The 144,179-nt window shown below is 37.9% G+C and overlaps 3 protein-coding genes across 5 annotated transcripts; 1 reads left to right on the top strand and 2 right to left on the bottom strand.

The window, feature by feature from the left end:
- Positions 1-4,423: 4,423 nt before the first annotated feature.
- On the bottom strand, positions 4,424-28,941 carry LOC113985986. The gene is made up of 4 exons (XM_027717280.2): positions 28,372-28,941; positions 13,406-13,479; positions 5,274-5,326; positions 4,424-4,472 (listed from the first exon to the last, which is right to left on the bottom strand). The coding sequence occupies exons 1-4, from the start codon at positions 28,898-28,900 to the stop codon at positions 4,424-4,426; spliced, it is 705 nt and encodes a 234-aa protein (XP_027573081.2). The 5' UTR covers positions 28,901-28,941.
- A 356-nt stretch (positions 28,942-29,297) lies between these two features.
- Positions 29,298-74,087, top strand: LOC113985975 (phosphofructokinase, platelet). Of its 3 annotated transcripts, XM_039384597.1 has the most exons (24): positions 29,298-29,577; positions 37,573-37,646; positions 44,717-44,794; positions 47,055-47,244; positions 49,735-49,900; positions 50,568-50,612; positions 50,713-50,821; positions 51,262-51,357; positions 52,699-52,791; positions 53,161-53,286; positions 53,855-53,919; positions 54,599-54,668; positions 57,614-57,760; positions 58,607-58,677; positions 59,048-59,135; positions 60,093-60,245; positions 65,293-65,445; positions 69,036-69,200; positions 70,267-70,328; positions 71,326-71,437; positions 72,208-72,307; positions 72,637-72,642; positions 72,942-73,047; positions 73,551-74,087. In XM_039384597.1, the coding sequence occupies exons 1-24, from the start codon at positions 29,493-29,495 to the stop codon at positions 73,699-73,701; spliced, it is 2,511 nt and encodes an 836-aa protein (XP_039240531.1). In that variant the 5' UTR covers positions 29,298-29,492; the 3' UTR covers positions 73,702-74,087. The 3 variants fall into 3 exon arrangements, with proteins under 3 accessions (XP_039240531.1, XP_027573056.1, XP_027573055.1); XM_027717255.2 differs by lacking the exon at positions 60,093-60,245; XM_027717254.2 differs by lacking the exon at positions 65,293-65,445 and having other exon boundaries at positions 29,300-29,577.
- A 563-nt stretch (positions 74,088-74,650) lies between these two features.
- PITRM1 (pitrilysin metallopeptidase 1) lies at positions 74,651-101,662 on the bottom strand. The gene is made up of 27 exons (XM_027717253.2): positions 101,542-101,662; positions 101,233-101,335; positions 100,200-100,306; positions 99,466-99,617; positions 98,918-99,032; positions 98,710-98,806; positions 98,171-98,331; positions 96,783-96,909; positions 95,971-96,059; positions 95,286-95,414; positions 93,539-93,652; positions 93,015-93,111; positions 89,855-89,989; positions 87,753-87,891; positions 86,220-86,336; positions 84,971-85,103; positions 84,165-84,285; positions 83,287-83,363; positions 82,841-83,006; positions 82,616-82,716; positions 81,553-81,673; positions 80,690-80,761; positions 79,421-79,533; positions 78,757-78,882; positions 77,380-77,525; positions 75,642-75,744; positions 74,651-75,133 (listed from the first exon to the last, which is right to left on the bottom strand). The coding sequence occupies exons 1-27, from the start codon at positions 101,577-101,579 to the stop codon at positions 75,040-75,042; spliced, it is 3,093 nt and encodes a 1,030-aa protein (XP_027573054.2). The 5' UTR covers positions 101,580-101,662; the 3' UTR covers positions 74,651-75,039.
- Positions 101,663-144,179: the final 42,517 nt, after the last annotated feature.

Below are 144,179 nucleotides of genomic sequence, written 5' to 3' on the forward strand. Positions count from 1 at the left end.
TCTAAAAAACATGAACTCCTTTGTGTTCAAAAATTTAAATTAATTGAAAGCATGTTTCTTATACATTTCTATTTAGAAATAAAAGTTTCATACTTTCATGTTTCTAGGTTGTGTGAAAAGTTAGATATAGCTTTCTAAAACCAGACCTTATAAAATGCCTTTGCAATGATGATGTGTTTTCCTATAAGTACCCTGTTTAAAAAAAAAAGAAATGAAGATTCAAACTTGTGTTTGTTACTGCGAGTCAGGACAGAGTTCCTTATTACTGAAAATCTAAATAATTGAGTGACTTATAAATATCTTCTAAATGTCCATTTCTGGGAACTGAAAAGAAAATGGCTTCATTCTCTTCACATGTTTTCTCCTCTTGCCACTCATTTTGCACTGAAGTTAAGCTTTACTAAAGTAACTGCAAAGTGCGCAATATATGTAGCAATTTAAAAATTATCTTCTACAGTTTGGCCATCTGAAAATAATTAAAAACATTAATGTTTATGAAATTTCTCATTAATTTAATTCAGGCCTTTTACAAAATCAATGGATTGAGGTAGTCCAGAACTCTGCATTAACAATTCCAAAACTACCTTTGTCCACTTATTACAGTGTGAAAAAGTTGGTTTATTATACTAATGTACCTACCTTGTGTGCATCACTCCTTCATTTCAGCATACCTGCACAAGTGCTATAAGCCTAAAATATTTTTTTACAAATGAGGTTTGCACCCCCTGGATTATGAGGTTGCATTATATTAAGCGGATGAGAGTTCTGGTCTTAGGTCTCTTACAACAGATTGCAGGTTTATTTGCTGGACTTTACCTAAATATAGGTGACTTGCTATGAATTTTTAAAGAAATGAGTAGCCTTATGTTTTCCCAAAAAACAAAATGAAGGCGCTTAGTCTCTGGAGACTTCCAATTACACTGTAGAGCAGCAAAAATGAGGCATTTGTTTTTTTACCACACACTCAGTTACTTTGTCAAATTTACAGATAAGAATGGAAAAACAAAGCAAAAGTCATTGAGAAACCATCTCAGATGTGTCCATACTCATCTGTTTTATTTTTACAGACTTAAAAATCCTCATTTCTGGATATGTACTTGAGAACCAAGGACATTAAATTTTCACTGAAAAAAAAACCTTCTCATTTTAGATTGTATTATTCATTCTTCCTGGTTGTCCCCCTCTCTTTTTAAATCCTAAAGCTTTTACATGCAATAATTAGTAAGAAACTACCAGCTGTAAGTCCTCCGGTCATTTCTAATTTCATTCAGAAGTCATGTAATGAAATTTTCTTGCAGGTAGTTGGTGGAATCTTGTGAATAATGGAGTTTTTCCAAGTTATAGGCTTATGCATATTGACCATCTATTACAGTGCACATTACATATATATTTGGAAGGGGAAAAAAAGTAGCTATAACAGTAGGCAGTAATGGCTGCTCTATAGAAAGGATTATTTTGGAACAATTCCAAAAATAATTGAATTCATATTAGATTCCTGAGTTATACACTTATGTTCAAAATTTCAGTTCTGAAAGCCTTAGAGATGCCTGAATTTAATAGAACTTCAGCTTTTTTAAGTCATTTATTCCATCCATGGAATGTTTTTCCCCTGTGCACTACTGAGCCCAACCAGCACCTGTCTCATGTTTAAGCATGGAGTGGATCCAGTGTCTGACAGTCTGAAAGGAGCCATTCTGGTACTTCGTGAAGACAAAATGAATCAGCTCTCTAGAGAGAAGTCGATGAAGTTTGCTTTTAAAGCATATCTGAGGAAGAACAGTAGTGCCTATTGCCCACTGTGTAATAAATGAAACTTATTCTTGGACTGGAAGGCTGTGGCAGCTCTCACATAGCCTGTATTGCCTTAGTAAGCAGTTGAGGAAGGCACAAGACTTAACCAAACATAGCAGATAACACAAGCTGGATGGCTATTATGTTCATCCCTGGTTGGTACAGGGTACCCTAATCTTCAGGTTATACTTTATTCTAAACTGAGGGACATCACCCACATTTCTGGCTGTTCCTCTGTAAAGATACATTTTTTTTTTGGAATAGAGATATCAAGTTAACACAATGGTCAGCAGTTCTACTTGGATGAGGGTGAGGTTCTGTTATAGCCTCTCCAACAGTTTATTCTAGGTTAAGTTCTCTGAGCATCTCTACTGTCTAACCAACACAGGTCCTGGGTTGATGTACTATGGGGTAATGTTTAGGAACACCAAGCCCTTCTAGCATTAGGAAAGGGAGCCCATAAGCAATGCTGACAGCCTTTGATGGAGGACACTGCCTTAGGTCTTCTAATCCATCAACTAACTCACATCCCACAGGGATATGTGATGACCTAGCACACGATAACCCAGCACACCACCTGCCAACCCCATTGTCCTGTGCCCTACATACAATATGCCTCTGAAGGGCCTGTACTGCATGGGCACAGAGCATCTCATTTATAATAAAACTACAATGAATGAGATGTCAATTAACATGAACATGTCAGCCAGCACCCAAAACAAACAATTAATAAATCTTCACTCTCCTCTCCATGTGGACGTGGTAGTCTCAGAAGATGTCCGTGACCAGCACCAGGAAGCACCAACACAATACCAGGGTACTGATGATGAGCGAGAGAAGACAAAAAAGACAAACAATGCCTGCCTGTGTAGGCCCTTTATGTTTTTATCCTACACTGTAAAGCAAAATAATTGCTCTTTCCCAAAACATTTGCCCCTGTATTCAATCACTCAATCATAGAGCAGTTGAGATTGGAAGGGAATCCCAGGCAGTCACCTGGTCAGTAAGCAGCAGACACTACCCATCTCAAAGAAGAACCAAAAAATTTCCTTTTCAGCTCAGTTTCTCAGTGGACTTATGTTTCAGATCTGTTTTATGGCATCTGACTTTTCCAGGTACCCTTTCTGGAACCTTTGTGCCCAGCTCAGGAGCCTAGACACCACATTAGGAAATATGTAAAGATAATGAATATTATGAGGCTTAAGAAGTTTGCAGAGATTTGAAAATTGGTAGAGTTTTGCTATAATTACATTTCCTTCTTATTTTACTTCTGTTTCTATTATTTTATTGGCCTTTCTACTCTTTCATTAATACTTTCCCAAAGTAGGAATTTCATCTGCCAATCACAAAACACAAGGTTTTCTGATGAGAATTTTTATACTCCTGTATGTCAGTAAAGGCTTTTTGTGCATCTTATCATAACTGTCAGTCATTTATGCTTTCAGCATAGAAATACTTTAGTTTTAATTGCATTTACATTTAATAAGTGAGAAATCTTATGCAACTGGATGGGAATTAAACAGTTAATTGATCAGGATCTTAATTTTAAATTTTGAATGATGAACCATCACAATTTACCTAATAGCTGAACTGTATAGCTAATTAACAGATTTTCCAGAAACATTTTTGTATTATTTTCTGACAGAATTAATTAATAAAAATTAAATGCTAGGAAGACTTACATTCATGTACATAGAAACAGTGTAAGTTTAAAGTAAGTTTTAACAAAAGATGCGAGGTTAATGCAAAGTATAAGATGCATTGATTTTTAAAATAATTGATTTTTTTTTTTTATATTTTGAATATTAATATCATGATTTTCAGAGACTGAGTGATCAGCACTTCCAGGAAGCCAGGCCTTTTGCTAGTGCCTTGGTCTGGATGCCAAAATAATGACAACTATAATGCTTCATATTACAATACTGGTAAAAGAGATTATGTAAACCACAAAGTTCTTCCAAACACGAACTCCGGAATATTCAGCACATAGAGACTGGTCATTGTATTGCACATTGAAAACTATACACTGAAAGAAATTAATGAGAATTCCAAAACAGATGTATAAACTTCAGGAATGGAAAGCAGTGATTATTAAATGCTATGGAAGGAAATGATACCAAAAGTGGCAAGGATTAACCATTCTCAAATGACGTTCAGGCCCCATCAGAATGTTTAACCAGAATGTTTGTACAAGTGTAATTATTTTAATTAGTGATGTGGTTGTGAGAACATCTGAAAAAGAGGTAGCTTTGTTTTACTGTCGTTTTCTGGCTTTTGGATCACAATTCAATCTAGCTGAGTTAATACTTTCTGAAGAATGTTTACTCTGGCTCACATCTTATGAAAAAAAATATGCAGAAACTTCTAAAATCATCACGCCCACCTTCCAGCACTGGCACACATTGGATTGCATTATACTTCTCATCAAGTTATAAAGGTTGTGTGTTAATACAAAAGATAATTTAGCACTACTCCAATTAAAAAATTGTATCAGAATCTAAGAGGTTGGGAACTTTCTGAATGACAATTAAATACTGGTATGTTTAAAATGGTCCCTCTATAGTGGAGTATCTCTCAAAACAGCTGTGCTAAGTATCCTGCAAGGCCTGGCCCTGGTGAAATCAGGAAGCCATCAATCCTCTGCACTACTTCTTGAAATGCAGGGAGGTTCCTTCAGCTTCCTACAAATATGAAAGCACAAGATCTTCGGAGTGATGTCTTCAGGCCATGTTGTCCATAATTGTCACTCTCCAAAACCTACCCCTACCACCTCGTGATGCTACATACTCAGAGGTTCAGAACTCAAACAATACCTTTCAAAATAAAAAAAACCACATTGGTATGCAATCCAAATTTAATCACGTTTTCTTTTCTTCTAAAATGTAGCATGCTAAAATGAGAGAATACTGACAGTCAAATAAAAAGGAACTAAGACCCCATAATCATAATTTGATATTAAGTCACCATTGGTATTCTACATTCAACCTCTGTACTCTCCCATGTCTAATGTCCTAACAGTCACAAACACTACAGCCTATTACAAAACTTCATTTAAATTAAGAAGTGAGACAATTAAATAGTGAAGGGTTTTTTAAGCAACCCGAATTTCTTACCCATGAAGCATCAAGTACCTACACCAGTCACAAAATACTAGTATTCTCTCCCCTTTCTGGTAAATATTTTAGTTTCAGGGTTTTTCATTCTAAGCTATGATGAATTTGCAGGACAACTGCCTTGTGGAAACCAAAAAGAAAAATGTATATTGTGTAAACATGGTTTACATCATGCTGCAGCCTTCTCGACTAAGAATGGTGTGAATGGTTAAATTATGACAGGAAAGAGTGAAAGCAATTTTTTTTTTTTTGAGAGCTATGATGCAATCGTTTCATTTACAGGACTTTACCTTGAAATTCCAAGTGGTGAGGTTAGATGTTTGATTTCCAAGATTTTTGGATTCCTTTTCCTGAAGAGCAGGAAATTACCTTCTCTGAGACGTCACTTTCACTTTCTGCAGGTTTCTCACAGCCAGGTGTGCCTTCGCAAACAAAGCCAAAAAAAAAGGGTGGGGTGGAGCAGAAACACCTCTCCCACACACAGACACAAACAGAATGGGATCTTCTAGCACAAGGAATTTTTATAGTTCCATAGAAATACTGACAGTATTCAATTACCTCATTTTGAGAAAATGGGCTGCTGTTCCTCAGTCAAACCAGAAGAGGCCAAAACACAATAAAGACTATGGTTCTTATGATCAATAAATATTCCGTGAAATAATTTGCATTACTTAATTCTTTTACAAGTCTTTTTTGTTTGATTGCAAATACTTTAATTAGAAACATGGCAGAACAAAAGTTTTACCACATTACTATTGAGATTCTTATAAAAGGAAAAATGCAATGGAGGAAGAAAACATTAAAGCAAAAAAGCTAAAGCATTTCAGATGCCAGTCCCAGTCAGCCATGGAGTTCCAGTGCACCAAAGAAAATTATATTATCCTGAAATGTGAAACCTAATGTTTGAAAGCTAAGTAGGGTGGGAAAAATGAAGTGGCAAATTTTCAAACTGACAAATATCAGTCATCTTTCAGACCAAGCAAAGTTAAACAACACACAGGTAGTATTTATGCTGTTAAGATAGTCTAAATTTAAAGAGATACATTTTTTTAAAAATCTGATATTGAAAGATTTGTAGATTCAAGTAAGATTATTTATACAGCTAGAAAAAATGTAATGTTTCCTCTTCATTTTTTGTGTTTTTCTTCAAGAGAACATATTTGAATTCCTAACTCACACAAATTATTACAAAGACTAACAGAAGTGAACTGGAGGCTCTCAATATGGTTATTTGATCAGTCTTCTGAGAAAGAACCTCCACCAGCAAACATAAAATAAAGAAATCTTCTGAAAGCTGATGTGTTTTAGCTGCAGCCACACCGCACTCCTTCCCTGAATACACTCTCCGAAGTGGTCCAACAAAATTTTATCATAGATACAATAAAATTATTGAAAGAATACTTACGATTTAGTTACAAGACACTACCCAGCAATCATCGTACATCATCTATCCTGTACTCTTGATCTCTCAAGAAGCCACAGTGAGGAGAGGAAGAAATGAGAAGGTAAAGATAAGGAAGGTAGGCAACATTCATGCAACTCTTCTCCTCCCCCAAAATGCTTCTCTGAATTTTTCCTATTGAAAGTCCATTGATGATGTAGTATATAACACATATTTTATAATTTCGATGTCGAATCACGTAAATTTTCACTCAACACATCTGAATATATATAAATCCCTGAGATGTAGATCCACATCTGTAGCATCAAGTTAGGTAGTCAGGTGGCTCACACTGAAAGGTGTGATCACAGTGAAATAGGCAATGAAGCCTGAAAATGTTCCAACTTCCAGCAAGGATGTCCACTTCGTCCTATTACCAGTGCCCTCTATTCAGTCCTGACACAGCATTATCCTAAGACAGCAGTACCTTCAATTTTACCCTGCCCTACTGTTGCATGTATTTTACAGTAAATATTCAAGTCCTGTATAAAGAATCTACTTCTGAAAAGATGTTCATGAGACATCTCCAATAAGGCCTGTTTAACCACACACACGTAACTACTTATTCGCAGACAAGTAGCAAAAATTGCCCTTAATTCCAGATGTTAAGTTTCTTATTACAATTCCTGAAGATTTAATAATGGCACATAGAGAATTATCATCCACTAGCATTAGTAAAGTAAATTTATTCAGGATGGGCAGGTGTTCTTTAAAGGGGTAAACTGACAAAACATTACAAATGAAAGATGCAAATATGATTTTAATGAGCTTTCCAAAAGCTGGATGTTGGGTATCTAAGGACTTTTAAAATTACAAGCCAATCCATACAAAAAGAGCTTTAAAAACATGGTGCAAAACCCCTTCTGTCTGCAATGCAGTGCTTAACATTTGGCCAAACTATCACAGAGAAACTTTAGACAGTAAGATGAAGGAGCTCTGACAGGTATGAGATAACAAGAACAATACAGTTGGATAGTAGACCTACTTTGAGTGGTTTAAAATCCCCAGGGAGAAAACTTAATGAAAAGTTTTGATATTACCTGTGGAATTAAAATATGTGTCTATATACATGTGTGACGTACATATATGTGTGTTCATATGAGCTTGTGCTTTTACAATTGAAAGTTAATATAATAATTATAGAACTATAAAGTTAGAAGTTCACATAGAATGAGTACCATTAAACCTTACTGTTCAATATTACTTACACAAGTATAAATCACGTGAAGTTAAATGAAATTCTACATTCATATTTTAAATACAGAAGACAATGTTGTTCATATTTAAAAACTGTGCTTTGTATTTTATCACCTGCACGTGAATAGTTACAAAATGTTAACAATAAAGTTACACTAAAATCGAGTAAAATTAAAAAATAACATTTTGTTCTACAGACTTCAGCCATCTAGTTTTTATCTGTTTAAATAAAAACTTCAAAACATGAATATGACACCTACATCTAGCCTCTCTATTGCCTGGAAATCAACACACCTGAAAGGATGGAATACTGAAAGAAGTTAGTTTCATTCTGCATCATCTACTGAGAGGAGGTGGTCAAAGATTTTTATAAGTGGGAGAAGAGTATTTAAAAGGGACTCAGCAGACAGAATGGTACCCCAGGAGTCCTACAGAAGTGCACAACCAGGAGCTGAGTACTATCCACAAGGTAGGCTTTTTTGGTTTTCATTACTGATTTTTCTAGATGAAATTAATTTACTCATTTCATTTTTTCCTTTCTGCTTTACTACTGTAACACAAAATGAGAAAACAAAATCTGACTAAAATACAACCTTACATTTAGGAGCAACTGCTTTAAATCATGTTACGAGTTATAGGTAACAAGGTTACAGGTTACTACACAGCAAACTACTGGGGGAAAAAAATCTAACTTTAATTCATTATTAGTAGGCAATAGTTTACATTTAGTCAAATTTCCTACAGCAAATAATGTCAGTTTTCTGGACACTGTATATGTTTATCCATATAGAAACGTAAGAGAAAGTATTTCAGAAAAACAGAATAGGATTTTAAAAAAGAAAAACATACATGCAACCCTTTACATATTATATGAATAATACAAAAAAGGTTTTCTTATACAATTTTTTTCTCTTTATACATTGGATAAATGTATTCAATTTTTAAATGTCCCACCATAAAATCAGAACTCTTAGGCCTATCACAGTACATTAGTAAATACAGAGCGTAAGTTAACAAGCAGAAGCAAATGATTGGGTACCCTTGTGTGACTTAACAAAACTGTAAAACCATCCTGATTCTATTAAGCCTTCTGTCTTCTTCTAGTTCCAGAACTAGAAAATGTATTGCCCCAGGAGCTGTTTCTTCCTCTTAACTGCCTGCCTTATTGCTGCATCCCTTGGTAACCACCAACGCAACAGCCACCAACGGTGCTTCGAAAGTGTGCAGTGGAGTGAGCTTTTACAGGAGATTGAGGAGCTGGTAAGTCCAAGTGTAAAACACTGTCACAATCTATAGACGTCGTTTTCCACCTTTCTTCAGTTTAGGTGTAAGGAATTCTCAAATGTGTAGTAACTGCCTGTGTACAGGGGTTTTTTACATAATTAAAAAGTTATGAGTCAGATGCCCCCTCTCTACAAAGCCCAAAATCTTAAATTTAGGCTTTTTAATTCACACTCATCCCATTGAATATATGACATTTGTGTGTCTTGCCAAGAAGAGCTCCACATCCTCCCCAGAGCACTCATATATTTTAGAGGACAGTCATCCGGGATTCCCACTAATTGGCACCATCTGAAACTATAACACTGTAGTTTCCTTTACCATAACATAATCCCATTGAAAGGAAAGGACATCCACAGTTTGGTACAAATACTCTCTGAAGGTGTTTTTGAAATCTGCTATGTGGAAAGCATGTTTCCTTTCCCAATTTGGCTTCTTTTGGGGCCTGCCCTTTCCTCAGCACAGTACATATAGAGATCCCTGGAAAATTTGAGGAAAGGTGAAACAGGTAACAAGGAGCTATTTTTTTCCATTTTAGATAGACTTGGGAACATACAAGCAAATGAATCCTCTACACACAAACTCATGAGATACAATGTCCTCTGTCGATGTAGTCACTTGAACATTGTTTGTTAAGAAGCCAATCGAAAAGTGACTCTAGTATGAATTGTTTCCATAGTAAACTTCATTTTGCACATGCTTAAAGTTTCTACATTGATGTTTTCTTTAAGAACAAGAGAGGTTTTTCTTTGGAGTGTGAGGAAGTGAGCAACGAGGATTTGTGTTTCCCCGAGCAGATGCTGAAAACAGTAAGTAGAAAAATATATGAAATTGGTAATATCTCATTGTAGCAGCTCTACCTCACACAGCCCATGCACCTTGTCATGAGATTTCTACACTAGAATTATGCCATACTATAGTACAGGTTTAAATGATAAATCTGACTGTCGACTTTTCCGTATAAGTTCTTTTCCCTGACAGGCTATTTATTGAAATCACAGTTTTTTATCTTTTCCTATTATTTAAGTCAGGATGCCACTTTTACAAGAATAAAGGCTATATGTTTTCTTGTTAGTCCTGCTGTTCAAAGGGGGAAATTAGTTGGAATCAATCTGGTAGCCCGGAAACTACAAGAACAGCATGACAATCTCAGTTTCAGTCAGAAGCAGATGCCATAAAGGCAGGGCAGGGGTAATTTTATGTACTGCTCAGCACATACATGCACTTCGTGTGCACAGTTCACTTTCAGTCCAGGTCTGCAATGCCACAAAATAAGAAGGTACTCGTTGAGAGTGTGATACTGCACCCCAGCAACTCATTTAGCTCGATTCCAGCTCATCTCTTCAAGGGAGGTTCTAAAACGCACCCAGGGAACAGAAGGGACAGACAATATCGGCCTCTCTTGTACTTCCTCTTCTCTGAGGTAGAGGGAGCTCCCCTTCATCAGATATGGAGTGTGCTGGGAGGAAAGACTTGCACAGTCTCTTGTCCTGGCTCTGAATTCAAAAGATCTGCATTTGACTCTTGGCTTTTTATTGACTATTAGTTACACACTGCACATATCTAAGCATATAAATGCAGCCCAAAAATGAAAGATACATTTACATTACAAAATAAGGGTCCACCTTATGAAAGCAACTTGAAAAGTCTGGAATTGAAGCAATTTATGAGTTGCAACTGGAAATCGAACATACAATTCCCGATTTTCAAAGAAATACTGTCTTTGCAACGCATATTACTAGCTATAATGTTTTCTACTAAAAGAATTAGAAAAGCACAAAACCGTGGTGAAAATTGTTTAAGAACTTATGATAACCAGACTCAGGTAGTTGAAAAATTAACTGACATTTAAGCACAAACTTCAGAAACCAAATTTCTCTATACTTATTTTTGGTCATCACAGGTTAAATATGATACTGCAGCCATTGTTCATATAGTGCATGAAATTGCTGAGTTTTTCAAGAGAGCAGACACTCCTTTTCAAGATAAGAACACTTTTCTAAGAGGAATGTATGAGGCTTACGCTCAGCTCAAGACTTGTGTAAGTATAATTTTTTTTATTTACACTGTATGATATTCAAGTCAGATAGTCATGGTGAATAAAACTGATAATATGTATGCTGAAAATGCAGTAGAAAACCTGAAAGACTACATTTTCAAATAGTGATACCTAAACATCTTTCTGCAAGTAATTACAGGTATCTTTCAGGACTTTTACTGACCTCTATGATACAGGCAATTTTAAATTCCCTCATTTTATTTATGAGTTTATTTTGAGAAGCGATGCCTAAAAAGCCAGTACTGAACTTGCTTCTTCCTAAAGATTGCACTAGTTCTACACAGAAATACTTATTCTCACTCAATATGAATTTCATGTGCTTTTCTTTAAGTACTTATGACTCCTGTCAAGACAAGTTAACATAAAGAATTACATGCAAACTGTAGGCAAAACACTTCAGGAAAATATTAGATTTGCATTCAGCCTATTTCAGCTGAGTAAACTACTTAAACATATGCACAAATAGTTAATTCAGTTGGGGTCAGCTTAAGAACTACTTACAGAGGACAAAGCCTCAGATTTACTGTAGCTTCCCTAATGCCTGTGCCAGGCACCAGATTTGCTAAGAAACCTGCAGGAGAACAAACTTGGATATATAAATGTAGAGTCTACTGTACCCTTCTGTGTTGCTGTGGAGGGAACCTGCTGCACTGTTCTATAGGGGAGGGAGGTTTCCATGACTGGACATTTGCCTGAGCAGGAGCATCATATAAGCACTGAACTAAAAAACCCACGCTGCTGCTTCTGACTAGGCCAGGCCCCAGGACTAGATGTGTACAAGAGTGGGCAATAACTAGTTCTTAATATTTAAAAATATATATATATATATACACATGACAGGCATATGCACATCAATAATTCTTTTTTTTTAACTGATTGAACATAATCCCATTGGTACATCCATAACATCTCATGTCAATGACCACCAGGTATTCTGAAATCCATTTCCTTCAAAGACAGCATACATAAACAAGACCAGTATTTGTCACAAAACAAAAAAATCCATAAACCCTTACCTTGCTTTGAACATTGATATATTCATTTCCTGATCTCTCTGTAAACACAGCAAGTGTGTGCTACACTACCTTTAGCATTAACACATTCAGCAGGATTGCATATGGCAGCAGAATTACAATGCTCTCAGTCAAGGATTGTATCTATCACAGAGCAGTGTTTGAACTTCTATTTACTGTTCAAACTAACAGTTTCTCTTCCATTAAAATAACAGCTGAAGCCCAGACTTAACATTATCCATGAATCTATAGTGAAAGAGTGCTTCGAAAAAATGGATAAATTTGTGGCCAAGGTAAGTAGGCTGTTTCTTTACTTTCAGTTCAGTTTTAGGAATTTTAAAGATAAAGAGCAGCTTCTTATAGAAGCAGCAGTCCCACTGCTGATCAGAGCTGAATGAATCCGTGAGATTGTGCCAGATTACCTCACACTGTGGATTTTCACTCACACAAAATCTTTTGGTCCACATCCATTTCAGGGTCAATGTATCATTTAAAAAAAAAAAATATATAATTCAGCACCATAACCCTTTGGCACATAAAGTCTGTGCCTTTTTAGAAAAACTTAACCTCACATGGTTCAGGACTAGCCATGCATGTGATGATGGAAAAGCAATGATCATCGCATATACCAAAGAATATTTGTATTTTAGCTAGACTTCCTAAAATTAATCTTTTTTCTTAAATTTAAATAAATTATTACATACTTGTTCTCAATTCACATTTTGCTTCCCATAATATTGGATGTTATTTTTTATGAAACAGTTAATAAACACCTCTTAATAACCTTTTCTTCAGTCAAATGACCACTGCGTTTGGCAAGAGATCCATGCACTGTCCAGAGAGATACTCCAAAGAATTGAAAACTACTCCTTCAAGAGAAGAGCAACACATTAGCAAAGTCAGTTTCCATCCCATACTTCGAGGATCTACTATCATGTCAAGATCTAAAAATTAAAGGAAGACGCAAACAGTTTGCATTTAGGACTATAAATAAGTTAATTTATTTTTGTCAAGATATTTTTCTAGACTACTATAAAAACTTAAGCCTTAATAAAAATGAAGCAAAAGAGTATGCCAATGTTTGTGTTTATTTGTTTTACAAAAAAAAAGGAAACATTTTTCATAAAATAGGTATCATAGATATGGCCCTCCAAATCTTGTTTTCAAGCTGAGTACATTCATCAAGTTATGGGAATACAAACCTCTGACAGTCTAATGCTTTTCCAATGTCCATCTCATACCACTCATTTGCACTCTTGCACTTTTACCACTGCAGCTACAAGGCTCCCTGGCCTTTCACGTGTGAAAAGTTATGCCTGTTTCCACAATGCCACACTGCCAGGCCTCCACAGCCATTCAGAAATTCCGAGTTTCAGTTTGGTCATCCAGATGTAAATATTACATATGTATATGTGTTTTTTTAAAAAAACAACAAAACAAACAAACAAAAATCTCTACATCCTATGGTACAGACAAGACTCCAAACAGCAAAACACCTTTAAATGCTTACATGGTATCTAATAGGCACTGGCAGCACTGCATACTGGCACATTTTTCCAAACAGCTCACTGATTATTTGAAAGCCTGTAAAAGAAGATAACATCTATGAAGCTGACAGTTTTGAAGGAGAGAAACGAGGGATACAGCAAATGAACAGTGTTTTATAACATCTTTTAGTGGTGAGATAAGCCTTACTCCCGCGGTTCTTGATTTCTAGGCACTGGTTTTCAACCTGTCTCTTCAGAGAAACAGAGATGTTATAACAAATCTTTTGAAAAAGATTCTAATATTCATACTTAATTTAGAGTGCTTAAGAATGAAAGAGTAAAAATATTCGTAATACCATTCGTGTGTCAATTTCTTACCATTCTTGAACATAGGACATCAGTTTTGTTTGGGTTTTTTTTTAAATCTGGTTTGAGTCTTTACAGCCAGCCTAGCACCTCACTGCAGTATGACATTCCCAAACCCAAATGATTCCCTTAGCTCTCCTTTCAAAAAATGGCTTTGGGAAAAAAAACCCAAACAAAACCTTTATGCTTTACAAAGAAAAATAAGAGTAACCACTTAACCAATATTAACCCTTTTAGTTCTATCCCTTTCTCACCACGTTTAACAACAAACACAGCTGTGTTGTTTCATGGCACATTCATTATACTGCCTCATTCATGCATCATCTGAATTGGAAACTGTTCACTCAGTTGAGACCTGATCAGTGTGCAGAGAGTGCAGACAGTCTTCCAGCTGTAAAAAATAATCCCTTGAAGTTGCACAGTAATCAGTACAAGAATCAAAGATCTTCCATGAATAAATTCAACTAAGGCAAATGATAAATTAAAATAATGAACAGAATTCCCATGTCTTTGAACCAAGGAAGTGCTTTTGCACCCACTGCACAGCACTCTAAGGCAGACATTGGTATATATTAGTGTGGTTTGGATATGGATCTGACCTTTCTATCATAACCAGTACAGTGCCAGTTTATCTATACTGATAGCATTAAATATCTAAAAAGAAAATAATAATTAAAAAGGTAATTACCGTTACCTTTCCAATGTGTTCCCTTGAATATAGTTCCATTTAAAATATATGCATATTTATTCCTTAACATGTAGACATCTGTAAACTGAGTTTTGGTAGGATCATTATGCTAATACATCTGTCTAAGTATTTATTTTAATAATAGTTGTAACCTATTTTAATCAGATTGGAAAGTACACCAATTATTTAAAGTATTCAATGCAGAAAATATAAGCAGACAAAAACAACTTTGCAAAAATAAAGGAGTGAAGAGATGCACTGGGCTTTCAAGTGACAGCTAGTGACTCATTTGATGAATGCATCATTTTTACAGTGTCTATCCCAACCTCTTGCCATAGAGGAAGACTGAATAGTATTAGGAAGTTTTTAGGTGTCTAGCAGTGATACTGTGCATTTCAAATAGAAGCCAAGGACAGAAATTTTAATTCCTGCTGGAAAAGTTGGCAACCTTCTTATATGTTCAATGAATAAAACAATCTGTGCTCTCTTCACAGGAATATATTTTTCTGTGTATTCACAGATATGTGGGAAAAGCATTATTAAAGAAAAATATATTACACTAAGACATCTCTTATCTTCTGTTGTTATCTTGGGGGATAACAATCACAAATCATGGCCACACTCCACTCTGTATGCCAGACAGCAACAAAAAATTTGGACTAGCAGGTATAAGGCCTCCATTAGGGACCATTCCAAGGACATCTCTCTCTAGTACAGGGTAGTACAAAAATACCTGAGCTAGGTTTAAAACACTTGGCTATAACATGATAAAAACTGAGGCCAGAGCTCATTGTATCAGTTCTTGACTTAGGATGTGAAGTAGCCTTGATTTTATACAAGAAAAATGCAACATGAGTCAAAAAATACCAGTGCATACATAGCTTGCTATAATGAGCAGTTTATTCAAATATTTTTTTCCTGAAAAACTGCATTAGAATTGCTAAAAGTCTCTATGCTTTGGGAAAAAAGGACAGAAGTTATTCAGCATCTTCTAAAACACTAGTTGTTTATTGAGAAAAAAAGAGGAAGGTTGGAAGAGAATTATTTTTAAAAGCAAGATAAATAAAAACATGAAAAAATGTTGATGTTAAACAGCCTACACTTTTTCTCAGAAAGTTGTAGATACATGATTAAATATACATTGTCTTATTTATCATATTTTTGGGAAGTATTTCAACATGAAAGTTGAAATACACTATGAAACAGAACCTTTTGGAATAGATTTATTTCTTTCCTCCATTTGAAGTCACTAGGATGCACAAGTTGAAAAATACAACTATTTTAGTCCAGCAAATATGACTTTATCTGCCAAGTGGAATTTGTAATAACAAAATTTAAGAATAGTTTCTTGTACCAGTTGAGTATTCGTACAGAAAATTTCACCTTAAAATTATCTGTGTAAAACCTCATTCCTGAGCAGTAGCCTTGATAATTACAAGATGTGTGTATATCCTCAGATGTAGCAAATACAATCTTTTAATTAAAGACCATTTTTCAAGGGACAATACTGTCAATACTACATTGTATTAAATACCATTTTTACTGAGACCAGATTTATTAATGAGTCTCTAATTCCAAGCTGTGGAAGAGACAAGAGAGTGGTCACTCTTTCCAACACACATGCAGATCCATGATGACTTTGGAGGTTTGCATGACTGCATTCTTATTTCCATAGGCTTTTCCCAACATTATACAATGTAATTTGATTTTAAAATCTTCCCCAGTCTGTATCAGATAACCAATACCACATTAAAAGTCTGGTGGTACCCTCCTTATAGCCTGAACTAATTAATTTAATGAAGCACATAACATAGCTTGGCTTGTGGCTCAGATTCAGTGCATATATTTTAGTGTATCCAATATGGTAAGCGCCTGTAGCTGTCCTTGACCCAGCTATTACTCAGGATAAAAGAACCTGGTGGCAAGCACATGTGAAAATGGAGATATTTATGTTATTAGCATATGACAAACCAAATATACACTGGTCATTTAAAGTCTGAAGTTTCAAAAGATTCCATTTGCACAGAGGTATCTCAACAGAGACACGGAAGAGCAGCATGAGACAAAGTCATGAATGGGAGAATTCTGCTTACTGGTGATTTTATCCAGCTATGGCAACTGAGCTGTTCAGGCAACACAGGAAAACAGTAGTGCATCAGCTTAACATGAACTCACAGCCGAAAACAAGAAGAAATGAGTGCCACAAATCAGCTTCTAGACTTTAATGAGAATACATGGCTTTCAGTTTAATCAGAGCTAACCACAACATAGGAAGAAAGCAGCCCCACATTGACATTTTATGTGATCTTCACTCTGAGACATAAGAGAAAAAACCTTGCTACAGCAAGGCCTGTTGCACGCCGGGGAAGCTATTTGTAGCTAATAAGAAAAAAATACCTGCCCTGAACTATACTCCAGAGAATTCTCCTTCTTCCCTGATCATAATAGAGAGCTTTCCATTTAGCTTAAGCTTGTATGAGTCAAGAGTCCACACTGAGTATAAAAACCCTAACACTTTATGGTGCTTTGATGAAGGGATAATTTTGTATTGTTTTATTGGACTTTGTCAACAACACAGTCTTCATGTGACAACCTTATTGCTGTAATCATCCTAAGCCTAGGTGTTTAGTTTGATTTAGACAATTCTAAAATATTTATAGAAAAAGATGTTAAGGATTTTATAACAACCATGTTTCTCCTTCCAATTTACTTTTACTACTTCATCCACTGTGATGATACAACATTACTAAATTTCCACTTCTTGAAAGTCCAGTATAAGTTAATAGCCCCATTGTCTGTAGTTCCTTTCGAATATCAAAATGTTTCTTTCTAATAGAAATTGTTCACAGACAACACTCTTTTTGACAAATGGAACAGCAGTTCTGCAATAAAGAGGTTGCACTTTATGATAAAAGCTCTTTTTCTTTCCTATTGCGTTTTTATATTGTTTTTATATCCTCTCCATCTTACTTCCTGCTTCACACACATTTTCCCTGCATGTGCTACAATTGAACATTAGAAAAACCCAGAAATGTCTTGCTGAGATACCAAATCCTTTCCGAAGTAAGGCTTTCCTTGCAGCATGAAGGCCTGAAAATATTTCTGTCATCAATGATCTGAGTTTATAAGACACTGACCAGTTTACCTGCAACCCCAGCTTTCTCCTCTAGAGAAAGGGCAGGTCTAACACAGAAGATCATGTTTGACCTTTGTGCAGCACAGCGGATTCACGACAGACTCAAACTTGAAACTGCCATGGACACTCAGCTCCCAGTGTCTCTACTGATAAAATTACACAGACAAGACTTCAAGAACTGTCTGGACACAAAATCCTGTGCTAAGTGCTCTAGGATGACCCTGCTTGAGCAGAGAGGCTGGACCAGATGACCCCACAGATGGTCCCTTCCAATGCTACCCATTCTGTGATTTTGTGACTTCCCTCTCTTGTCACGGAGCTCTTAATGTTGTTGGATAGAGCAAATTATTACCTCAGATACTGCTTTTGATATCTAAGCACAGTCCATCTTTTTGTTTTGTGGATCACTTCTGCCTCTTAAGAAACAATGTAGATAATCCAGGTAAAGCTGCCAGTGAATATTATACATTACAGATAAATAATGAAAATACTAATTATTTACATTTCTAATATAAGCAATAGACTGTTCTAAGTTTCTAGTAAGTTAAAATTCAAATATGGCCCTGTGAATGTGAAGAGAGGGAGAAGTTTAATTGTGTTCAATGTATTTATTTTTTAAATGGCTAGATCTAGCTCCAAAACATGAATTATTAATAAAACCAAAACACTATACCACTTCAACTAAACTGTCATATGGTACTTTCTTACAAGTGAATTCTTTATTTCTTGTCAAAGAAATTTTCTTATTAAACTCTCCTGTCCTGAAAGAGAAAACTAAATGAAACCTTTATTTTTAAGTACAATATCTATGTGGAAAAATTATTCGAAGTTATTTTGAAAACTACTTCAAGACTGCCTTACATCTGATATCTCATGCAAATGAAGTTTAACTTGAAGGCGTAACCCACAGCAGAGCGGAAACTGTGCTGCAAACATGACCATGTGAACTCATCACAAGGCTGGGAAGGTTGTAAAACTGAATTAGCTCCATGATAAAGGAACAGAACACAAATCTCCTCCCACACGCCCTTTTAATGGGATCCTTGTGCTGGACACGTGCTTGGCAGCCTCTCCCTCCAACGCCCATACTACACCTTTCCTGTTAAGTACAGTTATCGCTATTTGTCCACGTGTTTGCCAACTGACTGACAGCTGCTTGAGGGTGCCAAGGAAGGGACTGCTGCTCCAGACTTGGCTCCATAGCGCCAGACCTACTCTACAAGTTATATTCAGTTTCATTTTCAGTACTGCCCTAACTCCATAGCAAAATCCTACCCCTCGGTGACATCATCTACAGCAGCACGGACTGTGGCCTCCTGCACAGATTTTAGGAGCATTCTGGCCCTGAAAACTGCAAAGGAAATGCCTGCAATATGTTATTTTGGCCTCTTCATGTATCTAATAATTCTTCTATCTAAACAACTAGGTACCCCCTTGTGTTTGACTCTCTGTAAGCTATGAACTGTTTCCTGCCTGCTCATTAATCACAATCCTGCACTGACTCATGCTGCTCACCCTGACAGCCACACAGTGAAGATTTCCTCTCAGGATTCCAAGTTCCTAAAACTACACTGGTTCTTTCTTAAAACAAAATTATTTTCAGAGCAGCTGTAACCAGGTTGGTAGTGTAGCCATGACTGTAACCTCTGCCAGATGTTTTGAGCCTGTTACAGTGTTCCCTTCCATGGAAGATTCTATACCATACTCCAAAGAACAGTCACATCCTACACTGGGACACAGGGGAGGAGGTCAGTCACATGGATCTCCTGATTCCCTGAGGGAAAAAAGTTGAAGAGAACTTTACTGTAACACTTGTGAAAGCAATGTAAGATCTGTGCCAACCTTCCTTGGCACTTAGACACAAAAAATTTTGGAAACAAGAAGAAAACAATTGTTTACTGGCCCAAATAAAAGAAAAATTGTTCTGAAATGTATGCCTTCAATCATCTGCTTATTTGCAACTGCACTTAGAGATACATAAATACTTGCCTTCTAATCCATTCAGCTAAGAAGTTATTACACACATTCATCACCAGTAATTTACAAAATTGAGTAATAGTTACAAACTCATAGCATAATTTATGTTGAAAGGGACCTCACAAGATCTAAATTCAACCTCCTGCTCAAAGAAGGGTAAACACTGAATCCCAGGCTTTGTCCAGTCAGGTCTTGCAAACTGCCATGGTAGAAGTTGTAAGAAAAGCAAATATTCTTCATGTCAGTTCACATTCTTTTGTGATTCCTGATAAATTGCTTTTATTGGTGGCAATATGAAGGTTAAGAAGGCATTAAAATGTTCTTCCTAGCAGACATTTTCTCTGCTATATCTGTTCCTGTCTTACTTATCCTTATGTGATTGGTTTTATTCTGTGTTCTGCTTATTTAACTTTCAGTTATCCACCCTAGTCTGGCCCTACATACTGGAAGGGATCAGAGTTCCCCAAGGTAATAACTTGCTTGATTTATATGGTACACGTGTGACCCTCAAGGACTTGTGGATCCCAAGCTAAGGACAGTAACATTGCAGAATTCTTTCAGGAATGGGATGGGAATTCCTTTCCTGCTCAGCTACCTAGCAAAATGGAAGCACTTTGCCACAGGTGTTTGATTGGGTTTGGTGAACACAACCTTGTGCCACTAAAATAGAATGAAGCTTCACAGGAGCAGACCATCAACCTGGAATTCAGCTGATCCCTTTCTTGCCCAACAAAAATTATTTCCCAAACTCCCAATGACCCCTCCTATTCCTATCTACTCCTTTAGAATCCACTCCAGCATGTCACAAAATGAGCTGTTGCTGTAAGCTAACTTGTCCTTTTGGTTTGGAGACTAAAATTTAATTTGATTGAGTTCTGAACTCAAAAAAACAATAATGAATCGTAAATATCCTGACAGATAACCTCTTGTATCATGTTAATTAAGGAGTTAATTTTTCATCTATCTAGAATATTCATTTTCCTTTGCAGTAAGAAGGATTTTCTTTTTAATGACTCCACTGAGTTGCAGTTATTGTACCTGCTCTTTCAGCAGCTGTTTAGTTGTTTTTTTTTTAAAGTGCAACTATTTAATACACAATATTGCGATTCTACAGACAAGATACTGTGTGGGGCATTTGGTCTCAGCAGCAAATGGAAGCATTCAAGGTCAAGGAAACACTGCCTTTCTGGAAGGGAAATGATAAGCCTAAGATCATTGACTGTAAATATTAAACACTAAACATGCTCCAACTATGCTTGATCCCAACAATCACCTTTCAATTTACTCACAATATGCTGATTATTTTCACATAATGATCTTAATGACATTACTTAAAAAGGATTTTGGTCACTTGCAAAAACAATCAAAGAAATCAATTTTTCTTCATTAGAATTCTAAGAAGTTCCAAGGAATTATAATGCAAGTAAAGAAAAAAAAAATTACGAAGCCATATATTTAATATAGTCTTAGCACTAGCTCAAACTCTTAAATTTTATACTCCATAGAAGTTTATAACATCATTAATTTCATAAATAAAAACAAAACTGACCAGTTTGGGATTTTTTCCTCAGCTCTCATCCATAGTTCAAATATGTTTCTTAAATTCTCAGCTGTGCCTGTCAAAGTATCTCTAAACTGTAGGTTCTGGCATATGCAGTATGGGGTTTTTTGCTTGACTTTTTTTTGTTTTGTTTTGAGGGTTTTTTGTGCTACAGAATGTGAGATTAGACTTTTTCCGGTGTCACTCTGTGCATCGGATGCATACATATGCATTTTCCCCAGAAATCAATATTAAATACATCTTTGCTAACTAATTAAATTTCACAGACAAGGAGAAACAAGATATTAGTAATTCCCCTTCCAGAAAGGAGACCACATTGCATAAGGCATCCAGACTAGCTTCTTGCAAATTAAAATTACTCCGACAGTCATTAAACGTTATTTTTTTAATTCCATAAATAGAAACATTACATATTTTTCATCATCAGTTATGATACCAAATCAGTGTCATATAAATATTGAGAAGCAAGAATATGAAAATTGTACCAGTTAACTACTATACTAAAACTAACAAGAGTGAAAAAACTCCTGACACTTATCTTCAGTGTTAGGAAGAAAGAGGTGGGAAGGAAGTTGAAAGTAGTGAAAGCAAGGAGGAGAAAAGGAAAACAGATGATAGGGAAACACATGAAAGAAAGAAAAGTAAGGCTGGAGTGGGGAGAAGTAAGAGAGCAAGCAGATGCTAGGAAATGAGGTACTGACCTACCAGGGTGCAGTATAAGTAAAAACAAATACGTCCTCTTAAAGAAAAAAACTTTGCTCTTATACATTATTCATGACACTGCAATAGAATAAAACAACACACATATACACAAAAAAAAAGTAAAGACTGCTTCTTGAAGTGCAAATTATTTGGACCAAATACCCAACTTTATTGCTTTCTCTAAGTACTTGCAATCTCTCATAGCCTGATGGATGCTAACACAGAATTTTAACAATTACCCCACAACCTGCTCTATTACCAAAATGGCATATCTAGTCTCCTCAGTCCTTCAAAGAACTTTGTGGCACTGTACTCCCCAGACAGTTTGTGGAAGAGATGAAGATGTCCTGTATACATTCCATTTAGAGCAGTTATGTCTCCCTTCACCTCACAATCCCCCAAATCAATGTCTCCATTAGATTCAGGCAATTTTGAATCCTCTTTCAGCCAAAAGACACCACACTGAATAACAAGAGCCTCTGAAGGACTGGGGTCACAGTAGGCACAATAAAAAGTACAGTCATATATCACTCTGGCCATCTGAGCAGTCTATCACTAATGGCTGCCTGAGGTCTCCACGACCACGCAGGTTATTTTAAGAGCTGCTGGAGCTTCCATTTCCAGGCAAGCCACAAAACTGCCAAGAAACCATGCACAATCTCTATTGCCAAGAGTGAAATCTATCCTCAAAGGGAAAAGAATCCCAGGAGAAATATATATCAAATTCATTGCTTAGCAGTACAAATAAAAGCAACATAAATTCTATAACTTATGCAAAACCATTTGGTAAGTAGGAAGCTGAGTATTTACACTGCAATGGAGAGCAAGTCCATCTATTTAATTCATGTGTATTAAAAAACATATAAAGACTGCAAATCATAAACCACAGTTTCAATCAGTTTAATTTAAGAAAAACTAAAATTCTCCAGTATCACGAGAACTGTTGCATATCTAGGGGAATTCCTGCATATTTAGGGGAACTGCTGCACATATAAATATTTGGGAAACTGCATTTTTAATTCATCATATCAAAAATCATGTAACTACATTTATATTACCTTAACTATAATGCCATGTTAATTCTGGATTATAAAATTCTAGTCTTTGTGGAAGGGAATGACCATTGTGATGTTTGCAGAAAATCAGAGCTTACATTTAGAAATGAAGTTACACTTACCAAACCAATTGAATTAGATCAGATCATTACTAACGTTACCATTTTTTAAAATGTAGTTAAGAGTACATAAATATAAGTAGAAAAACATTTCTGTAATTTTCTGGTTGTTTTTCTTTTCCACATAAAAATTATTTCCAAAGTCATAAAACAGGGGAAGAGACTACTGGTTCCTTAAGGAGCCCCAAGTCACACAAATCATACACATTCTTTATCTCTCCTAATTCTTTCAGAATTTTCTCCCTTGCAGTTACCTCCATCAGTTCTGCTGAAGGAAGAAAATAGACAAAGCTTCAGGCCAAATTGTCCATTTGGCCCCAATCCACATAAGCACTTAGTTGATGTGTCCTGTATTCATGCCTTTTTGGAAACAAATGGCTAAACACTATTCCAGTCAAACTCAGCTGAGGAATATGATATCACAAATCTTCAGAGAACTTCTTAGTATCATCCACTCTTCAACAGAAGTGACCTCCATGTAAAATTCCACAGTGCATATCTTTTATATACATAGCCAAACAATGACAGCACATGACTAGAAAGACATGACACACGTGACACTATGAGGTAAGTTTTGCCCATGTGCAGTGAAACCTTCCTCCACAATGTGTCCCATCAGTCATGAGGACATTTTTCTGGACCAGGACACTCCAACACTCCTGCTGAAGCTATTGCAAGGATTCACTAAATCAGAAGTACTGTACAAAGGATAATACCATCTACAATCAATTAGGGCACTCATCTATAAGTTTTGCATTCTAGAAAATGTTCTAAGATTATTTTTCATATTTTTACACTAAGCACTAAACAAATATAATTCACATCCCATAAATAGTACTGATTCTCCTTGATATCCTAAAATCATTTACACTACTTAAGAGAAAGCTGCAGAAGTGCCACTTTCTGAGAATGCCATCAGTAGCCTATATCCTTTTAATACAGATTATGAACACCTATACATGGCCCTACCCATTTCCCAACGAGACATACACCTTTTGGTTCCCTAGTATGGTGCCCTGGTTTTGGCTGGGGTAGAACTAATTTTCTTCACAGTGCTGAGTATAGGGCTGTGTTTTGGACTTGAGCTGAACACAGGGTTGATAATACAGAGGTGTTTTTGTTATTGCTGAGCAGGGCTTATACAGAGCCAAGGCGTTTTCTGCTTTTCGTACAGTCACACCGGGGATGAAGTTGGGGGCACATGGGAGGTTGGGAGGAGACACAGCCAGGACCGGTGACCACAGCTGACCAAAGGGATATTCCAGACCATATGGTATCATGCTTCATATATAAAGCTGGGGGAAGGAGGAGGAAGGGAAGGTTTGGAGTGATGGTGTTTGTCTTTCCAAGTCACCGTTCCCTGCTCTTCTGGGGATGCCTGAACACCTGCCTGCCAGTGGGAAGCAGTGAATGAATTCCTTGTTTTGCTTTGCTTGTGTGTGCAGTTTTTGCTTTCCCTATTAAACTGCCTTTATCTCAACCCACGAGTTTCCCAGCTTTTATGCTTCCAGTTCTCTCTGATCGTACTGGTGGGGGAGTGAGTGAGAGGCTGTGTGGGCCTTGGTTCTGGCTGCCGACAGTCGCAAGCTCACGAATTATCCTGTGGTACCAAACAATGGTTCTCTGTGGAAGTTTTCTAGGTGAGAAAGGCTTATGTATTCTTCTCCCCCAAACCAGGAGAAGTAGCTTAGTCAACTGTATGACCCATTAATCATTTAATTAGCACGTTTCCTTTAATCGAATCATTAGTCAGGGTTTTTTCCTGTTTCTGAGGGATTTTTTTAAACCTCTGAGCAATTATGATGACATGTATGACTAGCATGGCTCAATTTTTCCAAAGAGAGTATATCTGACACGACATATCTTTTATAGTAACATACATCCTTTTTGATCTGCAATAATTTTGGGTGGTGTTTAGCTCAGTCATGAATTTTTCTACCCAATAAAACATGAAGAGCACACTTTTAAATTAAGAAGTGGATTCCATGTCACATCAAATAACAGTAAGATGCATATTAAGGAGTTTAGAACTTGTTTTGGTTTTTTTTCCCAAGAATAAAAGTTTGAAAGTTAGAGACCCTAGAAACACACAGCATGTTAGTAGTATTTGTTTGATGGTAGCACTGAGCAGTGAATTTAGCAGCTGGCAGCAGGAAGAAGAAAAAACAATGCCACATAATGACCCCGCTGAGCACAAATTTAAAATTTTAGTATGTGTCATTTAAGAAATCATACGTGAATTTACCAGAGAAGAAATAACTATCAAGCCTAAAGACCACATGACATATTTTCCATATAATTACTTATTGAACATTTTCCATAAAACCCTGGAGGCTTCAAAGCTACTGTGAGCTGAACAATAGCTTTTGGTTTTGAAGCTATGTTACAACATTCCCATTCAAAATGTTTTGGCTAGGAATTAATTTCCTACTGATTTATTATATTTTACATTTAGATTCTAAGATAAAAACACAATGGAGGAAATAACTTCTAGAAAAATACTGCTAAATCATTGCATTTTTAAATTTTAATTAGGAACAGTTATAGTTAAGTAAACATAGCAATTACATTTGTGCTTTTCAATTACAGAAGGCCATTCAAGTACCATTAAAAAATCTTGTAATTTTATTTCAGTGGGAATTTACTCGATGCCTTAGATTTGTACCTAAACTGTCAACTGCAGAGTCAGGTACAGCAAATTCAAAGCAACAGCCGTTTGACGTTCAAGAAAAGGTTGTACCTCATGTTCAATATATGATTTTCCTTCATGATGAATATAGTGATGTTTTATCAACCCTCACTGAAAAAAAGATAAAACATCCTCTCTAGATGACATGTACGGCCAGGGAATATTGTAGCACGAGGAGTATGGGAGCATTATGGAAGAAAGCAGTCAGCTCTCTTAAAGAAATCACTGTCACCATCTGCCCAGAAATGATAGCTCAATGACTTATTCGTTCCTTCTTTTCATGTTGATCTGTGCATTCTATAACTAACCAGTTAAATTTTAAAATGCCAGGATTTCTGTAAATCCTTCCATCTCATTTTTTGTTCTCTGCCTGGTTTTTAATAATATTAAAAAGTTGAATATACAGAAGTTATTTGTCATTATGATTCACAAGTGTCATGAAAAAAACAACAGCTGGGCAGAAGAGACAGTTCCTCTAAGTGCCTCAGACAAACCTGGAAGTGTGGGCTTATGTATCACCAGATGCCAGAGAATCCACACATGCAAGAAAGGTCTAGCTGTAGAAAATAGCTAGTTTCAGTTGGCTGGAAATTCATTCATTCAGCCCTATTATTCCTGCAATAATCTCATTTTCTTTGGGCATAAATTGTTCTTCCCAGTTTAACCTAATTTCAATGGAAAATGCTGTGCCAAATGTAGTAGTGGTATTACAGTTTCACAGTTCAAAGGCAGCACAGTGGCACAGTAAGTGGAGGTGGATAGCAATCCAAAGTATTTTAAAGGGTCAATCAGGATTTTTTAGTTAGTGATAAGATTCAAAGATAGGCAGATAGGTTTTATCTATATGGCACAGGGAACAAACAGGCAATGGGAAAAAGATACATCAGAGCACCTGCAATGGGCAGTATCAGAGAATAGTCAAAACGCACGGGTCCCCTCCCTACTCCATGTAAACCGATTCTATTCAGTGTTACAGTAATGGGACAATTATAGCACCTAATGTAGCATGCAAATTACCTGCTGAGGTTTTATTCAGATACACAGTTTCTTTTTATCAGTTTGCATATCTCGAAAGAGCCTATTCTCTTAGTGTCAGCATGATTTATACATGTGTACCTAGCTCCATTGCAAGGATAACCTACAAGGCAAAGTAAGACTGTTTTCCCCAACAATCTTCAACACTTAAGCCAGGCAGTCACTCCTTTTAAGATTATAGGCAATTGTATTGCTGCTACATATTTATGTATGTTAAGACAGCCTCAGGAACAAGCAGTTCCATATCCTTTCCTCTCCTCCCACCTCTTCTTTAATGACCTGACACAGCCAAAACACAATTATTCCCCAAGAGCTCTGCTGAAGAACAAGGAGCAGCTATAATAAATGATGAAGACAGTGAAATCAGAGGCAGATTCCTAGTTATACAACGGTGATAAAATACATCACTTTTAAGTTTATGATGTACCATTAAGCAATTGGAGAAAAAAAATACTTTTGGAAAATAAGCATGAAGGTTGTATTTGGAAGCAAGAGGGACAAGTCTACTTCCAGATAAAGTGTGAATGCTTTGGCTGATGCAAATAGCCAACTTTAAAAAATGGTGAAATATCTGCACCAAACCAAACAGAAGAAATAAAAATCTTCCTCCAAGTGCTGCTGAGATGACAATGGTCATTGGTCTACCTTACAGTAGTCATAATAGTTTCTATTAGCAAAAGACATTCCTATTGATTTCACAGGTTTGGATCAAGCCCCAGATCACCCAAAGGCCTTAATTTAGCTTTTGTAGACTTACTCTCCAAGAAACTAACATGACTCCAACTCAAACAAGAACCCTTTGAACACAGTGTGACTCCATGGATATTTACATACTTCTATAACAAAAGTTCACCTTCGTTATAATCTGTGACTCAGAGCTCTCTTCAGATTCAGGAAAGGTTACAGTAAATTCCCTGTAAAATCACTATTGTTCATGATATGCAAACGATTTGGCAATAGGTCTTTTCTGTTGTCAAATCACACTCATTTTAGCCTCCGTAGATTTGCAAACGTGAGCTGCCCACACTTTAGGTATAGACGTCAATTTGTAGATATGGCTTCTTCAAACATTTATTGAGTAATTTTGACTCAAAGTACTCAAATGACTGTATTGCCACGTTGGTCTGTGGGAAAGACGACAGGATGAGCACGTTTATTTTTACAATGTGAGTTGTCTATGATGTGATGAAGATGTTGAATAAAACCAATAATTATTACAGCAATTAAAATATAAAACTTGAGTCAGCATTTTGATGCAGTTCCAGACTCTCTCCCTAAACTGCTTTATAATTTTGGGCAAGTAACTTAGCCCGATTCTGCAAATACTTTTACTTACGCTAAGTGCCACAAAGAACTGTGTACAGGATAAGGTAGCTTTATTTGCTTAAATTACCAAAACTGGGGGCTTAAACTGTTTCCCTGACCGTACACACTGCTATGATCAACAGAATTATTCTGTTGTACCCTAGTGAGGTGTTGCAATACAGCGAGTTTAAGAGAGCACTGTTCTAGGAGTATTAAGCACTTCCCAAGAAATACAACCAGTGTCCAATGGGAGAACAAGAAAGGCAGAAAGACTGGGATTCCTACTTAGAGTAATTTCTCCCAAGTGCTTTGCCTGTTGATCTCTTAGCCTCAGTCTCTAAGCTGTAAATACTCACTGAAATAAATTCCTTTTCCTACTGGCTCCTGAACTTCTATTACGGCAGAAGTGAGATGCCTCAGCAGGGAGACACACCTGAGGAGGGATGAGAAATAAAAAGAGAATGAGCAGAGCTCCGGACCAGTGAGTTTCCCCGCCTGCCGAGGGCCGGGCCCTGTGATACGGCCCCTTGCCAGACGCCAGCAGGATCGACTCTGCCTATTGTGCATTCCCAGTGGGAGCCGCGCTCCGTGCTTCCCGCCGGAGGCTTCCGAGCAGGCGTGCGGAGGAGGCAGAGCCGCCTCAGAGGCTTCAGGCGTCGAGGAGCCGACACGCTGGAGGCGGATTTCCCCCTGGAAGCTGCGCTGACGGCAGCCCCAGCACGGCCGCGACCGCCGGGGCGCTCCCGCCGAAGGGGCTGCCCAGGGTTCCCGCGGGCGCGGCGGGGACACACGGCGCTCCTCAGCCGCTACTGCGGGCGGGATGAGCCAACTCCGGCCGAAACAGCCCCCTCCCCCGCGCTGCAGCCCTGCTGAGGCGCCAGCCATGTTCCCACATCGCCCCCACCTGAGGCGCCAGGGAGCAGGGAAGGGGGAGAGAAGGAGGGAGGGAAGGCGGCGCTGCCACCCCCGCCTCGCTGAGGCGCCGCCGCCGCCCCCTCCCACCTGCCCGCGCCCTCCGATCGCCACCGCCCCGCCCCGCCGCGCTCGAGGCCGCAGCTCGGTCGCTCATTGGCCGCCGGGCCCGTCAATCACCGCCGCTCGCGCAGGGCCGGCGGAGGGCGGGGCCGCGCGGCGCTGTCAGCGGCGCGCGGGGAGGGAGCGGCGCCGGGGCACAGGCGGGGGGTGGTGGCGGCGTGAGGAGCTGCCGGGCTGTTCCTCCGCTCCAAGCTCTGCTCGGCTTTTTCTTTTTTTTTTTTTTTTTTTTTTTTTTCCCCTCCCCGAGCATTTTTACACAGCCGCTCGCTCACCGCAGTTCTTCTGCGGAGGTACACTTATCGGTAGCTGCACACCTAGCACGGGCTGCTCGGTCTCTTTCCCCGCAGAGCCCGAGCGCCCGGTCCAGCGGAGCGCGGCCAGACCCCCGCGGCCAGGGGCTCCCTCAGCCACCGCGCTCTGCCTCGCCCGCCCCTGCAGCGCCATGGATCACCAGCCCAAGTTCTTCGAGAACCTCTCGGGCACCGGGAAGGCCATCGGGGTGCTGACCAGCGGCGGCGATGCCCAAGGTAGCGGCTCACACCGTTCGCTCCGGGAGCAGGGGGAGGATGAGGGGAAGGAGAACGCGGGGGAGCTGCGGGCATGGTGGGGAGTGGGGCAGTGGAAGGAGAGGATGAGGAGCCCCTCGGGGGCGGTGTGAGGGGGACAGGAAGGAAGGAAGGGCCTCCCCGGCTGGCAGGACGCCCATGCGGGAGGCCGGGGGTGCCGTCGCAGCGTGGGCTGCCCCGGGGCTGGCGGCGGGAACCCACAGTGCAGCACATGGAGTGGAGAGAGGGCTCCGGGAGTGCGCCACGCGGGATTGCCGTGCTTCTCGGCTTCCTCTTACCCTGCTGGCCTTCGAGCCGGCTCTCCTACTAAGAGCATTTAAAAGATAAATAATAATTCTGCGGCCTGGGTGCCTGAGCTGCAAACATCCCCTCAACCATTCCTCCTCCCTCGCTGTCTCGTCACGTTTCCCCTCAGCCAGCTTAGGCAGGGGAGAGGGTAGAAACACTGCAGTAACTTTTACCACCAAGATGTCTCGTCCCCTCGGGAGGTGGTGGGGAGAGGAGAGTGAGGAGGGATGGCTGATGCGAGCGGGGGAGGAGGAGGTCGTGCCGCTCTGCACGGCGGGTGGGAGGGAGGCTGCGCTGCTGGGGCTCTGCCAGCCCTCGCCTCATCTGCTTTTCGCTTCCTTCTGGCACCGGGAACACGTCTATGTGCCTACCCGTGGTTTAGAACGCTCAGATGGCAGTTTACTCTGCCTCTCTTAGGAGTATGTAAGGAGTCTCACCTCCTTAAATCTCTTCAGCGTAGTCGTAGCTACTACAGGACAGGGCGAACAAAAGACCTACAGACATTGAGAGGGAAGGGGACGAAAACAGGCTTCAAAATTTTAGGTTTTTCTACACTTTCGTTTCCCCTTTTCTACCAGAAAACCTCCTTAATAGTTCGAAGTTTCAGTTAATTAAAGTTTCAAACGGGAAATGCGCCGTGCGATTCCAGAGGACTCTTGCTCTGCGTGTGCCAGGAGAATTGTTCAGTGATGATTGTTTTTAGCTCCTTCCCTAAAATTATGGTTATTTTACTTTTTTTTTCCCCCGGGAGTATCTCGAAACTACTTTCTCTTAAGAGAAAAAGCGGCACTCATCCGCATTTGTGAAGAGAATGCTGGGTGGGGGTCTCCTTTCTGCTTGGGCTCGGTGGTTTAGTGACCAGTCTCTCGCCAGCTTTTACACGAGGTGTCGGGACCAGCCCGCAGCCCCGGCCAGGGAATCCTGCTCGGCTGCCCCGGCGGCAGCAGCAGCCTCTCCTCTCGTCTCCTCTCCTTTTCCCCTCGCTCCACGGTGCGTCCATGTGGCGGTAGCTCGCATGGACCAGTGTCTCCGCGCTCCCTCCCACCGCCGGTGTGTACGTGATCCGCTGCGAGTCGCTGCAGATTCCGCCTCTTTGCGTCATCTGGGTTGGGAGAAGCATCCTCCCTCCCCCTGCCCGCAGAATAACGGGGAGCCCCCGGGTTTACCTGGGATTATCCGAAACTCTAATCGGGATGAAAGGGATTTGGTGCCATCGGAGAGGAGAACGTTGCAGTTCTGGAGGAAAAGCAAATTGATGCGTTTAAAAGGCTTCTTTTTTGCCCCTGGGTGGGGTTACACTTGTTCAAGTTTTATGTACGGTCTGCTCTCAGTGACATCAATTCCGCTGCTAAATGGTTCTAGGAGGGACTGGGAATCGGGGCATCTCTGTCTTAATGATCTGGTCACCAAATCGCCATTTTAATTTAAAAGTGTGGCAGGGCACTGCCTCAAGCAGCAGTAGCATGTTCAGCAAGAGGCTGAGCCCTTCAACTTGCTTCCGCGTGGCTGGAGATTATATAATGCAGCAGCAGATGCATCTCCTTTTATAAAGTATTAATCTGCACTTGCCACTATGTGAATTAAGGCATTTAAAGGACTCGCACAATCCACATCTAGACTTTATTATCTGACAGATTGCCACTGAAGCATATTTACAGGGAGAGTTCCAAAGTAACAGGCTGGGAAAGTTGCTGTCTGAGGAGTGGGGTTGTCACAAAGACCAAACAAAGTACACTGGGTGCCTTCCAAGCTGGTTTGTCGGCAGCATTGTTGTCCTAACTTAGAAGAACAAGGAAATAAAAATCCTAACATTTTAGAACTTGATAATTTCTGCTGAATCACACAGCACAGTTGAGGTCCATAACCCTATGTAACCTACCTATCTTGGTAACAGCATAGATGTCTAAAATATGCAACCTCAAGTCAGTTTGCAGACTAGATTAGGAGTTAAACAAGGGACAGAATGAGTCATGCCCTGTCAAGGTCATTTGTCCTCTGTAGGACAGAGTGTAAACCTGTGAGAGAGGTGAAGTCCTGAAGTATAACACAGAAGGAAATATGCTGCTGTTACTGATGTTTGAAAATAGTATGTTCAAGCAAAATGTAGGTGAAGCAAAGCTACTAACTCTGAAGTAGGCAAAAAAGTTTTAATATTGAAAACAAGTTCCAGTCTCCTGTTTTGTTTTGGATTTGTTAGACACTAGAAATCAGAGTATCTATAATCCAAACTAAACTCACAAACGGTTGAGTGGAAAAAACACCCATTATTGTTGCAGTAAACACATAATCTTCATATCAATAGGTACCATGATTTAGATTGGGCTGTAAATCTTAGTGCAGATTAAAGTATACATGAAATTATTTTAAAATAGAAGTTACTGCCTTTGCTGTTATTGTACTTCTTAATAATTTAGAAGTAGCATTATGTAAATTACACAAGCCATTCTATTTGTAGGGCTTGTTAAGTTTTCAATTACTTCCCCCCATTTGTGCTATTTTCTTGAAAGTTTTTTTTTTTTCTTTTTCTACCTGTAGAATGTTAAAGACTATAGAATGTATATGTTTTATACCGGGACTCTTATGGTTTAGTCATTATTCTTTTGTTTGGTGGAGTTAATTTATCGGTGAAAAAAGATTGGTATTTTGTACACCTAATGTGTATAAGTAGTAAACTTGATAGTCCATCACTTTAGCTTGCCAGCTGTTAAATTGTGAACTAAAATACTTCCCACCATAATCATGAGTGCCTCGAGAGGCAAAAGAAGTTTTGACAATTGATTCTCTATAAATATTGGGTTGGTTTTCTGGACTATTTCTAAATTATAGTGGTTGCAGCTCAGAAAAGTGGTTTAGTAGATGGGTTTTAAGTCACGCTTTTGTTTTCCCTTTGTGGGATTTTCTGGCCATGGTCTGCTTCAGGTCATGAAGTACACTGCTTGTACTTCATGTGGGTTACCAGTGGCTGCCACAGACAATTTTGGCCACCGTAGGTCACTTATGTTCCACAACCTCCAAACAGGTGCTTGTTCTGGGACTGTGGTAGGTACGGCTTCACAACAGGAAGAGTCATCCGGGAGCTGCTGGATGAAGGTGATTGTGCACTGCTGGGGAAGGATGTGTGTGTGGCTGCTGAGCTGCTGCCCAGTTTACTGGCTCTGGATTATTGTCTTTGAATATGACCATGTTATTTTTGAGATAAGCTCAAAAGATTCAGTGTTGTGGAAGACAGCATAAGTGAGGGACATAATGGTCGGGAATATCATAGCCCATCCTGCTGAAGTAACGTTTGAGGCATTACAGGGTTCCCAACATTTCAAGGCATATTTAGTATAGTGGTGTAGGTGTATGGCTCTTGTCCTGGTAACTTAGATTGGAAGAAGAAATCTTGCCACTGAAAAAATAAAAAAGCTCAACTCACTCAGCAAATACTGGGTTTAGAAAAGCTTAAAAAGAACCCTATAGCCTCTTGGATTCTGGACTTTTTGAGTACCATAGACCATGACTGTGGAAGCAAAGACCTACATATTTCTGCTCTTGAAGCATTACAGGCTTCCGAGGAACATGATGAGACATATTTAACGTGGTAGCACAGATGTACTGATCTTATCCCGGTGGCAAAATGTCTTTTTTCATCATAGGCCACTGAACTAGTACAATAAAATAAATAAGTTTTGGGGTTTTTTTAAGGCAGAAACAAACAAACCCAAACAAACAACTCACACTCCGCTTATGTTGTCCAAATAACAGAGTTTTATTTATTAACACTTAGGTGATTTGAACATATTCACAAGGAATTTTTGAATTCTGGCCCCCCCAAAGGCACCCAGCTAAGAATAGTGAATACATATAGACATATATATGAAATCCATTTGTATGTGTCCATAGATACAATATTATAAATAGTATTTGGGTGTAAAATTAGAAATGTAGTTATTAATGAATGAGTGTAACTATTTCAATGTATTTTATATTTCTGAGGAACTGCTACTATAATTAGTGGATTCTGTGATTGAAACTGGTCTCTTAAGATTTTTATTTTAGTTTTTAAGAAGGAAATAAATATGTGTTGTCTAGATGTTTTGCTGTTTTATATGTTTGTGCAGTAGAATGTTCTGATCTAATACAGCACTACTGTTCAGAAAAATTGTATAGTATTTTCTTCAGGTATCTAGAATAATTACTGTTATTATATGCAATAAAATCTGTGATGTCATGTCATTATATGCAATAAAATCTGTGATGTAATTAAAAGTAAATAGAACAAACCCAAATTGTTTTCTTCAAGCTTTGTTCAGTTCTTGTACTTGACTGCTTTTCTTTTGATGATTGTAGGCTCTTACATGCTTACTGACATAGCCATTTACATATTTGAATAAAGCCTTTTTATAATTTTCCTTTTTTTTATAATTTTTTTTATAATTTTTTTATAATTTCCCTTGGTGTTTTTTGCTATATAGTCTTGTAAGTCTGAATCTTTATTCAGGGTGCTGAATAAACATATGTGCTAAGTCATTAAGCCTGTGTTAAAGCCAATGTTTATCTTTAAAATTGGTGGTACTTAAGTATTTCTTGATGCTTGTCCAAGATGCATAGTTTTGATTTTTCTTTTGTATGGTTTGTATTACAGTTATTTATTTAAAGGCATGTCTAGCTGACTAAAGTGGGGCAAGCTGGGCTTAAACACAAAACAGTGCAGAACCTCCTCTGTTGTAGTGGTGCATATGTACGTGGAGCAGGATGTAGGCACAGGAGAGGAATGCTCTTTTGGAGGCAGAGATAATTTAAGGACTTCTGCAGTACTGTTTGTAACCCTGCTATGAAAACTAACTCTTCTTTTTTTTTTAAAGACAATTGAATAGGCAATATCAAAGAAAGTAAATTATCAATTTTTAAGTTATTCAGATGTTATGTAAAGCCCTGTAAGTAGTTACAGTTTACTTAATCTTTGCTGAGTCCAAAAGAGCAAAATGAATCTTTTCCTCTTTCCAAGGCTTCAGTGCACAAACAAGTGGTAATTCAGAAAGATTTTAAATAATTCTTATGTTATAAAAAAACCATACTGGTTTTACTCGTGGCTTTCTTTTGAAGCTGCTATTCTAATCCTGTATGTTTATCAGGCTGCATTTATTATTCAGGACTAAATCCATGGTTAACTCAGTTAAATCTCTTTTTGAGAAATAAACATATAATTACATTTCATAGTTATTATGGTAATTCATAAATACTGTTGTAAGACTCCACAAATAATCAAATATGGCAACATTTTATTAGACAAGTTCTGCAGAGGCTTTATGAAATTTTGTGTATTTGCAGACTTGAATTACTGCAACCAGTGTATTTAGATTTAGGCAGCCAAACTGTAGCAAGCTAAAGCTTCAATGTGTTAACTGTATTTTGTAGGTATCAAATTATGACATGCTTTAGTCTTCAACCATTCTGAAATCTAAGCCACTTGCTTAGGAGCCTACCAGGAGACACCCGAGTCCTTTTTCTGTATAAGGAGATAAAATACACATCACCAAATAATAATAAAATGTATGTTGTATAAACTTAAAATGTTACAGTGGTGGTACTGGGAAGATGCTTTCTGTCAGTAATCTGTGGGGCTTTTTTTTCCTGGGCTTTTGCCCTTTCTTGCAGCAGGTAAATTGTGAATTTTACCCGTTTTTCATTCAAGAAACATGGAAACTGGAAGGTATTCACTAAGAAAGTATGTGGCTGTATTATGAATATATATGTAGCAAATACATATAGGTACATATATAAAAATATATAATATATATATATATATATATAAACCCTCCGTAAACAAACCAAACCAAACAACAGCAACCCTCCTCCAAAAAAAAACCCAAAAAGCCAAACTCCAAAAAAATTTCCCTGCCAAGCAATGACAACAAAAAAGCCTCCCACACAACATGTGCACTAATAGAAGCAAGCTGTGGCTTTGGTGAAAGGAGTACTTTGTGCTGATGTCTTCCCTGTTTGTGGAAAATGGCAGTGCTGTGGTGGACTGTCGGTTTGGTCAAGTTAAAGGTCTTTGTCTCCATTTTTCAGGGGACATGGTGTGTGAAGGGGGTGGGGGTATTAATTTTGTTATGAAAACTGTTTCCCTGAGGCGATAACTTTGCCCTGTGTAGTGATATGTTTCATCTGAGATTTAGCATGCTAACTTTCTTTTCAGTACAGGCTGTCAGATGAGATTCTCTGCTTTTCTTTGGCATCATCCAGTTCTTCGTCTAAAGTTGTGCTTTTAGCTGTCTTGGCATTTGAGAACTTTTTCCAGCTCTGCCGCAAGGCTGACTCTGGCTGAAAGAATTCTTGCTGCTATTTCCTAATACAGAATTGATTTAAAAACACTGTTACTTGTAGCTCTTATCTTACGTTGAAGTGACATTACAGAAACAGCAAGAGCAACTTTTTGATTTTGGCAAAGTTAATGTTTTTAGTTTCACATTGGTTACCTTCAGGGACTTCCCCGTGTGTTCTTAAGGAATTAATCTTAGAGAAAACCTCAGCCTCATTCTTTATTTAGACAGGCTGACTATTACAGCTCAGTATTTTTTTACTAATGGTAGATACTATAGGATACTTTGTGGCTTGCTGTGTTGTGGGTTTATATATTCTAGGTACCGGCTTTTTTATTTCCAGAGAAGTGAACACTTAAGGTCTATATGAAACATCAGAGCTGACCTGCTGCTTTGCTATTTTGTTATATTTAGTGCATCAGATTTGGAGAATTGGTGCCCAGTGCTTTGGATTGTCATGTGTCTTGAATCCCTTTTCAACTGATGTGCCAAGGCTGTTTCTTTCTGTCTTCATGCTTTGCATAATCTCTTCTGTCTGTTATAGTTGTATGGAAGCAATAAGTTTATTACTTTTCAAAAGTTCCTGAATAATGGGTAAGGTAATGCAGTATCTGAAGGGATGAGTTATAAAAGAAATTCATTTCACCCATGCAGGGACACCAGTGGAACTTCCAGTGTTGCTCGTGAGGTTAAGTGTTTGACCATGGGACTTTAATGGAAGGTTTACAGGAGTAGAATTGTCAGATGTCTGTGAGCAGGGAATTACAACTTCAGCTTGCAATTCTGGAAGCAAAGTAGCATTTAGACACTTTCTATCAAATGAGTCTATGTTGCATTTTTTATGTTAATTTACTGCTATTTCTGTCTTTTTAAATGAGCATCTGTCCAGGTCAACTTTGACTCCGTTCCCAGCAAAATATTGTATGTATATAACACCTGTGTTACTTTGGAAATCTCAGAAAAAAGAACTACTACAGTATAATTTCTCATTTCAAGAAGCTAAGTTTTAACTAGCTGAATGTTTTGCATTTCAGATAGAAAACTAATCATTATTGTGAAATTAATTTGCCTTCTTATTTAGTAGCTGTTACTTTTACAATGCTGTTTTACAGTCAGCAGCAATTTAATCTCTGATTAACACGCATACTGGCATCCACATAATTGTTGTAACAAAGAATAGGTCTGAACCCTTCGTTGCTCATGGGCTGATTGCACTGTCATTAGGCAAATTTCTGTTTTAATAGATGCTGGTCATTTTCTCTAGGAAAGAATTAATGTTGCCTTTATTTTTAAGACAATATTTGTAGCATACAGAAAATATTGGATGACCTATAACAATGTTTTTGCTTTTTCTTCCCAGGTATGAATGCTGCTGTGCGCGCAGTAGTACGCATGGGAATCTATGTAAAAGCCAAAGTCTATTTTGTTTATGAGGTTAGTTTTTGTTTTATTCATTCTGTTCTTTGTCCTCTGACTGCACTTGAGTTTTTGTGGAAACATCATGGAGATTAGTATAAATTAAAAAAATCTAGATGCCATTCCCTTTCATCATATGTTTTATTTAGTATTTTTTATTTTTGTGGAAATTTACTTTTCACAAGGTGTTCTGAAAATATGTAATTTAAAAGTAATTTTTTAAATGTATGGAATTCTTTATGTGCTACCAGAAGCTTGAAAATACTGAGAAAACCAGAGATGGTTGTCACCCAGCAGTGAGCTGTGTCTGTGCACTTGTTAGATGTTTGACCCCATTTATTGTACTTTATAAATACTTCCCTAAACCCGGTTGAACTACTGATTTTTAACCTTTGCCTTTCCCCAGTCTATTTTCCCAGTGTATGATAAGGATGTGTCATCACCCTCATTTCACAGACTGTACAACTTGGTTTTGATCATGAGTACTGTCAGGCTGATGCCATCTGTCCTGGCTAATAGGTGGAAAGTTGTTACTAAAAAAAGTCAACCAACAAAAAACCAACCAAATGAAAAAACCATCAAAAACCTGACCATTAGTGGTGTGTCCAGACATCAGAATTTTTTGGTTGAAGCTTGTGACTATGTGTGTGTAAAGATTGTTACTTCTGTAACAATTATGTGATACGAAAAAATCATGAGACAAGTTTAATGTAAATGTGTAGGTAATACTTATGTGTATGTTTTACTGAAAGACTATGTTAGAGTTCTGTATAAAGGATACTTTCAGTTTTTATATAATTTGCTGTAAATATATTTAGTAAGAAGTCATTCTGTTCCCACTGGAATTCCTGTACAAATCCTTAGTAGTTTGAGATTATTACAAATCATAATAAAAAGTTGATATGGGGGAAAACTTGATAGACAATATTCCCAGTAAACTGTAATTTTAATGTTTAATATAAAAATGAGTACTAGAATTCATAGAAGTGCTAGGAAAATACTTTGGGTTTAGTTTTGTGCGTGCCAGATATACAATTTATCTTTTAAAAGTAGCTACTTACCCATTTTTTTCCATGTCTGCTTATTCCTATGGCTCATTTACTAATGAGATGCAAAGTATATTGAAATGCAAATAAGCAGAGGACTGTGCTACAAAATTCTTTTGTACTACGGTGCTACACTGAGTTGCTCTGAACATTTAGTGTGTGCTAATTACATGGCCAATCTCTGGAATTCCCTCAGTGTTCAGCTGTTTTGCATCTGAAGTGGGTCAGATACTTGTCTGGAAGTAAGGAGGGGTTTTTGGCCATCTTTAGGCCAGAACTTAGATTTTAATTTATTTTAAATTAGGTTTGACTCAAGAATTACCACCTCTTTTCAACTTTTAAAAATTTTTTTGTATCACAGAGTGTATTCGATGATAAATTTCTAGAGAAATTTGAATATTTGTTTTTTCTGAACTTAGCAAAATAGCATTATTTAAGTTATCATGTTCCTCTCTGAAGTGTTAGAGCTTGCCAGAGTGAAGTCACAGATATTTCTGAATGAAAAGCAATTGTAAAAATCAAGTCAGTGTTGGGAGTTTTGAGTTACCATTATATATTGTCATTCCATCTTCAATGTAACAGTGTGGTCTGGGACAAAAATGCACATTTCACTGTAAGTATGGGCTCTGAAAAAGATCTTTGCTTCTAGATTAGTCCATTCAGTTCTACATTTTGGGAAGTACCCAATGCTAAGCTTTATTCTTCTGACTTTGTGGTAATTGAAATATGAAGTCAGTTTTCTTTCACAATACATCCAAGTACTTCAGAGAAACACAGCTACAAGCTTGGAAATGAAACAGCTATTTAATTTCACACCTTTGAAATAGGAAACAGATGAAGGTGACAAGTGTAGTAGAAGGTAAAAATCTTAGGGTGAGACTTGTCACTATTGTTCCCTGTTATAAGCCTTTGAATGATGTATACAGAGATGTATTTTTGTGTATACTTGAAGTTATGTAATACTTTCGTTAAGATATTTCTTCTAAATTACAGTTTATCAAATGCAGACGAGTGTGTTAAGCAAAGAGAATAGTATATTTTTGGCCTACATTTTGAGTACACATTTTAACTAAGCACACTTAGGTCAGGGGAAAGTGATAGTTGTATTGAAGTTGCTCTGAAAAAGTGAAGAGAAACCTGAAGTGACAATATCCAAAAGGAGAAAAAAGTTTTCTTATTTGGATCCAGAAATTCAGTTAAAGGTCTCAGACTTTTCAAACTTACTTTGCTGTAGTCATCATACACTCTTTTTCTCCTGTAGCTGTGTCTGTCATAAGACCTTTTATTGCACTGTAAAACCAACTGTCTTCTACAGGTGTGGCCAAAACTAGCTCCTTATTCTAAGGAAAACAGTAACTCTGTTTTCCTTCAGTTTCCTAATTCCGTTTTGCTTCATTTTGTGATGAGACAGTACCAAGATAAATAAATAAAAATTGATAATGATTTAGATATGTCATTTGGTAGCCTTTTTTAAGTTGGTTTTACTAAAGCCTAAAGAAAGAAACATTACGTATTGGAATTCATGGGCTATTTGGACATACTTCAATTCCCAAAAGGAAAAAAAAAAACCAAACCAACTTATGTGAAAATTAAGACTATAAAATAATTTATATAAAAATATAATTTGTTATATGCCATTTATATAATTAATATAAACCCCTGTAAATTTATAGCTATAAAATACAGTGAATTAAGGTGTTTTTTTAAAAATCTTAATTAATTAAAATTAACACATTTCAAAATTTTGCTGTTAATTTGTGGAAGAAATGCTTACTCTATCCAGTTGCCATACTTTCATGTGTTATACATATTATCATCTTAAAGTATTTAATTTTAGTATGTAAACAGTCTGTAGTCACCCTTCTTGAGTAACATCACATTGTTTCTAAAATCTGCCCCAGTCTGAAGTAAAATTTGAATACTCATGGTTTAATTTCACTCATGCTATGAAAATCTAGGAGATGGAAGTATGTGTAGAGTTCCAGGCTGCTCTAGGAGGCTAGTTGACTTTTTTTTTTCACTAATCAAAAACTATTAAAGTCAGTTTGGGGGATTTTTGTTGTTGTTGTTTTTAATTGAGAATGGGAAGAAAAAGCGATACCTCTCATTTCTGGCAACTCGTTTTAGAAACTGAGGTCTTAAATATTTTTACAAATAACCTGCCCTTTTTCCAGGGTTGAAGCACATAGTTCCCACTGGATGCGTGCTCTTACTACTAAGCTATGGAGCTTTTAGATTCTTCATCTTGATTAAGAGTCTTTTTCTCCAGAGGCCAGCATTGGAAATGCAATGGTACGGCAGTCACGGATTTCTGTGAGGAAAACTTCATGTCTTTTGTGTGGTGGTCTGTGCACTCAGTGACACTGGTATTTTACGTTGTCAAGCAGTAGCTTAAAAATCTCAGTAAGTAAACTCAAATAACTTAAAGCCCCAAATGTCTCACATGTAACATATCAGAAGGTGGCTTGTTGTTTTTCAAAAGCTTTTGTCTTGAGAGTGTAGACTGGAAGCAAGGTTTGCTGTCCCTGCTACTCTCTCCAGGAGTTGCAGCGTGTATGTATGTACCTGGTGAACATTTGACCCACAGAGATTTCCTCATGTTCATCTCTGAATGTTCAGATTTTGGGTAAAGGAAGGACAAAACACAAAATGGGGCACATCTTCAGATACTGCTTTCTGTACTTTTGACAATTTATTTTTTCCATTCTTGCCCCCTAGTTTAGTATCTTAGTACCCAAGCTGCTATTTTTAGCATCTAGGTAAGGATTTATTTATTTTTTTTTAGTGTAAATTGACAGATTCCCACCCTCTTTTGATTAAGGTCTGTATTCACATCTGCCAGTAATTTTCAGTAACCGTACAACTGTAACAGTGTTGAACTATTTCTTAACCTAATTCAAGTTAAATTCCACCTTTAAAATGGATTGTCCAGCCCCCCAGTGTTTAAATAACTAAAGTGATAAATGGAATCATGATCATTATTAATACTTTAATTATAATTAGCCATCTTTTTTTTTCTCTTTAGATTTTCTTGAAAGCTGTTTTAATTCTATAGGTTGTATCTGTTAATAGCATGGAAAACAACATGGAAATTCTAACTACATTGTTCAGAGGTAGCTTACAGATACTCCTCAGCAAACAACTGAATTAGGAAAAGCTAATATAACGGTTCAAATAGATCAGGATTCCAAAGGCTCTTCATCCTTACCTTGTAAGGGGAGGAATTTTTGATGCATCCCCAGTTCTCAGTTGTCTACACAGATATGGATTTCTGATCAAAATGCATGAATTCTTTCTACTTTAAAGATGCATGTTACAGGAATTGGTCATAGCTCCTCCTTAGCCTAGCTATAAGATGTTTCAAATCTTACAGGCAGTTTCCAATAGTAGTTCACCCATTGGCTTTTTTCTGTTTTAGATTCAGTAATATGTGAATTGAGGACTTTAATCCATGAGTCTCATGATATGCATTATATTGCAGTTTCTGGGGTGCATGTCTTTTGTTTTTCCTCTCAAGTTAGCTTGTTCAGCTTAGTTCAGCTTATTGTTGCTTATGGATCTTTGTGTTGTTGTAGTTGTCAATAGCAATAAAATTGGAAAAGCTTTCACTCTATTAATGAATGATATAAGGAATGTTGGATTCTTTGCTTTTAAAAAAGGGAAGCTAGCAAAGCTGTGATGAGTGAGCTCTAGGAATTTATGAACCTTCATCAAGCTCAGTGGGAGCCACTGTAATGTTTCTTCTCTGTGGTGACCAGTGACAGAACCCGAGGGAATGGCATGAAGTCGTGTCAGGGGAGGTTTAGGTTGGGTATTACAAAGAGCTTCTTCACCCAGAGGGTAGTTGGGTGCTGCAACAGGCTCCCCAGGGAAGCAGCCACAGCACTAAGCCTGGCAGGGTTCAAGAAGCGTTTTAGCAATACCCTCAGGGACACGGTGTGACTCTTGGTCCTGTGCAGGGCCAGGAATCAGACTCAATGATCCTAATGAGTCCCTTCCAACTCAGCATATTCTGTAATTCTTTCTGAAGATCTTTGCACTTGATCTGAGAAAGAATTTTTTTTTTTTAAGTTGATGTGTAAATTAAGCATTATTCCTTTTCCAACTTGCCCTAATTTTGAAGAAATTGTGTTGATAATGTCTTAGCCTCAAGTCACTATGTGTATACATGAGCATCCAGGACAGTATGTCCCATATGTAGGGGCCTACAAGGAAGCTGGAGAGAGATGCTTCATCAAGAGCCATAGTGATAGAAAAAGGAGTAATACGTTCAAACTGAAAGTGGGGAAATTTAGGTTAGGTATAGGAAAAAATTCTTTGCTGTGAGAGTGGTGAGTCACTGCCACAGGTTGCCCAGGGAAGCTGTGGATGCCTCATCCCTGAAAGTGTTCAAGGCCAGGTTGGATGGGCCCCTGAGCATTGTAACAAGATGATTTTTAAGGTCCCTTCCAACCCAAGCCATCCAATGTGTATGCATTAGATACATGTCAAAGTTAGCTGGAGAGAGTACATAATACTGAAAAGGTCTGTTGGATGATAGAAATTAGAGACAGGTAGTTTTCCATCTGGATGTTTCCTTGCTCTTACTTGATCATCTTATATGTATAAGTTAATCAGTCAAGTCTCACTGAGCAGTAACTTTTCTGCTTTCCGCTTGGAATCTGTACTAGAATCCTCGAAAGCTTAATTTGAGTAACTTGTACTTTTACTATGCCCAGGTTATCTTTATATTTTTATCCTCTCCTGATAGTAAGGACTCAAAGTTTGACATAGTATTCATATAACGTATATGGCTTTTTAAGCCTCTGTAGACTTAGTACATTTCACAGCTTACTGAATAAAATCTGCATATACTCTGAATCATGCCAAAGTAAATGTCTCTAATTTATAATGTCAGCTTTGCTGTCTTCTGAACTCCCTTCTTTTTCTAGTTCTACCTGATTTTTTTTTTTGAGAACCCTAAAGCTAAATATGTACAGTTTTGCAAAAACTGCATATTAAAAAAAATGGTAACTAGTTGTTCCTTGGCATGGGGACTATGTACGTGTAATCTAAAAGTGGAGACATAAACAGTGTCATGGTTATTTTTGTTTAGTGGTTTTTTGTTTCTTTCTTTAACCTAGAGTATTTTTCCCCTTGGATTTAAATAAATGTTAGAAGCTGAATGGTAATTTCAGTTTTATTCTGGTGTCTCTGTCAATTAGGATTTTCCAGGTTAGAACTTTGCTGTGTTTTCTTATTTTTTTTTTCTAAATCAGTGTTCACAATATCACCTAATGGAAAAGACTCTACAATTGTCATTCTGCTAGTATTTATGTAGACAGGTATGACAAAACCCTTCAGCTGCACGTTGGATAGGTTTCCTTCTTTCTAATAAGTGTAGTTCTTTCCATAGTACAGCATGCAGTGGTTTCTGAAGACCATTTAAGTTAAGACATTAAGAATTTCTTAAATGTGTCACTAAAAATTGTAATTTCTTCTATTAAATTTCTTTATTTATTATGGAACTGCCTCAAAAAAAAAAAGATTATGTGACTTGATTTCTTTTATGAAAAAATTTTGGTTATTACTCTTTATTTTGTTTTGCTTATACCAACTTGGGGGGAAAAATATACAATGTGTTACAAAGGTAGATTCCTAAGATCACAACCTCAGGCTGAGGTTCTGTTTTTAAGAAACGTATTTTATAATGTGTTTCAAAATTATTTTTTTTTATTTTTTTTTAAAGTTACTATTTATTCCTAAGAAAGGAGTAACACATTGACATTCTAGTTTAATAGCTGTTTAATCTGTGTAAAGTATTACCTTATCTTCAAGTTGTCTTTGGAACTGGTCTTTTAGGAAGGGGGTTTGCTTTGCCTTTTTCCCCCATTAAAAAAAGCGGTGATACCTGCTTGAATGTTGTTTCATTTAAATTGAGTATTTTTTTTATTCAGTGTTTTTAATTACTTAAAGTTGCATTGAAATTCACAAGGTGAGTATTACTGCAGTGGAAATTTTATGCCGTTTTTAAGTCAGATTTCTGAAATACTTCTCTTTCAGGGTTACCAGGGAATGGTTGATGGAGGTGATAATATTGTAGAAGTTTCATGGGAAAGCGTTTCAAGTATCCTGCAAGTGGTAAGTGTTAAGGGGTGGGAGTGGGACACAAACCCTCTTTATTTAAACAAAAGAATCAAAATTTTAGACCCAGCCAGCCACTGTAATTATGTATTTGAACTCTGATGACTGAGTGACCAGCACGTACCACTTTCAGTAGAGCCTGATTTCTACAGTATGGATGTCTGATACTCTAAAGATCTCGGTGTGGTCTTGTATTTGGTGCACAGAAATAATCTTGAAAACCTTTGTCCTAGATTTTCAACATCACATGTCATTAGCCTCCTAAAGCCATATTGAGAAGTCTATATTTAATAAAAAAGGCATTATAGGGCCAAAACATGAAACAACTGTGTTTTGTAAGGCAAATATTTTCTTACGAAACCCTGTTGGCTTTCTGTGTAAGTGGATTTGGAATTACAGTAATGGATGTAATTACAGTGCAGTTCTGCAGAGCTCAGGTAATACCAGTGACTTTGTACATTTTTATTACAACGTTTCTGCAGTGTGGCCTTTTGGATCTCCTCAGCTTTTGCTCAGCATGGTAATGTTGTTACCTCTTCCAGAGCAGGTGCTATGTTTGGCGAAGAGGCCTTACTGCTTGCCAGGCTTTCTGAAAACTACCTCCAGGTGAAGCGTGGGTTTCTTTGGAGCTTTCTGTAAAGCTAATAAACATAAAAGAGTTAGCAGAGACTTTTTTTTTTTTTTAAACCGGTGCCCTGGAATACTGTGAGATATTTTGTCCACTGTGTTGGGTTTTTTCCTTTTTTTTTTTTTTTTTTTTCCCATGTCTATCTTGCAGAATCTGCAAATATCAAGTTGAAAGGGACCCATAAGGGTCATTGAGTCCTAAATCTGAAAAATGTGACCAATAGCATCTTCCAGGTGCATCTTATGGTTAAGAGAAAATTGAGTTACCCTGGCTGAACCACACAGGAGTATAGGCAGGAGCAGGATTTAGGCATATCCTGTACATGTATATAGGATAGATAGTATTAAAAATACATCTGAGCTTGATGGCTAGTAATTCAACAGACCAGCAGTGAAGCTTAGGATGTACCTTACAGAATGTGTTTAGTTGTTTTGACTGGAAGGGTTTATCAGCCCAACATATATTTCTGTTTAATCAGAACAAGTAGTACATCGTTTCAAATATGTAATTTCTTTTCCACTTAGACCTATGTTTTTTCTAAGTTTGAAAATACCTAGTTTAGATGTGTTTTTTAGTCTTGATTTCTTTTTAAGAACATCTTCATTTTGTATACGTCTAATTTTTTGTCTGGAGAAAGCTGAACTGCTTCTGTTCCATTTTTTTTCTCCCACTGGCAGCTGTGCAACATAGATGGCAAATTAGTGCCTAAGACTGGCTTGAAAGCTGAATCATATATTGATAGGGCAGATCATATCAGTACAATGTCTGCAGATTTGAGGCTCAAATTTAGATTGGCATGACTGATGTTAAAGTGAAGGAAATGTTTATGCAAAAGTGAGCTAACCATCTCCAGATTTGTTTGCAGGAAAGAAAAAGTTTTTGCAGTCTTAATTGATATTACTTTTTAGTGTAACAATAAATAAGGCAAAAATTAAACTTCTTGAGTGACTGAACAACTTAAACACAGAAGATGTGTAAACAGTGTGTTTTCAGCAAGATGCCCAGGAATTTTGTGAAGTGACAGGGCACTTCAGTCATTTTTGAAAATAATAACTAGCATTTCTGAAGGAAGTTCTTTAAATCATATTAATAAACACAGTAGATAATTATAAATCAGAAAATTTAGCATTAGTCTGATCTATAAGGTATTAAAGGCACTTCTTTCTGTAATTCAGTGGAATGACGATAAATGCTAATTTTGAATTTTAGGAATGTATTTTTTCTCTTACTGTAATATATTTCATGATATTGGGGGGAAAATGTCACACTAAGGCAAATTCATCTAAATACTTAACTACTTAGTATATTATTCTCACTAATGTCATTACATATAAGTAACAATTAGCCTATTTATTGTAATGCTACTGAAATTAATCCCAAATCATTTAACATTTTCCTTCTAGAGTAGCTGTTTATCAGTAATTTTTTAGTGTTTTTTTCATTTTTCCCCTGTGTATCTGTTCTCGAGAACATAAATTCCCACAGGTTTGTTAATTCTTTGTTCATCATCACTTTTTACTCAGAATTAAAGATGGATGTTATGCCACAACATTCATCGTTAATCCATCTTAAAAATATACGGTAATATACTGGACTATAAACTAAAACTGCTGTACTTCCTTTTCCTAGGGAGGTACAGTTATTGGCAGTGCACGCTGCAAGTCCTTCCGTACCCATGAGGGCCGCCTGCAGGCAGCCTACAACCTGGTGCAGAGGGGGATCACTAATCTCTGTGTGATCGGTGGGGACGGCAGCTTAACCGGCGCCAATCTGTTCCGGGAGGAGTGGAGTGGACTTCTGGAAGAACTGGCACAGAACGGTAAGTTTGCCTTTAAGACCCTTTAGGCTTCCAGTCTGACCTGCAGGGAAGTTATGCACCCTAAACTATAAATCCAGAAACTATGTCCAGAGAGTACTTCTAAAGTTCAAAAGTCAAATACATTCATTCTAGGAAACTGTATGATTCTTCATAAAATAAGTTTTTGATTTCTGTACATCCTCTCATGTATATCATAAAGGTTCGAAAAGGACAAATAAGTTACTGGGCAAGAGTCTGTGTACCTTTTTTCCTCTATTATGAATCATTTTCAGGATCTGAGCTTTGAACCTTCTGCTTGAAAAGCCGTATGCCCTCATATCCAAACTGAGGTGGTAATTCCCTTCCTGCAACAAGCTACACGTTTGGCTGTTATAAAATTATAATGTCACTATTTTTTTAAGATCAGAACATTATGTGGCTGTTGATGAAAGTACAGCCAGCCCAGTAGTTGTCTTTGACAGCATCTAAGAGAATGCATAGGGAAGAGTAAAAGAGTAAAATAATGCTGTGTTGATATTACATGTTATTCATAATATGTAAATACTCTGATAGGTTCCATCCATTTCAGCCTTCAGGACTTCCTGAACCAGATGCTATTAGCAGTCCTTAATGAATTTCTCTTCCATAAATGTATACGGTCTACTTGAAAGCATACAGAGTTTTGGCAAAAGCATTGTGTAGCAAGGAGTTCTACAGCTTCACTGAATAACGAAGATTGGGAAGAATCTTCTTCTGTTTATTTTGATCCTGCTGGCTTCTAGTATTGTTTGATGTCCTGTAATTTTTGTATTAGAGCAAACAGTGAACGATCAATCCTCCTTCCTCTCTGCATGCCACTTGAGATTTTACAGCTGTCTTATTTTCCCTTCATCATCTCTTTTTCTAGATGGAAGAGTCCTAGTTTGCTTATTTGTTCCCTGTATGTAAGTTCTATACCTTTGATCATCTTTGTTGCCCTTCTCTGAACCTTTTCCAGTTCTACCATGTTTTGAGGTGTGGAGGACCACAACTGCACCCAGTATTCAAGATGAGGGCAAACCATGGATCTGCACAGTAGTATAATGATCTTTGTTTTGTTCTCTATTCTCTTCCTAATATTTTCTAATATTTTGATTTTTTTTTGACTGCTATTGAGCATTGAAGCTGATTTATTAATGAAAACAGCATTATTATATTATGCTGGAAATAGCATTATTTTGTTTGAAATGTTAGGGTACATTTTTCATGTGTCTTAGTTTACATTTATCTGTAATGAATTCCATCTGATACTTTACTGCACATTGTGTCTTGCTAGTCTTCTTCATTCCTTCTCAGACACTCCATACTTTTAGAACCCAAATAATTCAGTTTGATCAGTAAACTTTGGCACCTTGCTGCTCATTCCCTTTTCTAGGTTATTGCTGAGTGTGTTGGACAGTGCAGATCCCTGTAGAACTCCATTGGTTACCTTGCTCAGATACAAGAACTTGCATTTACCATGGCCCTCTCTCTCTTATTTTTTCCCCTCTGTTTCACGTTATTTACTCGATGAGAATACTTCTCTCTTATACGGTGACTATTTAGTTTCCTCAAAATCCTTTGGCAAAAGACCTTGTCAATGGCTTTTTGGAAATCTGAGTACAATGTATAAACCATATAGCCCTTATTCATGTATTAAGTCACCTTTGGAACTCTAGAAAAGGTTTGTAATGCATGGTATACATTCATAAAATACATTTTGATGCTTCTTCACAATGCTGTGTTTATCTTCATGGACATTAGTTATATTTTTCATTATGGTTTCTACTGTTTTTCTCTAATATAGACATTAAACACACTGATACATAGTTTTTGAATCCTATATTAAAAATTTGGTATTATATTTACTACCATCCCATCCACAGATACTAAGGTAGTTTTAAGTGCTTAAGCAGCTAAGGTACTTCATCCTTGAGATCCTTTAGAACTCGTGGATGATGCAGCATTTTCACTGGTGTCTTGGGAGACACAGCTAAGACTTAGAAGCTTTTCTGTTCTGTTTGCTTATTAATAATGAAATCAAGAGCCTTTCAGTGTTGCAGAAGAGAAATCTTCAAAAGTTTGATGCTGGTTTTTAATTGTTTACATATGCCCATAATCACATCCACTTTGCATCCTTTTACTTCTTCATTGCATATTATACACTGAGACTACAATTTGAATAATACTGTGTAAAGTCAAAACCATCAATTGTAAGGTTAGTTACAAAACTTGATAATTTGCTAACGCTTTGAGATGGACTGAAAAGCTCTTATTTCCTTCCTTACTGTAAGGAGTTCTGTGCAGGATTGTTTTGTTTGGATGTTTGATTGGCTTTTGTTTGTAGTTTCGACTAACCTTGTTACCTAAAATATCTAAACATAATTTAATGTTTGGATATGTTTAATTTACAAAAGTAGAACACCCAAGCAATATGTCTAATGAATTTTTTTTAATAGTTTTACAGCTCTTTCTCTGGATACTTCTTTACAGGAAAGATTGATGCAGAGGCTGTTAAGAAATATGCTTACCTTAACATTGTGGGAATGGTTGGATCCATAGACAATGATTTCTGTGGCACTGATATGACCATAGGTACTGACTCAGCTTTGCACAGAATAATTGAAGTTGTTGATGCCATCATGACCACTGCTCAAAGGTAAATTGTGCATATTATAGAGATTGATAACAAATATACAGTTGTTCATGCTTCAAATCAAAGTTTGCTTTTGCTGTACATTAGTGGAGGATTTCAGTTAATTTTAAAGAGAGATTAGTAAGTGGGATTTGTGAGAATAAAAGTTCTTCTTGACTTCATCTTTCAAATGTCTTGGTTTTTCTCTGTCTTTGTTTTTTCATCAGTGCTATTGCGGCAGCACTTTAAGCATGTGATTGTAGAGACTACGTCAGCTTTAGTGTCACACTTTGGTTTTTAGTATGTTTTTAGTCTTTCATAGTCTATTAGAAAAGATCCAGGCACACTTTGAATAGTACAAAATAGCATGTTTGTATATAAGCTTTGTTTCAGTAAAATTAAAGCAATTAAATTAGTACTTTTTTTTAATACAGGTATATCATTGCAGTTCTTAACTATGGATCTTCATCATTTACATTTTCAGTAAATGTTCACATCTCCTAGCTGCCCATACATGTTTTTGAATAAAGTAGTAGTGAAAAGAAATAATGCATTGGAAGATACATAATTTTAAATACGTTGTTTAGTGTGACCTTCTGTTTTGCTAATGAATTCTGTGTTTGGTTAGCATGGTAAACACAGGCTGTTTCTTGATATCAGGTTCAGTTAATTTGCTTTCTTATTTTTACAGCCATCAGAGGACATTTGTTCTGGAGGTTATGGGAAGACACTGTGGGTATGTGTTGTCTTCAGCATTTTGTGTCTTGTACAGGTATAATTATGAAGGGTCGAGAAATATGAACCATAAATATCTAATCATTTGTTCTGTTTATTAGGTATCTAGCTCTGGTTAGTGCCTTAGCCTGTGGTGCAGATTGGGTATTTATTCCTGAATACCCACCAGAAGAAGGCTGGGAAGATACAATGTGTGTTAAGCTTTCAGAGGTAATCAATTAATATGTTCGAGATTCCCTGATGACTTTGCAGATGTTTATTTGAAAGTAGTGATTAAAAAATATGATCAGGACTTTCAGGAAGTCTTCGTTTTTTTGTGTCATGCAAAGTTCTCCATGATCTTGAACATAAGAACTGCATTCTGCAATTTTTTGGAGGAAATATATGACCTGCTCTGGGGATTACATAAAACTTCCTATGTAAGCACTGTGTGTACCTTTCCTCAGTAATTTGATGTAAAATATTTGAACTTCATCAGTAAAAAAACCTGTATGAAAATAAAATGTATGAGAACACTTCAAATATTAATGGTCAAATATAAGAAGTATTTCCTTGAATCCTAGAAGCTTAATGTAAAGCAATTGATTATAAAATTGTGCTGTAAATTTTTTTTTTTTTCTTTTAATTACATGGTTGTGCTTTTATTATAGAATCGTGCACGAAAGAAAAGGCTGAATATTATTATTGTAGCTGAAGGAGCTATTGATTGCCACAACAAACCTATAACATCAGAGAAGGTTAAGGATGTAAGTGTCAGCATCCCTATGATACACACTTCTGTTCTCTTCATAAGATGGGGCTTGCTGTTAACAATAACATTTCCATAAAGTAAATCTGTTCCTGTAAGGTAGCTCATAACACAGTCGTATTTTTATATTTGTTCTTTGTATTCTGAATCCAAGTCCACTTAAAGAGAGTCTTTTTTAGAGGCTATTAATTAGAAACTTTTCTCCTTGTAATATAACATAACAGTTCAAAAGCACCTGATTCATGGGTGCCTTAATTGATAGAGAATTGGAATTCAACTCAAATCAGTTTTGTAAATCCTATTTCGCTCTGTATGTCTTGTAAAAGTATAATACTGGACTGTCTCACAGTGAAGTTATACTATGTGCTTTGGACAAAGTCTTATCACTTCTAAATGGTTGCTTTGCTAAAAATCTCATTTGTGTCTAGAAAAATCTTTAGAGCTGAAGTTATTCTGCTCTTTTTATGAAGGGTCCCTTAAGAATTTGTAAAATAGTCATTGGCAGAAAGGAGCTGTGACACTTTGGGTTTACCTGGGGTTTATCTGTCCTGTGAATATGAAGTTTTGTTTTCCATAGCTGTCAGTTTGGGACAAATCTTTGACTTTATTCAGAATTGCCGTTTTATGAATTAAAATTTAGCACCAAGTGGTGTTAAATGTACATAGCAGCAGATTACTGTGCATTTATAGAAGAAACATTACTTTCTTGCTACAAATTTCAGCCAGTTAATACATTAAAAAACTACGAATACCAGGAATAGAAGATTGTGTAACTTGCAAAATTTTTTTCTGCTTTATGCTATTCTGTGCTTATTCCTAACCTTACATGCTCACTAAAGATATATTAATAAAGCATATCTTTTGCTGACTTTAGCTTTGATATGTAACAGAGAAAATGGAACAAAAGTGACTGAAAGAAATAGTTTTATTATCATACTTTTTACTGTCAGATAAGGTTAAAAGTCATCCTCACTGAACTTTTACTCAGAATCTTTTGGGACATGTAATCTTGCACATAAATTCACATGAAGTGAATAGAACACTGTAATTGAACTTACTTCAAGTATTAGAATATTTAGACCTTTTGTAACTGTGCAGAATGAAGCCATTGTAACTAGTTAAACTATTGCATCTAAACCACTGTTTTGCCATTATAAAATGTTCCTTTAAATTAGGAACCTGGAGTTTAGGTTAGGAATAAACTAAAGAAATTCCTGTAATATTTTCACTATTGTTGACATACTAATGTATAGTATATGTATAATTTTATTATTGCAATGGCACATTGTGTATAAAATAATGATGGTGATAAACCCACTGTATTTGAAATTCTTTGCAGCTCGTGGTTCAGCGGCTTGGTTTTGACACCCGAGTAACTATCTTGGGTCATGTGCAAAGAGGCGGAACCCCTTCAGCTTTTGACAGAATTCTGGTGAGTGTTCCTAAAGTGAATACTCATGGCACCACATAGTACAATGACATTTTGATTATTTACTTGGGATGTGGTGGTTCTTTACCTGATAAACTTCACACCTCCAATTATTATCTCACAGTAACTGTCTGAATAGCTCAAATTTACAGTTCTGAATCACTTTGTGTAGAGGAATCTATATTAGGATTAAAATGCAAAGCTGTAAGAACAATCATCCGTACTAAATGATACTGAACAGCGCACAACATTCTCATCTTGCCAAGGAGTAACTGGTTTCAGCTTGATTCAATGAGAAATCAGGACCATTTCTGTGACTGGAAGCCTTGTGCTTTTTGCTTGCTTGAACACTCAAACATTATCTGTTTCCAGGCAAGTCGTATGGGTGTGGAAGCTGTGCTTGCCCTCCTAGAAGCTACTCCAGCTACCCCTGCCTGTGTCGTGTCCCTGTCTGGAAACCAGGCTGTCCGTCTGCCTCTGATGGAGTGTGTGCAGATGGTGAGTTTATGGTGGCAAAAAGCCAATTTATAGTTGTTCATTTACTACAGCAGACTCCTGTGTACAATAATTGTCTGTTTCGTTAGGACACTAATGGGAATGTGTGCAGCACTTTTCTGCATTTGGGAATAAGTAATGAAGGTCATGTATGTTCTCTGTGTGTTATTACTTATTTCCAAACTACTAAGGAACAAAAAATAAATTTCGTTTCAGATCTTCTCATTATATTGGTATAACAAATTCTTCAGATGCTTGCATCCATTTACACATCATACCCAAGTCAAGTTTCTGCACTAAAACTGCTCAGCTTAAACTGAAAAAAAGAAAATGCAAAATAGATACATTGATTTTTTTTTTTTTTTTTTTCCCCAGGAAGGCTTTAGGTGTTTGTTTCTACTTTCTTCTTTTCCTGTACACTGTAATTTTTGCTGCAATAGAAAGTAGCTCATAAATTGGGGAAATATCAGTATTTTTTCACTATGGAAATATATTAATATATGGGAATATATTAAATAATCAACTTCTTGTGTTTTTTAAACATACTGATTAATCAACTTGTTTTTCCAAGACTCAAGAAGTCCAGAAAGCCATGGATGAGGGAAGATTTCTTGAGGCTGTGAGGCTTCGTGGAAAGTATGGCAAATGGCTTATATCAATTTATTTTCTTTAGAAAAGCTAAACTGCTTTGCTGTTCTGCTGGAATGTGCCATTTTATTTTAAATATTTTACTATCCATATGATTTTATGTGTTTGAGAATAAGAGAGGAGACAGAAGAAGAGTTGCCTAAATAGAATAATTGAAATTTTTGTTTACATATAAACGTGCAAAACAAAGAAAACTGTAGTTCACTGCTGTATCAGACTAGTGACTGATAGTAGGCTGACTAGTCACAAAGTAAAGAGCTTCTGTGCTGTATGAGCTGACTGGTAGCAACCACACGTTTGTTTATTCGAGGTTTTGAGGCCAATCCTATGAGCTTGTTTGTAAGTGGCTGGTAGTTTTCCATCAGTGATGTTGGAGGGAGGCGTTCTTCACTCCTGTCGGGAGAGCGCTTTCTGTTTCAAGTAATTTGATAGCAAAATGCTTTATCCCCAATCCAGAAAACTAATTTGCTAGCTATGTAGTTATTTTATATTTTATCGCTGTTATCTTACAGGATTATTTTTCTGTGTTCTCTCATTTTCACTTTTTACTGTGTTTTGCATTTTTAATAACAGTGGTATTAATATTTCACAAAGTGTTTCTTTAAAAGAACTATGAGTTGAAAATTTTACTATTTCATTTGCTTATCTTACTTACTAATTTATTTAGGAGCTTTGAAAACAACCTAAACACTTACAAATTACTGGCGCACAAAATACCAGATGCCGAGCTTCCAAAGGTAAGGGGGGTTTTTTGAGTGTGCAATGCATGTCTGCTTTTGGGGTATCCTAACAAATAGTGGTTTTTTTCTGCTCTGCCCCTCATCCTACCTTAATACTCCCTTTAGTTTATAAAATTAGTTAAATATTATAGAATAAAGTTGTGTGTTGCAAGCATCTTTCTCTAATAATAAGTATCATTTTTTCAAAGTGAAATACCACTGTAAGTAGAAAATTTCTGTGTAGACAGTTTCTTTCTGTCTTGTATGTTGGGGCCCAGTTGTTACAGTGTCTGGTCCTGATAGTTACTGTTTTGCCCTCTGTTCGTCACCATGGAGAGAAGGAAGGGAGATGTAATCATGATTAAGACTCTAAAAATCCTGAGATAAAGGAAGATTCAATATTAAAAGAATTCTAACCTAACCCTTCCTTTTGAAGAGCAAAATCACTTGAGCAAGGGCAAGTCCAGGAATTCATGGGATAGAATATTGAAGACAGATGAATCACCTTTATCTGATCTAATAAGTCACTGTGCATAATACAGTAGTGGACATTTAGTTCTTTTCTTTTTAGCTCCTAAGTTTTGTGTAAGAATAACTTTCAATTTATTAGGAAGCAGACACTAAATTTTGTGTGCAAACAAATTTTAGATGGGATTTTTTTTTTCATTAAACGTTTATTGAATAATTCTGGGTTTGATCATTGTTGGTGACTGTGTTACCTCACTGGTTAATTCCTCTTTTAGTTGTGTTTTGTGACCATTTGTTACTTTACTTTTGTAATTATGTTGCTGTTACATTTTTTAGATTTTTTTCCCAATTAAATAATTGAGTAATGATTATTAATATCTTCTCAATATTATTAAGGATAAAAATGGCATTGAAAATATAATAATGACCTAAGACTGACCTTCAAAAGATCAAGGAATTGAGGATTTTTTTGGTGGATATTTAACATTTTCTTTGCCAGATCAGGTGTTTGAATGGTGATTTTTTTTTGATTTACCAATGCAAATTCAGGACTATTAGCTTTCGGGGTTTTTATTTTGTTTTAAAATACTTTGGCCATACCTTCTTGTGATGAATGGCATTAGGAGGAAACGTAGGCTCATGGAATTATTAACTACTTGGATCTGACCACACTAAGCAAATTTGTGCTTCAGTAAAAGAGGTTGAATGAGAATTAAAAAGCAGATGAAATGTGCATGTCACAGGAATTGAGGAAAAAGCTGAACTGATGTGATCAGTAGAGCCAGCTGAATGCTCTGCTCCAGCAGTGCTTCTGCACGAGTTTGGCTGCTTCTGTTTCCTTTGCGTTTTTCGATTTTTCTTTGATTGTACCAGAACAAAAAAAGAAACCATGTATATTTTGTTTTGGGTCTCTTTTTCTGTGGGTTTGTTTGGGGGTGACAAGGGAGTGGTGTTAGTTTTTTATTTGCTTGTTTTGGTTTTTATCAGGAGAAATTCCCTGATCATTACTTGACACCTATTCTGTTATTTTTGTTTTGTATTCCCATCTTCCAGGATAGAGCTAATTAACTTCTAGCTCTGCCAAAGCACCAAATTGATACGGTTTTGTCATATCAATAGTTGTAAATGATTTAGGCCCGTCCTTCTGATCTAAACCATGATGGATTTTAATATATTATGTGCAGGTTGTCAAGTTTTCTTGCATTTTGCTTACATGGTTTGTTGTCATTTAAATTCTCTTTGCTAAATTTATGCAGAGTGGTTAAACTTTCCCAAAGTTCAGGCATGTAGAGTTTTAATTCATTACTTTTATTTTGCTCTTGGTATTAATTTCAAAGGTGTAAAGATTAAACAAAACTAATAAGTAGCAGTCCTTCATTATTTGGTTATGGATTATATCTGTTGTAAATCAACACTTCCTGATGTCAGTGAAACTGTATTGATTTATACTGCTGACAGTTTCTTAATCAAAGAGAGTGGCCTGTGATTTATCTGAAAATGAGAATTCCATTTCAAGGAATGTATGATATACAGAAGATCTACATTTCTTGCTTTGCAGTTAAAATTTAATCCACAGATGCTGATTAGCATTTGACACCCAGTTGCACTCTGGCTTTATGTACCAAAATATTTATTATTTCATGTTACATTTTAAATAGAACTTTCTCTCTTACGCTGCTTTTGGTTTAAATTGCAACTGTATTTTTTTGATTTTTCAGACTTTTCAGTTCAAGTAGTTGCTTACCTGGGATACTCATTAAACTTGGGGGGACACTATATAAGCAGTTATTTTGAGTCATTATAAAATACTTTACAGATTGCCATCATCTCAGAATGTATGGTACTGTGAAAGATGCTGAGTGCTCCTGTTTCCTACTAAATTGTCAGCTGCTTGAAAAACCTGGCTAATAGCTTAATTTGAAAAGTTGTCTGTTCTACTCTGCATGTTACTGATGATTCACATAAATGGTATGGTGCTAGAATCAGCTCCTACTCTTTTCTTTTTTTTTTTTTGGTGTTCAGGGCTTTTTCCTAAAAAAAATATTACTGCTTTAATAACTTGAAGCTGGTTGAATAACACTGGCCATGCTGGATGGAACTCTGAGTGACTTGGTGTAGTGAAAGGTGCCCATGGCAGGGTGGTTGGGACTGGATGATCTTTATGGTCCTTCCAACCCGAACCATTCCATGATCCTGTTTCTTGAACATAGCTGAGCTAGAATATAAAAACCTGCATAACTTGCAAACAAAATGAAAACACGATAAAGCCTTACTTAAGAACAAATATTCTTTTCTTTTAGAACTGTTTGTCTCTGATATTCTACAAGTGGGGAAATACATGTCTATATCTTCTAGTTAACTTTAATCTTCAATGGGTTTAGGGGCTTTGAAATTTCCTTTTCTGCATTCCAGTATTTGGCAACTGTGTATGATGTACAAATTAACCATGATGTAGAAATTAAAAGTGCTTATTAAGTATTATTTTTATCTTTCAGACTAATTTTAATGTGGCAGTTTTAAATGTTGGTGCCCCTGCAGCTGGAATGAATGCCGCAGTGAGGGCTGCAGTGAGAGTTGGCATAACTGAAGGCCACAAAATGTTTGCTGTCATTGATGGATTTGAAGGTTTTGCTAAAGGAAAGGTCAGTATCACGTGTGCATTAGCTAGTTATGTGTACCACATCCCACATCATCACCTTTGTTTGTTCTTAGGAGGCATGTTCTGTCATAAGTGCTGTGAGAACTGCTTCTGTAAGGTTCTTTAATTTCATAAAGATATATAAGACCCAAATTGTAACTATATTTCTCAACTATTCGAGTCTATAGAGTCATTTATGCTGAATATTACTAATCACATGCTGCAGAGGTACAAAATTAGTTCAGATGAATCCTGTGTTCAAATTTTGGTCAATGTCGAGCATATTGTAGGATTTCCACAGAATAATTTCTGATTCTGAACAGTGAGTTGTTGCATCTGTGTTCCTTTACTATAAGAAACTTTGCAATGGAGCTTGTTGAGGGAGGAGGCTTCCCCCCCTGCCCCCAGATGAGTTAGATTCTTCTATTCTTCTTTTAAATGTTAAGCATCAGTTGGTATACTGAAGAGAAACTGAGTACAAGGCTAATGATGTCTATGCCTAGCTGGAGCCACAGATCCCAAAACTAACTTCAAACACCTAGTTTTAGGGTTTTGTGTTTCACATTCAATAGGAGAGGATGTGAAAATAGGATCAAGATATCAAACAAGGAGGCAGAGTTCACCATAGCCTGAAGGAAGAAAGAACAAATTGAATGGAAAGGGATTCAAGAGAAATTAAGTTAACCTCTTGATGCTGTTTTCTTTCTTTGCTGCTCAGTTTTAGTGATGTCTGTGCCAAAAAACTTGTTCCAGCAATCTTACAAGAAGTAGTACCTGGTGTTGGCTGCAGATCAAGAGAAGTAACTGGATAATTACTTAACAGAATCTCCTTTGTTATTTCTATTCAAAGATAAAGGAAATCAGCTGGGGAGATGTTGGAGGCTGGACTGGTCAAGGAGGATCAATTCTTGGTACAAAACGGTAACAAAAATATTTTTCCAATTGATATGATGAACTCTAGTGTTTTGGGGAATTTTAGAATCGTTGTGTTCCAGCTTGGGTATCTTTATGGTACTGAACCAACTCTGAAGAGAGAATGAAAATGGGAGTTGGAACCTCAACTTAAAACTTTCCTGGGGTCCTTACACTTTAAAGGATTGCAAACCTAGAGTTTCTTTACAGCTGACATGATTCCTTAGTGGTTGTCTAGAAGAGTTATTTGTATGAATAAATATTTAAAATAAAAAAATATTCTGTTGCCTGCTCAGTTTATGATTTCAGCTTAATAATTAGTTCTTATTGCTGCAGAGTCTGTAAATTTTTATTTTTCTTTTGGTTTGATGATTTTTAGTACTCTTCCGGCAAAATATTTGGAGAAGATTGCTGAGCAGATGCGCACGAACAACATTAATGCCCTTATGGTTATTGGTGGATTTGAGGTACACTGAAATATCTTATTATGTCTAAGTAGAGTAGAACTCCTGCCAAAGTGAATAGACTGTTTCAGTTTTTACCCAGTCCTCATGTAAAATGCATTTGGTTACAACTGTAATTGATATACAACGTAAATAGTGTTTAGGATCAGAAGTATTGTGAATCAGTGATTCTTTGGAAAGCTGACAGTCAAAACAGTGACTAGAACTGCTAAATGCATAAATAAGGTGAGCTTGCATTATATTATTTGTGCTTTAAAATACAATAAACCAGTGACTTCTATAGTGCAAGTTCCAGTCTGTATTGTATCAATACGTGGAACATAACTTGCAGAAGTTCTTGACTTTTAGTAGTAATTGCACTATGGTTCCTTATTTAGCCACTCTTCTCACATAGTGCATTTCAAAATCTGTAATTGATCTAGAGAAGTATGTTCTCTTTTTTTTTTCTGTATTTTGTGTTTGCTTTGTTTTACAAACATAGTGAATTTTTGAAATCTTGATTCAGGAAAGTATTTTGCCAACTCTTAGCAGAGAAGAACATGCTCATTGCTTCTAGATAAGGAATGAATCACCATTTTTGTCCAAGCTGTTAGCCATGACCCTCACTCAGGAATATTAAAATTTTTAAATGAGGAGGAACAGTAACTGTGTAAATGAGGCGTAAGAGTAACTGAAGCTTGGGGAAATAGTTTGTGTTGTAAACTAGTTACATGTAAACTTTGTTACATGTAAGTTATATATTCTCTTGAAGATTAATATTTATTGTTTGTTTTCAAATGTATACCCATTTTTAATGCTCTCTTTTTTGTGTCTGTGTTAGATTTTAGTAGTTCCTTAGTGCTTTGACTTGCTGAAGTGTGCTGTGGTAGAAATGGCTCCCTGTGTGGCCCTTCCCATTTTGTCACTCCAACTCTGCCCTTTATTCACCCTAATTTTTCACCCAATGCCTGTACCCAACAGGCTTACCTCGGACTTCTGGAATTGTCAGCTGCCCGGGAGAAATATGATGAATTCTGTGTTCCAATGATTATGGTTCCTGCAACTGTATCCAACAATGTACCGGGTTCAGATTTCAGCATTGGTGCAGATACTGCTCTGAACACTATAACTGATGTAAGTCTGCTCTGGCGTGTGCACTACTAACAAAGCAGTTCTGTTTAAAACTGATTAAATTGGCTAGAACTGGATATTTTTGTAGACCAGAACTTTGGAAATGTAATCTGGAAAATTACAGTTAGTTGATACAGCCACATTCATGACACCTGTTTAAAAAAGAGGAAGTCCGGGATCCCAAATACTTCCGTTAGATTTCCCTGAAACTACAATGACCTGTAAATTTTTGAACTACAAAATAAGATAACATCTGCCTGTTGTGTACTAAAGCTGAGACTTGATGATTTGGTGCACTGTAGAGGGGAAAATATCCCCACCCATTGTACATAAGAGTGTCAGTATACCCAGCTGCAACAAACACTGAGGGAATATTGCTCTGTTCAGAAAGAGATCCTTAGTTATGTAATGTCTTTATTCCTCAAAGAGAATATGTAAGGTCCATATTTCTCTAAAAATAGGAATTACATTTATTCTACTAATAGTAGATGTAATAAAAATGTGTTATCAAGTACCTTTTAAAAATCAAATCCAGTAATACAATATAAATTAAAAATTGCATTATTAATCTATTATGAAGGAAAACTTCTTTACTTTGAATGTGACACAGTGCTGGAGAAATCTGCCTAGAGAGGGTGTGGAGTCTCCTTCTCTGGAGATATTGTCAACCCACCTGTGTAATCTGCTTTAGCAGAGGGGTTGGACTAGATGATCTCCAGAGGTTCCTTCCAACCCCAACCGTTCTGTGGTTCTCTGGTTCTCTAATACTAAAGTCAGTTGGGCAGAAAGCATAGTCAGTTGGACAAAAAGAGTTTCAAGTTGCTTTTGAAAATTAAATGACAATTCTTCTATCATTTAGCTGTATGTGAAAATTTTAATCATGATGATATTTCCAGAAATTTGAAGGATTCTTCAAATCCTGCCGACTTCAAAAGCATTACCATAATTTTGACTGTTTGTTTTGGTTTTTTTTTTGCTATGCCAACATAAATAATTATATCTTTAGCAAAAGAAACGTTTCAATTAGGAAATACCAGTTTCCTTAACTGTTGACTTAAGACTGTAAGCTAACCAAAATTTATTGAACATATTCTTTATAGAGAACTTAGGTTAGAAATGTTGATGTTGTTTCCAGTTCTGGTAAATAAAAATATCTCTCCAAAATGACTGATCACAGACTAAGGTGAGTAAAATGATTATGCAAAACATCTGCTTTCCTTCTTCTCTTACCTTCATAAGCTTTGTTAACTTAACTGATTTCTTTTTATAGTTTATTTCATGTAGAGGGGTATATTGTACTCAGTCTCTTTCTCTTTGTTACTTCAGTTTGCTTTATATTTAGGTTTCTAGATATCATTTGCCTTCATTAGATAAAATGTTGTTATTTCCATATTTTCAATGCAGTAGTTGAAAACTTTTCAAAATTATATTTTTTTGCTAATAGCTTCAGTCTTGGGTTTTTTGCATTTTATTTTGCCTAGATTTTTCTCAGAAATAAATACAAAAAGTACTGGTTTTGCAAGATTTAGATTCAGTGGAGTGGAAAATTAAATTATTAAATTTGGGTGTTTTTGTGGGAAGCAGCAGACTTTTGCATTGGGGAAGCATTTCTGCTTGGTATCTTCGCAGCTCCGATTGTTTGAACGTGGTTCACTAAAACTGCCAGTGAGAAAAATCTGTTCACTAATTCCTGTGTCATGCTCAGATCAGGTTCAGTAGGAACTGAGCCTCGTGTTAAATGCGACCGATAGGCTCGATACACATCACACAATTGACTGTGGTAAACCAAAGTAGGAGATGGATAATTGTCCATTAGATCTAGTTTGTATATAGTTTTTTATTCTTATTACCACTGTTAGGTCAATAAATGCATCATAGTTTTTGATGTTCTCAGAGTAGTAGTACTCCTTCTGAACACCAAAATGTCATCACACTTAACTTTTCTGTGGTACTGTTTGTTCTTGTAAGATCTTGACAACTTGTAGTTAAGGTAAGTACAGTTGTAGTGGGTAATAAGGGCTTGTTGGTGTTTGGCATTATTAGACATGTGTCAGCTGTTTATAACTTGTCAAGGCATATAAATGGTACCTCAAGGCTTGTATGTATATATTTATACATACAATTATGTATATATTTATACATAAGGCTTGTATGTATAAATTTTTGAGGATGGCAGGATAAGAACACGAACTTTGAGTTTTCTGTGAAATGGAGCATCACTAAAATAACTACCACAATAAAAATACCTATATTTTCAACTTTATGTTACTAATTCAGTGAAATGAGTAGAATATTGTTTCAGCAGACCTCAGGAATGTGACAACCAAGAAATGTTAGGTTTTTTCTTACAGAACTGCAAAAGATGGAAATTTCTTGTCAGATGCAAGTTGGATTACTTAATAGCGATCAAAAAGAGACCTTAGCAATATATTTTGCAGGTGGAACTGAAAAGCACCAACCTAGTCTGTAATTAATTAAGCAGAATTAATTAAAAGTTAGACTCTTGCAGCAACTGACCATGGAAAGGATGAAAATTTAATTTGAAAACAAAACCTACTGATAGGCTAGAGGAAATTGATGGAAAAAGGGATAAACCACAACAAGGTATGGAATAAAATTCATTTGATTTAGAAGATGTAGAAATAAATGGGGGAATGAAAAAGGTATTTGCTAGAGAAAAATGGAACCTGAAAAAAGAAGAGGCTAAAACTTGCTTATGTGTTTCTTTGACAACCTGTCTTTTCCTGTCATCAAAGGGAAGGGGGTACAGACTGATGAATTGCTTTTGTGGAAAAACAAATAGCAAACAGCCCCTGAGTAGCAATGAAAGCTACAGTTAGATTGCCTTAAGGTGGTCTCCACACATTTCCCTTGGAAAGCACAGACTCCTGTACCCTCCCAGTATATGTGGCTCCACATTACTCTGAACTAGGAAGCTGAAGATGAGCCTGCCCAAGCTAGTTACTTTTTCATCTGTTTCAGCTGATGAAACAAGCTGATGAAACAAGCAACAGCTGATGGGGAGCAAGGGCAGTAACTCCAGTCCCTTCCATGTCGGTTTGCATTTAGATACAGTAGGCAAACCAAAGTCCTTGCTTGACTGCACATATTTTTATAAAAGCATCATTGGTTACAACAATAAGCTTTTAGTAACACAAATTTAATAAAAGAGTGGGAAATTATTAAACCACTTTATTAATATTATCCCTCTATGATCTTACTGTAGTAATTCTGTACAAAAAATAGTTACCTAGGAGTTATTAAAACCATTGATCACTTGCTTACCCTTTATAATTAAGTGACCCTACATTGAAAGCATTTTCGTATTTTGCTGCAGTGATGCGAAGATGTTGCATACAATCATCTAATGCTCATGCTTGGTGAAGGTACAGTCTTTGGATATGTTGGCTGAAATCACTTGCATCAAATAAAATGTCAGTATTTAATGCAAGTAAAACATATCTTAACTGCATCTTAACTTATCATAAATTCACACTAACCAATTATGTTAGCTATTCCCCCAAAGCTCCCTTTGACTTGGTTTTCCAGAAGTCTCAGTATAAAACCTTTTAGAGAAACTCATGTTTTGCAGATCTGCAGCAAGCCATGCGGTTTTACCAAATCACTGTGACTTTATTTTTTTGGTAGAAATGAAAATTCACAGCAGCCTGACTGAGTTGAGTTGGACCAGGCAGTTACAGAAATGTCATCAGTGAGGTCTCATATACTCAAAAAACCAAAATCCCCACATTTGTTGTTGCTGTGACTATACGGCTTCTCAGCTCTATGGGTCTGAAAGTTCAATATTTTAGGCTGTGTTTCTGCCTTAAACTAGAGGTACATCCTAGCACTGAGCTTCACTGAAAGTTGCATTTACAAGACATGCAAGAAGAGATAGATTTCAGGAAGTCAGTTAGCACTTATGCACCGACAGCCAAACATAACCTTTCCTCTCACTGAACAGGATCTGCTCTATCTATGACAAAAGCCTAGAGAGCAGAACTCTCATAGGTGAATTTTTTTCCCATTATTTTCTTCTAAGTTATTGCTTAAGTCAGTCACTGTATAGATATGCCTGGACATACCTTGATAGTTAGCTAATTTTGGTCTTCAATAGTTTGCTTCTCTGAACTGATTTGAGAAATTGAGAAAATGAGACTTCTGTGAACATTGGTCCTTTCAGGGAGAAAGATGAAGAAAAAGTACTGTACTATGTAATCAGGCTTTCTTGTGGAGAGTCATTACATAGTCAGTTTGAAAAACTGTCACACATCATGAGATGCTGATTAGATTAGAAATAATTGGAATAATTTAACTAAAAAAAATATATTTACTGACTTAAAACAGCTGCAAAATCTTAACCTTTATTTTGACATGATTATTTAGTTTGTAGAGTCTTTCAAAGGACCTACAGCTACTTTTCAAAGAATCCTTGAACTATACTTGCAAACTTTATTAACTCATCCATGTGCACATGTTTCTGGATTTTTCTGGGCCTATATCCAGTTTATGTGCATAGAGGCAGATGTGTGATGTTGATAGAATCCTTGAAGACATGGGCAAACTTTTTTCCTTTTTCTTGGTGGAAATAGATGTGTGTCTTGATAGGATAACATAGTTTTTTAAAAAAGCATCTTTCTTTAAGCATTTCTTTCAAGTGGCAAGGGTTTTTACTGGTTAATTTTTCTGAGCTCCTTAACACGTATCAAACCTGGTTCTTCATGTGCTTTTTTGTGGAATGGTTTCCAGTCTGGCCTTATGCCATCCTTTTCTGCCCAGCTGCTTCAGACCTCTCTGCAGTGCACACTTCACGTTCAGTCTGTGCTAACTTGTACTAATCCTCTGCGTTTCTTGAAAGAGCATTGTGCCAATGCAACCCCAGTGCACTGTTGTGGTATGAACAGGATATTTTCCCCCTCCCCAAATAATCTCACCAATTGTATTTGCTCGGGCCAATGGACAGCCACGTTTACCATCACATGCCAGGAGTCATTAGCAGAGCAATCCAAAGACAAAGAATGTGTCACTCACACTTGTACCACTGCTTCAGGCCTATGAAAGTTGTCTGCAGCTCCAGGAGGCACGTTCCCGCTTTGAGGAGTTTAGCGTTCCTATCTGTGTGTTGCCTGCTACTATTAGCAACAATGTGCCCGGCACAGACTTTAGCATTGGTGCCGACACTGCCTTGAATGCTATTGTGGAGGTAAGACTGCATATCTTTTAAAAGTTAAGATGATAAAATGCATAAGAGGAGGGTACTTAAAGACCTTGAAATGTCTAGTTTTCTAAAGTAACTCAGTAACGGTATTTTTTTATGGTTTATATTTAAGAGGTTTTCCAAGACTGATTAAAGATTAGCCTTATAAGAAGTATTATATTGTGTATTTAACTTTTGGGTACTCTGTTCTGTTCTTTAAGACTGCTGCATTAGTGCATAGGGTATTTGCTTTTACTGAGAATAAAATATTTTGCTTGCTTTGCATTCATTTTTATCTTATGTATTACTTAGGTAAAAGAAGAAAGCACGTTTTATAAATAAACATCCCATTTATTGCATGAACTACTGACCAAGCTCAGTGCAGTAGAGCATTTTAAGTACGTGATTAACACTAAACACATGAATAATCCTGTAGACTCCATCAGGCTTAACATATATAAGTGCATGTAAATGCATGCATAACCTAAGCAGTTAAGTCTGTCACTGATGTTTGACTAAACAGTAAAAGGCCAGAACTTGCTATGAGTGAGTTTTTCATTTCAGTCAAAACAATCAGTTTTCTGGTTTTAGCTTTTTCCCTTGGGTACAACCAACTGCTCTATGAGCTCTCTCAGTTGTTCACTTATCCTATTGACTCTGCTGGTGACACAGCAAAGGGAACTGAGTTGAGGTCTAATTCAAGCAAATGAGTAAATCTGTTTACTTATGAAGTAATTGGCCAAGAAAGTCAGTCTAGAGATTCCAGGGGGTTGAGAAATGCAGGTTTGTTTTCCTTCTCTAATGCAGTGTTACTTCTTTATGTACAGTGAAAAAAGTCCAGTAGATAACTGGAGGAGCTGTGTCAGAATACAGGATGGCCTGGTCCTTGGGAGCTGCAGGACAGCATCCCTGGGGTGAAGTTGTCCTAAGGTGTAGTGAGGGCACATCGTAGCAATACATCTGTAGGCAGGACACAGGTATTTTTACTACTCCATTAGCTGCTCTCCCTTAGCCTGACATCTATAGAAGTAGGTAAGTCTGCTAATAGTGACTTCTAATAGCGATGCACCTTTAAAAGTGAAAACATTAAAACACAGTGGGGCAACAAATGATTCCATATAATGCTGCTTCCTCTTATTTGTTTTTTTATTATTAATTGCAATTTGTACAGCTTTTAATAAAGCTCTCAGTAAAAAAAAAAAGGTGTCTAATTTTATTGTGGTTAGTTTATTATTCGTTATAGTAACAGTGGAACGCTGTTGGTGAAGTTTTGAATATCAGGATTTTTCATTAAACTGGATCAGTTCATATGAAAGCTCAACTAGCAATGGAATTCCAAAGAGTGCTCCAAAAAAAAGAGTCCACTTTCCTTCATGTTTAAGATGTCTGAAACCTGCACCAAGCACTTGAGGTTTGGCCTTTCCAGCCTGTAGAGTAGTATATGAATTAATGGTTTGTTAAAATCCATCTGTACCATTTTTGTATTTGGGTGTTTCTATCACAGTCATTCTGAGAAAGCAGGAATAGTAGAAAGTTTCTACTCTGTCTTTTGTACAGTCAAGAATAAAAACCCTTCTAAGTAGATTTCAAGTGGTTAGTCCCATAAGCAACTAATGATTTACATCCTTGCTTAGAACCTGGAGATTCTCAAAAGGCAGAAAATTACACTCTACTACCAGCAGCTGGAAAACTTTTTTGAAATTTTAGGGTTATGTTTTAAGTCTTAAGGCTTAAAATGCTTTAAGTCTCTCAAAATGGTGGAAATCTTCACAAGTTTTTATTTACTTAGGGTCTGAAGCCAAGATTTTTTTTTTTTTTTATAACATAAGATAAACATGCAGTACCTATCCAGTTTCTGGCAGCTTTTAAAAAGTGAGTTAACACTGGTGCAATTTTGCAGTATTCTGCAAAAATTCTCGTGAAGCAGTATTTGGAATGGGAAAGTAAAGTGCCTGAGCACATTGTAAAATCCTAGACAGGTAAAAGAAAGTGTTGTTTTGAAAAACTGATAGTAGGCTTCTGTGACATAGTTTGTTATGGAGATACTTTCTGCTTAGGATAACAGAATAACAATTCGTATTCTCAATAAATTCATGTGAATTCTGCATCTGTGTGCATCTATGCAAATATAAAAATGAAATATGTATAAATGAAATTACATGTGTATCTTTTGCTAGGTGGACCTAAATAAAGGCGTACACTGGTCTTAGGCTTTCAGTGCATTAAACTGTATTATGTTAGAAGTTCTAGGGTTTGTTTATTGTTTTAAATTTTCTCATGTATCAATCAATGATGTGTTCTGTGGTCTGTTAGGTATGTTTTTAAAGATCATATTGCTCACAATCTGAATTTCAGTTTGAAGTGGTATTTTCAGTTAGCTGAATGGATGTCCTGGTTTTAAAATTGAGAAACAAATACCTCAAATCTCACAGCATCTACAGTTACTCGTTCAGAAAATCAGTAAGGCATGGGGATTTTTAAACATTACCATAATTCAAGTTTCAAGATGACAAACTTCCCAGGTACTTCTGTTTCCATGTTTTACTAAACAGAACGGGTGTTGGGGCAGTACATCAGTTTCACAAAATCCTTCCTGTCACAAAGCACGGTACATCCTATTTATTTATTTCTAAGACAAGGAAATAGGATATTTTTATTTCTCTCACTTGCTTTTTGAAAGGAGGATACATTAATTGACAACTTTAAAATTACTTGGAATGACAGAAAAATTCATTACAGGAGGTGATTTTGTCAAATAGATTTTTGAATATTATTAAAACCTAGAGATGTATCATAACCTATTTCCTAGTTTCTTCATTTTCATAAGTTTCCTAGGTCTTGCCACACCAGAGATTGTTACTTTCCAAGTCTCTTAGGCAGCTCTAATAAATATTGGTTTAATTGGTTTCATGTAAGCAACTGATCTTGTAGAGAACATTCCTTATGCTGGTCAGAGTAAGGTGCAAATGGAGATTGCAGTCTTCTTATAGTATGTACCTATTAGTAAAAAAGCAAAAACATTTTAAAACATGCGTCAGTAGTGCTTGAAATAAAGATACTTGTGTGGATATTGTTACTGAAAAGTAACAATGCTCAGGACTTACAAAGTTGTAGCTGTTCAGTATGGTTGGGAATGCAGTGAATTTTAACATAAAAGAAATAAACTTCAGTGCTGAATAGAGTTAAAGAAAAGAAGAGAAACTTAGTCATACCAGAATTTATTAAAAAACTCCATTATATCTATTTGTATCTGTGTTAAAAAACAGATACACAACTGTTAATTCTATTTACAAGCCAAAATGAGTTCTTGTTTTAGTATTTGCAGGAAGAAAATAAATAAGAGTTGATAGTAAAGAAACATTTTATTTTGACTCTGGTGTTCAGGGTATGATTTATAAGAAAGACTTTATTTGGTAATTATTATAGTTAAATGAGTTATGCTGTTTTGGAATTTTTAAATATTTTTTTTCTAAGTGCTTTAATTTAATTATTTTTTTTTTCCCAGTAAGTGACACAAAGTTGCATGACATACAAACGCATTAAAAAAAAATCAAGCTTTTTTTAATGTATACTTAGAATATCTTGTCTCTGAGCAGACGTGTGACCGGATCAAACAGTCGGCCAGTGGCACCAAGCGCCGCGTGTTCATCATCGAGACCATGGGTGGTTATTGCGGTTACCTGGCCAACATGGGGGCCCTGGCAGCAGGAGCTGATGCTGCTTATATCTTTGAAGAACAGTTTGATATTCGAGAGCTCCAGGTATACAGCAAAAAAAACCATTTTGCTCATTTTTAAGTAGATCCTAAAGTTGTTGTACATCATAATATGTGTACGTGAAGTAAATGGCTCGTTTAAGGAAAAAAAACAGTTTATATTGTGTCTAAAAACCAGCTTGTCATGCCGGTTCTTATGCCATAACATAAAGAAACATAGTATTGACACCAAGTTCAGTAATGACAAAAATAATTGTGTCAGCCATTGAACTCTGCTAGATGAATTGTTTCATTTTTAGTCTTTTGATTGGAATTCAGATTAAATGAACAGACTTAGGTAGTTTTAAAATAAAACCAAAAATAGAGCTAAAATAAAAAAATATATTCTTTCATTATGGTAGAATTGTGTTAGAAGGCTGTTCAGGTCAGGAACTGACCAGTTTGTCAGGTTTGTTAGGTACTGACTGTTACCACAGCTATTCAGAGCATGTCTGGAAGTGTTACTAAAATAAAGACCTCAGGCTTTAAGGATTACAGATTAGGGTGTGTTACATACACAAGCTGACATGGAACTTATCTCCTGTGAGGACTTCAGACTTGGGCAGTAGTTGGTGAGAGCTGTGGTCATGGACAAATTCAAAGGTAAACCAATAGAAATGTCCTGAAAGGCACAGACATGTGAAATGAACCATAATTATCCCCACTCATTTTTCAGTGGCATGTACTCATCATATCCTGTAGGGGAATACCAGCACAGCAGGGTATCCATAACAGGACTGTTGGCAGGACTGGGAGTAAGGCCAGCTATGGTCTTCTGTGACAGTTTCTGTATTTTTACGTATATCAAGGTTGATGCTGTACCAGTATAGCACATAAAACCACCTTTTTTATTAAAATCAGTTACTTGTTGTATAGAGGAAGATGTTAGTTCTAGCCCAAGATGAATAGTCATATACAGCATGTTATCCTGGATCTCCAAAATTTTCGATTATTTGAATGTACACATAATGCTCTATGTGGAATACTTGACAGAAATTCTCAAGAAATGTAGGCTCATAAAAGTTGTTTAAGAGTTCTGTATGGCTCTTTGAAAATACTTTTGTTGCTTTTAGGCTAATGTGGAACACTTGACTGAAAAAATGAAAACCAGTATCCAGCGTGGTCTAGTGCTGAGGTAGGTAAAAGTAATTGTAATAGATGGCATCAGTGATGCTGAGCATTTCCAGAGAGGTTGGCTGCTTGGCCACTTGGAATAACGCTCCTAAGTTTGTAGTCTTTGGTTATTCCTTTAGCATGTGATTTTTACTAAAGCTGTTGCTCCAGAAGGCAACTCTGGGACCTGTCTGGAAGCTTAAGTCCAAAACTTACTTCTTTCTGTGTAAATATATTTGCTCTGTAGTTAATTAATTTTATCCTGTTTTCAGTCTGTTTTCTCATCGGATTTGTCTTTTATTCTAGATTCTTTCTTGCTACAGGTAGTGTGTACCATAAATGTGTACACATACAATATGGCTTTTACTGTAAAAATGCTGCTTAGATTTTAGGAGATAATGTAGAATAAAGTACCTTTCAGAAACGAAAATATTTAAAACACATTATCATGTTTTAAAATCTACCTCTGTAGGCAGCCTGTAGCTTCTCTCTTCCTTGAGCATTTATTTTTAGTTTGCCAAATAGTGGAGGGATAAAAATTAATACCACCATAACCTGTATGAGAGTACCATTATATTTGTTCAGGTTCTACTAGTTAAATGATTGGGGTGAAAAGTATCCTACATTTACAATATTAGTAAGGAATAGCCTAAAGGTGCTATTCATTATCCATGTTTTTGATAGAGGGCAAAATGATGACACTGGATGTCAATGACTTTTAGTGCAGTTTTTCCTCTGTGTAATGAATTTGTCAGACTTAAAAACAGTTATTTTTCACTGCTTTAGTCAACGGTGGGTTCCAAGTGACCTGCCAGTGATGTAAGTGCAGTAACAGTAATGCAGACTGCAAAATTATGAGCAAGTTACAGGGAAGTGAGCATATGTGATTAGATGAAAATGTCAAAGCCAGGATTACTCGTATCAAGAAAATGGGAAAAACGCTTGTCATTCAATAGCTGTAGAAGCATCCAGTACTTCATAGTAAATTTGCTAAGTGTACCTGGCCTTAATTGTTACAGAAATGAGAACTGCAATGAGAACTACACAACTGACTTCATTTATCAGCTGTATTCTGAGGAAGGAAAAGGAGTGTTTGACTGTAGAAAAAATGTATTGGGCCACATGCAGCAGGTAAGTATAATCTTAAAGTTACACACAAGACTAACTTTGTAGGGACAAAGAACATACACTATTCAAGCATTTTGAAGAAGTCTGACTCAGGATTAAAGAAAAAAAGTGTGGATTTCTGTTTGTAGGTAACTCATAAGTACTGGGGGTTTTTTTAGCATTAGATTTTATTGCAATCCCTGTTTAAAAATCTAGGGAAAATATGCATAAGATTCTTAATGATTTTCATATTTATTCCTCTCCTGTTTATATTAAGCAACAACTCCATTTTTTTTCTTATTATTGTAATACATTCTTGTATAACACACTTATCTGCTCATGCATAATGTATCTGCCTTCTGAGCCCCGGAAGAGATTGGATTTCATTAGGGAAATTTGTGCAGATGGATATTATTGTGGAAGAGAGTAGTGGGGTACTCATTTGGCCTCTGTACTACATTTCTTTATCTCACAGTGCAGCTTGTTAGTGGGCAGAAAGGGAGTTTCTGATTTGGCTACACTTACCACCAAGGCTGAGGTGGAGGAAAGGGCCAACAGTGCCCTCCATTCATCTGAGATGTAGCACTGATTCCACGAGAATCCTACAGGTGCTGAACACAAATTTTTAAATGCCTTAGATTGATTTATGTGCTGGGGTTTTTGACTTACTTGTTTTGCTAAGTGGGGGGAATGAAAATAAGAGACGGAGCAGGTCATTAGCAGAGACGACTGATAAAACAGACACAGATCCTGCTTTGATAACTAAACTAACCCTCACTTAAACTTTCACACAGGGTGGAGCACCTTCGCCGTTTGATAGAAATTTTGGGACAAAAATTTCAGCAAAAGCTATGCAGTGGATCTCCAAAAAACTGAAAGAAACCTACCGGAAAGGTGCAGAAATGTTTGGTGCAATCCCTTTGTTACTGTATTTGATTGTCTGTCAGTATATAAGACTACTCCACTATGCAAACAGACTAATGTTTATTAGTCAACATATTTCTTGCCCTCTTGATGTTTTTATTATTCGGTAGTGCCTTGCTGTGCTTCCTGCTGTACGAAGATTTCCACTTGAGTGAGGTCAATAATTCAGACAGCTATTATATCATCTTTCTTAAAAAAAATGCTAGTGTGATTGCAGGTTTTCATGCATGAAGGAATTGATGCTTATATAGTTACATGTGTTCTTCCTTTTTGTTTCATGCTGCCTTTATGGGAGACAGAACCAGGTAATGTGCCTTCTTTGGGAGTTTTTGTAAAGCACTATTATTTCCTACAATCTAAAACTGGATGCTAAAAATCAGTCTTATTGTTGCTTAATTGCACTGTGATTTCGTTGGTAATTACCAAAGCTAAGCTAAAAAAGTGAAAATCTAACCCTATTAAAGCACTAATTGATGATCATTCTATTAAGTAATCAGTAGCTGAAATAAAGCTACTGTAAGCTTCTGATTCAGTTTAATTACAGAAAAATGGTATTTGCCCTTATACATGTGAGAAAGATCCCGAATTACTTCATTCCTTTTAGGAAAAGTATTTGCCAATACCGAGGACTCAGTGTGTTTGCTGGGAATGCGCAGACGCAACCTTGTGTTCCAACCCGTGGCTGAGCTCAAGAGTGAAACAGACTTTGTGTATGTATACCCTGCTTACATGTTAAACACCTCGGCACAGCCTTCCCTTCACCACTGCAAACAAACACTCCCCTGCAGTGCTCACAGTTTGCCCCACCTCTCACTGCTGTGGGCTTGGGCTTGTCTTCAGCCACCGATTCACTCTGATTTGTTCTCTGGTCTTTTCCCTTCATGCTTTCTCCTCATCCTGCTTATACTTGCAAGTCTCTCATTGTGAATTCTGGGACTCTGCTGCCTTTTTAAACAACTTGAACAACTTTTTTGTAATTGCTCTAATGCCTGGAATTACTTCTGGTTCAGTTCAGTGCGGCAGCATCTTTGTGCCAAATTCAGTATTATGCTTACCTATAAATAACATCTTCCAGGATTCTGACCTTGATTCTCCTCATTTTGGGTCAGTGTTTACATCCCACCATAAAGGTCAATGTCTGATCCTGTTTATAAGGTGTTTTGCCTTACCCCCCGTGTATATCAATCAATGACCTCCCTGTTTTCCCCACCAGGCACAGGATTCCCAAGGAGCAGTGGTGGCTGAAGCTGCGACCACTGATGAAGATCCTGGCCAAGTACAAGACTAGTTATGATGTGTCAGACTCAGGCCAGCTGGAGCATGTGGCCATGCTCCCCAAGGAAGCAGTGCCCGCAGCCATCTAAACACATCACATTTAGATCATTGTCATAGATGCTCATTGTGAGTAACAATGCTTTAGAATCGTTACAGCTTTGTTTTGTAACATTTAAATTATTGTTCCAGCACTTTATGTGAAACAAGACGTTCAGCTGTCACACAGATTTTGTCCTGTATGTGTGTTATGTTTGAGACGAACCCTTGCATCTAATGGAAGAGCACCAGTTACTGATACTGCCCTTTAACAAAGCAAGTGCAACACCGTTCTATGCACTCTGTAAGTTACTCATCTACTGCACTTTGTTTCAGAGTACTTACACCCCAAAACTAAGTGTAGATGGCTAGCTTTGTGTTGAGTTACAGGATGTGCTTAATGTTCCTGAAGTGAAATAAAGTACTGTTGCAAACATCACGTGTGATGTGTCACAAATTGTGTTCACCTGCTTTTAAACAGTTAGGGAATGACACTTGGTGAAGGATTCTCTATACACACCAGTGAAGGAAAAAAAACCCTGCCCTTTTTGCTTGCACAGGAATGATAAAGCTATGTCTTGGGGATGGGAGCAGGGAGAAGAAGCTCTAACAACTTGAAGCAAGGTTACACCCTTCTGAATCTCATATTTCTGTTTTCTCAGAGCTTCTTCAAGACTATTAAAAAAACCCACCAATAATGATCAAAAAGAGTAATGTGATTTTTGAAATTAGGCTGCCAAACAGCCAAAACTGTTTCCTCATGCCAGCTTATGTTAACTGGATCTTGACAAGAAGTTAAATACTAAACCATGTCATACCAAAATGACTGAATGCTGCCCAAATTTGCAAACTAAATAGACTGTCCCTTGATTTATTAGGGATTCGCCCACGGCACTGCAGTTCACCCACACTCAGCTCAACACAAGGTGGAATGTACTGTCACAGACTCCTTTGGCTGTAGGTGGCTTATGCAAAGGAAGCTGGAATTACCAAACAACAGAATGAAATCTGTCAGTATGAGAGACAGTTCTTTATATATCCAACAGCAGACATGATTTCAAACACCATTTAAAACTAGAGTTTTACATATACAAAAATATTTCCTTTATATAGTATTCATATGCAATTGGAGGAGTGAGGCTTCAGTAAAAGATTAAGGTCTGTCTTTGCCATGCAGAGCATGTAATTCTTGCTCTTAAATACTGTATGGTTAGAAAATTTTTCACATCGTTATTTCAAGGGCAGCTTCTAACTGGTTTGGTGAACACTTAAAAACAGCAATGAACCTTTCAGTGTTACCATAGCACTATTAAAAGTTACTAAAAAAAACCCTAATGATGTAGTCACACAGATTGACTTGTTTTGTGTTAGCAGGGATATTCAGCAGCAAGTCATCGTTTGACCCATGAGGGATCTTTGGTGATATCCGCATTCTCTGGGCCCAGTACAGCTTGACCACGAGTGCTCTTCCCAGCTGCAAGATACCTGCAAAAAACCCCCATAAACAAGTGAGAAGCTGGTGCATTCAGTTATCCATAGCTCTGCTCTCCAAGTTAAAAATATTTTCATCTCAGGAAAAAGTCTTCCTTGATGTGTACAACTTGTTAGTGCTTACTCTACTCTACAGTAGTGGAATTCTTATGTCTACAGTGCAATTCAGAAGTCAGACACAAAATGCTACAACTTGAGTAGAACCAGCTCATATAGTAAGTGTACTGCCACTCCAGTTTGTTTTTCTTTTGAGAGGTCCAGAAACTATCTCCCACAAATTCAGAATGTAGGAGGGAGTTACATCTGCTACAGTGCAGAATATAAAAAGCAGGATATAATTAACATGTCTCTTTCTAGGTTACAAAAGAAAATAGTGAAAGTATGAAGGGCCAAGGGGAGAAATCCAATATCTTAAGTATGACAACTTTCACAGACTTCTTAGAAATCAGGTTTTTGTTCTATTTTTCAAGTAAACATCTTCCTAAATTGAGCACAGGCTTACTTGTTTGATACATCAACCAGGTTATCACTGTTGACAGCAAAGAGTTGTTCTCTGTGTGACTGCTTCATTTCATCTGAAATCCCATATAAGAATTGACCCATTCCTAGGGAAAAGAAAACAAAACCCCACATTGCACTGTAATCTCAGTCACAGCCAAGTGCAGGAATGAGTGCAAACTACAACAGTAACATGTGCTGGAAAGGAACAGAGACTACTATCAGGCCACTGTTCTGAGACAGTATCTAACTGAGTCAAGAATCAAAGGTTAGAACTGGGTTGAGGTAGTAAGAGTTTTCCTATTTAGTAAAAAAAAAAATAAATTCATAATCTATTCTGGCAAGTGATTTGTCAAAAATCTGAACATAATGGTCTAGCAAAGTTCAGGCAATTCATTATGAAGAGTCTTGGTACTTTCTGAGTAGCTGCAAGCTGCGTTTCATAAAGCTGCTATTTTTAGAACTCTTAAAATTTGCAGTCAATTGTGATATATGTGCAACATGAAGGTCTGATCACCTTTTTGTACTACACACAGAAATCTGCATACAAATGTTTTAATGCTCTTGTTGAAATACTTGCTTACAGTATTTTAATATAAATACTATGGCTCCTTGAACAACCAGAGAACTCCAAAATAATCACAGAAAAGCTTTTTGTCAGGCAAATAAGCATAGGGGGAAGAAGGTGGCTTGGAAGGACTTCTGTCAACAAGTCCAAGCTCCTGCCCAAGGCAGGGCTGACTTCCCAGCCAGGTAAGGTTGTTCAAGTCCTTGTGCAGGGCCTGGTGACTGAAATGAAGTAACAGCATGGACATGCATTCCCTCTGCACCAGTTCTCAGGCCTATGGAACAGAGCTCTCCATTCAGTGTTCACTGAGTTTGCCATCGCTCTGTTAAGATCTGTGTTCAAATGCCAAGAATGTTCGTCATCCCTCACTAACACCAACACCCAATGTGCAGGCACTGCACTCGTGTGCACCTAACACTGGTTGATTGCCCAGACCAAAACAGATTCTGTCAGATAAAAGTCAGCTTCACTGGAACTTTTCTTGGTTAGTAAATTAGTATTAATACAAGCACATTTTATATAATACTAATCTTAACCCTGTATACTCTTTATGTATAGGAAGGGAATGTATTCTAACTGGGCGAGTTTTGGATTGAAATTCAGATGAGAATGCAGGAGGGAGGGAAAAGCGAGGAAAGTAAAGCAACATGTCAATAAGCTGAAAAGATGTCAAGATATTACCAAGGCATCGTGAGTGTGTAAATATATAAAGAAGATAACACCCTCTACCCCAGCAGACAGATATGCTTTAACTTCTTCAGAAAACAAGCACAAAGGGCTAGTGACAGTCACGGTCAATATGCCTGCTTGTGTCACAAAAATAATCCTTCAGCTTTCCTTGAATCAGAGGACAGCATTTCTTTTTATTCGTTTGCATTTCATGTCCTTTCCAAACCTAAAGTTGTTTTCCTCAATCTCCCTCCATCTCCAGCTGTATGCACCTGACATCAAGGAGCAGTAGGAATGAAAAGTTCAGCAGAGAGCCTGCATGCATGTGGTATGTCTGAAAAGAAGCAACAGAAACTGTCTGCTTCATTGAAACTGCAGTTAGCTTACATCTCCCAAGTACAAATTTTATCATCTGACACAGTTTAGCAAACTAAGTATATTCTTCCCCTTAAACTTAAAAAAATAAAGACACACTGGCAGCACTGGGAGACTGGTGAGAATATACCTTTATCCGAAGGAGCTATCGGTGCATCCACAGCAGCAAACACTGCCAGCTTAGCTTCATCAATGTCTTGTTGTGTGAATTCTCCAGATTTGGCCCATTCGACTGCTTTTTCAAATGTTTTCAAAGTGGCTAACGAATTTGGGTCTCTAAGAAGAAAAAGAAAACTTAAAATCAATTACTTCAGTCTTACAAAATGAAAAACCAAAATGGCTGTGTTCTCGTTTCATTCATAATTTACTATGCATCACACACAGGGAAAAATAAATTATAAACTTTCTTTTTATATACAAGAGAGGTTTTGAGGGTGCTTGGTTTTTGATTTTTTCCCCAGAAGGAACTAGTGTTATAAGCCAGGCAGATTTAGAGTTTGAGATACATGGCTGCAGTTCAGTTGCCTAAAAGTTCCAAGACAGTGTGCAGAGAACTGGTCTAATAACAGAGGGTCAGCTAAGCCAGCACTGTTCACAGGGCACTATCAATTTGCTGCAGCAGCTCAGAAAGCACATCTGCCATTACTACCCACACCAGTAATATTTACGATATGCCGTATCTTCTCTAAGCTGCTTTTCCTGCTACACCTGTTTTTGCTCTCTGTAAAACAGGTGCCACAGGTTAACAACTATTGGCAAGTAAAGGACTACTGCCAGGGCAAGTCCTACCACGTTGAAGCTTCACAGAGAGGCAAAGCTGCTCAAACTTCAGTTAGGAATCCTGACCAGGCACTGTGCTAGGCTGCCTTTAGGCCAGGAAAACTATTTAAGCCCGGACTCCAGCCATGTGGCATTTCTAGTGGGGTTTACGACTACTTTTTAAACACTTCCAGTTCAAATTCCATCTGAAAGTGCTTTGGTGAGCCCAATGCAAGGTAATTGCTCTGGACTGACAAAAAAGAGAAGAAAAGAAGGAGAAGGCAGTTCTAGCTCATCACCAGCAATGCCTCCAGTGATTCCAGCCAGTCACTGAGGGATACTGCATAACCTTATGGAACATGATCATCCTACTTCTTGGTCTCAAATTTAGAATAGTCTTAAATTCCCTTTTTTAGGGCCTCCTCCACCCAGGATGAAACAAGGAAAAGCCAGTTTTACATAAATCTGGTACCAAGACAGTAAATATCAAAGTACAGAGACTCAACAGTGGTTGCTACCAGCAGAGATAAATTAGGCTTTCCCAAGGACACCAACCACTGAAAGCAAGGAAGAGTTTATTAAGCAATTTATCTAACTTCATCAGCACTGAATCACTTCCTTGTTATTTCATTCCTTTTATTTCACTTCATCTTGAAAGAGAGCTACAATTAAGTTGAAAATAAGATACAGCCAAGTGCAGTCAGTGGTCCCCTCAGCCATGAACAGGAAAGAACAAACCCACTGTTACCTGTAGGAGTAGAAAGTGAATATGCCATTGTGACTAAGTTTAGCACCTCCACCATAAGCCCCTCCTTTCTCTCTGATTTCCGTGTGTAGGAATTTAGCTGTCATCAACCGAGCGAGGATTCGAAGGCTGGAATAAGAGAAAGAGCAACAGCAAAGATGTTCAGTGAATTGGACAACAGTAATATCCTCAACTTCCTCTAAAGCTCACCAGGATCCCCATTTGCAATGCACTGCTTCTTGTAATTTGCAATAGTAACAATAGCAATACTCAATATCTAATAATAGCTGAATAATGTGACATCACTGTAAGAGTGGCACTGCTCTGGATCATTCCTTGACTATTTCTATTTATTTCACTTTAATGAAATATGAGAGCAGCATTCTAAGCTTTATTACGTGCCATAGGATTGTCAACTCAGAACACATCCAAGTAGGCAGGGCTGTTTATTCCAAGTTAGCAGACAGCACCTCCCAATACTTCACTTCAGCATTTATAGGGCATCTCCAACCCAGCCATGCATCAGTTGCTTCATACAGATTTTGTAACAAATGCACTGCCAATCATTTTCTATCAACACTCCATTTTCTGCAGTCAGCCCAACACTTTCCATTTGGTTTTGTACTATGCAGCACACAGAGAAGTTCCCTGATGTTCTGCTTCCCACCTTGCATAGTCTGGAGCCGTGTAGGGAACTGTCCGAACGCATTCCCCAATGTAGTTCACTGGGAAGGGAAGTACAAAATGGGTCTTCATCTGGCATGGTTTGAAAGTAGGATCCTAAGAGGAGGATGCATTATTGTCACCATTAGCAGATGATGCAATTTATATAATTTATATAATGTATCTAATTGAGAACTGTGGCAAAATTTCCCTAGTTCTCAAAAAAGTCAAACATACAGACACACAAATGCTAAAGCTGCCACTTATCCCACAGTGCAACCAGTGACATTTTGCTTGTGCCCATATCCAGTACACAGAATTGCCTTGGGAAACTGAAGTACAGGGACACCATCCACCAGCTACCCATCCTCACACCCCAGCTTCTCAGTTCTGCAGATCTTCTGTCTCTGCCAAGGAGTTTGGACTTGGCCATGGATTTACTTCTATTGAAACAAGTGTTCATAACTCTCCACTTCTATGTCATGTATGTACATAGTCACCACATCGTATTTCAATCCATCTACTAAATTCTAGATGTTGAAAACAGGTTCCGAAACTGTAACCCACAAAACCCCCCCTACTATTTATGACAGCAGCTGCAATATGAATTTCTACTCAAACACCCCCTGCAATAAATTCAATTCTTCCTTACCACCCCACTTCAAAAATTCCTGTCCTCTCCATGTCTCCAGGTGTCTGTAAAATTTGCTTCTTTCCCTCTTTCACAGATACACTTGTTCGTATACTCACTTGAGCATGAATAGACCCTCACACATCTCCAGTAGTTTTAATCCACCATTTCATTATTCCCCCACCCTTTCTTAACTTCAGAGACCCCATTCCCAGCCCCTCACACAACTCTGGCTGGCTGGCCAAGCAGAGCAGTGTATTTACAGCACTGGTCAGCAGGCAAAACCGTGGGCTGAGCTCTCCCTGCCCCCTTCTCAAAGGAGAGCTCAGGGTATGCCAAGCTGCTTTTCTGTTCTGTAGCCAAATACAGATTTTCATTTTCACTTAATAGTCACTAATGCTCTTCTGTCAGGTGTCACTCACATTCAGAATCATTTAGGGAGGAGACAAAGGAAAGGAAGGGACTAATTGGATGTGATTAAGAAGTCTGATGGCTAGTTTAAGGGAACAATCCAGTCAGAGGACTGTGGAACTTAGGGGCACATTGTGTTTCAGTGCTGTGCCTCTGTAACAGCTTAAGATGGACCATAAGTATCAGTAGCAGCCCGGTAATACCAATATCCCCAAGCAGTAATGTACTTACATTAACTAATTTCCTTGTCATCTGCAAACCAGTAACCATTTCACTTCCCACAGGTTTCACTTCTGAAGATTTCTACAAAAGACCCAGTCCTCATATTAAAAGATAATTTAACGATTTATACCAAAAATACAACAAATGCAATCCCTTCCACTCAAACCTCTTTAAAACAATCATCAAACTGTGCCTTCACAAACATAAGCAAGATACTCAATTACTTCTTCGTATTTTCTAAGCAAAAGCCAAATGAATTTCCTTCCAAGAGTAATTTGGCACTGAGAGATACCAAGACAGAGATTAAATGAGGCCCATAAAGTTTCAGACTATCATTTCACTCATGGGTAGGGAACTTATTCCAGTCTCATCAGAAATTAAGACAAATCTGCATATTGACAGAGCAGATCCTTTGTCAACTCTACTGAATCAAGCACTTTTTGTGCCAACTGTCCTGAACACCCTGATAACGAAACAAATTCCTATGCAACTGAGGAACTGCACATCATGCCCTATTTGCTTTTGGCCAACACTTCTAGTAAAGCTCAGCTAAAAAACAAAATTAGTTTTATGCAACAGGGAAAGGAAGAAATTCTTTTTCCACATCCCACGCCAAGGCAGTAACCTCAGGGTAAGGCTTAACAGCTAATCTACAGGATTTCTATTGTCTACTTTATTGCAGTGAAGACAGTCTGTGTGGCAAAACACAGAGCAGCTGATCAGCAAGAGCTGACTCTTGCAACTTTCTTCAGACATCTTTGTATGGACTTAGTATCTGAGTTAAAACAATCTTCTCCTGATTGCACGGTGGTCATGACGCGATCAAGTGAACTGTATTTGATGCCTTAGTCACACACGATGTAATTTCTCACCTCAATCACATGGGGACGAACAGGTTTTCTCTCTTTTTTACTTCTAGCTATGCCCTTTAAAAATTTCTCTACTTCTTTAGATGCTTCTGGTATCTGCTGAGGCGCTGCATTCACTGAACATCTGTCAAAAATACATATCAAGTTTTTAAATATGGTTTTGTGTTTTCAGACAGTCTTTTATAATTTTACCACTTTGTCTTTCTAAACATTTTCTATCATATCATCATAATGTTAGATCAGTGGTCTCTGGTAATCTTAACACAGAAAAAGGCAAAATATTCATAATCCAGCATCTGATGTAGAAAAGAAGTCACAGTCCAATTGTTTTTCTTTTGCTTGACCTAAAACACCTTTAGAACCAAAGTTGAACAGTAGCAGTCAAACCACTTCTGTGCACGAGACAGGACTACCTCAGTTTTGCAAATATAAATGTCTCTGAAACAAATTAGTGCCCTCTGTATCTTATCTTTACAGGCAGCCCTACCATGGTTTTGAACAGTACAGATATTTATATAATTTCACTTAGCATTTCATGCTTTCCAAAACAAATTCTGCAACTTATGTCACTTCAAACAGACCCAATTTTGGAACTAATGCATCTGACACTAAACACCATAGCGTGTTTACTTTTTACTAATGTCTTTACATTTTCCAATATATGTATAAAGCAGATTTCAGAATGTCACTACTTTCTTTTCAGGAGAAAAAAAAATCCAAACCATACTGTATTAAACTGTTACAATACAATATAACAGTATTTGTATAATGAGCACCTTGAAGGGGAAAACAAAAAGGCAGAATTTTGAGTACTTCTGTAAAATCCCACAGGCCACTTACAAACTCTGAGTACAAAAGTTACATATGAAAAACTGAATAAAATGAGCTACCATAGCTACTACAGTTGCCATTCTGTAAGCAGGGAGAATTTAAATTAACAACATTCTTATAGTTTTTCCACAGACCTTGTTTCAAAGTATGCAATGAGAGGCACTGAGAAATGCACATTCACAGGCCATGGCCTCTCTTAACCAAAATGCCCCTTTTCTTTTTTGCTGGAGCTCACCTGATGTTGTCACTATTTAACAAATACTTCTTAATGCGTGGTAGTTTGCGCAGTATTGGTTTAATATCGGACATTTCTGCAATTCTCTTCATCAACTTCACCTGTGTGGGAAGGGAAGGCAGAAATATTACAGATTAAGTCAAAGAAAGAATTAGCAAAACCCCAGCACTGCAATTCCAGAGTTGAGGATTTGGGCCTCACTGAAGGATATTATCAACTTTTCACCTGATCCATCCCACTGAACATTTCCTGCAGTTCTCCAGAAGGGGTAAGGTTTTTGCTGGCTCTAATAGATGCATATAAATGCCCACAATCTGGAATGCCATTTGACAGCTCCTGGGCAGTCTTCTTAACTAGCACTCTGAAATGTTCTTCCTCGTCAAATCTTGGGCTGAAAAAGAACAGAAGCAGGTCTCATGCAAAAGGACACCAATGGATAATTCATCATCCCAAGTTCAACAAAGAGCTTTTAAACTGTTGGTTGTCCATTTAATTCACTCTATAGTCATGCACTTGATGCAATACTTAGGTTTAGAAAGACACTAAAGATTTAGTTATGAAAGAAATCCCAAAGTAGGATCTCTAAGAAGAGAATGGTTGGGGGAAGAGTGTAAAAGAGAACCCCAAAACACATGCAAACCCAAAACCAAACAAAACCCAATGTACTGTACTTGTTAAATATTTCACTCCATAAATGCATCATGTCTGGCAGATTTCTATCCAAGCACAGAGATGAAAAGAGCACACCCTGAAGGGAAAAATAAAAAACAAAACACAAAAAAAACCCTTCACACAAGACAACCAAATCAATGGTCTGAGAAATACACAATAACATTTTATGAAAGTGATGTAATGATGCCAACCTAATGCTAACATCACAAAATCACTCTAATGCAGGCTGTGCTACTAAATTAGAGCAAACATGAAATATGACTTGTTCTCACAAAGCAAGCCTCTCAACTCCTGCTCCTACACTCCTCAATTCCTCCTTCTTAACAGTCAGCAGCAGTTCAGAAAAAAAATTTCTCTTTTTTTTGCATAAAGAACAAGTAAAACTGTTCTGGGGTGCACCTCCCAGCAAAGGAGTCCCCCTAATTCAACTCCAGGTTCCATGGGGAACAGACCACAGAGCAGACCACCTGCAAGTTTGAAAGAATCTTAAAATATATTGCTAGAACTGTTATACCCAACACAGGCTCTAATGATCCTGCAAACACTGACATGTTAACAGCACCCTCTGTGTATAACACTACACCATTCTGTCCTCTACCCTCTGCTTCCAAAATGTTTTGCAGCACTCGAAAACATGGCAACAGATGCTAGTGAAGCATCTGCCTTAGACAGGATACCCACGTCAAGCACTCCCCTTCAGACAAAATACTGCTACTGTAACTGTCTGATTTATATCTTACACAAAAAGGCACAAGTCCTTTTATACACTAAGTTTTCAGTGCACATCAGCTGACCCTCTACCTGGAAGCCCTGACTGACCCTTACCTACACAGCTGTTATTGCAAGTGTAACACCTGCAGGTTTATGATTAATTTACCTGTTCATACACATCTAGGTGTGAATCATCTGGAATGATGTGTGGGCTGACAGACATCCCACCTGTTTTCAGTTCTATTTGCTGGGCCTGTTCCCTGTAATCAAGGGCTCCACATCCCATCCTGTAAAAAACGAGAGACATTTGTTTCATTTTCAGTGTATGCCAAAACAAGGATCCATACAGCATTTGCAAAGTACTGTTTAGGACAACACTAATTTAGCAACTAAACAATCTGGGGCATTATCAAGCAAACATAGTACTTCACACCTTACAAAAGCTTCACATCCAGCTTTTCAATGAAAGCATCCTGTTAATTTAAAATGGTGTATTAAAAAGTGTGCTTTATGTGCAGGCTTCCATATGGAACTACATTAATAATATCACATAAGCTGTTATCACCAAAAAAAGAACATATTTTTCCCAGACCAGGTCACTTGTTCTGCTCTGTGGTCCTCTTTCCCTTGTGGGTCACTGTTCCTGTGGCCACATGAAATCAGACCAGAAGTCTATTCAAGCGAAAACTTCAATTTCTGCTACGCTATTTTTCATTTACAGGGATTTTCCAATCTGTTCAGGGAATGCTTGTGTTGACACTGGGCAACAAGGCAATGCAGAGAGTGATGGAAAAGGGAAAATGAGTTGGCAGCTCTTTGGAGAAGAGAGAAGACCACTTTCTGCAGGAAACCAACTTATCAGTATTTCCCTTCTACAGTAAGAACAGATGCTGAAATTATTAAAGGCAGTATTATTTTGGCAAGCTGTATTACAGCCTGTTGCTTCAGCTTCTAAGGAAGTAAGCCTCTCACTTAGTAATGACGTTGCAGAAGAGCGGCACGTAAGGTTTGAGCTCCTCGGGAAGTGTGTTCAAGCTGGAAACAGCTCGGAAATAAACCACCCCGTTGGTGGGCTGAGCACAGTACTGGACAGGAACTTCATCAGCTAGGGATAAAAAAAAAAAACAAAAGCAAAGAACATCAACAGCTTCCTACTATAAACACACAAAAGCAAAACAATTTCTTACAAGAACTTCCCATTAAGAATAATTTTCTGTTGGCATTTCAGAGCCACCACTTGTTTAAATTTTGCACATTATACTGAACACTGGACTGAAAGATTTTATTGTGTCTGTCCATGGTAAGGTAATGGATACCTGGACAATCTGAAAAGAGAAATCTGCTGACAGAGGTCATATTTTAGAGATAGCATTCAAATAAAGGAAACGGCAACTTGTTTCTGAACAAGTCAAGAAGTTTTTCTTATTTTTGCCTTCATCACCTCAAAAGCTGAGGAAAGCAGGTTTCTGCACTGTACACTCTCAAGCTAGGACATTAGAATATACACATTAGAATTTTTGCCAAATCAGGTCTTTTTTAGGATCAAAATTATACAGTCTTGACACTTGGTCATTTTTGCAGGAAAGTGTCTGTCAGAAATACACTACAGAACAGTAATTACCTCCAAGATTCTGACAGAACTGTAACAATATTGAGATCTACCATTTTTTATCATTCCATGGGGTAAGCATTGGCAAAGCAAGGAGACACTTTCACTGAAGTTATGCAGAATGACAATTATGTCTTTTTTCCAATGGCTCCTGTATGTCACATTCTGTAAATAACGGAGCAGGGAGGGAGTGCAACAAGGAAGGCTCAATGCACCAGCTGCCAATAGTGCTGCACCCTGGGTAAGTCTTTGGAAAGTCAGAAAATTGCTCAAGAGCACTGAAAATGCCACTCAGAGACTCCTCTGATTGCAGGGCAACGGGGGAGTACACCCAGAGCAAGGAGCTGGCATCAGGAGCACTCCCACCAGATCCTGGGAAGGGAAGGGCAGGAGGCTGTTCCAGTCAAGAGCAGCCCCACATTGCCCCTCAGAGGCCATGGTCACACTGCAGATCAACTGCAATCTCTCTGATCAGAGGTGGGAGGGAAAGGACCATAACTGTGGACAACAAAGTGAGTCCCTCTGCTTCGCAAGGAGCAACAGCTGGGCAAGCAGGCAGGTAACAACCCAACAGTGCTGCTCTTTTGAGCACAAAATAATGGTGACACCAACCTGTGAGTGTTGTCTCCAGCACAGTGAATGGGATTTTGGGCTCGATGTCAGACACTTTTAAAGCTGGGAGACAAGAGGTATCCTGAGGTTTGCTTTGAAGAGCAATTAATTCCAAACCTAGTAAGGAGAGAGTATCAGCTTGTCATTCTCAGCTTTTAGTGAAAGTGCTGTCAAAGCTTAAAACCTACTGAGGTGATAAAGATCAGAAAAATGGAACTCTGAAGTTTGGAATCTTCTATCTGCAATTCTTTCAAATATTTTACTGAAACAAATTCTGTAATTATCATGCAACAACAGCAAGCAGAACACTCTTTGTAAATTATCTTTCCAATTCCCTCTCCATATCCTGTTTACAGTAACATGCAATTTAATCCCTGAAGAAGAGACACCTGCCAGTCTGCCCTGTCACCCAACTCTGAACTCTGACCCAGACCTGGCAGGTAAGAAGCTTCTTTCTAACCCATTCCCCCCAGTTCTTACTCAAGTGCTCTGATGCAGGTAACTTCTTGTGATTAATTACACATTTCAGCCTTTCAGATTCTAGCTGGTCACTGTTAAGTACTCTTCAATTTATCTTTGTAAGCAGAAAGCCTCCTCTGATTTTGTGCTCCCCTGTCTCCTGTCTCACACCAAAGCTTCAGAAGATTAACACTGCATTCTTGGAGGATTTCTATGACTAGATCACTATATCACTGCCTTCACAAAATCAGATTACCGTCCAGGGTTTCCAAGTTTAAGTTATTATCCAGAAGAAGTTAAACACAACATTACTTTTATATTTGGCTTGATAGGTAGGAAATGTAAGAAATAAAATTACAAAATACAGGTTTTATCAGTGCATGGAACAGACCTCATGCTCATAAACAGCACCAAGATACATGATGGTATGTATGTATCTGAAGGGAGGGTGTCAAGAGGATGGAGCCAGGCACTTCTCAGTGGTGCCAGGCAATAGGACAGGAGGCAACAGGCAGAAACCGATCTACAGAAAGTTCCTCCTGAATATAAGGAAGAACTTCTTTACTGGAGGGGTGATTGTGCACTGGAACAGGTTGCTCAGAGAGGTTGGGCAGTCTCTCTCACTAGAGATATTCCAGAACAACGTGGACACAATCTTGTGCCGTGTCCTCTGGGATGACCCTGCTCGAGCATAGAGGTTGGACCTCTGTGGTCCCTTCCGACCTGAACTACCTGAATTCTGTGAATTCATCTCCCACTTAGTGCAAGTTAACACGGGAAAGAACAAGCAGGTTGGTATTTTAAAATAATTTCCTGTTTTCTGCCCTAACAGAGACATTGATCATTCTATTTTTGAGTGTTAAAACTACTAGAATATACCAACAATACACTGTAGTGTAAGCACTGCACTGCACAGCCCCGTAATAAAATACCCAAACTTCCAACAAAAAAACCCATTCCTTTCAGGGCAAATGCTGAAGTGTCTCTGAGAATTTAAAATGTTCTACAGAATATCAGCTAAAAAACTGTGGGTTTAAGCAGTTAGAGAAATAAAAATGTGAAAAGCAAGTTAACCTTTTTCAAAAATTTGGGTTTTTTCTTCTTCAGAAAGTGCATTGACCTTTTTTTCCAGCTTTTCTGCTTCCATTTTAGCTTGTTTATCGTGGTAGTCTTTCTCCGGACTCATTGACAGAGTCAATCTGTGAGGATTATCCTGCAGAAACATATCCCAAAACAAAGCATTATTAATTCTGAGGGCAGCTTTCTTGCCTCAGATTATTGCTTCATCAGCAGTAAATAAAAACGGTCTGTGCATCATTTGGCTTGCATGTTATCAAATGCATCACATACAGAGAGTCTGAACTCTCGATTTCATCCAGAACAATCTGCTGTGCAGGTGGGGAGCAGAGGCAGCTCACCACAACAACAAGCATGAACACTCTTCTGTGAAATTTCAGCACAGACTCAGAATCCCTAAACGGCACACAGGACTCATTAGTTTAATTACATCAAGGTTAAACAACTGTACGTAACACCGCAGAGCAGCACACCACAAATTTTATCTGGAGAGTACTCTAAGACAGGGAATTTCATTAAAAGCAGGAGGGTTTCATTAAATACCTTCTTCAACCTGCCCAAGCTTGAGTGCACAGACATCCCATATGATATAATATATAATGATATGCATGCCTTATCCTGCTCAGAAATGGTTTACATCAGCCTTGCTGCCACAGAACTCCAGGCACAATGCAAATGTCACAACTGCTGCTGAATTCTTCTTCAGTTATACCAGACTATGGAATTCTAATATCAAAATTACTCAAGCAGCTTCCATTTGCCATAATACTAGGAGGCCAGTCAAAAGACAGTGACCTCAAAAACTGCCCATTTCAATGTAGGAGTCAAACAGCAACATCTGTCGCTGACAGACACTGCCAATAATCTGGGACAATGTAATTGGATTCTGTTCTTTATCTCCCCCACGCCTCTGTGAAAAGACTACAGAAACCCAACTGAGTATGGAGTTGAAGAGGGAAATGCAAAATTAACCAGCTATATTAAAATGGACAGAACAAATGGCATTCTCTCCCTTGCTCCCTGTCTGCTTTATTAACTTCCTGGTACAAGGCAGAACAGTGCATAATCTTCTGATAGAAGAACATCCAACTATTCTCATCATTTCCTACTGAGTCGTGTTTTTGCCTCAGCCCCCTCAGCAGAACTGTAAAGGATATTCACAAAAATACTGCACCTACAAAAGCCAAAATTTAACAGCTCCCTACTGCCTCCAGACACTAACAATGCCTTTAGGAAAACTGATTTCAATTAAGGCCACTGTCTCTTGTTGCCTTTGAGTATATGAGAACCAACATTTACACCAATCAGATTACTTATTGGTAATTACTTATAACACATCTGCCTTTCAACACAATTTAAACAAGTTGACTGGGCGGGGGGGAAATCACAAACAAAAACACAACCTTACCAACAAAACAACAAAAACACCAAAACAAAAATCAAAACAAACAACAACACTCTCCCCCAACTACAACAAAACAAAACAAAACCACTTTTGCATTATTATCAGTGATTTTTTTTCATTTCTGGCATTAGCTAATTAAGGGCTTCAGAACTATTCAGTGCTGTAATGTCTTTATAGATTTTATTTCTGCAAGAACTCCAGAAGAACACACGGACAGGAAAACATGAAAAGAGCAGAAAGTAATTGGCACTGACAGCAAAATTCAGACAGCAGTTCAGTAAACATGAGGAGCACCAAAATAATCTTATTTGTAATCAAATCTTTTTCATGGAAGAAGAGACACACATTGCTATGTCAATATTAAGGAACATATAACTAGGTCTGTAGTTCTCTCAACTTCTCAGTAGGAAACACCCATGTGCCCTTCTGTAGCATCAGGCATCAGAGTCTGGTAAAACATTAGCATTTTATCAGTGTTCTATTAAGTGTGGTTCCAAATGTCCAACCAGATAACATTTTTTCCATTTTGAAAAGCTTTCATTTAACCATCTGAAATTAACATGCTTCATTCCAAGTGCTGCTGTTCTAGAAATAGGCAACATGGTGACAAAAAAATAGCCTTCAGTTTAATTTTAAATACAAAATTCTGATTTAAAAATTAATACTGAAGATAACTTTCCATAAGTCTGCCTACCTTAAAATATGTTTTAACTTTCTCCTGAAGAAATGTGGGATTTTCTTTAAGACACTGCCTGAACCGAGAGACTTGATCTGCAATCTTCAGAAGCTCCACTGGATCCCCATCTTGATTCCAGCACGAGGCTATATGCTGAATGGAAAAGAATAATTAGGTAAGCAGGACAATCCATCTGCATTTCTCTAACTGACAGCCCCTGTGTTCCAAAACCACTTTACCATTTATATTTGAATAACAGACATATAATGAATACTTCTAACATTTTTGGAGAGCGGAAAAAAAGCTGAAATCCTTGTTCATATTAAGGGACAATTCCATCATCATCTGTCCCCTGTTCTCTCCATTCTTGCCTCTAATTTTATCATACAAAACCACTGTCTAATTATTACACCTTTTTTTTTTTTTTGCAAAGGTGTCTATATCTGTATTCTGAAAACATATCATAATATTCTTTCCTCCCTCACATTTAAAATAAATTAATTTTTCAGCTCAAGAAAGCAGGAAAAAAGAAACAGGTGGTAGGGACAAAGTAGTGTGTATATATATATATATACACTACAGTCTAACCATTTATTGTATCCATCAGATGAAATGATTTATAATAAGGTAACTCAAATATGTAAAATAGATGGGACTTTGGAGAAAGAAGACACTAAATAATCAGAAATATCCCCAGGATATTTCTTTTGGAAAGTTTTTATTCTAGTATTATTTTCTAATTTGAGACTATTAAGTTTGCTTGAGTTGCTATTGAAAGTTCTTCAAATACACCACAGAGCAAGATACCAAAAGCTTCTGTATTTCTACTCTGTATGAATAGGGAAATAACAAAAAAAAGGAAAATATAAAAAAGCCCAAGAGATATGAAAGAAAAAGCCTTTACTAGAAGCATATAGAGAACAAATCCACCGTAACTGTCAAAACCACATTCTCTTTTCTTACCTGTTTAATTTCAAGCAAGTATCATAAGCCTTCAGCCTTTTTCAGTAATAACTATTTTTATCTATTCTGTGGAAATTCCCTAATGTGATTTAAAGAATAGTATTCTTTCAGAATATGCTTGAGTTAGTTCTCTTGAAACAAAAGAAGTCACTCTACTTGAGGCTTCTGCAGGGTCATTACAACAATTCAGTGCTGGTTCCCAGTAGGCAACCTAAAAGTTTAACCAAATATCTAAGAGCATTGCCCAAATGTTTTTTGAGCACTGAGAGGCTTGGGGCCATGACCACTTCCTTGGTGTCACAGTTTATCCCTGGCTGGCAGCCTCACTCAGCCACTTACTCACTGCCAGCACAGCAGGATGAAGGAGGAGAATCAGAGGGGTGAAAGTGAGGAAACTTGTGGGTTGAGATAAACACAGTTTAAGAGGAACAGTAAAAGCTGTGCGTTAGCAGAGCAAAATGTGGAATTCATTCCCTGCTTCCCCTGGGCAGGCCAGGTGTTATGCTCTCTCCAGGACAGCAGGGCTCCATCACATGTAATGGTGACTTGGTAAGACAAAATGCATCACTCCAAACATCCCCTGCTTTCTTCTTTCCCCAGCTGTTGTTGCTGAGCTTGGTGTCGCATGGTGTGGGACAGCCCTTGGGTCAGCTAGGGGCAGCTGTCCCAGCTGTGTCCCCTCCCAGCTCCTTGCCCATTGACAGACTCCTCACTGGTGGAGTGGAGTGCAAAGCAGAGAAGGCCTGGACACTGTGTCAGTATAATGAAAACAACCCTGTGTCATCAGCAGTATTCAGCACAAACCCAAAACACAGCCCCATACCAGCTACTGAGAAGAGATCTAACTCTATCCCCAGCCAAAACCAGTACAACTTGCCTGTTCCAGCACTTTACCACCCTCACTCTGAAGAGCTTTTTCCTGAATTGATGTCACCTATCTTGACTTTCCTAACACCTCTGACAGTCCCACACACCATCCTTAGTTGCTAGATTGGAGAGATATGAGTTTGATGGGTGGACTATTTGATGGATAAGGAATCAGCTGTAGGACCACATGCAAGCAGTTGCACTCCAATACTCAACATCCAAAGGGAGATCAGTAACAAGTGTTGTGTGCTCCTGAGGGGTCTGTACTGGTTCTGATACTATTTAACACCTTTATTAACGATATACAGCCAGTGGCAGGGAGAGCATGCTCAGCAGGTTTGCAGATGACCCTAAGCTGTGTGGAGCAGTCGACACACTGGAGGGAAGGAATGCCACCCAGAGGAACCTGGACAGGCTTGAGGTGCTTGAGGTGTGGACTCACATGAACCTCATGAAGTTCAACAAGTGCAAGGTCCTGAACCTGGGCTGGGGCAATGACTAGTAATCAGTACACACTGGGTGATGAATGGTTTGAAAGTAGACCTGCAAAGAGTGGCCTGGGGATAAGAAACTAGAAATGAGACCAGAGTGTGTGCTCACAGCCCAGAGAGCCGATAGTACCCTGAGCTGCATCACAAGCAGTGTGACCAGCAGCTCGAGGGAGGTGACTCTGCCTCTCTACTTCACTCCCTCTAGACCCCATTCAGCTCTGGGGCCTGCAGGACAAGATAGACACTGATCTGTTAAAGAAGATCCAGAGGAGGCACTCAAAAATTATCAGAGGGCTGGAACACCTCTGCTACAAAGAAAGGCTGACAGACTTAGGGTTGTTCAGCCTGGAGAAGAGGAGGCTTTGGAGAAACCTTACCATCGCCTTTCAATATTTGAAGGGGGTTTATATGAAGAACTTTCAATAGCAACTCAAGCCAGGAATTGAATTAGTGTACATTTTCACTTGTGAATCTTGAAATTAAGTTACAGCAGTACAATCCTAAATTCCATAGAAAAATACAGTCCTCCTATTTGGCTTTTAAAAACACACAAGGCATCCAGCCAAAACATACAGTTCCCAGAGCCAGTATGGCATGCCCCTCACAGAAGTAATTAGTGCTACTGCAATCAAAGCTACTATTCAGGCAGAGACAACAGGCTCACTGCCCAATTAAGTCATACAGTGAGGAGTCCAGAGGTAGTTTCATGGCTACTGAAAGAAAAGATGCCCACGAGATGACAAAGCCCCTAAGTAAAAAGTTTTACACACCAAGAGCCTACAAAATGATCCCATATTTTATAAAGATATAGGCAGCAGGGTTTTTTATTCTTAAAAAAACCACACACACAGACTTACAGATGTCAGGGCAAGTCCAAAACTTGTAGACTGATGCTTCAGCTGGATTTCAATTTTGTGAAGCAGAGCTTCAATCCTATCTTCCTCAAATCCTTTCCTTTGGGAAGGGATGATGAGAGAAGAAAATCATATCCATTAACACTAATCACATTAAATGAAGGTATCAAAATGAATTATATCATCGATAAAGGAAGCATTACAACATAATGTCTTCCCCATTGAATTGAAATTGGTATGAAATAATATTAATATGTTGTGTCATTTAGTGAAACTGCACTAATATCATTAAACTCCTGAAGATTACACTGATGAAAAAAAGCTGCAATAGAGAAAGAAGCAGATAGAAGTTTTAAGTGTATTGAACAATATTACTGGTTCTTTGAAGCGTTTATTGTAATGTAACTGAATTTTTAAGGCATGTTATTTTATATACATATCTGTATTATTACATGCCTACATATTATTATAGTAATACCTAAAAGACTAAAAACTAACAACATTCTCAAAAATTGAGTATTACTCACGCAATAACTTCATCAACTGTTCTAGCAATTATCTGTTTCACAGTATCAATGTCTCTTTCAGCAATACCCTGTAGACCCACACTGAAATAAGTTTCTCTTGTTGAGCCATTAAACCTAGAATAAAACATATCCAGTTCAGTGACAAGTACTAGAACTTAAGTGTTAAATCTGCCAACAAAGGTAGAAGAAGGAGAAAAAAAACCACTCATAATTTCCACATACACACCCAAGACTTTAAAGCTAGCTAGAAAGAAAACTAATTATCAAAGAGTCAAGAAATGGAACTTAAAAGCATGTTTTGTTCAATTTCAGTAGTAGTAGCCACTGTTAAGAAAACACATGGCATATGGTATTAGAGAAAAAAAAACAGTTACAAGAGAAAAGCTGGTATTTGCTGTTCATCTTCCCATTCATTTGTAACTTCTTTCAGGTAAAGAAGTCTCACTTTTTGAGGTGAAAATTTCTGCTGCATATATTACCAAACACATATATTCTACTTAAGCAGCTGAGTGGAATGGTACTTTTAAAGCAGCATTTGTAAAGTAAGTGGTCTAAGCGAAGTGTTCCATGAACACCTAGCAGTTCAAACCAAAGCCAGTACACAAAATGTAATAGGTGCTCATCAGCTCATATACAACCAGCATTCCACATCTAAAAAGCACAGAAGGAACTCAGTGGTAGGCTCAGGCATTGAATTTTTCAACAGTGATCTCTGGACTCAAACATTTTCTTCTAGATTGATTCATCAGCACAGTCACTAAGGCGAATTAAAGCCAGCTTACTGTACAGTTCAACCCTGTATCAACAGAGCCAGCCTGGAAAAGGCTCAGCTGACCAAAAATACAAACTAGTCAAAATACACTTCAGTGTCTAAAGATGGATTTCCATTGCCATGCTCTGGAATATTAAGATACCTGCATGGCACAGGCATGCATGACACAGGACTTGCAGGAAGCCAATGACTTCACATAGAGACTGGAAGAGTAAGACATTTAAAATCACAGTGAGCACAGTAAGGTTTCCTACTCAACCTTCTGAGACAGTCAGTGCACTGAGGAGTGATTTTTGTCATCCTCAAGTCTAAAAATCAGTCAGATGGATCATGCCTGGAAAGTGGTTCTTTCTTTGTGCATACAATAAAGCCAAAATACAACGAGCAGCTGGCCCTGTGGTTCAGTGAAGACTATCCACCCACTCTCAGGCTGCAGCACGAAGACACTCAGAAGACTGCAGGAGCTACAGTTTGAGTAAATGTTGCCTCAAATACCCATTTGTACTGAGGGGATGGCAAGCTGATGGCACCTAATTGCACAAAGGCACATTTGTGACAGACCTACCCACTACTAAATCACAGAATTGAAGCAAAAAAAGCAACATGGTACAGAGAAGAGCTACCAAACTCTTCTGAGTAACACTAACTGTCCAGGATGAAAAACTTCAGTAAATTAGGGCACTGAAGGTATATCATGCTTTATACCATCTATCCGTTTTTGTTGGTCATAAGGTTTAAACAATACAATTTAGTTTAAACAAATTTAGCATTTATCAAATTATTTTGATGAGCTAAAAATTACACTTGAGAATGGTTTACAGTTCACCAGAAGAAATTCTTAAGATGTTTCAATATTAAAATAAGATTATTCTGGTATAAGCTGCCTGTATGAGAGAAGAGTTCTCCCAACTTAATACCGGGTTTTAACTTTTCTAATATTGCTTATAGTGATGAAATGTAAAGTGTAACACTTACCCAACATCAGGACAAAAATCTGTACCAACACCAGACTCAATTAAGGCTTTGTAAAAAGGAGAATTCGGCCCATCAACCAACAGTGAAGACAGCAGGCTTAGTGTGAACGTTTCAAAAGTGTCTGTAATACTAAAGAAAAATTAACAGTTCTTAAAAACCATCAAGGTACAAGTGTGTGACACCCAGCAACACCAAGTCCATTTCAGAATTACTTTTACAAAACAATGTAGAGGGAGTCAGAGAGAAATAACTGTCAGTTATGAACACTGCTCCAGACCTTAGGGAACTAAGAGAGCTCTGCACCCTTCACTTGTTATAACTACCAGTAAAGCAAGTTAAACTGGGCTGCGAGGGGAGATAAGTTAGTAGCAGGTCATACAGAAAAACTTGCAAATGACAGGAAATTGAAAGGAAGACAGTGTTATCAAATATCTCACTCACTGAACAGTTGTGTAAAATGCCTGATTTTCCTTGTGTCTATCTGCTAAAGACAAATTTTGCTTAGCAATTTGGCTTAGCAATTAAACTTCTATTTACTAAAGCAGGATTTGTCTGACTTTCCCATGGCATTACTTCCCCTAAAGATGATGTTTATCAAGGGGACTGGGGACATGAAACATACCTACATCTTGCTTAAAGTCCCAAAATGAGCCTTTGATTCAGAATTTCATTTTTATATACTTACTCTGTTAACAAGTAGCTGACACTGACAGTTGTCTGCTTGGAAGGATCAGCAGCAAATGAGTCTAAGCCACATGTTACACTGTGTTCTCTCTGGAAAGTAAAATAAATGATACAGACTAAACTTAAGAGCAGAAGTTACAAACAAAAAATGACTGCTTGCATCTTCATAGCATCTTCTTTCTAAAGATTTAAAATAATTTTACAGATACTCACGGGTAAGTTTAATATTCATGAGCAAATACACAAACACGGGATATCTTGAAAAATGTGAGTGGTATCTCAGTTTGTAAAAGTGGACAATAGAGAAGAGGCTGAAGGAAATCTGGCCATAATGAACATTCTGAGCTGGCTTTCAAACAAATGCTAAAATTTTCCAGACAAGTCAGGGAGGAAAAGGAGGAGGGGGGAGGGAGAGAATGGAAAAAAATATTTTTGACACCAATGTTTGGAGGGTTGGGTACCATTAGAAGGAGTATTTCCTGACACTATGTATCAATATTTCTATCAGTAGCACCAGTGCTTCAGATGATGAGGGCCTTGCAAACCGGAAATAATAAATATAAACAACTGCATGCAATCATTACTGAAACTCAAAATAAACACAGTTTGTCCCCAGTACAACCAAAAATAAAAATACTTCGGCTCTCGTTTACGCAGTTCTAAACAAAAGAGTAACTCCAAAGGTTGGGCTAAAATATTAACCTGGTATATTCAGTTTCTGCAATTCCAAGACTGGATGTGTACTGTTTCTTTTTATTTAATTGTTTGTGGGTTTTTGTTTTGTTTGGGGTTTGGTTTGATTTTTTTACTTACAGGTTTTTCCCAGAGCTTCTGTTTTGGGATGTCAGTTTTTGATTCAATTCTTTCAAATTTTACCAATGCTTCCTCATGGATTTGCTTCAAATGTTGCTCCAGTGGAAAATTACCATAAGTGAAAAACCTACATTTCAAACAAAAGATTGGGATTAAGCATCAGATTTCACATGAAATTTAGAATATACTCTGTATGTCATGTGTTTTCCAATAATTCAGTTACATCTTGAGAGGGGTATTACAAACAATGTCTCAAAGTTAAAACCCACCAACTTGGAACATACATAAAAATCACAGACCTCTTGGTAAAATTCCACATTTTTCAACTGGGTTTTATGCTTTGGAGGCCTCAAAATGCCTTATGATTTTTCTTATGTTCAGGTTTTTTATTTTTAAATTTGTTCTATTGCAGCAATATACAAAGATACAAGAAAAAATATTAGTAACTGAAGCCAGAAACCCAGTGCACTCAAGTTTCAGAGGACAAAGTTCTGACAGTCCTCACACATTAAATATAAAATACAATGATCCATGCCTATGATCTATAAAACACAGCTGGGTTCCTTGGGTCAGTCTACCAAACACATTCACATATCTACAAGACTTCGGGAACTATATGAGCATGAGGAATGTCTCAGGTAAATCTTATCCCTCAATTAAAAAATCTAAACACAGGTACAGTAGAATACTTCAGATGATGAGAAAAACAATGGCTGGTAAATTCACTATCACGACACAAGCTGATGTTCCTTAAGTGAATTAATCAGAGTAACAGATTGAGAACAAAATTAGTACAGAAGAAATAATTATTTCCCTCCATGTAACTTTCAAATTGACTTTTAGCTTAAATACCTTATTAGCAGCAACCAAATTAGTATCTGACTCAAATGAAGATCCATTATTTGGAATCCACTACAGTAATATGCGATCTGGGAGCAAATTAACAGCTATTCATTTGTAACTTCTAACTTAATCTGTGTTGACTTCAAAGAGGACAGGAACCCCTAGATTCATCTGTGCTACCTGTATCATAACTCCTTAACATTATTGCTAAACATGTATTTTTGTGCTCCTTTCCCCCCAACCCATGTGAGTTCAGGGTGAAACATCTGTAAACAAAAACGCCCAAAACAAATCCTCATGATCAAGCCAACAGAAACACCCCTGAAAATTACCCATCTCTCTTTCCTGCCTCAAATCCAACCTCATTGCTCTTCCTACATGAAATTCCTTGCTTCAATGCTGTCCTAGCTGCTGGAGGGCACAGGTTATCCATGTTCCTGGCCACGTGGATGGAAACACTGTACTGGTGGTCTTCCCCTCACAGAAATATGAACAAAGTGCTAAATCACTACATAACCTAGAAAGTTAGTCCCAATTTCAGATACCTGGAATTGCTTGGATGATAATGTGTGGCATGGAACTGTTTAAGCTGCTCCCATGTAAGATCAGGAATACATAATGGATCTCCACCAGATACTACACCATAAGTGTGATCAGGAAGGATTTTGTTCTGCACGTGCTGTGCAAATATCCTCTCATTATCTGTCTTAAGAGGAAAACACCACATTTCAGTGAAAGTCATCAAAACACATTTTAAAGATAAAAGGTGCTCAATAACAAGGCCTCAGAGCTCCAGCTTACTCAAGAACTCCCTCCTAAATGCTCCCATAAGCATTTAGTTCTGCAGTCCCACATACGTTAATAAAACGTTATCGTGTGAACGTAAGAGAAAATTCTACAATGAAATACATTAACAAGGTGCTGTTTTATATGTAAAAAACCTTTGACAGGTTAACTTTAAAAAAAAGCAAACACGCCTATGCAACAGACTGTCGACTTTAGTAAATTTTCAAGAGGAATGAGAATCTCTGGTGCAATAATGCACCACGTGTAAGATCTTAAACCAAACATTCACAAAACTTACAAATGCCCCTTTCATTTCATTAAAAACTACTCCTTTGAAGACTAGAGGTGTCTGAGGATCAGCTGGGTTCTCATGTTCTAACCTCCAACCTTCTTGCCTGAAAAATTAATAACAGAAGGGTTAGGAGTTTGAAGGTTTTGTTGATTTTTGGGGGCTCTTTTTTTACTTTAAGGTTTGCACCTTAAAGTGCAGTTTCAAGCTGTCTTACCAGAAATCTAATTGCCGTAGACATGGAAAGAATGCTGCATCCAAGTACACAGACAGGAGATTCTGAAAGTCCTTGGGATTTTGTGTTGAAAATGGGTAGAGTGTGTAATCACTAGCTGCATATAAATAAACATTAAAAAGATCAGCATTTTAGAAAGTCTAAGATGCATTTTGCCATCATTTATTTTTAACTTTTCATCCATATAAATAACTGGAAGAAACAGTAAGTATGAAATGTATTCTTGCTGAGGAATACATGGACTTTTAAAATCGCAGCTATTTTACCACAAGAGCTTTGCTTTAGCCATAGATACATATCAAGAATTAAATGTATTGCTGTATACTACAAAGCTCCAGCTCTACTGGGACTTTGTAACTGCCAAATGAACATGATCTATTTTGTTGTCTTGCCTTGTTAGTTTTTCAATATCTCACTCAAAACACCTAATAAAAATGGCTCCCCAAAGTGAAATTAAGGAGAGCCAACAGACAGCCATAATGCAATAAAACCTCATGCATTTTAAGTGGCATTATTCACTTTTGGCTTACCTGTGAATGCATTCATAAAAGTGGATAGTGACCTGTTTAACATTTTAAAGAATGGATCTCTGCAAGGATACTTCTGAGAACCACATAACACCGTGTGCTCAAGAATATGTGGGACCCCAGTGCTGTCCATTGGAGTGGTTCGGAATTGTATACTGCAAGACAGAGAGCACAGAGTGGAATGCACTCATTTGTGAGGAGAAGTCCACCCAACTCCTACCTACAGCTGTGATTTATGGGAACATCATCACTGGCTGACAGCTAGTGTGACACACATCAGGATGCAGAGTTGTTGAGTTCTTCAGACTCTTGAGTGCTCAGCCACCTCTTTCAGAGGGTGTATAACCTCTGCACTTCTATTTCTGGAGGTAGTACAGAAGCTCTTAGCACACGAGTAAACACATTTATTTTTACCGAAAAGGTTCAGAAAAAAAAAACAACAAACCTTTGTGGAAGGTTATGGTTGCATTATTTCTAAATTTGGAAGTTTTCAAGGCCCACCTGCATAAATGTCTGAGGAACTGCACCTGAATTAAATACTGACCCTGTTTTGAGCAGCAGACTGAACAACAGACTTCACGACATCTGTTCCAACCTGAAAAACTCTAAGAAGACCCACAAACTAAGTACTACCCTCTCTGTTCTTACAGAAAAATCCAGTCATGAAGCTAGATTACAATTCAAAAACCACAGGGTGATGCTGAGATTGAATGTGTTATACATATATTCATGTTTACCTGAACAGATTATTGGAGTCCTCCCGAGCCACATGTAAATACTTGGCTCCTGTACCATCATGACTAAGCTTCACTGCAGTCAGGAACAGCTCAGGAACAGCTGTCACCTGCATTGGAACAAAACATTTGTATTGCAGTGTGACTGAAACTGGGTCAAATAGATCATGGATGACATAGGAATGTTCAATTTGTTGATCCCATATATAATACTGTCTTATAAAGAATTAAATAAATTTTTGTTCCTATGGTGTGACAGGAAAAAGGCATTATGCAAATGGAAAATAAAATTAATAACCCAATTAAAGTAAACTACAACCAAAGAACCATACTCTTATGGTATAGATAGAAATTCAATCAGAAATACAAAGAAAATGCATATATTCAAATATCAGTGGCTAGGGCAGTAAAAGAAAAACCAAGGAACCCTGTTCTACCACTAGCTCTGTCACTGGCAATCACTTCTCGAAAGCAACCTTTACTTTCTGCTTTTTTTTCAAAAAAGCGAAAAGAAATTCAACATATTATTTCCCTCACAGATTCTCAACAAAGGTGTTAAAAGTAGCTTAGAAGAGAAAATATTGCTTGAATGTGTTTCATAAAACCGCACACAATGCAGTTCAGCTATCAGTCAGGACTTTTAGGAGGTTACACCGAATGGTCACACCTGCAGCAGACACACAGGCTCGCGGGGTGCATTATTTACTCTAGAATTACCTCCCTGTTCTTGCTATCTCGCATTGGCCTCTTTAGCCACCAGCGCGCCTGTAGCAAATGCGGGTAGAGTCCTTCCCAAATCTTCGTTCGCGAAACCTAGCCATGATGATCTCCCTATAGGAACATGTGTTAATGGTACCTAAAGAATCTGACTGCAGAAAGGTAGCTACAAGTAACTCCTGTATCATTTTTCTGGCTGATCACCCAAGGCATCCTTGTAAGTCTTCAGTGTGCAGTGGCCTCACGAAGGTGTCTTCCAACCACGGGGAAGCTGATGTACACAAACACAGAGGAACCGCAAGCGGCGGGCGACGCTCACCTGCTTCACCGTGAAGCCGTGGATGTGCTCGCCCACCCTGTACTCCAGCGCCCTCTCATTCGCGGGAACGCTCTTCCACCTCCACGACTTCCGACTCAGGGACCTGAAACAACACAATTCCCTTTAAACAAACGCGCTCCCGCCGGCGGCGCTACAGCCGCGAGCGGCACCGTCCCTCACGCCCGGGGTCCCGCCGGCCTCCAGCGAGGCGCTGCCCGTCCTGGGGCCGAGCGGGGCCCGGGGCAGCGCAGGGCGGGCGTTCCCCGCGCGGTGCCGGGCACGGGGCCCCCGCTGCCCCCGCTCCCTCACCGGCCGCGGCCCAGCAGCCCCCGGGAGCGGCTCCACATGGCTGCGGGGGTGGGCGGCGGGACCGACGGGCCGGGCCGCACAAGCCGGCACGGTACGGCACGGTACAGCCCGGCACGGCACAGCCCAGCACAGCCCGGCACAGCCCAGCACAACGGGAACCGGGACCAGCGCAGGCGCCGCCGCCCCGCCCGCATTGGCGGCCCCGGGAGCTCCGCCCGCCCTACCCGGGCGGGGCCGCGCCGGGTCCTCACCAGCCCGGCACGGGGAGGCCCTGGGGGGGGACTTTGTGTATTTGCTATTTTGGTGAGGGTTGGCATTGGATGGGAGGAATAATCTCTTGGAAGTGTCTTTGCCTTGTTCAGGAAGTTCTCGGGAAAATCGAAAGCGCCGTTGGTTGTGAGAGACCTTTGAGCAGCGCGTGTTGTTTGCTTTTCCTAATTTAAAAAGCAAACCAACCAAAACAAAACAAACAAAACAGCACAATACCCGAGATCAGTGTGTTCCAAGGGCGCATCGTTCTCTTGCCCTTGTCTTGCCAGTGCATCGATATGTTCCTGCAAAGACTTGGTGAGGAAATAGGCAAAGTCGGCAGCAGTAAGTGGGGAACTAAACCTGGCTGTGGCAGAGTCACAGAATCAGCTACATTGGAAAAGACCTCTGAGATCATCGAGTCCAACCGTGGGGCTGTGACTGTGTGCGCAGAGCCCCATCAGCCACACAAGGTCCCGCACAGGGACCCGCGCAGTCCGGGTAAGCTCAGAGACATCAATGCTCTTCTCCCAGTCGATGTAAGAGGGATCTCAGCGAAGCTTCACAGGATGTCGTTGTCCCCAACAGGAAAGTGCTTGTACATGGCTAGGCTTTTATTCCTCCTGTTTTGCAAATGAATAGGATTTTGAGGCAGTAACTTGAAATTTGATTTCACATCGCACGTTCGTGAGGTTGCCCAGAAGGACAGCACCTGTGAAGTATGGCCACCAAATTACCAATCCCTCGTTCCTGAAGAACCCCTAAGAGCCCCATTATCTATATGGACATAAGAAGCCTGATACCAAAAGAGACTATGTGGGATTTTAAACAAAATCATAGTAAATGACAGGTTCTCGGCACGTCTCATGCCTTTTGTCCTCAATTCTTTGGCTCTGATGTTAACTAAAAAAAATTGGAATGTAAGGCATCCTGGGAATTTTTGTCTCCACCATTTCTGACCTTTTTCTCCCCTTCTCTGTCTGGCATGCAGTTGCCTTCCTCCTGCTGCTGCTTCCATCAGTTCCATTAGGGATTTTGTCACCTTCACTGCCCTCCTGCCCTCCATGTCCCTGCTGCTGGGCTTACTGCCCTACGGCACATCTGCCACCTCCCTGCGAACCACATGGCTCCGGATTGCTCCAGCACCCTTCATTTTCTCTGGTTACCTCATTTGTGTGTTCCATGTAATTTTCCTATTTCATTAATTTTTAAATTAAATTTTAAAAAAAAGCCAATAACTTGATGTAGTTAAAGTCTAGATGTTGTGCATTAACCTATATAGCCTGTCATCTATCTTCATTACATATCTTTCTCATTCTTTTTTAAGGCTAGTGAAAAGATCCAGTAACTCATGTAAAGCTTAGATCCTGGGTACTAGCAAATGCAATTTGTTTGCTCCCTGTTTTCATTATACCTGCTTTCCTCCCTGCCTTCCACCATTTCACCTCCTCTGTTTGTCCTTTTTTTCTGTATTTGTTTCAGGTTAGGTTCAAGTCATACCACTTTGATAGGACCTGCTTCCAGTATGTTTCTTTTCAGTATAAGTTTCCAGAAACTACGTTTCTAACACCAGGAAGAACCACTTCTATATTTTCTCAAGCTAAAAATAAACCATGCCATAAACATATAATGAACAATGTTCTCCAAAGAGTAAACATATTAAAAAAAGTGTTTCTGAGCCTTATGTAGAACCGTGAATTTACACCGCATGGTTCAATTTTTGAATATTTCTGAATGTTTTCATATGCTTATGGTTTATTATTAGTCACTAGGTTAACTTGCAGCAATTTTTATGTTAAAGGCTATACTGCTGTTTCTGTTTATTTTTCAGTTCCATACTTTTACTAACAGTTTCCTAATCTGACCGTAAGCTTCTGTCTCTTTTTACAGATTTCTTGTCATCAATATTTAGTTTGCTTCATGGTTTATAACATTCATCTTAATGGAACATCAGGCTGGCGTTCTGCTGCAAACATTTATTTATTTTTAGTTGATGTTTATATTGGAAGGATGATTTTCTGGCTGTCTGTTTTCATATCGCTGACATAGCGTTTGACAGGCAACCTTTCACAAACTTAACCAATCTGAGCAGGCAGAGTTTCAAAATACATCAAACATCATTCCTAAACTTAATCACAAGATGGAAGTCTTTTATACTATACCTTGATCAATTTTAAAATATTTTTTTTCCTTCTGCTATTGTCTTTGATGTGTTTTATACATCAAAGCTTTTCTTCTGTGAAACAGAACAGAAACTGATATGGTACACTACTTTTTTTTTTTTTTCATTTTCCTGTTTTGTAAGATTTCTGCATAACAGATATAAAATTATCTTGGTTGACTTGTCTTGATAAATGACATGAAATCATTTGGATTACCATGACCAGATTTTGCTTTCAGTTATTTAGCAACAAATTCTGTGTAACTGCAATTGCTTCGAGTGAGCTTTTCCAATGGTGAAAATGAAATGACAATTTAATTCTCAGCATTTGAATAAAGAGATATTTTTACTTAGTGTTTTCCTTGAAAAGATTTTGTTTTCAATCACAAGTTTATTTAATTAGATATTTGGTCTAAGGAGTCCCGTGCCCGCAGAAGCTGTTTCTTTCAAAAAAATCAGCTGAACCTTTTCAAGAATTGGAATGCTATTTTGTGTTTAACTAAGCAGTTCAATTCTTTATCCTCTGCAGCAGAGGTTGGTCCCTGCTACTTGATAAGACAGACTTGACAAGTGTATCTTGTCTTCATGGACAATGAGGCCCAAATTTTGCTAAGTTAAAATCTCTGAAAAATACTTGGCAGATGCTTGTTACAGCAGCAAAACTATATTTGCTATGGTGTCTCCTACCAAGCATGGTACCTTTCTGTCCCCAAATTCCGAAGTGCAAAGCCCCGGGATTAAGTTGGAGGGTTGTGTAAGGTGATGGCAGCCTAACGCAGTAAAGCCTTTTTCCAGTTGCCTTTTAGAAGAGGTTTTTGAGCAAACTATCTCTGTAATTTTACTAGATTTCGTTTCAGGACTAGGTTATTCACTCCAAAAGCGTGAGAGCGAATTAATGTTTATATGATTTGAACCATCAGGGGGTGGTATAGCCAGGGCCTGTACTCTAATAGCCAGAGAGCAATTCTTTACTAATCATCTACTTTTCCTTGTTTGAATGCTTGTTCAAAGCTGTGTACTCAGCTGGGTGTATTCTGACATGTTGAATTAGCAGTGACAGTAAAAATGCCATATTTGCATCTATGATTACTTTAGGTATCAGAAGTTTGTTATGTGAAGAGATAGGTGTTTATACAAGTTGTCCCACGATCAGCGGTATAACAAATATTGTTTCTTGTTGGCTACATCCATTACATTGAAATAAAGCCATTCCCCATTACCTTTGCATTCCCGTATTGCAATGTTCTCAAGAGCCTCTCATCCCTACTATGATTTCTAATTTCCTGTGCTAACAGTGTTAAATCATATAGAACCACTTAGTTTGGAAAAGACCTTTAAGATTTTTGAGTCCAACTGTTAACCTAAGACTGCCAAGTCCATCACTAAACCATGTTCCAAGCAGCACATCTACACATCTTTTAAATTCCTCCAGGGCTGGTGACTCAACCAGTTCCCTGTTCCAATGATTGACAACTGTTTCCATGAAGACATTTTTCCTGATATCCAACCTAAACCTCCCCTGGCACAGCTTAAGGCCGTTTCCTCTTGTCTTGTCTCTTGTTATCTGGGAGAAGAGACCCACCCCCCCCTTGCTACAACCTCGTTTCAGGTAGCTGTAGAGAGAAATAGGGTCTCCCCTGAGCTTTCTTTTCTCCAGGCTAAACACCTCCACTATCCCTTGGCTACAGACCTTTCACCGGCTGAACTGAGGGGCCCAGAACTGAACACAGGATTCAAGGTGCAGCCTCAGCAGTGCCAAGTACAGGGGAATGGTAGCTTCCCTAGTCCTGCTGGCCACACTATTTCTAATACTAACCATGATGCCATTGGCCTTCTTGGCCACCTGAACACTATATAGGCCACCTGGGCAATCATATGCTGTAGTTGATTTGGAGTGATGCATGGGCAGATTGCTCAGCAAGCTGAACATATAACGTATAGACTCTTCCTGCTTTTCCCTCATCTGAGCACTTCAGCTTTTCTGCTGCTCATCTGTCTCTTTTAGCAAAACATGGAATTTAATATCCCTGGGACTTCTGCTCTCATCAGGTTCCATTGCAATTAGTTGGCAGAGGAGAGGGGAACTCAATAATAGACAAGAAAAGCATGAGCTGCACATCTAATTTTCTTAGCAAACCAAGATGTACAAATGATATCAAGTTAAGTAATCAAAACATTCTCCAGTTCACTGACTGTTTCTGAGAAAAGCAAAGCAGTGTAATATTTTAAATTGTACTTGGTTTTAGATTTTGTACTGGCTCTTACACAGCTGTTTAAAATGCAGCACAAAATGCAACTTGACTTACACTTTATTGTTGCAGATAAATGCTAAACAGAAACCATCTGTATCTTCTACTGTTAATATCTACATGGTGCTGTAGTTGGCCAACTCTTATAATCACATTCTAGACACGAGACACAATTTTAAGTCTTGTTAAATGTCTTTTTCATGTCATCATTTTGTATCATTGAAGTTAAACTTTAAAATGCAGGTCATTGTTCTGAAGACTCAGAGTCAAAACACTTCAGAAATATTGAAGACTGTGCATAATTTCTTAATTTGCTCAACAACCTTGTTTTCAGTTAATCTTTAAGTCTCATGGTCAAACAATCTCTGCTAACTTACATATGGTGCAGTCAGTCATACTGAAGTAAATAGCATTTCATGAAGCAAACACCAGTGCAGTATTGCCCCGTGGCTTTTTTATTTTATGGTGCTTTCTCCATATCTGTAGTTGTAATGGCAGCCATCTGGAAGGGGAAGTGCAAGTACTGCTACCACCAGAAAACCATCCTGCTGACAGGCAGCTGCAGCTTCTGTAGTCCTTGCATTTCAGCCAGCACAAACTCATTCCTGTAAATCTCCTGGGAGATTTACCTAAGTAAGGTTGCAGAACTGAGCCGGGGTTTTTATCATGCGTATTTCATTTTTACTCACAGTTTTCAGGACATATAACTCTCTCTCCTTTGAATAATCCATAAAGTCTTCAAATAGGCAACGTGACCTAATCTGCTGAATGATCTCATGCTTTTGTCAGATGTAAAATATTATCCAAAGTGAATGAAATAAGATGGTTTGAAGTTTTGAAAAGATGTCTCTGGAATGTATGAACATATTTGTTTCATCTTCCACATGTAACCCAAATAAAGAGGCTATTATGATGTATTCCACATAGTATACAGTTCATTATGTTCAGCAACATGTCTCTCCCTTCGTGTATTAAAGCAAAGTATTCTCTTTCATCTCTGTTCCTCATAAAGACCTGCCACCTTTTACTGCTTAATAATTGAAGGCAACCTACTACAGAAACTTAGTGTTGGATGACTGCCTGCACCAACAGTATGAAAAAGAATCAAGTTAGTATTTTTGATGGCTTTAGTAGTTATTAAAACTGAAGATTGTATGTCATGGCTCTGGGAATCTTTTAACTCTGCCACTGACTTACAAAAAGAAATCCTGGCCTTGCTAAGATGAATGGTGACTTCTGCATCACTATAATCTCTAGTCATCAAGTCTCTCACTGTTTCTCAAAGGAATCATGAGTTAAGATTGCTATTCTTATCTGCTTTACAGATAATAGAATTACATTATTAATCAATAGGACTCAGTAACAATATTAATTTCTTTGTCAGAATCATGTAGCACCTATGTGTTGACATATATGGGTGAAACTTCTTCTGGAGTTCCTGTAAAGTTGGCACACTTTTAACCGATATGCAAATTTGTTTTTATATATTTGAAATTCAAATATGTGTTGATCTTAATCCTTCAGTATGAATTTCAAAACAAGGTAATTTTTCTGAAATATTTATTTTGCATAAATGGATTTCCTGAACAAATGGATCTAGTTTGAACAAAGACTTCTCAGTCCCCTTTGTTGTGTTTTTTTTGCATTTTGACAATTTTTTTTTAATGTTAGTTTTCTTGGCAACTTAACTAATTTCACAAGATCAGCAAATTCTCTAAAGCTTGTTTTTGCTTATTTTAACCAAAACCATATCAAAACCAGTGTAAAGAGCACTCATGATATTAGCATTGTAGCTACAGTCTCCTGCATTGTTAAAACAAACAAACAAATAAACAAACAAGCAGTATTTCATTGTGGATTGCATCCATATGTATGTGGAATGTATATGTCGCTCAGATTTTTGTCTATTTGGAAGGTCATCTCCCATGTCTTTCACAAACAAATGGAGAATGAAGAGGATGTGAAAAAAATGCTGATCAAATCAAGGACTACTCTGCAAATGGGGTCAGCACTGCAAGGTTTTGGTTATGGGTTTGTCCTTTCATTATATCAGGGGAAATGACGGCTAGAACTGGACTGCACTAGGGTATGGGGTACGTAGTCACAAATAGAAAAAAATCCAGCTGTGAGGCTATGATAAAAGAGAACTAAAAAGAAATTGGAAGGCTAATTAAAAATCTGTAGCTCTGAATATTGAATCCTTGAAACCTCCAAACACTCTCAATAAAATATATATAGTATTTTTCATTTTACCCTTTCTATATACTTCACATTTCTGTACTTAGCAAAACTGAAAAAGGCATTCTGTTTCTGGAGCATCAAATACCATTTTCCAATTTGCCCTATATGTTTAATAAAAACCTTAAGGCCAGGCAGCATGTAAGTGTCAGAAGACTGTCTCTAGAGTGACAGCTAAGCACAAAAGTGAACATGATAATAACTTTGACTTATTCAACTCTTAAACATAACTTAGGATGCATTCAGATGAGGCAATGTCTAACCTTGGCACACAGAAGCGCTGCTATGGGCCAAAGCTTTTGCCCTCTTGCAGTTTGTGTGCCATTATTATGATAAGCTTTTCTATTGTGATTAACTCAAGCACATGCAGTTTGCCATTCAAAACAGAACCAGCAGAGCTTTCAATAAATGGAATAATGTATACCCTGAATGTCAGATACAACATCAACCATTAGAAAAATCACCATACATGCAAAAATCATTGAATATACAAGCCCCAGGCTTGCTTACAGATACCTTTCTTTCAATAGTTGTCTATTGATAATCAAGCTCATCTAACTCACAGTTTGCCTTCAGATAACTGTGTTTGGCTAAAATAAACTATTTGACTGTGTGTTATGTAGTGTATCAAGCACCTATGTATATATCATAGACATGCAAACAATTTAAAAAATAGCAAAAATGCAAAGAATACATCCAGCTTGAGATTATAGATTCTGCTGTCCTAATGTTGGCCCCAAACCTTCTTCTGGTACATCAACAGCTTTCAGAGGGAGATTTGATGTAATTAACTCACAAGAAGAACTGCATTTATTTGCAAAACTAAACTGTTACAGTTTCTGACCCAGCTTAACACATTGTTCAAAAATAGAAGATATTAAATACAGCTAAGAAATCAAATATATTTTCATTTTCAAAAATAACAATTTTACACAAATAGGTTTTGAAATAATATCTCATGGGTAAGCTTGTTTTGAGCGAAGATTAATTGGAGAATTACATAATGTTGTTAGTAAGCAATTAAAATTCAACAGAGCCTTAAAATTTACACCTTAGGGAATGCTGGTCAAATTTACACATCTTTCAAAAATAAAAGTACAAACTGCTTCCGAAGTGCCATTACATGCCATACATATTTAAGAGTTTTCTGTTACATGATCCATTTGAGCATTGCTCAAACAATCTTGGGAATACTCTTTTAGTTTGGTGACTTTGGAACTATAAAAAAACTCTTTGTCCTCCACGACCAAACAGGTTTTGTTACACCCAAACCATTCCTTGGATGGTAATTTTGCTTTCTTCACACATATCAATGGCTCATTTTTAAAGGAATTGCTATTGGCAATGGAGAATTTTAGGTTTGCATGATGGTAGGTGTTGGATCAGTGAAAAGTGAAAAAACTCTCTCATCTTCCACGCCTCTTAAGACTGTGGAGATGGTACAAGGAAAACTACAGCATGTGATGGAAAGCTGGTGGACATTTGTGCCACCTATAGGGAAATTAAAGCTGGCCAGGGAAAAGGTAAGGGAAGGAGAGGTAAACTGAGGCTATGCCATGGGGAGTTTTAGGTGAGATTGAGGATCAGTGCACATTTAATGCTCAAGGGATGGTACCGGAAAGTGACACCTGCTCCAGTTTGTTCCATGAAAGTCACAGTCTGCAAGTTTATACCTCCAGAAACTCTGGAATCATCTTACAGACAGCTTTAGTGTCTAGATCAATAGTAGTTTTTGCTGTGACAGTTTCATGGTTTCACCCCAGACAGTAACTAAACCCCACACAGCTGCTCGCACACACCCCTCCCAGTGGGATGGAGGAGAGAACTGGAAGGGTAAAAGTGAGGAAAAGCATGGGTTAAAGTAAAGACAATTTAATAGAGGAGGCAAAAGCTGCGTACACAAGCAAAGCAGAACAAGGAATTCATTCTCTGCTTCCCATGGGCAGGCAGGCTTTCAGTCACCCCCAGGAAAGCAGGATTCCATCATATGTAATTGTGACTTGGCTTGACAAACTCCATTGCTCTGAACGTCCCTCTCGCCACCTTCCTCCCCTGGCTTTGTACACTGAGCATGACACCATATGGTGTGGGACATCCCTGGGGTCACTTGGTGTCAGCTGACCCAGCTGTGTCCCCTCCCAGTTTACTCTACACCCTCAGCCCTCACTGCTGGGGTGGTGTGAGAAGCAGAAAAGGCCTTGTATGTAAGCAGTGCTCGGCAATAGCTAAAACACTGGTGTGTGATCAACACTGTGTCCAGCTCAAATTCAAAGTGTAGCCCCATACTAGCTACTAGGAAGAAAATTAAGCCTGCTCCAGCAAAACCCAGCACAGACAGCTTCTGGGACTGCACACCACCCCTCCAGCCCAGCACCCCTGCAGCCCAGGAATTTTGGTCGCCTGAGCCATTTCACACCTTTCATGAGCTGCAGTAAAGGATCTGTGAGCTCAAGAGAGCCAGGGCTGGCTCTTGGTCACCAGGTCTCTGGAGGGTGAGGGCTCTCTCCCATATTTTAAAATCTCCTGGAAGCAGGATTGAGTCCTGTTTTACAGTGTTGCTTCTACTCCAGTCTTATTTAAAGCTGATGTTATCACCCTTTCTTATGGCAAAGCCTTGGCTTAACCCCTGCTTTCTTGTCAGTCACCCTGCTGGTTTTAGCTTCCCTGCTTTTGCTGCTCCAATTGCATTATCGATTGGGCTGCCTCCAGAAGGAGCTTTCAGTTGACACAGTTGGCATTGAGACAAGCCGAGCACTTAGAGCTCATTAGGTGGGTGGGATTAGATTCAAAAGCTCAAATCTGACGCTGCAGCAAAGTGATAAAACTCCTCCAATGCTATTCACAATCTCCTCTGAAAATTGAAGGCATTTCTTGCATGTGCAATTTATGATTTTCTTTTTAAATGATCCTGTTTGAGATGTGGATTTCCACTGAAATTATGCAAAATTTATAATACGTGGTCTAGGCTGGGTTTTCATTGTTTACTTTTCTAGAAAACTGGCCATGCCATGACAGAGCTTTGCAATGTGATTATTTTAACTTAAAACTAAAAGCAAAATCTAGTGGGTTTGCAAATGGAACCAAAAAGAAGTATACTTTAAGGTGCCATAAAGGCACTGCCATCACTGAAAAATCAAGCTGGAGGTATTTCATAATAGGAGCAAAAATGGATAGTCTTTTTCCTAAACCAAGAAGAACAAGATCAACTTTTTCACAGCATAGTGGAAATAAGGCCATGTTTGTATGATACAAGACAACACTGTGTTCCAGATGCCAACTTCAAGTTGTTTGGTATGGCTAAAGGGCAAAGCACATTCCCATGCAGAAATACTTGGTGCAGATATACTCAATGAATACTTGTGAAAAAAGGAGCTATGACTATAGCATGCAAAAGTCATGAAAAGATGAAGCATGCTATGTGCACTTATGGCTTTAAACAGCACACAGTAAATAAAATCACAATACTGAGTGTCCTGAGGATTATTAGGAATATAAGTTTACAGTTATCTGTTATCAGGAGTAAATAACACTGTGGAAAAAATAATGTGTGATCAAAGAAGGGGTTCATTAATTAAAAATAAGTTAACAATCTTCAGTCTTGTATTTTCTGTGTGCTTGGTTTTGTATACCAGATAAAGGCTCTTAATTTAGTTTTGTGAAATAAAATGCAAAGATTGGTATGTAATGACTATTTCTCTAAAGGAGACAGGACCTATGAGAAATGCCTTACTTGGCAGCCTGGGCAAGAGATAATCCAGGAGGAAGATAACTGAATTATGAAGAAACAACCTGAAGAGTCAAAGCCAAGACTACAGAGGCTCTGTAAAACTTCTTGGCTGTTACAGCTCCAAGGGGAACCACAAATAAGAAAAGAATGGAAGCCTCTCCACTTCAGATGTAAGAAAACAAAGTTTGGGCACTCACTGATCGGTGAATACTGCCCTGTGCAAAATATCATTCTTTAATTAAAACTCTTCCTGTATGCCAAGGGAGATGGCACTGTGTGGTTTTGCTGGCAGCTAACTTTAACAAATAGATTGCAGGATTCTCTATATACAATATTTTCTTAAAGAACTGGAAGACTGTGGTTGAAAGGAATTAATGTTTCTGCCCTTTGCACCCTTGAACAGAGGGAACACTAATTGTCCATGAAGAAACAGCCAGCTAGGTTTTCCCACGGCCACTTAAGCTGTTGCACGTCTGCATAGAATTGTTATAATTTACAGCTAAAAATATATACGTATGTAAACTACGTATTTATTAATTGCAGTTGTGTTTAAAGGCCATGATTAAAGATCAAAATCTTCTTGCACAAAGGACTTCAGATGAAAATGAAAGGACAGTTTTTGTCCCCAGACTGGCTGAGGGAAAGCCAATTAAAATACTTCCCCATCATGAACTATGATTAAACAATGCCTCGAAAAAAATGTAATGAAAACATTATCCATCATTTTCAATTGCAGTTTTCCACTTAAATCAGGGCACAACCTATTTTACAATTAGCATGCAATGATGTCTGTCCGTAGTGGTAAATAAATATCAGTTTGACTTTGGGATGATGACAGCTTTTATTTTTTAAAATGTTCATGCATGCACGTGTTTTGAACTAGGCTGATACCAAATATGTCCAACTGGAATATACATCCCACTCACTGATGGAATCTAGTTAGGGGTGTTTTCTGTGGGCGAAGTTCAATACAAAGGAAATGGAAAGGGGGCCAATATTGTAAGGATTTTTGAGCTGCACAAAAAATGCTCCATATGTTAGCAACTGAAATCACAAGGCAGAGTGCTGAATGACACAGGGTGGCAGCACAGATTAAGAATACTGCCTTCTGCTCATGGAAAGAATAATAAATCCCATGTCCTCCATGCAGAAATCTGTGATTTTTATTGGGGCTATTTTGTTCCTGCCTTATATATTGTCACCACATGATTGTTTTCCTTAAAGGTTGTTCACCTCAGGTTGGATTGAAGTCAAGGTAATCTACTCTGGCTTGGTTTAGTACTAAATGAAGTCATTACTGGGTGAAGAAACAAGCTCCTGGAGAACGCTTGTTCCTGAGTGGGTAAAGTTAGATGTTCCAGGTGGAACCCTGACATTGTTGAAATCAAATGAGTGTTTTGTTATGGACTTTACGGGGACCTGGGTTTCAATGCTAGGCTAGGATTTTCAGGGCATTGAAAGAAAGGACAATGAGATTCAGGCATTTAAATAATTTAGTCACTTAGGTTTAAAGACAGTGTTGCAGAGGAGGGCTCTGACTTGAAAATTCTAATCCCAAATCCACATTCAGTCACTTGCCTCACTGACCTGGTTCATATGGGTTTTTCATGTTTGCACTCCCTGTTGATTTAATGCACATACGTTGAGGAAGTGTTTGATATTACATCTTGGCAACACTATTCCTGGAATTCCTGTACTTTGAAGGGGTTCAGTTTGCAAATTTAATGTGCTGTTTTAATGTCCATGTATTCCTGTAGTGTAGTGATATCCACAAGATGAAATTAAGCTATAATTTCCAGCAGAAGTAAACGTAATATTAATTTCTCCATAGCTAATATGCAGAAATTTGGGTTAATTTCTGTACTCATATCAGCTGCTTTGTGCATCTGGGTTTCTATCCCATAAAGACATATGCAGCTTCTTAACTTTAGGAATGCTAGTTTTTCAATTACAATCATCACATGAAATTACTTCCGTGTTTAAAGTGCATGTTAGCAGAATCAAGGACATTAAGCAATACACTGTGAGATAGTGAGCATTCTCTAAATTCTGTGACTCAGTGGAATGTAATAAATGAATAACGCCCTTGCATTTTCGAGTCACAATGTCAACTTTACTCTAATTTAATCCACTGTATTTATTATCTCAGGAACAAAAATCTCATTTGTTAGTAATCTTGAAAAATAAAAAAAAAAACATTTTTTTCTTCCATTTGCTTAGTCATTTGCTCTTCTTTAATGTGCTTTCAGCTCTTGTCCATCCTGAAAAACTCTATAGTAACTGGAGATACAATGAAATTATGACATCTCAGGAGAAAAGAGACTGAAATCTGAACAAATGAGAAAAGAAAGGATTTTTAGCCACTGTTCATAACTCTTTTCACTCATTTTGAGTGACATCTACTGAGCAGGAGTGTCTACTAAACATTATATGAGAAAGTGGTTTTTACTTTTTTGTATAGCTAACACTGAAAGTAGGTGCTTTTTTGCGCATTTGATTTCGTCTTCTGAATTAAAAACCAAAACACTTCACCCATCCTTTAAATGTTGCAGTGAAGATAAAGGTCAAGTGCTTTATCTTCATATAAAGATGATTACAATAATCTCCTTATGTATTCCCTTCAAAAAGCTGACTTTTCAGTGCCCTCCATGTCTTTCGTGCAGTCCTTCTTTGCTTCTGGACATACTTGTTTCGTTCCCATTTACTGGGAGTGCATATAAGAACACTGCTTTGGTCCAAGTGACTGCACATTGCACCCACTATCATTAGATACAGTGAAGATAAGAAAGGAAAAAGAAGTTAGCTATGAGCAGGAAGAATTCTGTGACGGGTTGAGGCAATCTGTGTCAATGTCAAAAGGAGGAAGGGCATTTGCACGGCATTTGTTATGCAGCTCTAAACGCTTTCTTGAATATACATTCTGAGCACATAGTCCCTATGATAGAGGTTGTAAGGGGAGTTTTAACTTTTATTCCTCAGGGCTTCATCCTGCAACGTGGTGTTGAAAGGCTGCAACTCCTTCTGAAATCATGAAAGTGGTGGGAAAATATTAGCTGATTTAAATTCTTGTAGATCCATTGAAGTATTTCTCCTTGTTTCGATAACAGTTTACCCCAGCAAAAATCCTAGTCCTTAGAAGACAAATTTTGACAATGCTAGAAGTTGTTCATTTTTTACAGGATCAGATCAGCAAACATCAGCAGCACCATGAAACATATTCCCAAGGGACAGCTGGGATTTCATACATCTTGAGCATCTGTCAGAATTCTGGTGCTAAGAAAGCAAGAATAATTCAAAGAGGCAGAAAAACCTGAGCAGTAACTACTTTGTTACTAATATTAAGGTGGCATCTGATATTTGAAGGTCTAATCCTGTCATATTCTGATGATCTCAGATTAAAAAGTAAATGAATTTTTAAAATAGCCAAGATGGCCAGGGATAATTACAACCAAATTGTCCTCAGTATTTTTTTAAAGAATCATTAAGATAGTAAAGATCATTAAAAAGATTGCCCGAAATAGCCCCAGCTATATTATCTCACCTGCAAGTAAAAGTACCCCAAGATGATTCTATCAGCACATCAGAGCACTGAGAATTTCTATGGAGATGTGAGGTGTAATGGATAATCTGACAAATGTAACTATTATGGTTTGAGCACATCACCAAAATAGCTCCCTGCCTTCTGGAAAGTAACAGTACGTTTTAGAATAGCTCAGACTCAATTCATATTGATCCACATAAAGAATAATGACCAACCACACTGTTTCAGTAGAATTAATCCAATCTCTTTCCCTACTTCCCTTGTTGAACCCTCAAGAGAGAATTATAGATTTCTTATACTGTTATGCTCATTCACTTACTATGTGGCAATGACCTACTTTCTGTTTAACACAGTGAACGCAGGACTCTGTATGAACATAGAGCATTAGGCTTATGCATATAGAGTTGTGATTGTCAGAGATAGAATCTGACATCCAATGAGTCTTTGATCTTGAAAGGAAATAGTGCTTATTTGCATCTAAGTACTTGCAAGCAATTGCAGGTAATCCAAATGCAGAATCAAAGCCAGAGAAGCTTTTTGTGAGTAATTCACATTTTAAAATTCTACGCAAAAAGCAGTTTGGGTTTGATTTGCTCAGAGAGGCATGGGCACTAAATTTGCACAAGTTTACAATAGAGTTTTCTTTCCAACTCCCTGTGACCTTGCCTTTGGTCATTGCAAAAGAAATGTTTATTAATGGAGCATAAAGTGATATTTATTTGTTCCTTGTAAGTATCTTACTTGAGAAGGGTGCAACCCGAGGGGATGTTGATATTGATTATTATAAAAAACAAATAGTATGTTTCCTCAAATGCTACAAGCTTGCACATGTACAGGAGAGAATGGAAAGCCAGGTAATGAATAGTAGAAAGCTTTGGCTCAAAGGCTTGTGAAGTGCATGTAAACATACCTCAGGATTGCGGGCACATAAGTAGTGTGGGCTTCGTGGCATGACTGCTTTGGTACTGGGCAAAGCTGTAATACTCCTGCTTGTTTTGTGCCAAGAAGAAAATTGATTTGCTTGAAATGTGGAAAATTAGATGATCCCACTCTCAAAGAGATATGTCCTTCATGTGAGGGCAGGAAGGATCCTAAAATCAAAAAAGGATTGGGACATTTGAAAATTCCACTAGAATAGAAGAAAACTTCAACTGCAAAAATTCTCTGCAGGTGTAATTTTCACTGGTGGTTTTGATTTGTTTTGTTTTATGGCAGCCTGGCTTTTTACAGAAAGGCCGTTTTAAAATAAAGCTCAGCATTTTGCTCAGAAGTACTGGGCAATATTTTGTGACATTTATAGGACTTTCAGGTTTTGTCTAATTTAGATTCCTCAAAAGGAATGCAGACCTTGGTGCATGCAGGTTTTGACTGAATTCATATTGCAAGGCAGGTTTTCATATTTTTCTTTTCAGTCAGCATTCCTCCAGTGTCTTCCCAAGATTCCTGATGGAGCTGGGTGTTGCTCACTACAGATAAAGTTATCAGGCTGGCTCTAGGTGAGTAATTAGGACTTATCTACATGAGAACATTTAGCCAAAGACAGAGTTTAGCTGTTTGTCCTAGTGTGCATGTGCTATACTCTTGTTATACTTGTTATAATTGTTATACTCTTGTGAAACATGGATGCATGGATATATAGATATATAAATATATATGTCAGAAGTTCCTTTATTTTCCAGTTTTATTCTTCTTCTATTTTCTTTGTTTGAGAAAAGTAACATTTTCATCTACAAAAAAATAAAGGAACTATGAAATGAAAAAAAACCTTCACTTTTTTTTTTTTAATGTAGTCTAGTGATAAAATATCAAGAAAAATGTACATCTATTCAATTTCTGGAATATTTTAAAAATTAATTTTATTTTCTTTAAATTGTTCCCTTTCTTATATGCCAAAAAAATGAAGTTTTCTCTTGAAAATGAGAAAACCTCCATAATAAATGAAAAGCAAGACTGCTACAAGACATTTTCACTGACAGATCCTTAGATTTACTTTTAATGTAGCATATATGACAACATATTTTTAAAAGTTCAGAGCTATGCCTCCATAGCTGCTATTTGCCCTGTGTTATTTGACAATCAAATCTTTTACAGTGCATCAAAGAACAGGATCACTAGTCATTTCTGACATACCAAGTTTCAGATGCAGGTTTATCTGTCTTTTTTAGAGCTCTTTCTGGGGGCAAAAGCACTCATATCACTACTTTTCATAATTCAGAAGCAGCATGGCTTTTCACCTTCTCATAATTCAAAGTACCTAACCAACTTTACTCATGCTATAAAAGTTAATTAGCAGCTATTATAACATTCCTTTTACTTTCTGACAAGCTGTGTCTCTGTGTGTATGTATATATATATATAATTATAGTTTTACATCCTCATTCAGTGCATTGCATCATCTGAACCTGCATGGTAAATGAGAATTACTGTCTCTATATTTTCGAGCTATATTAATGTTCGAAGTCACGTCAAAGTGTCCTCCGTATAAAGAAGTTTAATCCTAGAGTAATTAGGTTCTTCTTTCATCTTCTCTCACAAGATGGAAAAGGGAAAAAAAAAATCCAAACCACTAAAAGCATACAGTCGTAGAATAAGTCTTTCCATGATGACTGTAAGCCAACAGATAGACCGCAAACTTTTCGAAACAGTCAGAAGAAATCCTTTCATGTGGTCTGGATCTCAGAAACCATGTTTGCAAATGTCATGTATGAAATGAGTTATGTTGGTAGTAAGGCTGCTCCACTCCAGCAGCTCCACTCACAGTGCCTTCTGGGTTGATTGAAAACAATCAGCTGGAAAGACCTGCGTACACAGGGAAATGACACAAGTGGCCCTTACTAAGATATGTAATTTTCCTCTTATTATGCTAATTAAAGAAAATTGCCTTCAATAGTACTAAATGATATATCTATATTGGTTCAATTTAACTAATGTTCCATAGCTGCATAGGCAATCCATGAAAGCAAATAATAAGATATGCAGCTAGAATTTATGGAGAGTGTTCAAGGAACTCTCTAAAAGGAGGGCTGAGGTTTACTGTTTCCACACTACAGATCCTGCTTTATGCTGTTCAAGAGATTTTCTACATTCTTTTTCTGATTTTATAATATAACAATTTCTGACTCTCCTGATAAATCTAATTCGATGAAGACAATATTACAAAGTGAAAAATGCTATCTGTCTCCTTTGACAAAGAGAAAGCCCATATTTTTTGTCAGAATTATGTAATTTTTTTTCCAAAGAACGAGAACAAATAAAACAAAAAAATCTCTTTTTGTCCCAAGCTACTGAAGATTCATTAGGTATCTTTTAAGTTAACATTAATAGAATTTCAGTCTAAGCTGCCTTAACCCTGATTTAAAGTGAGTAAAATAAGTTATGATGCAACTACATTGTGCAATGTGGAAAATATAATGGCTGTTGTCAGAACCATAGTTTTGTGTTCCCTGATTCATTTCCAAACTGTCATTATATCTTTGGGGTATACTTTCATGTAATTTCCATTTGTTTTAGGAGACTAGAGAGCAGAGCAAAATGTATGGTTATTGAAGTGTCCCAATTTATTTTGAGCATAGAATTATTCTTTAAATAAAATGTAACTTTATTGACTGCAATGATGACAGTTTATGTTTCGGTGGCAACTATGAGAAATCAACATTTTCCAAATGATACTGTAAAACTATCATTTTTTTTTCTCTAAATGTGGGGGATCATGATCTTATATAAAAAAGGGTGCAGAACTTTAGGTTTGTTAATGCTATTTGGTGACTTGATAACTACTATGGTGTAATTTGACTGTCTATGGTTGTGTTAAGTTTGGCAACCACAAAGCTTATACCATTGGAGAGAGGATCCATTTCTTTATGACATGTTAATGTTTTGCTAACACTGTGTGCAGGAGCCTTAAAACACGCCCACCACCAGCTAATGAGTTACAGCCATACAGTAATGACACTATTTTGCTAACAGTCCCAGAGCAAGTGCCAAGAAAAGTTAAAGTTAGGCTTTAGCCTGTGAACTTAAACCCATGTGGGAAGTGGAAGGACTCCTAGCAATTCCAGCTTGGGAGCGCACCCTGTCACCTACAGCAGCAGAAGGACCTTGCACACTCTTCAACACTTGGAAAAAGATTCAATTTCCAAACCTCTTAAATCTTAACTTGTTCTGCTTGGATTGCCAACAAGTCACCCAGAAAGTGCCAGTTACAAAGTGGTTTCCTGTTCAAGGAATGAGGTGCAAGGTGTCAATGAATTTCATAATCAGCCCCTGAGAGGTTACACTTTGATTAGGTTTTAACCAGTAATCAAAGTTGAAAGATTCTGCCCAGTTGCAGGTTTCCTAAATCGTTAAAACTCCCACCTCTGGGCAAAACTTATCATCCTCAGCTCATATTTTAAGTTAAATGGATATTTAGAAACTTAATTTAAAGCAAAGTGACAGCAGGATGAATGAATTAATTTACTTTGTAGCATTGGCAGAAAAATGGAAACTGGACAAAGTAAAATATTTCAGCTTTGCTGGCAAAAGATTCAAAAAGGAAGACAAGTAGTTGGCTTTTAAGAAGTGCATGTAAACTGTACATTGGGTTGCAGTCAGGTCACCTTGTTTTTCAAGTAACAAGGTTTTTTTAAAAGATCTATTTCTCAGAAGTATCTGAAATTCACTCTGTTTTCTGTTTGTACTCTCATTGAAGTTTTATCTGTTTATATTTTTTCCTGGGTTGTTTTTTTGTTTGGGGTTTGTTGTTGTTGGGTTGTGGTTTTTTTTTTGGTTGCTTTTGATTTTGTTTGTGGTTTTTGTGACCATATGAGCTATGCACCTCACAGGATTTAATTTTACACTTAGGGCACTCATATTAGGATTTTTTTCAGAATTTTGAAAATACAATATCAGAATACAGAATTAAAATTCTTCAAGGTTAGCCTTGGAGAACCATAAATTTTGAAGAAACTGTATCACCTGCCATTCCTTGACTGTCATTCATACACCAAATCTATAGATTGTGATTTTCTTTTTCCTCCAGTGCAACGTTAAAACCTTTTAGAAATAGGTGATGGACCAACAGCTTCTCTTTTCTGCTCTATTACTTAGAAGCAGAAGAGAGAAGAGAGGGCAGATAAGCTAAATATGAGAACCAAGGAGATTGCTGGCAAATTTCCTAAGCTTGGAGAAGTGGAAGATCAAGGCATGTTTCAGATGCACAGTAAAAAGGAAAGGACCGGAAGGCAGACAATGGGGAAACAACTCACGTGTTCAGCAGAGCTTCCAAGATCGGCTTAGATGGCAGTGAGCTTTTGGCATACAGAGGGATAAGTATGGGCTGAAGGCCCAACTTTGGATCCCAAGAGTTGATCCAAACTGCTATTACAAATATACATCCTGTTCAGTCAGCTCTACATGCTGATAGTAGATGTCACTATCTTTTGGGAGTAAATCAGCGTGCTATTCTCCGATGTCTTTGGCATGCTTAGCCCCACCTCTGTCTGATCCCATCAGGCTGCCTGTGGGAAATGTTTTGCACCACGTGTGTTCATGCTTTCCCCTTTTGCAGCACACTGGGCATCCAGATGATCTCATGCACTGTGTGTTCACTGTGTGAACAGGTGACTCTGGGTCTGGTGTTGGGTTGAGGCCGTGCTCACCTGACCATACAGATGGCTAAGGAAGGAGGGAGGAGAGGAGGCACAAATGGCAGCCACTGAAATGATGTGTTGGTTGGGAGGGCAAGCTAAGCACTGGGGACAGTTCTGCAAAGCCTCAAAAGGGAGTGTGTTTGCATGTGTATTTGTCTGGGGCAAATCTTGATCTTTGCACATGGTGACCCCTGTAAGGCACAAACAGACCTGTGGGTCCGACCAGGGCCGTGAGCATGTGCAGCATTCCCAAATACAAATTGAAGGGAATTTGTTAGAAGAAAAATTGCAGTCACTAGATATAGCATAGTAATACCATTTATTCATAATCTGTCCAGTTGATTCTACTCCTCATATTGTAAATTTTGCCAGAAATCAAACCACTTTGATGAGAGAAAAAAATAAAGTATAGGGAAACTAAATGCAAGGCAGCAAAGATTTGCAAGAGGTCATTTTGTGCTAAGAGATGTAAATGATCTTACAGTGACTTCTAGGTAAAATTGTGCAAGCTTATAGATGTTTCCCTCAGAAGGCATCTATCTATCTCTTACAAAATCTATTTATAAAATTTCTTATGTTACCTTTCTTGAACTTCATTTGGTGTAAAAACTCTCTCTGATAATACCATGAAGACTAAGAGATATCAAGAGAGAAAAACCTGAGCTCTTTAGTGAGATGATAGGAATTTATTATTCACAGCTGCATACACACGATTTTGAGTTCTAACAGCCAGCAATTAGTTTAAACAGTAATACCACCAAGGGAAGCATAACTTAGTTAAAATTTACATTTAAATGAGATCATTTGGAGAAATCAAATGCAGAACAATCTGTTATTTTTATATAACATTTCATAGCAGATTTTCTTAGCAAGGTATTCCTCACAATATAGTTATATTACTTGCTGGTCGAAAATTACTGTGATACATTTGTACGTGTAGGGAAAAAAAAAGTCTCACCATTTGTTCATTAACAACCTGATGCAGAAAATTATCTCTGCTCAGGAAAGCATATTAACCACATTTAACTTAACACTCATGCTTGGCCCTGCTGAAAGCTAAGCACGTACTTAAGTGTTTTTCTGAACATGAATTGAAATTCTAAATACATTTGCTTGCTCTCTTCAATCATCTGCTCAGCTTACAGTGATGGAAACGGTTTGTGTTATGAAGCTCTTTGAATTTGTCAGCTATTTTAAATGCTTGTAACCAGTTAAAAAACAATTATACATCACCCTGTGTTAAGACACTGTGGAGACTTTTACTCCAGATAGGAAACTCTTGAGATTTAATTGTGAATTTTGAAATAAGAACAAAATGATAATTGGATCTTCCTTCTTCTGGGAAGCTCCTTTATTTCAGTCTTTTTTTTTTTTTTTTAAATCTGAATTTTTGGCCATTATTACAGTTAAAACCTTCCACAGAATTAAAAGTTTCTAAATAGAGATTGTTGACACTCCCAAGTGAAAATAAGTCCATTCAGTTTTGTTTTGATGTTAAGCATTAAACCGCATCTGCCAATGAAGGGAGAGTATTTCATAGGGTTTCAGAAATATTTTTTTCCAATTTCCCTCCATAGCTGGACTTTCTGTCTGGATTTAAAACATGGAATGTGTAATTTTTAAGGACTCTGGAGTGTTGTAGGCTTTCCTCTATTATGAAACAAAATTTCCAGCTATTAGCTTAAATAGGATCCAGACAAGGAGCAGGGGAAAGCTTTAGGGGCATAGCACTCTGGAAAAATACCTTGCAAAGAGATTAGCAGAGTAGGACTCTTAACTCCAAACTCCCTGGAGAGCTCTGCCATCCAGCCTGGGGAAATACACAGGTTTCTGTACTGGGAGGTGATTCCTGGAGTGCCTGTGTAATCCTTTGCCAGAGCTGGCAGGTAGCAGGTGCAGCCTTCAGGCAGCATGCGAAGGCACCTACAGGAATGTAGCTTGTGGAGTTTATCATCAAAAATATAGCCAGCCAGGACTGTATCTCCTACTGGAAGGGTTGCAAGAGTGTGCATGTATCCATGAGCCACTTTTCTGCTAAATAAACTGAGTAACTCTATGACAGAGTAGACCAGAAGCCTGTAATGGATGACTTTATTATGCATTCAGCACCTAGAATGATCAAGTGTTTCATATAGGACAGAGTAAGATGGGTCCATGACAGAAAACATTTATATAAAGACTTGATGGAACAAGTAATAATGAAAAACAGTTACATGTGCAGAATAAGAAGGTCCAGAACACAGAGGTAGCTGCACTTAATTTATATTAATAGTGAAGAGCTCTGTGTTCTATTAATAATAGAAGAATCTACTCTTTCATTTCTTATTTTTATCACTATTATTTCTTATATCCCCCCTTTTGTGTTCCATTGACTTACTGAGTGGTTTTTAATACATCAGTGGTGTGGCATTTTCTGACTAAAAACTAAACTGGGCGCTTTGAGCTTTCTTCGCACCACTAGACAATGCTAATAAAACCTCTCTTGAAAAGCATGAGGTAAACCTATTTTGAGATGGGTAGTTGGATGGGGATCAATAGGGCCTGTGCCAGCAAAAAAGTTAAAAAACATAAAAGCGAATGGTCAAGGCCAAAAATGATGTAACTTAATGAAAACTTGGCCATCCTCAAACCCGAAACCCAGACTCATCACTCATTCCTGATCACTGCTGCAAGCTCCAGTGTAATAAAACAGAGTTTTAAACAGTCTCGTTTTGACATGTTTATGCATTTGTGATGCACTCTTGTCTCCATCTGAAAACGACCCTCTGGCAATGTCAGCAGACAGAGAGACCAGGAGTGGGATAGGCATGGAGGCACTTGTCCCTAATGGTCATCTGTCTGCCTGGTCAAGAGGGAGCAGGGCATTAGAAGGAGCCAGCTCTTGTACCGCTTGTGCTGGCCTCCTGTGTACCCAGCTGTGCCACTTACAGAAAACACTAAAATTCATGGTTAAAAATGTCCCTCTGAGGAATTCTAGCAGCTGACAGCAAAGCTCGAAGTGATATTGTTTGTTCAATTGAGAAATTTCTTTTAATTATCAAGTCAGTCTTCATTACAACCTCATAAATGTTTGGTTTCAATATTTGTTTTCTTTCATTTGGACAGGTCCTTGTGTACAACCACAGCTTTTCCCTCTTCGTTGTAGGCAGAATGACAACTTGTCAGGTTTCATTGTAACAGTTGCCAGCAATTTTAGCTTAGAGTTAGCAGAAACCTGAATTTGAATAACTTCTCAGGCTTTAGCATTTTCTTTGTGCAGCACAGACACGTGCAACCAGGATGTAGAGCTGGGTGCAGTTACGTGTGATAAATATTTGGTTACCTGTCTTGATCAGTTGATACCAAATGAGCAAACTCCTGTTGTGAAAATGCTGCAGAATGGGTGATTGATTCTGTTCTGGGGCAGCAGCCTCCTGGCTTTAGTGGGCTTTGGCTCAGACCCCGAGTTTCCAGCAGACTTTCAGATATCCCTCCTGCTGAGAATCTGGATGAGTTAAATTAGAATTAACTCCTTGTTATGAGGGAATTTTACTGCAGGTTGTTCACGTGAAAGAAAAAATCATCTGTAACGGCTACACAAGTACTGCCTCTTTAGAGTCAAGCTTTCTTTGTTATGTCATATGTGCAAAAAAATAAGGCCTTCTGCTATGTGGTTGCATCTGGCAAACCCCTTGTCGGTGGATCCAAACAGGACCTGAATTTTCAGTTCCCAAATCTGCAAGAAAGGACACCTCTTCCTCTCTCCTGTACTTAAGTACATTCGCAGGATCACAGAATCACAGAATATGCTGAGTTGGAAGGGACCCCCCTGCACCTGGTGTGACCATCCCTGAGAGCCACACCATGTGCCTTAGAGTATCATCCAAATGCTGCTTGACAGAACCTGGCTTTGAGAGGAAACTGATCTTTGCAGGATATGCATATGCTATTTCCTTGCACAAGAAGAATTATTTGGCCTTATAAGAACAGTGAATAAGGTAAATATAGGCTTGATCTGTAATTTCAAGAATTCAAACCCATCAAAGTTGACATGATACAAAGGTACATTTGAAACGTTGCACCTGATTTCGATAACATGACTGTTGTAAGGAAAAAATCAGACTGTCCGTCTCTAGAACAGGACTTGAATTTTTCAGCATTTTAAAAGCAAATTAAAATGGAAACTGCAGAAGAACTCACTTTTACGGTACATCCCATTTTGAAGAACTTTTAAAAATAACAATATCCTGTTGTAATATTTATAAAACAAAATGAAACAAACTGTTTTCAGTTGTTTAAGTGGAGAAGAAAATTTATGCACCTGCTTGACTCTTAAAAATTGCCAAAATTTTACTTTCTGTTCTGTAATGGAAAGAATAATTTTCAGGCCTTATTTGGAAATCTTCAGAATTTGTATATTGTTTACTTTTTATTTTCCTTTCAGTACTCTCACTTCTGAGATATTCTACAATTATGGAGTGAAACTCAGTATGCATTACATTAAACCAGATGAAAGCTGGACAATAAATGTCGAGGACATTCCATTGCAGTGCAGGAAGGTATCAGTTTTACGTTGTTCTTTGGTAGCAGTTGTATGTAGTTGGTCCTATCTCCATTGCCATTGAGCATGAAAAGATTATGTTTGTTTTTTCCCAATCAAAACTATTGTAGTGCAGATGCTGGATAGATACTGCTGACTAATCCAACTGTGCTGACTGTGGTGCAGGTGAACAGAGCAGAAGAGAAAAGATTTTTCCTTCTCTAGGAAATGATGCCCTGACTTCAGCAGGTTCCATGAGTATTGATGCCCAGGTCAAGGAGGGGATGCCCAAATTACTCATAAGTGAGCAGGGACAGCAGAAGCCATTGATCTGTCCTTTGATTTAGACAAGGTGGTGAGTAAACGCAAATGTGGTCTTTACTTGTCTTGTTTAAGGGAACTTTCCTCCTCCTGAACTCTCACAGGGTTGTGTGGAACACCCGGGATCAATGCCAGGCTGTGCACTCACAGTAGTTGCCGAGCTCATTTGTGCTTCAGCAAATACGAACCTGGTGCACAGTCTGACACAGTGTGCTGCTGAGTGGGGATGGGAACTGAGATTCAATCACGGGAGATTATGTTTCTCACTCCTGGTTTTGCTTTCTATCTATTTGAAGTGTAAAATAAACTGGACATGTTCATAAAAAGTTTCAGCAAATGCTTGTTATATCTTGGGTCTCATTTTCTGTGTGTGTTGATCAAATACAGACAGATGGAAGCTGGTGGTGATTTAAGACACTCATGTGGCCAAGGATTGTGCTGTAAACCGTATTATAATCCATGTTTCATATGGAAGCTGAAATTCTAGACTGAATTACAGTTTTACTGTTCAAATACAGTGCATTCACTGTCATTTATAACTTAAAAGAACAACTGCAGAGTAAGAAAATAAATAAATATGTGGGGTTACTTGTAGGAAAGCAGAATATTTATCTATTTCAGCTTGAAAAGGTGTCTCTGGATGTGATTTAAGAGGGAAATGATTGCAATAAATCAAATGAAGCAGGGGCCTAGATTAAAGATGAGAAAGCTAACATAGCCAAGATAAATGCATTTGAGTAAAGTTACTTATTTGTGATATTTGCAAGATGGGGTTCAGCAGCTGGTGTAAGAACCATCCTTAATTTTTCTGCTAACAGAATATGTTTATAAGGACCGTGTTTCTTGCTCTATAACACCATGAACATTATATTTTAACTAGAATTCTTTCATATTCTATCTATTCTATTAAAAGAGTCTGGCAAATAAATTTCAATGTCCAGATCGTGCTGAGGTGTATCATGAACTGGCAAATATTTGTATCCACAATTATAAGTCAATCATTTCATTCACCCATGACCATAAACTTATAATGCCCTCAGGTAAGTCAAACATATTGTATGAACATGTGTACATTTATATATTTATATCTCTGTATGTGAATAAGTGGGTTTGTATATTTATCTGTATTATATTTATAATTAAAAAAGTATTCATTTTGAAGCTATTCATTTTATTTTCTGAGGCCTTTGTCTCAAGCAAAACATTTTGTTACTAATATTTTCTATCCTTGGTCTCATTGGAGAGGTCATTTTTAAAGAAACCCCACAAACACAAATGTTTATAATTTTATTTTTTTGTAAACTTCGGCCATTTTATCTAAGTATTTTAAAAATATTTCATTTTTCATCTTTGTTCATACAATGAATAGAACAGTGGAGAAACTCATAACAGAAATTGAAAACACTAGGATAAAAAAGACGAATAAGGGAATGCGATAAAAAAATGCAAAATAACAAAAAGTGTAGAAGAGGCAGATCAGGAGCATCTGTTCTCCCTGTCTCATAACACAGGAATATGGGGACTTTTATGAAATTAAAAGATGGTAAATTCAAAACAGATAAAAAGGAATACATTGTTGCACAGAACAGGTAAATATTAAAAACTTCTTGCAAAGAATGCTGTTAAGGCTGAAAACTGAGTAAGATTAAAGGGTAGCTGGATGTTTATATAGTTCCCAAGAATATACTCATTTACAATACTGGATGATAATATAAATTCTGAAAGATTTAATAAGCTTCATGCCACAGGTCTGTTACGTTCTTTATCTGTCATAGCTGTGGACTCTGTCTGGCAGGCATCATGTTTCTTAAATGTTGTGTGATCACCTACGTTTGGTGATTCCCTGGGAAAGGGCTACAAGTGAGGCTGATGCTCCTACAAGAAGAAGTAACCTTTTCTTACAGTATTGGTATTCACTTTCTTTGTATTCCTTGGAGGATTTAGTATAGAAATGTAAAGTTTTGTACAGAACTATGTAAAGAACTCATTGACTGAGACCCTCTACACCCAATGCTTGTTCCTCACTACCAAGGAGCTGGGTGGGCAGTGAACTGGAACTTCCAAGGGCTGAGCCTTCACTAGTCTCTATTCCCAGGGAGGTGATTATAGAAGATATAACCCGAGTCATGATTATGAGCCTTGTGGTGCAGCTGAGATCTTTGGGACTTGTGGGCAACAGAAGGATAGATTTACTTAGGCATCTTTGAAGGAGGAAGAGTGAAATGTAGAGAGTAAACTGGGATAGAACACAGAATTATTTTGAAATGCACAGATCATGAATCATATATTTTCAAGGATATGACTCAATTAAAAAATCCAGCCCCTGTGTATTAAAACAAAAAAAAAATCAAGGAGCATGGTTTATAGATTTATAAAATTATAAACATTTAACAGTGGGAGGAAATTGAAGTTTGGATTTGCAAAGAAGTAGAGAGGGATTAGTCAGATCCTGTTCATTTTAATTAACAGGTGAATTATTTCCCTCTCTCATCAGCACTAAGACTTAGATGACATAAATGGACAGTCTATACTATTCCAGGCCTGGCAGAGTTCCCATTGCCTCTGGGCACTTGGTTGACTGCTGAGCTTGGGCCTCACATGCTTGGCTCAGATGCAGCAAGCATCTTGGATGGGATTCATGTAACTAACTGTAAGTATCTACCTTGGACATAAACAGTATGGGTATTGACAAGTAGAGGACATAAGGCCTAGCTCCTCAGTCCTTCTGCTCCTGTAGTCATTGGCCTTTTTGACAGACATCTTTGGCAAGTGTGCATTGTCTCCTAATTCTCCACTAGGAACAAGCACCATTCCCAAACCAGTCATTCATAACTTTTGCTTGGAGCAATGAAACACTTCAAAGCATTTTCTTGCCCTATTGCTCTGCATTTTCTTTAAGCTTTTGAACAACAGGTGCAGAGACCTTCAGGACCTCTTGAATCACTTCTAAATATGTCTCTTCTTCACATTGTAGTTCTCTTCCTCTTTGTTCCTTCCTCTTTACTAAACACGGAACTACAAATTTCCCTTCCTCAAAAATTTTTCATTTTCATTTTCCCTTTTCCCTTTTTTCTTTCCCCTTGCCCTTCCCTTTCCTCTGCCCTTCCTTTTCCCTTCCCAATTGGCTTACAACTCGCTTTGTTACAGTGATTTCCTAAGCAGTCCATAGCACCACTTGTTCATCTTAGCCAAGACTTCAGATTTGAAACATTAGTGCATCCTGGTCTGTAGGCACTGCCTTGTCCCAAAGTGTTTATTACAAACAGATGATAATTAAGATTCAGATGATGATTAAGGTTTAATGACCATTCATTATTATCCATGTGCCAGATGCAAAATTTACTTCCAGTGGAGTGAAGTCAATATAGAGTGAAAGGCAGCAGGGATGGTAAACAAGCATCACATTTATCATGACATAGTGAAAAATCCCTGGTATCAAGTTGTACTTAGTGAGGTACTTCAAACACACAGTTGGTCACGGTTCACATTACAGGTATGGATTAGTTGTCATTTATAACTCCCTTGTTTGACTAACCTGCAAGCAAACAAGTTCAGATCTGACATTATACACAGAATAATTATTATTTAAAACCTTGAATTGGTTCTCTGTGTTCATGATTTTTCTCAACTTTCCTTGATTTTGAAAAGCCGTTGATGTCTGTCAAAGAGACACAACTCAAAAATGCAAGTTGAGAACCTAGCAAAAACCTTCACTTTTAAACTGGTGGTTATCCTACAGAAAGACATATATCTAATAAAAAAATTAATCTTCAAACCTTTCGTTTCTCCCCCACTAATATGCAGAATCTTAAGGATATGCAGAATCCTTTCTGAGCCTCTCAGTTCCATTTCTGGGATTTAAGTGGACAGCTTCCCCTAATTATTCAAATAAATTAACTCCTTGTTTAACTAGTTCTTGGAGATCAAATTTCCAGAGAGAATTTCAAGTGTGGGGCTCCAATAGATTATGTCCTTTAGGACTGTGGGAAATTCTGTACCAGAGACAGTGGAATCAGCCTACTTCAGTGTATATTTTGTGAAAACTAAATCCAGGAACGATACCCCAAATGCTAAGAGCATTTGTCCTACAAATCAAATGAAAGTACTGACTGCAAAAAAGAAGTGACTGCAGCCTGAGAGAAAATGGGAAAAATCATATGAAACTGAATAATCCAGCACCAAGGAACACAAGAGAGATGGAAATGTTTGTAAAAAAAATAATATTGACCTTTGTAGGAGAATAAATGTTTACATGGGTGCTGGGTGCTTGCTTAAATCACTGCAAGAATTCCTTTTCTACAGCATCTAGAATCAACAACCTGAATTAAAAGGAAAAATTAAAAGGCGTGTTTGGTTTCTTAAAATGTCTGTCCTGGGAATACATACCTTGTCTACAAATGTGACAATAAATTAAAAGTAAAATGGTAATAAGCATAAGAATAATTATGTTCTTGTGAATGACCTCTTCATTTTGAACCCTACATGTACTCCTGGATTTAGTTGCAGTCTCCTATCTTACAGCTATAGATGTTAGAAGCTCAGATGCACTTAGCAGCAGATTAGTTAGAAGATATTTACGGTTTTTCTAACATGAAAAAATTTCCTATCATAATGAGGTCAAGGGGCTTTGGAGTGGAAAAACTCACCCTTTTTTCTCTGAATGAGGAGCTAAGAACATAACTATGACTTTAATAGAGTATAAATCTTCAACAAGGAAATATTTTTTATATAACCGTCACATGCCTTCTGGTTTATTGCAGTCTGTCTTATATGATTTCATTGAAATGAGTCAGTTCCAACTTACTGTAGTTTTCCTCAGGTATTTTACAGCACTGAGGCTATTTCTTGCTCATTAGCATGCAATTGCTATGCTATAAACGATGATAAAGATACTATAATAATTATTCCAATTTACAAGCTTGGGTTCACGTTAATGAATATTTTAAAATAGTCAGAGAATGAGATAACATTTGGTTATCATCCAGACATTCTCTTACCCTTCAGAATATGGCCAAATGTTGTATACTGGTCATGAGTCAGAAACAAAAGGTATTTTTATAGCTTATCTTAATCTTTTCATAGTATTTCTCTTTTTAGTAGCAATCTATATGTTTTTTAGTTTGATTTTTAAAGGCAAACATGTATGTCTGAGTAATGATTGTAAAAATACTCAGAAAGACATTACCTTTCTTCTTTGTAAGTGGAAAATGTATGAGGGTTTAGTCAGGGCCTCAGATGAGCTGACCTAGGAAACGGTGACTTACTGGGCTGTGGATCATGCTTAATGGAAAAGTTTCAAGTCTGAGGAAATTTGGCAGTAGGAGGCAGACAGAGTTTTATGGTGATGATCAAACATGGCAGAGGTTCTGGTGCTTGTAAATTCCAGTCACATTATCTCCTCCTGAAAAATGATGACTTGTTTTGACAGTGTGTTGCTAAATACATGCCCCCTAAATTAGGAGCCTGAGCTCTGGAGGAATGAATACGAGATGGGGATTTGAGGAATGTTTAAGTCCAAACTCTGCTACTGACCTGTTCTGTAGCCAGAGGCAAGGTCGTCAATTCTCAGCCTCAATTTCTCCCTTGCAAATGTTCTTTACTTATCTCAACTAAACATTTATAATGGATAATAAAAATTGTCTCATAGCAGGGCATTGCAAGAATAGCTTCAGTGTTCTTTCACTGTTCAAAAAGAAACATTTAGTATCAAATAGTCCTTTACTCCTGGCTTCTCTGAGGTCAGTTTCTGTTTAATCATGTACTTACATCAAACTAAAGGCAGTAATCTTTTTTTTTTTTTTTGTATTTGCATACCAAATCTTTAACTGCAGTTAAATAGTTAAACACCTTGTTGAATGTATAAAGATGTATGAAGTGCCCAACTATGATTTGTGATTTATCCGTCATTCACATTGTATCAAATTCTATCTTCTTCTGTATTTTTCAAAGGTTTTAGGAGATTTCTGGGTCAGATCCTCATCTGGTTTCAACTGTCATGGTTCTGATGAAGTCAGTGACAGTGTCTTTTAGATCAGACCTGTAGGACCCGAGGATGACAGCAGCCAACTACATCAAACTGTCACACTTCACACCACTCCGTATCAAAGCTAAATGCAAATGCTGCTCTTCCACATGATACAGTGCACAGGAGTCAATCAAATCCAGCCAATTTACATCAGCAGATTAGCTTGTCTGATTCATATAATCAAACACCCAACACTCACAAAAACCTCCAAGAAATTAAAAAAAAATAAATTTGTGGGACAGTGATGCAACAGAGCAGATGCCCGGGCTGGCCCTGCGTGTGGCTGCAGTGGAGAAAGAGGGATGCCTGGGGTTTAGCTCTATTGCTGTCACTGATTTATTGAGTGACCTTGGAAATCTCTTTGTGCCTTACTGACCATCTCTAACGCCACTTAAATACGTTGCCAGCTTAATTGCTGCTTCTAAAATGTCGTAAGACCCTTTGGTAAAAGATATCATGTCTGTTTAATGTCACACTGTTTTTATTTGAAACCCAGAAACGTTCAGAATATGAAATGCTGAATGTAACACTGTTCAAAACCATATGTCTTATTTCAATAATTCACTGTAAGTTCCTAGGGGAAATGCTATGCAATAAAATCCCATGTTACCCTTCCTCAGATACTGTAGTTATAAGTTATCCTAGAGGTCTGTAGATTTGAATCCCGGGGCTTGTCTCAAATTCCAGCTGCTTTTGTAATTTATAAATTACGGATCTCCTCCAACTCCCACTGAAATCAAAGGAATGACTTCCACTGATTTTAGAGGATGCTGGAACTGGCCTAAAAAGAATATTGAGAACCACAGCCATTACAAGGCATTCATGCAGCACCATTGTGTTTCACAACTGAGCAGAGATGCACAACCAGTCCTGAGATGGTGATACTTAGTTTTAAATGGCAATTAATTTTTATTTTTTTTTTGTGTAGAAGGGCTAAAGGCAGAGTGAAATAAAATTATCTACACTATGTTGTGTGAGATGCACAATTAATTTTCATATGGAACAATGCACATGCATGTGATGGTGTAATTCAGCTGGTTATGATAGGAAACCTTCAGGTCTCAATGGCTAATTTGTTACAATGAGTCAGTACTAATGTGGATCCAACTTTTTAGTTAAAGTACGAAGAAACCTAATCAGCTTCTCACAAAGTGCCCCTGTCAAATGTCAGAGTGAAATTCTACTTTTTACAGTATGTTTTATTTATACTTGGGGGCATGTTCCTAATTACAGTCGAGGGAGTAATTTGTAGAGGGTATGCAATTTGAAAAATAAAGCTTTTCTTTCTGTTGACAGAAATATTTGCAAGTGGACGATGATGTCCTCCAGTGTCTGTTCTGAAGTTCACTTGGTGAATGTCTCTTCCAGGTACTTCCAGGCTTTGTCTGGGGGTGCCCTGAATGGAAATGTTACCTAGTTATCAGCAGTGCAGCTGATAATGCTTAGTTTCTGTCCAGTGGCAAAATGCTCAAGGACACACACTCTCTCCATTCACGTGGTACAACTGCTGCCCCTAGATGATCATGATGTTACAAGGAGATGGCACAAAGCCACCTCTAACTCCTTATGTCTTTTGAATTTAGTGTTCTGGTACATTAGATGTCGAAGCTATTTTGGACTCCAAAATAAATGATATCTTTGCCTAGTGACCCCTCATTAAGGGTCTTGCTTCATACTGGAAGAATGAGAGGAAAAATTTGGCTGTGGCACACACCAAGGTGAAACTTGTGCAAGATGGCATAATTTGAAAATTTTCAAATTTATGGAACTTGTCTCTTTGTATCCTTTTATTTTGTCTAGTTTCATTCTTCCAGAAAAATGGTATGTTTAGCTGCTCCATGCTATGGCTGAGCTGTTTCTAAGAGCTTAGTTCTGTCACATTTACCTAAACAATTACAATAAACACCATTATTAATCACCATTATTAATCACCACTTTAATCACCACTTTAATTCTAATTTGTTCTATTTGCATTATTTTGTCCTTCCTCAGTGCCTGAATTTCTTATTTGCTCTGTGGGAATTGCACCTACCAGATTCCAGAAAACACAGCGACCCTGTGCTTTGCTGTTCAGGTTCACGTCCAGCTGACAAAGGACAGATAATCAGTCATAACAGTGTTTCTCTTTGCCATCCTTAAGGTATAAAAGGGTTTTAAGGAAGACAAAAGTGGTCCCCAGAGGATACTTTGTGAGAGGTTAGGCACAAAGTCTTACAGCCTGACCGAGAACTTTGTGGAAATTTTAGGGTGTCTCAGGAACATTGCTGAACACTGAATAATGCAACTCCTCTGTGCCCTTTGGGCATCAAAGAAAATAAATCTGTCTTCTATTAAGAGCTGGGCAGACTCTTGTACTCTTGCCCCTACATTTGGGCAGTGAAAATAAAGCTGCAGTCTATGACTATGCTGTCCCCTTGCCAAAAGTTGCAGAGATCCATCTTAAGAAATGTGCAACCAGGTCCTTAGACAAAGAAACCCAGTACATCCATTGAAAGCACTGGATCTATCCAGGTACTGGACATTCTGGCACAAAGTGCAGAGCCCTAATCTTGCTTCTGATTGCTCTAGTTGCTGATTTATTAAATCAGAGGTTATTTTAGGCAAATCCATCTTGTAATCCCAGATCTGTCAGAAGGCTCCTCTCTGAAAGAAGCAGAGGCTAGAAGTAAGTGCTACTTAAGACTACTGGTAGGAGTAATTTCCTTTTTAATATCATATTATAAATCAGGTGCCTGCTATGCCTCAGCAACATAAAAGCTGGAGTAATCAAATTTAAAATAGGATGAAAGCAAAACATGTTACTTAGCTCTGTCACATGCTGTTTCTATACTATATACAATGGAAGCAGGCATTGAAAGTAGAAGTACACGACAATAAATTTTATTTAACATTTGCCTGCAGTGGATTTTCATTTAGTAATCTAGAGATAGACTCCTACCCATTCATGCATATGGCTCTTATTTACAATGTTGGGAGTGACATGAATCCCTGTGTAAGAGAACATATTTTTCCAAACAGAACTGCAGAAGTGATGCTTTTGGTTGCTTAGAGATAACAACAACAACAGATAGTCCCAGACTTTGCCCACTGGCTTTTTTTCAGATTGTCTGTGATTTTATTTATTTATTTAATATTTTTTTATTTATTTATATTGGGGTTTTTGCACATAGAGAAGACAGCAGAGCAACAGGGACTTGAGTTCCAGGGGACCCCCGTTTGTAGGTGCTGGGCTGGCTGCAGCAGCGTTCCACTAGGTGACAGTATGGTCCTCAGAATCCGTGCTGTGAAATGATGGGAGGTATTGAACCTTGTTAGGACTGAAATCATCATGTGAAGAAAAATGTCCCCCCGTATAATCACTAGGAAAATTGCATACAAATTGCATTGTCTTTTCAGGAAAAGAAGAAAAAAAATCCCCTGTGAGTTTAAAATGTGATAAAAATAGAACTTGAATATGTACGAGGAACATGCTGATTATTGTGTCCTCACCATGGAAGAACCAGGCAGTTAACTGAGGTTAAGAACTGAATTACATTAGAAAAGAACATTAAAAATCCCCCAGTATTTCCCCTTTTTTTTTTTTTTAAGGGTAAGGTGTTTGAAATTAAGGGGGAGGGGTGGGGGAAAATCCTTCCACCTTTCCTGGTGGAAGAAGCAGAAAATCAAACAAAACGTAAATACAGATGGCTACAGGAGTGATACACCCAACTGCTGTCCTGCAAAATGGGTGAGCCAACAGAAGGGTAAGAAAGGGTATTGGGGAGGTGCATGTTCTTAAACATTTCCCTTCCATACAGAGAAAGGAGATGTGAAATTAGCCTGTCATTCAGCACAGTTCTCCATTCTTCTTCTTCGAATCAGAAGGAAGCAGGGATTCAAAATGAGCAAGCTGATCATGCAAACTCACTTAGGAGGAAGCAATGTGATGTGCTTGAGGATCAAGGTATAGGAAAATAAAACACTGTGATTCCAAATCTGGAAGGCATTTTCACACTGATGTCTTGCTGGAGATGAGCTGTGCTCTTGCTTTCAGCAAGACCACATGGCGTGTTTCCACTAAATGCACTAAAACACCTGACTGAATTAGAGTGAGTGACAGAAGTAAGGTAACAGGACTGAGAGGAGATTCTCCAACCTCCGGAAGCTTATGGATCCTCTGGAACTTATTCATCATCTGAATGAAACACTCAGTGTCATAATCCTGCCTTTCTTTACATTAGTCTGAAGGGTGATTTTCTCTAAGGTGATTTAATAGTATTACTAATATTTCAAATCATCCTGTGGCTTCACCAACATCAGCGTTTTTTCATCAGTAAATTTAGTCACAGCTTTTTATGCTGTTTGGTTTTTTTTTTCTTCCCCTTTTTTTGGCTGCTGACATGAGTATTCTGGGTATGGATGCAATATTTGGGAAGTTGTGTGTGTGCAGTGTGATTGCTGATATCAAGCGTGCTTCCCAAAAGCACCAGATGCGGTTCTAAATCAAGCTGAGCCTCCAGGCTTTGGGAAGTGGCTGATATCACAGAGCCTCAGGAAGACTGTAAAGAAGGATGTTGCCAAATGGCACACATCCAATTAGCTTCCTCTGTGGCATATATAGGAGAATTAGGGGAGACTTGTGGATATGGGAGACTTGTAGATGTGGATTCTTTGTAGGTTTTTTTTTCTTCTTTTTCTTTTCCCTTTTTTTTTTCTTTTTTGTACCCAAGGAAGTGTACAACAAACCATATGTTCTGGTTAAGTCATATGTTCTGATAGCCATCATGCCTCAAATTTCATACTGTTGACTCTAGGTAATAGTGATGTTACATTCTTAAGAATCAAAGGCACAATATAATTAGGAGAGGTATTATGTTGTGTTTAGCAGAGCACTAAATTAATGATATATGGGCATGATTCCACTGGTGCACATCCCTGTTACTATGGCAACAATATTATGTCATGTGAGTCTGTCCTTGGTGTTACTTAGAGCAGCAAAGCTTCAGCAAGCTCTTCATTTATTTCAGAGACCTAAATAGCCGCCTTCCCTGTGTGTGGAATGAAATCGGTTTTATTAAAGCTACAAATGTTATATATTCCATTAATTGCTTCTCTTATGTTATCGTGTTAATTTACTTTACTTACATGGAGCATTAGCATTAACATAAAACAGATAATTAGTGAACTGCAAATGACTAATACACCCATATTGTGCAAATTCCTCTTTTCATATTCAAAGCACTACCATGTGCTTCAACTTCTTCAACCCCAACCATTAACCTCAAGGGTTTGCAGACCAAAAAAGGAGATGGAGTCAGTCCAAGAGGAAACATTCCCAGCTCCAGAAGCACTATCTGCTGATTCACAAAGAAAGAATTTCAGAAATCCAGCCTCTCTCCTTCCCTCATCGCTTCCCCTCCCAGCTTCTAAATGAAAAGAAGAAACAGTTTTTAGAAATATTCCTGCTCGGGGCACATGGTGTCAGGTTCTGTTTTCCTGCTCAGAAACCAAAGTTCTTTGATCAGGATCACTGCGACTGCTGTCAGTCTGACAGGGAATTGCAGTGTAAGACTGTACCCAGATTAGATTCCGATCATTTTGATTTATTGTTCTGTGTTTCCAAACGTACTCTAATTTGCAACAGTAACCTCTGAAATGTCTGGATCAGTGTCAGAGCACAGCCCCTTTCTCCCAGGTTCAGGAATTGCCTTGGCGGGTGCGGGGCAGCAGCCGGCAGATGGCAGCTGCCCGCTGCCGCTCCACATCATGCATTTTTCATCAAATATGGGAAAGTGAACCAAAGGTACATCGACTGTGTGTGTGCTGGGGGGAGGAGGAGAGGAAATGTTTTGCAAGTCAAAATCTACAATTAAAGGAAAATACCTTTTTTCTTTTTTTCTTCTTAACCTAGATGTGTTAATCAGATTTGTTCTATTATCAGTCACGTTTGTAGGAAGAAATGCTGAATCTTGTTTAAAACAAAATTAATCCCTTCCCCCACTACGAGCTTTGGATACTTTAGAGAAATACTGTATCTCAAAAGTACCAGCTGGTCAATCAATTTGTCTTGACATTTACAGCTGGGGAGTTCATCTATTAATGAGAGGTATCATATACCAAAAGACAATTAATGTATCAATATACAGACTGTACATAAAGACGTATTACTCCTCCTCCTAAGAAAATAGAATAGAGTTACAACATAAAAACTATAACATATTTTTTTAATTATCCACTGCGTGTTAATTCCTGGAAATACAGGGCAGGGTTCTCACCCTGTGTAAATCAGGGTATCTCTGATGAAGGCAGCTGGAATGACAGTGATTTAGATCAACAGAAAATGTGACTCACAGGCTTATCTGCAGTTTTTCTTACTGTTACATCTCTCTCCCTGGAGTCCTTTGCTTTTCAAAAAACTCAGTGTCGCCCGCTGCTAAAATGGATCATAAAAGGCAGAATAAGGTAAATAAAGAGATTCTTTATGTGCCTTAAAGAGTGACATTTATAATTTCTGAAAAGATCTGTTGCCTTTCTTAGCCATTTCCCCATTTTGGGTCACTGCAAAAGGTTAGCACCTTCTGTGCAGGGAGGTTTCTGCATGTCACAGAGCTGTCCTTCATCATAGAAAACTGGAGACAGACTATCATTGTGAATAAATGCTTGTTTTGCCTTTGTCCTTTCACTTTGCCCGACTCAGGTACAATAATGATGGTCAAAAACCCCAGGTACACAAACCAACATTATTCTGAGAGAGGCCCACTTACCCCTCCCCCATCCCTTCTTATCCTTTAGTCATCCTTCAGCCTGATTTGATAGTTGCTAAGGTCAATGGGAAAATGCTATTGTCTTATGGTTGAAAACCAGGATCTAAAAGAATGTTTTGTCCCAGCTCCTTTTCCTTCTTTCCTACTACCATGTCCTCTGGTGTTCCATGATAATAACCACTGAGACAATCTCCATTTTACTATTGACTATCTCTTATTCCTCAGACATTAATTTAAAGCAAGGAAGAAGAGTACTTACATGAAGAATGTACAGCTGGGTACAGTAGCCGTGCTACATAATGTAAGCTTAATTCATACAAATTGTCCCATTGATTTTATTTTGGTTACTCAAGGTTTTGCAGTCCAGGCTTTCCACTGCTAATGTAATAAGGGCTGTATGGCAAATAAACCTTTGTGCTTCAACCTCCTTTCTTCTTTCAAATCTCTCTTTAAAACTTTTCTGAGCCTGAAGTCCATTAAATGCCCCCTGACAGAAACTAATGTCACATTGGTTCCATCTTTCCATTCCCATTTGCCTGATAGAAAATGAAATATCTGTTCTGGCTGTGTACACAGCATGAAAGGACCATGCTGTTAGTAAACAAATAGAAAAGAGGTCTATATTCCTATCCCACATTTATTTTTTTACCTCTCCAAATAAAATAGCTTGATGTGTGATATGGTAAAAGTGTTAAAGGGCAAATTACCCATCCCATAGTATGAAAAAAGAATAAACAGCAATAACAAACATTCATGTTCCCTTGAGCATGTCTCCTAAAATTAAATTCTTAGCATGTCTGCCTTTCTGCTTTCCTCTTCTCATTGAGGAAAGTTAAATATTGTATTATTTAGTTAAATCATTTTAGTTAGGTCATTACTGCAGGCTACATAGGTTAGATGGTTATGAGTTTCCTTTTGTAGATTTGCTGTTCCTTTTTAGTCGCTACTGACAATTTCCCCACTACCACAGGGCACATTCTCATTGGAAGGTTGGTTGTGCAGTGGATTTTATTAATGGTCTTAATCTGCTATCGTGTCAGTCAATGCATTTGCCAAGTGGTGTCACAAGGGTTGACTGAATCTTACACTGAATATGAAAGTGAGAAATGTGTGTGTGAGGTAACCACTCCTCATTAAGACTTTTTTTGGAGAGAAATATTAGGAAATTCACACAATATAAATTCTCTTTGACTATTTTAATCTGTGAACTTTGAGAGCCTCTTTCAGTCAATATTTTTGTTGATAAACCGTTTCCCATAAATTTTATAATCCTTGTTTTAAACGTAACCGAGGACAGAAAAGGCCTACTCCAGCAGAAAAGGTACTTTGTTTGACAAAAATTAACAGGGGAGAGACTTTAAAAATTAATGAGATACCTAATTTAGCATTAGTTGACCAATAGCTTTTAAAATACCCTTTATACAACTTCCTAGAGAGCTCATATGAAATCAGAATATTTGGACTTAGAATTCTTCAGGGCCAAGGCAGTTCTTTAGTTTAGAGATCATCCTGTGCTGATTTTTCTATTTAAATAAAACATAAATCCTGACTGTTAAGAGGGAAAGTGCTAGTCAGATCATATTCTTGTGCCTCACTAACAATGTATGCAGACTGATCTTCTCATGTATATAATTCTATTGACTTCAAGGTTTGACTTCAAAGGGCAAAGAGAACTACCTCTTTTTAAAAGGTAGGACATGGGACAGGTAATTCTAGGGCAGGCCAAGGTGATTTTTTGGAAACCAAAATGAAGAATATTTGAGGCTATAAAGTAAATTCTGAAGGGGAGGCTGTCTACCTCTGCAAAGCTGTGCTTGGCTAGGAAGTTCCTAACATACATCCTCATAAAGTTTTACCACAAAAGATAGATTGCCTCAATTTCCTCAAAGGAATTGTATTTCATCCAAAATATCTTGTCAAATTCTTTGATAAAATAGGATACTTCTTATGTAACTCCAAAAAGAGCAGTGAGTCACAAATGAATTGCAACATTTTAGACTGGAGGTGGGAGCTGTTTATGTGTCTTTCAGCTGGGGAGATTTACTGTAGAAGGGGCTAGACATAAGTAAAAAAAAGGAAATTGGAATTGGAACAGAGAATAATATCAATTCCCCTGTTGTGAAAACAGATCATAAGTGTTTGAAACCAATATTATAAATTTTTTAAGTCCAGAAAGTTCCTGATTTGGGGGACTGGGACCTTTCTCATCTAAGTGAAAGCACAATTATTTTATGTTCAGTCAGTTGTTGATATCTACTGAAAAAGAGAGGATGCAATATAACTGTGGACAGAGTTGTTTCAGTAGGGACACCTGTTTTTGTATGAACTGATCACAAATTTACCTCTGAGTGGCCACTATAACAACAATAAAAAATCACTTGTCAGAAAGTATTAACTCTCATTACTGGATGCAGCAGGGTCCTCAAGATATTTTTAAGCAATCTAGTCACTTAGTGTTTTATTGTTCTTCATAATAATTTAAATTCCATTGGTTTTGAATCCTTATTTTTCTTTTGCCAGAGAGTCTCCCTTGCTGCTCTGCCAAAGACTCAAGAGGTTTCTGGACCATTGTACAGCAGGCATGACAGAAGGTTAATAATAAAAATAACCCGCCTTGGCAAAACATCAAATTAGATGAAAGGAACCTCCTAATTCCATGCATTTGCCAAGTAACCTGGCGCAGAACCAGGATGAATAGTTACAACTTGCATTAGTGTTTCTTGAAAAAAATATCTCAGCTGAAAATTCAGAGCTGCTTTGAGGCTTGAGAAGACTTATCTAGGATTTACAATCCATTTCAAAAGGGAAATGAATAGATGATGAATGAACAGAATTAAAACAGCAAATCCAGGACACTGTTGAGTTTACCAAATCCTTCTTCCTTGCACCACAAGTTGTAGTGATTGCTCAAGTAGATGTTCCTCCACCATCCCTTTCAAAGCCTAGAACACAGGTCAAGTATTTTTTGCCTCCTGTTGGCACTGGTGTTAGCAGTCACAGAACAATATTAATATCAGAGAGGTCTGAACCAAAGCCTGAGTCTCCAATACCTCTCACACCTGATAGTATTCACATTTGATTTTTTATTTATTTATTTGTTTTGCCCAGAGGGTGGTTGGGAACTGGAACATGCTCCCTAGGGAAGTGGTGACAGCACCAAGCCTGCCAGAGTTCAAGAAGTATTTGGACAATGCTCTCAGGCACAGGGTGATTCTTGGGGTTGTCCCATGCAGGGTAAGGGTCAGGTTGTCCTGTGAAGATCCTTGTGAGTCTCTTTCAACTCAGGATATTCTATGATTCTCTGATTTTATGTTGGGTTTCCTTAGAAGCCAGAGAATGATAACTCACAATCTGCAAGGTTTCCAGGCTCAGGCCACCCAACATTTCCTATAGAGATTCTAAGTAGAAATATTCAGTGGCCACACTTTAGGCAACCTAAAGTATTTGTATAAATTATAGTAACCTTTGAAGGCTATCAGTGGCTTATTATGCTGCCCATCACCTAAACAATCTTTCCTACACGACCCTACATCAGGGTTTATAAAGACAGTAGTTTCTGGTAGTTTTAGGGTTTTCCCTAAACACTTTCTCGGAGAAGGAAGAGGAGATGACCTTAGATACTGTGTGTTTGGAATCTCTCTTGAAGAATTTCCCCAATATTGTGTGAAAAGCTGAGTGTCAGTTTTACTTAGTTCTGCCTAATGCTATGCTATGAATACCTCTAAAATTAGGTCAGTGGGTGGTAGTTTCTTCCCATTTTTCACTGAAAATCATCCAACTTTTAGCCAGAGAATAGATAAGTTAAGGAGAATATAATACAGTGCAAAGCAGCAGCACTGACATTGGTTGGCAAAGGACACACATCTTGACTAAGACCGTGGGAATACACAGCCACCTTCATCATATAATCTACTCTGGCTAAGCAGAACAAGGGAAGATGCTGACAGTAGTCACACAACTTGCAGGAAAGCTTCTAAAAACTAGTGGTGGATTATTAACAGACTGTTTTCTTTCATGCTCCAGACCTGTGGTTAGTGATACAGGCCTGGGATGGGATTTGGTAAATCATGGGAAAGGACAAATTATGCCTGTCAAATTTGTTAGTCTTCTACAATGGGGTTATGGTGTTGGCGCTCAAGGGAAAAATGACTGATGTCATCTACCTGGACCCAGCAGAGCATTTGACACTGTCCCACGTGACATCCTTGACTTTAAACTAGAAAGACATTGATTTGATGGATGGACCACTCAGTGGATAGGGAATTGGCTGGATGGTTGCACTCAAAGGGTTGGGGTCACAAAGGCTCAAGAGCAGTGACGATTGACGTTCCTCAGAGGTCAGGATTGAGACCAGCATTTTTTAACATCTTTGTTGGCAACATGGACAGTGGGATTGAGTGCATTCTCAGAGTTTTCCTGATGACACCAAGCTGTGTGATGTGACTGACACACTGGAGAGAAGGGGTGCCATCCAGAGGGACCTGGACAGTCTTGAGAGGTGGGGATGTGCAAACCTCCTGAAGTACAACAAGGCCAAGGTCAAAGTTCTGAACCTGGGTCAAGGCAATCCCAAGCACAGATACAGGCTGGGCAGAGAATGGATTGAGACTAGACCTTGGGAGAAGGACTTGAGGTTATTGAGAGAAGGACTTGGGGTGAACAAGAACCTCAACATAATCTGGTAAGATGCAATTGCAGCCAAGAAAGCCAAATGTGTCCTGGGCTGTGTCAAAAAAAGTGTGGTTAACAGGTTGTAGAAGGTGAACGATTCTCCCCACCTACTTTTCTCCTACCTGCAGTACTGTGCACAGTTCTAGTGTTCCCAACATAAGAAGGAGATGGACCTAGGAAGACAGGCTGAGAGAGTTGGGATTGTTCAGCCTGGAGAAGAGAAGGCTGTGGGGAGACCTTGTGCCACTTTCCAATACCTAAGGGAACTACAAGAGCCTGTAGAGATGGGACAAAAGGATAATGTCTTCAAACTGAAAGAGGGTAGGGTTGGATTAGATTAGATATGCAGAAGAAATTTGTTACTGTGAGGATGGTGAGGCACTAGCACTGGTTGCCCAGAGAAGCTGTGGATGCCCCATCCCTGGAAACCTTTAAGGTCAGGTTGAATGGGGCTCTCAGTAACCTGATCTAGTGGAAGGTGTTCCTGCCCATGGCAGGGGAGTTAGAATCAGATGATCTTTACGATCCCTTCCAACCCAAATGGTTCTATAACTCTATGTTCTT

This window comes from Pipra filicauda, unplaced genomic scaffold (assembly GCF_003945595.2).
Source record: "Pipra filicauda isolate LSUMZ 115617 unplaced genomic scaffold, ASM394559v2 scaffold361_size729390_pilon, whole genome shotgun sequence".
Lineage (NCBI taxonomy): Eukaryota > Metazoa > Chordata > Aves > Passeriformes > Pipridae > Pipra > Pipra filicauda.

Coding starts and splice junctions, on each gene's coding strand:
- LOC113985986 (XM_027717280.2), bottom strand. CDS start 28,900: ATGGCTGGCGCCTCAGCAGGGCTGCAGCGCGGGGGAGGGGGCTGTTTC. Junction 13,480..28,371: donor AGGAAAAGGAATTTATTTCA/GTGAGTATTTAC, acceptor CTTCTTTTACAG/GCTTTCAAATAATCAGTGAG. Junction 4,473..5,273: donor AAAGTGACGTCTCAGAGAAG/GTAATTTCCTGC, acceptor TCATATTTGTAG/GAAGCTGAAGGAACCTCCCT.
- LOC113985975 (XM_039384597.1), top strand. CDS start 29,493: ATGGATCACCAGCCCAAGTTCTTCGAGAACCTCTCGGGCACCGGGAAG. Junction 50,822..51,261: donor TGTGTGTTAAGCTTTCAGAG/GTAATCAATTAA, acceptor CTTTTATTATAG/AATCGTGCACGAAAGAAAAG. Junction 69,201..70,266: donor TTGATATTCGAGAGCTCCAG/GTATACAGCAAA, acceptor TGTTGCTTTTAG/GCTAATGTGGAACACTTGAC.
- PITRM1 (XM_027717253.2), bottom strand. CDS start 101,579: ATGTGGAGCCGCTCCCGGGGGCTGCTGGGCCGCGGCCG. Junction 101,336..101,541: donor GGGCTGCTGGGCCGCGGCCG/GTGAGGGAGCGG, acceptor GTGTTGTTTCAG/GTCCCTGAGTCGGAAGTCGT. Junction 98,332..98,709: donor ATGAAATGAAAGGGGCATTT/GTAAGTTTTGTG, acceptor TTTCCTCTTAAG/ACAGATAATGAGAGGATATT.